This window comes from Myxocyprinus asiaticus, chromosome 9 (assembly GCF_019703515.2).
Source record: "Myxocyprinus asiaticus isolate MX2 ecotype Aquarium Trade chromosome 9, UBuf_Myxa_2, whole genome shotgun sequence".
In the NCBI taxonomy this organism is placed as follows: domain Eukaryota; kingdom Metazoa; phylum Chordata; class Actinopteri; order Cypriniformes; family Catostomidae; genus Myxocyprinus; species Myxocyprinus asiaticus.
This window is the reverse complement of record NC_059352.1, coordinates 37641067-37778569: the sequence shown is the minus strand read 5'-3', so window position 1 is coordinate 37778569 and position 137503 is coordinate 37641067. Positions and strand designations below refer to the sequence as shown.

The window sequence follows — 137503 nt, the reverse complement described above, 5'->3', positions numbered from 1 at the left end:
CCTATCCAGTTCCCTAAGGCTGTCGACGAACCTGTCCTGCTCCCTGTGGCTGTCGACAAGTCTATCCAGTTCCCTGAGGCTGTCGACGAACCTGTCCTGTTCCCTGTGGCCGTTGAAAAGCCTGTCCAGTTCCCTGTGGCCGTCGACAAGTCTGTCCAGTTCCCCGTTGTTGCTGACAAGACCCTCCAGTTTCCTGAGGCTGTCAACAAGTCTGTCCTGTTCCCTGTGGCTGTCGATGAGCCTGTCCTGTTCCATGTGGTTGGCGATGAGCCTGTCCTGTTCCCTGTGGCTGTCGACGAGCCTGTCCTGTTCCCTGTGGCTGTTGACATGCCTGTCCTGTTCCCTGTGGCCGGTCCTGACCTCTCCTCAGTGGCCATTACCCTACCTGCCCTGCCTATTGTGTCTATCCAGTCAGCCCTTTTGAAGCCTCCTTCCTGGCCGCCAGACTCAGACCCTCTCTTAAAACTTCCCTCTTGTCCACCTGACCTTGACCCACTCCTGAAACTTCTTCCCTGGGCGCTTCATCCAGACCTGGCCTTAAAACTTCCATCTTGGCCACCTGACTCTGTCCCTGGTCCGGAGCCTCTGTCCTGGTTTTCCCCTCCCTTTCTGAGTCTGTCCTGCTGGCTCTGCCCTGGCCAGTCCCGCAGGCTCTGCCCTTATCTGTCCTGCCAGCTCTGCCCTCGTCTGTCCCGCTGGCACCGTCATGGACTTTCCTGCCGGCTCTTCCCTGGTTTCCCTCCTTTTCCTCCCTTTCTTTTGTTCTTTCTGTTCAGTGTTAGTACCTGTTGTTTGTGTTGTCTTGTCTTGTGTTGGATGTCTCCCTTGTGAGATGCTGTGTCTGTCTCTCGCTTTGCGTTGCGCTCGCTTTGCACTGCGCATCGGGGTCGCAATCCGTTGTCATTTTGTGCTGGGGTTTGGCCACTCTGTCTTGTCTGTATATTTGTGGCCGAACCCTTGCACAAATGTCCCGTCTCATCTGTCGTTTGGCATGGGCGCATGTTGCCTTGTAGTCTCTGGCGATATGCCCTCGTGTCATTTGTGTGTTTGTGTCTGTGAGAGCGCGTGGCTTTGTTTTGTTTCCGTATTGCAATGTATCTCTCAGTCTTGCGTCATACCCCACCTCCTTATCTGTTCATTATTAGTTCATTTGTTTCATCTGCCCCTTGTTAACCTGTTTGATTTATCTCCCTATATCAGCTCCTTGTATATGCTGTCCTGTGCTGGATTGTTTCGTTCTTTCCGGTCGTCGAATGCTTGTGTATTCTGTCTACCTTCCCTGTCAGTTCAAGTTTTTAGTTTGGTTTTGTTTTTCCTTTTTCTCCATTGTGGGAGTTTTTGGTTATGTTTCTATTCTTTTTTATTTAAATAAAAGCTCATTGTTGCTAATCTGCATTTGGGTCCTTCCCTCAAACACCCTGACATGAGACATTCCTGGAGGAGACTTTGGTGAACAATTCAGTGAAGGGTTCTGCCGGCCTGTTACAGGCCTCAAGTATATTTTTTATTTTTATAGGCAAATAACAGAGAGGAAGATGATCTGTTGTCTTCAGATTTTGAGAGTCAAAATGATGAAACTAGGATTTTACCACCAAATTTTTGAATAAAAAAAAACAAAAAAACTGAGTGGTAATTGCCCTTGCAAAATATGTCACCATAATGCTTAGGAGCTCTGAGGTTGCTAGACGTGACGGCCTTCTGGGCCTTATCATTGGAGTGTGTGAGTGGAGAGTGTGTTGTCTCTTTCTCTCCCTCTCACTTCATCGTCTCCCATCATACCCTCAAGCCACGGAACACTTATATTGGATGGGAATACACTACACACCAGTGTGCCCCATTAATTATCAGCTCACCTGGTTACAGCACACCTGAGAGCAATGAAGAGAGAGGGAGAGAAAGAGACAACACACACACCATCTACTCAAACACACAATTGCTATGGCCTAGAAAGCCATCACACGCTCCCACTTAAAACAATCCCGAATGAGCTCCCGTTTTTTTACACTTTAAAAGTAAAATGCAACAAAAAATGTGATGGGAGACAGGTGTTTGTGAACTGTGCCATCTTGTTCACAGGCACTCAGGCACATACTGGGTTATTTCCTGGTTCCCGCTGCTGGAGAGGAGTGATCGTGGTTATCACTGGCTGAACTTCAGAGTTCGCTGCAGTTTTTATATACAGAGCTGTCAATAAATGTGTCTGTGTATCCACTACTCTCGTCTCCCCACATCTTTTGTTTAATTTAACTTTTAAAGTGTAACACTAGGGCACTGCTAGGTGGTTGCTTGCTAGGGTGCTCTGATTGGTTGCTTACTGCTCCGCATGCCTCTATGATAATCTGATCCCTATATATGTCTTGGGCCCCTCCTTCAATGTAAGTCTGTTTTTTTTCTTCACTTGTTTCATGTCCAGCAGTCAGAAACCTATATCTATGGCCAAACTTAGTAAGAATAGCCTTACAATTATAACTAAGAGTTTTCTAAAGGGGTTTCTTGCAGCTGGGCCCAGTTGCATGGAAAGTAATGGCACACCACTCCTCAACAAGCCAAACATTTTGAGGTATCATTCATGTCCATAGAATAACATGCAACTTCTCATCTACAACCAATTTTCAACTGTAATTCTTAGTCTTGAGCTAATTTCACATCTGATGTGTTTTAATTTAATAAATAAATTATACTAAACTGTTCAAATATAGTTTACTGAAATTGAAGTAAATGACCAAGGCTCTGTACATGGAAATCAGGGAATATACTAAATCCCCAAAGAAGAAAATAGAAAATAGAGAAACAAAGGGAAAATACTGGGCAGCATTTTTGTTCTAGAAGACTTGAAAGTAGATTTACAACAATAATAACAAGTTTTCTGAAAGACAGACAGATTCTTTCTATTCTGAAAGAATGATTCTTAATTGCAGATTGAAAATTAGTTTATTCCATTAGAAAGAACTTTCACAAAACATTCTTTCAGTGCTAATGTAAAGCAGCAGCCTATAATAAAGCAGGTGGTGTAAGTGTGGTTTCAGGAGCAAATGCATTTTAGAAATAGTGACAAAAAGTAAATGAATAGTGCAAACAGCTACTTTAAAAAGCATATGCATGCAGCTCTTCTACCTGGACAAAAAAAAAAAAGAGGAAAGAAGAGAAGATTCTTGATGACCAACTTGCCTGTGCTGTGTATTGATGTGCAGTGCTGTGCTTCTTGCTGGACTGCTTTCCTGAAAGAGAGATGGAGAAGCAATTCTTGTCCTCCTCTTTATTGTATTACACCCCCTGTGGATAGGGCAGTGGGGTGACTGAGATGGGTTGGACACTTTATTAGGAACTATAAATACAGAGACACCACTAAACCACAAAAGTAAATCAACTGCATGCATCCATTCCTTTACCACACATGCTCTTATGCAACATGCAGTAAACATTTTGTATATATCCCCACTGAATCCTCTGTACCATAGACACACAGTTTCCTGACTAAAAGAATGTATAGATTAATTAAATATACACTCACTGAGCACTTTATTAGGAACACGTGTACACCTACTTATTCATGTGATGATATAATCAGCCAATCATGTGGCAGCAGTGCAATGCATGAAATCATGCAGATATGGGTCTGGAGCTTCAGTTAATGTTCACATCAACCATCAGAATGGGGATAAAAGTGGTCTCATTGATTTCGACTATGGCATGATTGTTGGTACCAGGTGGGCTGGTTTGAGTATTTCTGTAACTGCTCATCTCCTGGGATTTTCATGCATAACAGTCTCTAGAGTTTACTGAGAATGGTGCCAGAATGGACATCCTGTGAGCAGCAGTTCTGCAGACAGAAACGCATTTTTGATGAGAGAGGTCAATGGAGAATGGCCAGACTTGATCGAGCTGACAGAAAATCTACAGTAACTCAGATAACTCCTCTGTACAATTGTAGAGGGCAGAATATCATCTCAGAATGCACAACACGTTGAAACTTGAGGCGGATGGGCTACAACAGCAGAAGACCACGTCGGGCACTTTATTAGGACCAGTGTTCCTATTAAAGTGGAAATATAAAGGTGGAGATGGGGAGGTGGAGGGATGCCTTCAGACTCATGAATTGCTTTATATGATACTATAGGTTAGGTTTAGTTTAAAGGTTTAGGTAAGGAGTTCATTTTTGATTATTTAAAGTCAATAGAGCATTTATCTTAAAAACCTCATCGGTTTGGATGAAAATTTTACTTGCTTTTAGCACCACAGAGTGGATATTTCACCTTGGAACTGCCACGATACATGTGGAACCATGTATCATTTTGCAAAAATGTCACCACAGTCACATATATCTCAAATTTCTACACTCATTTATGATAAAGTCAATTTCATGAATGCCAAGAAAAGTAGCTTTGGTAGGTATTGTCTTTTCATCATGTCCTTTGGAGTTCCCTGCCCCACCTTGCTTCCATTCCACTGGCAGTACGAGGCCTGTGTGTAAGATTGTAAAGGTTGCTTAGTGACAGAGTGGAGCAATAGAAGGGAACTCTGCAAAGTCTTCGTCACTGTGGCTGATGGTTTTTGATGAGATGGTGAGTCACTACACATGTTTGCTCCATTGTTTGCCCACTCTCATCTGGAGCCAAAACCAAATCTGTCATCAATTGATATATGATTTCTCATGGTCATATTGCAAATGGAGAAGTCATTTAGCCCTGAAACTATTATTTTTCAGGGAATATGTAGGTCATAGAGATGTTTAACGAATATTACACACAATCTTATTCAAGTTATGCCATATCTGTCCAATAACAGACACTTCTGGAAAAAACAAGTAGCTGATTTGGTGCATTTTTTTTTTTTTTTTATTAAAATAGTGATCCAAAAGAAATTGCTGACAGTAAAAGCCCTAACAAAAGGCAAACACAATCCACATTCAGTAGTGGTTTCGTAGCAGTAAATGAAAGTCATACAAAGTACATAGTGTTTTAAAAGGTATTTGTAATGGCTAAGGATGAGCAGTCAACGAAACTTTAATGACATAAATCAACTTAAATCAACTTAAATACACACAGACTCACACACACAGCGGCCGCATATGTCTCTCTCTCTCGTACTGGCACCTCCGGCTCGTCTTTATCCCCCTCCCAGCTGGCCCGGCCATGCCCTCCTCCTCCTCACAGTCTTATTGCACATTTTAATGTAATTTAAACTTTAACTCAAGACAATGTTAATATTAGCCTTTCAGATACATTTGCCAATCAGCAGAGCTCCAAATATAACCTCAGTGCCATAAAGCAATCAGAGAGATATTCACCCCAGTGTTTGATGCAACAAAGCTACTTACAGATTACCCCAATAGAACAGAAGTAACTCTAACTTCCCATAGTGTTGACAATTCATACCATTAGTATAACAGGAGAATGTGCAGACAGAACTATGGATGCCACTGTAAGTGACCAGCCCTGGATAATTAGCACACGTTCGTAGGGCTGTCAGTGCCAGACATCTCAGTGCTGCTGTGCCAGCCTCTCTGCCCAGTGATAAGGCCCTGGATAAATCTAGCAACTGTCTAGATTACAGTATGAGAGGTATAGATCAAGTTCTCTAAGGGGAGATAATGGCCTGAAGAGAATCTTCCAGCACTGGATGATCTTGTTGGTCAAACAACAGCGTACATATCTATAAAAGATGTGTTAATGTCAGTATTCGATGAAATTTCATAGTTATTTGGCCTAAATTACATTTCAATACAATGTACCTGCATAGATGTAGATTAGTTATCTGTGTGTATATGTGCCCATTGTTTAATCCTGATTCCAAAATAACTCTTTATTCCTTCGATAAATCAAACTGTTCTATGAGTGTATGAGCTTTTTTGAGAAAGTTAATTTTGTCTTTATGGTGGTAGGACAAATGATTTTGCAGCTAAGAGTTTCTGCTTGTTTTTGTGTTCTGTCTAAATGTCCTTCATATGTAGCTACTTCATCCAGACACACAGTATTGAGCATCAACACACTTGTCACTTAATGCTTAAGAATGTCACATGTTTTTTATGAAAAGTTTCAACATCATGGTTACACTAAAATAAAATGTGAGCTGGGCAAAAACATGATGGCTGTTGATTGTTTAAAGGGATATTTCACCCAAAAAATGAAAATTCTCTCATTATTTACTAACCCTCATGCCATCCCATATGTGTACAGCTTTCTTTCTTCTGCTGAACACAAATTAAGATTTTTAGAAGAATATCTTAGCTCTGATGGTTCTTTCAATGCAAGTGAATGGTGGCCAGAAATCGGAAGGTCCAAAAAGCAGATATAGTCTAAGCAGCATAAAAGTAATCCATAAGACTCCAGTGGTTAAATCTATATCTTCAAAAGTGATATGATAAGTGTGGGTGAGAATCAGATCAATATTTAAGTCCTTTTTTTTTTTTTTATACTGTAAATCTCCACTTTCACTTTCACATCTGAAAGTCACATGTGGCACCTGTTTAGTTACATTTTCACACCAGAATTTAAATTTTTGGGTGAAATATCCCTTTAAGGCATCTGCCTTAAATCTCCTGAAACCAACCAGTTTAAAAGTCTAGCCTCCACGTCTACCAACAGAGAAAACCTTGTCCATTTCCCTTCCAAATGATCTAAAGACGAAATGCAAATAGTTTTGCTAACTAATATAAAAAAGCACCTTTTTTATTCAAGTGTCGATTTAAAGGAATAGTTCACCCAAAAATGAAAATGTATCTTGAGAATCAATGAAAACCAGTGAAATGTGACACAACTATTGTCAGGCGCTACAAAAGCGTCTGTCAGACTAAATGCAGAACATGTCCTGTGAGAACATCTCTTAAGTATACGTCGAATAGACTGATTAACTCAAGTGTAAAATGTGCGCTGTAGGCCAGTGATATAGGCTTATGTTCAATTTAATGGAGATAAAACATTATATTGACTTTTTGTATCGTCTAATTAATGCTTTTCTCATTAGCCACAATATTGTACTGTCTTGAATGATTTAAATTATTATGTTATATATATATAATGATTTTGATTGTTATATATTAAATAATTTTTAATTTGGGGACTTTTTCAGCAATTATTGATATATGGGATTAACTGTGATTAATTTGATTAATTAACTGGCATTTAATGTAAATAATTATATTAATATTTATAATCGATTGACAGCTCTACTATTTATGAAAGGACTAACTGTTGTTTTTAACCCACCTCATGTACCTGTATGCGTGCTCTGAATCATAATCAGTGCTCTGTTGTTGGGACATCTCTAAGGCTTTGTTTCTTTGGTAACTGTATTATCTTTTATTTTGGAAGATAATGTTGCTGCTCATCAAAGACGGCATATACAAGTGGCCTCTGACGCATGGAATGGGCCCCCTAAAGCCTTGGTCTAAGAGACCACCAGGGACGTGCTGTCCATATTAGCAAGGTAAGCAATGCTTACCTAACAGAAGGGTGAAAAAAAAATGACACTTTGAAATATTTAAATACAATTGTTAAAATAAACTACTGTTTTCGTTCAAATTCATCATCTTTCATCTCAGTTGAGCAGCACAGAGTTATTCATTTATTCGCTTTGGCGCCACCCTCAGGTATAAGCACTTTATGTTATGAGTTCTCTGATTCAAAGCATTGTTTACCGCCCTTTCATTCAACACTAAGTCACGCCTGCTACTACAAATGGCCAAGGTAAGCACGCTTAAAGGAATAGTTCACCCAAAAATGAAAATCTGCTGATAATTTACTCACCCTCGGGCCATCCAAGATGTATCTGAGTTTCTTTCTTCATCAAAACAGAATTTAAGACTTTTAGGATTTCATTTCAGGCCTCCTCCTCTAAACAATGCAAGAGAATGTACTCCATTTTTTGACGGTCCAAAATGCATATTTAGGGTGCATCAAAATAATCCACACAACTCCAGTCGACAAATAAAGTTCTTCTGAACGCAAACGATTGATTATTTTGAGAAACAAAACAATACTTATATACTTTTTAACTACAAATGTTCACTTCCGTACATCTCTGTGATGTGCGCTCGTGAGAGGGATGACATAAGCTTGTTGGTAAGGTCACGCGTCACGTGGAGGAGGAGTCAGAAAACGCGTCCTTGTTTACATTGTTTTTTTTTTTTATTATTATTATTTGGAAATGATTTTTTTTATTTTATTTTATATTGTTTTGAAATTGTTTTGGACTGTTTTGATTTGTGAACGGCACTTGGTCTGTGCTCTGTGCAAGTTTCTGTTGTAAACAATGACGCGCTTCCTGCCTCCTCCTCCACGTGATGCGTGACCTTACCAACGAGCTTACGTTATCCCTCTCATGAGCACACGTCACAGAGATGTATGGAAGCGAACATTTGTAGTTAAAAAGTATATAAGTATTGTTTTGTTTCTCAAAATAATCAATCGTTTGCGTTTAGAAGAACTTTATTTGTCGACTGGAGTCGTGTGGATTATTTTGATGCACCCTAAAAATGCATTTTGGACCGTCAAAAAATGGAGTACATTCACTTTCATTGTTTAAAGGAGGAGGCCTGAAATGAAATCCTAAAGGTCTTAAATTCTGTTTTGATGAAGAAAGAAACTCATACATCTTGGATATGCCTGAGGGTGAGTAAATTATTAGCAAATTTTCATTTTTGGGTGAACTATTCGTTTAACAAAATGAATAAGCCAATCAGAAGCTCCTTGCTTCAGTCATGCTATCTGGTAGGCTAGATTTTAGTTTTGTGTCAACACCTTCAAGTTCACATAACTAATGTGTTTTTAAGCACTAAAATGGATATCTGCAGTGCAAGCACCGAAGACCTACGTGGATTTGGCTAAATTAATTTCAATTAAAAATCGAGAAACAGAGGCTATCAAAACTTCAAGCGGGCAACCTTTACAACAAAGTGACGGAGATGTTCATTTGCAAGGACAGACGCATGGATTTTGTGTTCAAGTAAAGGTAAGTTAATATATTTATTAAAATCTGTGTTACTGATACTAGGTCATAGATACTAGGTAGGTCATTATTTCTGGTTAGTCTGAGGCTATGAAGTGGTGATCTGGCAATCATGTCATCTTTTGTTATGTCTGTTTTATAGTTCTAATTTTAGGGTGCAGTGTCTGTTAAAAAAGAAAAAAAACAATATATATATATATTAAAGAAGGTAGACTGCCGTGCTTACGTTACATTTGCTTTGTTCATTCAGTTAGGGTTAGGGTTAGGTCTCTCTAGCAAGTCAGTCCACTGTCAGCCATCTTTGGAACTCTCTCGGGAGGCTATTTCCAGTAAAAACCAGTGCAGTTCCTATCTACTTAAATGGGAAAAGACAGAAATCTCCTAAATGGTTGGTCAAAATTACAATCAAAGGACATATTTCAAATCAGCTATAAAATCTGACAATGCTATTATCATAAATTGTGCTTCTTTACCTCAGATTACGCTAAAAAACAAAATTTTCTCGGCTTGTATAGCTTATGGACATGCCCGTTGTTGAGCTGATTGACAGGCGATGTCTGTATCTAAGGCTGCATCCGAAACCATGAAAATGCCGCCTCAGGAGGCTGTATACGGAAGTCAAAAGGGATCAAGGCATGTCAGAATTCAATGTTTGAGTCACGTCCTGTCCACTGAGATACCTTCATCTGATCGATTTTTGAAGGCGGCATAGATGTATCCTTCGCTGCCTTTGAAATCCCACAATCCTGTGCTCCCGAATTCATGGCGGTTGAGCTGAAGAAAAAAAAGGCAGTCGAAGAGGCAGTTGATAGCTAATTTGTGTATAAATGTACGTTTTATTCATTTTTTCCAACTTTTGATTCCATTTCTAGCATGAAAGTAGCATTGTAGTAATTAAATATACACTTGGTTATCGCCAAAACTCTCTTGATTTTGTTCTAGATTATAAAACCATTGTGTTTCGGTTGGATGAATGAAATAGATGCATTAACTTTACTGGACACCAGATGGTGTTAATCAGTTGCTGGTATCCTAGCAACGATGTGACCTTATGCTGCCTCAGTAGCCTGTCCAAAACCAGTTCATGGAGGTACCTTCATATGCAAACACTGTCTGTTGAGTCATTGACTGAGAGGGCAGGGAGGCAACAAGACAGCTACCTTTGGTTTCAAATGCAGCCTAAAAGGTGATTGGCTCTTTCACCTGTAATGTGGGACTTCCTTTCTACATCCATAGACCGTTGGCTGCCATTAGGCTTTTTTATAGAAGTGGCCTATATCTGCTAAATAATCTCTGATTCAGTTTAAGATTGTTGTCTTTGGTGGTCAGATTAGTTAATTGCTGCTGTCCATTCCAGTGGTTCTGAACTGTGGGAGGAGTGATGTGTAAGGCCTATGATGTTGAAACATATAGCCTGCTAGTAACTGGCAGTATTTTTATTTTTCTTGTATGTCAAAACAAGCTCTTCTGGCACTATGGTTCATTGTATGATTTAATGGACATAAACATGCTCGGCTCAATATATGACAATCTTTAATTTGTGTGATATGAATAACATTTGGTCATGAAGTTCGCCACTGTGACATAATTGTTTCCACTGACTGGTGTGTTCTAAGGCAATAATTTACCTCTATTACATTTCTGCGACATTACACTCACCCGTATAATATGTTTTGGACACAGCGTTTAATAATGTGTATTAAAAATCTTTGATGCTTGCCCAGTCTCAAAGTCCACGGCATGTGCCTGGAGACCACCGGTGTCCAGCAACAATATCCAAACCTCTAAATTACTGCATGTCTGTGGCGTGCACAGAACGGGGGAAGCAGGGACATGAGCAAATCTAAAGGTGGCCTTCTGGTCGTTCAGAAAAAAGTAGAAATTTTAATAATTAAATTAAAATAGTTAAACAATATAAAATTTAAATCTCGTAATAATCTCACAATAACAGTAAGAATGTGTTAATATGAGGTTTCTTTGTAAATCGCGGGGTTTATTAAAGAAAATTAAGCGTAGGTGTCTTTAACAGCGCACTGATTGGAGGCGGATCTAATCGCAAGTGATCTGCCCTATGCCCTACTCACTCCAAAGTGCAGAGCCATTGAACTGGGTACTTTGAAGGAACACAGAATAACTGTATGAATGTACCCTTCGTCTTGTGGAAGGGCCCATTCATTTTCTTACTTTTATTTGGAAAGAGCTTTCGAGTGGCATCCCCTCCCGCAACAGTGCCCTTTGAGGGAGCAAAAATGTCATTTTGAATTTGCCCCGGAGCATAGAAATGGCGTCACAGAGCATCAGCTGTTTTTTTTAATTCCATTTGTGTTTCATGAAGTTACAAGCAAAATGCGACAGAAGACATCTATTTACAGCATCTAAACACTAAATGCTTTTTTCTCCAGACCATTACTTGTTATTAATTTAATATGTGAAATAATGTGTCGTTTTCTACTAGAGTTGGTTATATTGCCTGTATGCATTGTAAAGTCTTTAAAGCGACACCCATTTTGTGTTATTGAGGCAAGTAGTTATTAATTATTTAGATGATTTCTTTTTCAACACGGAACGTCAAAAGTATGCCAAAACAATTTTATGTATCATAATATAAGTGACTCAAGAGCAAGCATACAGTAATTTCCTCATTTATTTTCTGCCTGCAATGCAGTCAACATGAATAATAAATAATATGTAATTAAACATGTTTACATACCTTGAACTCATTTTTGATGCTACAATAATTTAATAAATACTTCTGAATCCAGAGATTAAACGGTTTGGCCCCATAATGGCCCAGATCCGGCAGGCCAGAAGAAATAACTTGACCCACTTGCAGTTGCTGGACTCTTGTGAAACACGGCACTGAATGATGCCCCAGAATCGGCCCAAGTACACTAGCCCGAGTCCGAGTGCTAAAACTGAGCTGACACTGCCGGAATTGGGCCACAATCATGGCAACAAAAACTGTACACTTAGTCAATACTGGCCTGAGTCTGGGTACCAAAGGGAAATGTATATGAAATACAAAATCTATTTAATAAGAACAAAAGACATTTTGCCAAAGCAATATTAGCTTGTTTGCTAAATTAAGTATATACTTGCACTTAATCTAAAACAGAATTGAAAACATTTTTGTGTTCAGTATAACTCTTTTGTAATGAATTGGTTACTAAAAACTACTAAAATGTATGTTGTTTAATAAAGACTCCTTCCAGTTTTTATATAAAAACAGAGCTTTGAATAATTTTTCTCTAATGATTTTCCACAAAACTACATTCTATTACCTTGTTAAAATCCTTAAGATGGCATATACTTCCACCTTAAAAAAAATAAAAAATAAAAAAAAAAACGTAGAAAAAAATAACGGTGTCCTTATTACATATGTTACATGTACTTACTGTAATAATAACAGTAAATGATGCATAATTACATGCAACTAACCCTAAACCAAACTGTATACCTAACCCTATAGTAAGTACATGCTGTTAATTAATATTACTCAGTACTTAAATGTATGATTACACTGTAACAATGACACTTTAAAATAAAGTGTAACCAAACTTAATATGCAAATATTTTTCATTTCAAAAGTTGAACTGCAGAATGGAAGCTTTTTTTCAATGTAAAATCCATTCTCAGTGTTTGTGAGGTTTTGGAGGCTTTAAATGTGGAGGCTTTAAGTTTCACGCTTGTGTACTGTAAGTGTTATGCTTTACCGTGATTGGCTCTAAACTATTTGTGACGGTCAAATCCTCCTCGCAGATACATGCCTTAAACTCAGATTTATATGAGCTCAGAGCCTTCTGGCAACACTGAACATATGTCATTACATCAGCTTAAACATCTATATGAAGAAACAATAAGCAAAACAAACTGGAGTGGAGGGGGACTATAAGCTTAAACAAATTATTTTATATTGGCCTTAAGAATTGTGAAAATATGTCAAGTTTACAAGGATTGAGGGTTTGGCCTTTTCACCCTCTTTTTTTCATGGCATCCCCACCTAGTACCCCATGTATTACCCCATGCCTACCCCACAACATCCATATGTGCTCCTTTTCCCCAATTAAAAATGACACCATGAAAATATGAGAAATATAAGAATTTATGTGAACCCTAACATTAACATACAGCTTTATATGAACTAGCAAAAAGTGGCATGAACAAATGCAAAACAAAAAAACTAGAAAACCTCAGGACCCTCCTCAAATAAGTGTACCCTAAAAGAGGGACAGATTGACAGAAAGAGAGAGATAAGAGGGGGCACAGACAATGACACATACGGTTAGTTAGTCAGATAGATCTCAGAAATCTCAGACTGAATACATGAATGGTAACTCTGGTAAATGGTAACAACATTTGGAACATATACTTTAGAAAGAATTTGCTTGCTTTAGGGCCCGCTCTCTTCTTCCCCCATCTCAATCATATGCAAGCTGCAGCCATCTTTTTATGAACTTTTCAATGTCTCTGTCTGATGCACTGGCAGTACTTGCATTTCTTTGCACAGATTCTTAAAAAAAAAAAAGAAAGAAAGAAAGAAAGACAAAAAGAATTGATCAATCAGGTGAATATGGCACAAGTTTGCCTGTTCAAACATGAAGCTGATTATCCTAACTTAGCATAAAGACTGGAAATGATGGGGAAAAACTAGCACTTTACAGGGTTATATAGTCGTCTGAGAAAGTATTCAGACCCCTTCACTTTTTGCAGACTTTATTGTGTTGTAGATTTTATTTTAATTGAATACAACTGACATATTTTATAGTTTCAAAATGACAAAAAAGAAAAAGGTCCATAACAAAAGTTTGGGCACCCTGCATGGTCAGTACTTTGGTAAGTATCACAACCTGTAAATGGGTACAGCTTACAGCTATTTTAGTAATCAAGTATTCTACCAATTATTATATTGATTAACCGAGTAATCTGATAAGAAATACTTTTACTTTATTAAAGAGCTGTGTATATTGTTAGAATTGTATCTTTATTTTATTGATATGCCTTATACGGTTCTTTATTGATACTCTTATTGGTCATTTTTCATTACTAAATTGTTTTTATTATTATTATTTAAAAATGTATTATTTTACGCTGCACTAAGTTAACCATCTCCTGGTTCCAGCTTCATATCTAGCATATAGACATGACAGTGTGATGTGTTTCCTATAACAATGAAAACGAATTAACACTATGATACACAAATAAAACTTACTGAGGACAACATCTTTAATGGCAAGTGGTTCAAAGCCATACTTCCACTTCACTCCGTGCCAGTTAATTTGCTTCGCCAGTTGGTTCGTCATTAGTTTTGATATTATTCTCCAGACAGTTTCTTTTACAGACAGACCCCCTGCCAGTCCAAAATAGATGACCTGAAAGACAATACTGTCAGTTACAAATGGTACAGTGCCTATAAATTATAAAGTATTCATCTTCCTAAGAAGTTTTCATGTCTTACTGCACAGAATCAAAGTAGATTAAATGTGTTTTTTTTTGACAATAATTAACAGAAAAATCCCTTAATATCAAAGTGAAAACAGATGTCTACAAAGTTATCTAAATTAATTACATATATAAAATACTAAATCAGAGCTCCAGACTAACATTTGAGAGCAGTGGCACCGGTGCCACCAAGTTCTACAGATGGTGGCACTAGCACCTGATTTGGTAGCACTGGGGTGGGGTGATGTAAATGTATTTTCATTAACAAAAAGAGTATCAACCTCATTTTTATAGGGTAAAATTTAAATATTCTGACTGACTGACTTAGGACTCTACTCTTATTAAAATTAACCATTGGTCTTCCATAGTAGCTATCATACATTTGTAGATCATGATAACTACAGGTAAAACTACGCATGGCACCTCACTACCATGGTAAAAAAGTATACTATATGGTTTCTGTGGTATATAGAATGGTTTTATGGTATTTAGTCTAAACTCATTTAGTATAAATACAAATGCACACAAACTGCTATAGCTTAATAACAAACATTTCATTACTCCTTTAATACATGTCTACATTAAAAATATAATAGCATTTGATATAATGAACATCCCAAATTTCTGCCACAATACCATGGTTACAGTTTGTGTTACTACAGTAAATCCATGGTAAATGTTGGTGATTTGTGGATTGAAAAGCCTTCTAACTGGATCGTTGTGGCTCAATGTTTCTCCAGTTTACTGCGTCAGTGATGGGAAGATCAGATCATTTTACTGACTTGGATCTTTGAATCTCGTTAAGCAAAATGAACGAATGTTTATTTAAGTCATTTCGTTCATTTGAGCAGAGTTAAATTAGAATGTTATATTTTTAATAGCCGAATACGTCTAGATAGGTGATACCAACCGGCTCTACCTTTGGAGAAAGCGTAACGTGTGTCATGTAAACCAGTCATATAATGGCACCAACATCAGTGGACAGCCTTCAGTTTTAATTTGATCAAAAACATCGATTTTTACATTTTCTTTACACAATATACAAAATGTATTATTAAACTGTAATGCTACACATTGGTTGATATAGGCTGGTGGTAATTTAAAAATTGAGTTTTACCTGTCGCACCATTCTCTACGCCGACTTGTCTCATTAAACAGCATTTTTATCGTAGCAAATTCTACATATAATTCACTACAAAAGTATACTGTTTAGTGTAAAAAATGTTGAAGATTAGCAGACAGGCTGTCGATTCATTAAGTGATGAGCTTTTAAATTGGCTACCATAATTCTCAAGAGTATATCTAGCGCTATATCAGCCAACCCACGATTTTAGCTTCCTTATAAATAAACATTATGTCGGTTTATTAAAATGATGTTATATGTTAGACTATCAAACATATACTCACCGCGGTAGCAAGCTAGAAGTTGTTCTGGCAGTTAATCTACCAGCTCCAAAAGCCCGCCAAGTGTCCTCACTAGATGTCGCAGCTAGTGCGCATGTCTTGAAACTCAGAGCAGGGATGGTGTTTTTTTTTTTTTTTTTTTTTTTTGTTGTTGTTGTTTTTTTTTTTTGTTTTTTTCAAAACCACAGTTCCCTTAACCACTTTAAGCTTGTTTGATTATATGAATTAAATCATTAATTACCCAATTTATTTACATTTAATGGATTAAAGAAACAAACAACCTCCATGATGAAATCACCAAAGTTAAGAAGAAAAAGAGAATGTGGAAAAAAGCTAATACATAAATAAATAAATGAATAATAGGAATTAAAATAATAATGAAATACAATAAATAACATAAAGTTGACAAGGAAAGGGCTTTACAACTGATCTTCCAAAGTATATTTTTTAAAAAGATAAATCATTTTGCAATTTAGTAATTCAGCCTAGTTAATTGTGTGTGTGTGTGTGTGTTTGTGTGTGTGTGTGTGTGTGTGTGATGTAAAAAGATAGTACGTTTAAGTTTAGGGGTCACTGCTACATAATTTTATGACAAAGTCAGACCAATTTGCCACATGTTAAAAGGTGACCCACCTTGAAAAGGCATCTCTACCCTACCCCGTGCCCCAGTCCTTGATCTGTCCACCCCCAGCACTCAACCTAAACTGGTCCGGGTCTGTATGGCCATATCTCACCCAAAATGAGGCCAGCACTTATGGTCCATAGTTGGGCCTAATGTAGCTAAAGGTGCCGTGTCTCAGCCCAAATCGGGCCAAATCCGCACATCCAAAGCCTAGTCATATCTGGTAACCATTACTGGGCCAGAGCTGGCTCACTTTTGGTGAGCCGCTGCCAGAACACAGCCGAGTGAGCCAACACTCAGCCTCAATTGGCCCGATTGCGCTGGCTACCTGGGATTGCTTGCATTGCTTTTGTTTATTTATTAAACATATAGTTAGAATTTTGGCTGTGTACTCACAGAACGACACAGACACACCAATGCAGAATTATAAATGTAAACCAACACAGGTCAGATAAAATGTCCACTCTATGTATTGTGTTGTAAGTTCATCAACAGATTAATACTCGATTGCTACCGCATTTCCGACATCACATGGCACACCTGCAGCGTAGACAGCTTTATTAATTATAATGGGAGCGGTCGCATCGTTTTCAGTGATAGAAATGTAATACTATTATAGAATATTTAAAGAATAGAATTATAGTCTTTTATAGAATACTGCCATTAACTGAAGGAGCAGTCTGATTCAGGCGAAGCCAGTTTGTTTATTGTTTAAACTGGTAGACTTATCAGTTTTAGAAAAATACCATAGTATTACCATTTTTAGATATGTTGGCTACCCATTCAAAACTATGGTGATGAGGTCAGAATGGAAGTAGCAGAAATAAAATTATAAAGTGAGAGTGCAGAGATGAGAGAAGTGAAAAGTGTGATGAGGCAAGAAAAAGATTAGAGCCCTATAAAAAAATAAAAAAAAGACACCGTGCCGTTACCAGGGTAATACCATGGTACTGAATGATTTTATTCATATTTCATGATACTGCCATAGTACTCCAAGATACATAAAAAAATACCATGGTTTTACTGACATATGGGATTATCGCAGACCATGTCTGAAAAAATAAAGTGTAAAATATGGTGCTTTTTGTTAGGAATATAATATAATAGATTATTATTTGTTAAAAAGTAAATAATGGAAAACAATATGTTTATAATACAAGAAAAGTGTGTTTTAGTATCTGCAGCAGAGTCCTTCTTGGCCAACTAGTTTTTCCGATTGACCATAACACTGCCTGGAGTCGATGAAAATTAAGTTAGGAGAAGTTTAGATGCTCATGACATTGATTTTTGCTAAAAATGTATTGTGTCATGAGACCTTTGAAAGAAGCACATAGGCCTATGCATATATTCCCATGTTCACTGCAGCTGTACGCACAGGGTTGGGAGGGTTACTTTTGAAATGTATTCCACTACAGATTACAGAATATATGATGTAAAATGTAATTTGTAACGTATTCCGTTAGATTACTCAAGGTCAGTAACGTATTCTAAATACTTTGGATTACTTCTTCAGCACTGGTAGATTTTTTCACTTGTTTTGACTATAAAAACTCTGCCAGTACAGTAAGACAAAATGCATATGTTAAAAATACATTCTCTGAAAAACCTAAATATCTTATGTAGTGTTGTTTCTAAAAAAAGATAAATCAAACTGATCTTGTTTTAAAGATTTTTAGATATTTTTACAGGAAAACAACACAAAAATTATTATCAAGAATACGATTTTTGCCCTAATTTCAAAGGTCTTACTAGAAAAAAAAGAAATTATGATCCAATGTGAATTTTCTTAATAAAAAAATATGATCGTGCCTGGTAACGTGCATGTAAAATGGCTAGAAATAGCATTTAGCTTAGCGTAAAGCTGACAGTTTACACAAGGTTTATTTCTATTTCTTCTGCTCCAAACTTACTTCAAACTAACTTCTCTGTCTGCTCGTTTGAATGTAACACATCATAAGAAAGTGTTTCATCGCTGTTCAAATGCACTTTGGATCGCATCATTTATATGTATATACAGGTGCATCTCAATAAATTAGAATGTCATGGAAAAGTTCATTTATTTCAGTAATTCAACTCAAATTGTGAAACTCGTGTATTAAATAAATTCAATGCATAGAGACTGAAGAAGTTTAAGTCTTTGGTTCTTTTAATTGTGATGATTTTGGCTCACATTTAACAAAAACCCACCAATTCACTATCTCAACAGATTAGAATACTTCATAAGACCAATAAAAAAAACATTTTTAGTGAATTGTTGGCCTTCTGGAAAGTATGTTCATTTACTGTATATGTACTCAATACTTGGTAGGGGCTCCTTTTGCTTTAATTACTGCCTCAATTCGGCGTGGCATGGAGGTGATCAATTTGTGGCACTGCTGAGGTGGTATGGAAGCCCAGGTTTCTTTGACAGTGGCCTTCAGCTCATCTGCATTTTTTGGTCTCTTGTTTCTCATTTTCCTCTTGACAATACCCCATAGATTCTCTATGGGGTTCAGGTTTGGTGAGTTTGCTGGCCAGTCAAGCACACCAACACCATGGTCATTTAACCAACTTTTGGTGCTTTTGGCAGTGTGGGCAGGTGCCAAATCCTGCTGGAAAATGAAATCAGCATCTTTAAAAAGCTGGTCAGCAGAAGGAAGCATGAAGTGCTCCAAAATTTCTTGGTAAACGGGTGCAGTGACTTTGGTTTTCAAAAAACACAATGGACCAACACCAGCAGATGACACTGCACCCCAAATCATCACAGACTGTGGAAACTTAACACTGGACTTCAAGCAACTTGGGCTATGAGCTTCTCCACCCTTCCTCCAGACTCTAGGACCTTGGTTTCCAAATGAAATACAAAACTTGGTCTCATCTGAAAAGAGGACTTTGGACCACTGGGCAACAGTCCAGTTCTTCTTCTCCTTAGCCCAGGTAAGACGCCTCTGATGTTGTCTGTGGTTCAGGAGTGGCTTAACAAGAGGAATATGACAACTGTAGCCAAATTCCTTGACATGCCTGTGTGTGGTGGCTCTTGATGCCTTGACCCCAGCCTCAGTCCATTCCTTGTGAAGTTCACCCAAATTCTTGAATCAATTTTGCTTGACAATCCTCATAAGGCTGCGGTTCTCTCGGTTGGTTGTGCATCTTTTTCCTTCCACACTTTTTCCTTCCACTCAACTTCCTGTTAACATGCTTGGATACAGCACTCTGTGAACAGCCAGCTTCTTTGGCAATGAATGTTTGTGGCTTACCCTCCTCGTGAAGGGTGTCAATGATTGTCTTCTGGACAACTGTCAGATCAGCAGTCTTCCCCATGATTGTGTAGCCTAGTAAACCAAACTGAGAGACCATTTTGAAGGCTCAGGAAACCTTTGCAGGTGTTTTGAGTTGATTAGCTGGTTGGCATGTCACCATATTCTAATTTGTTGAGATAGTGAATTGGTGGGTTTTTGTTAAATGTGAGCCAAAATCATCACAATTAAAAGAACCAAAGACTTAAACTACTTCAGTCAGTGTGCATTGAATTTATTTAATACACGAGTTTCACAATTTGAGTTGAATTACTGAAATAAATGAACTTTTCCACGACATTCTAATTTATTGAGATGCACCTGTATGTTTTCCATCTGAAAGGACTAAATATTAAATGAAACAAATGACAATAAAATGCAAAGTAATCTCTTCAGTAATCAAAATACTTTTTGAATGTAACTGTATTCTAATTACCAATGATTTAAATTGTAACTGTAGTGGAATACATTTACTTATATTTTATATTTTAAATACATAATCCCGTTACATGTATTCTGTTACTCACCAACCCTGTGTATGCAGTATTGGTTTGAAATTGTCCGTTTATTGACCTTAAAATAGCAAAGAGAAAAACTATTTACCATGAAACTTCATAATTGTGATTTTGAAGATATTTGGTAGTTTCTGTAGAAACAAATAAATTATTATCACCCCATAGACCAATGGCTACTCATTAAAAATAACAGATTAAAAAGGTCAACAGAACTCTTACTGTATGTTTTTCTGTGCAAGATGTTTGCTTGTTAGGTCAGATATGACTTAATACATTAATTAACAAATAACCCTGAAAATATAAAACAGAAGTCCTGCCCTACTCTGTGGTTTACAATTAAATGAAGTTAATCTTCAGCATTATCTGTTGATATGGAAGGTAAAAACTAATTCATAGCATTCATATCAAATTCATGGCAAATTACTTTGTAGCATTCTTTAATTAAGTGAGCCCTTGAACTGTTGCTGAACTGAATATATTAAGCAAGCTGTCTGACCTTTTTCTCAGTTTGAGCCATTGCCCCTCGAAATGTCTGTGCATGGCCTTGGGAGCAGGCTTTAGTGTTACTGATTTCTCATCCTGGAGTCCCTCCAGTGCAGAAGCATAACTAGTAATTGGACAGGCATCTCTGAAGAACAGTCAAAGAGACACAAAGGTATGGTTAGAGGGTTTGGTTGACTGGTATGATTTCTGTTTTCAGACTGGTTTAAAGATGAAGATATTTGGGGGTGACCAGACCACACAACTAACTAATGTTGTGTTGTATCTGTAGTCCACATTGAGGACATTCCCCAGACCATAATCTCATTTAATGTCTAGCTGTTGGAGACTGGTGGTCCATGATTATCTTGAGTTGATTACTTGATTGGTCTTCCCTGGAAACACCCTGGACTATCAGACATCTTCTAGACTGGTTTTTAAAGTCAACATGAAACCAAAATTGACCATACTTTCTTAACACATGTTCCTGATCTTTTTGTTCATGTGGAAGATTTATTGGTGCCTCTGAAATGACTTTCCTTTTCGCCAGACTTCACCATTACTTCTTATTTTTCAACCTTTCTTCAACCACTAGGCTCCATTCTGGTTAAAAAAAATAAAAATAAAAATAAAAATAAAAATAAAAAAAATCCACATCCTTTAACCTTTTCCCAGTTAATAAATTAAATATCCATACTACATTTATTTTTCATTGAATATCCTCTTTCACTTGGAAATACACCAGATTATGAACGTAAAATGGGTTTTAAATGCAGTTTCATGTTGATTTTAAGGTATTTAATGGTATGTCACCTCATGAAAGCCTCAGCGAGTTCTTGAGAAAATTATGTTCTCCTCTCTTGTCTCCTAAAATACGCCCAATCTATTTGACCATTTAATCCCACTGGCATTGCAAGAAAGAATGCTTGTCTCTGACATTTTTTTCCAGTTGCATCATGGAGACTCACTGAACTACAAGTGCTAGAATGTCAGAAAGCTTGAAATTGCATAATCTAATTCAATACTAAACAAAATTACTTGCAACAATTACAATATTAGATTTTCACAAGGGGTTAGTTTTTGTAAACATAGTAGAAAACAAGTTGCGAAGTATGTTAGGGTTTGGTGCCAAAAGATGCAGTCCAGGGCCCAGTTGTTCAGAAGTAATCTGATCGGATTTCGGCTATCGGATTGGATCAAATATTGAAAATGGGTTGTTCAAAAGCAAAAAAGGATTCTGAAATCAGATTAGATCACATAATCCAGTCTTGGTTTTGATCTGGATCAAACCTTCAGTATGTGTTGTTCAAAACTCTTTAGTAAGAATTGGGATACCTTTGATCCAAAAAATCAGGATTATCCTGATCCCAGCAGAAGGATGGATTCAGGGTGGATTTCAGGAACAAAATGTAAAAAAACTTTAAAATTGGTCAAATAATACAACATTTGTATCATTCAGTGTGTATATATATATATATATATATATATATATATATATATATATATATATATATATATATTTTTTTTTTTTTTTTTTTTTTTTTTTTTACTTGATTTGTTTAACCTTCACAGTGATAAAGTAGACATTAGGCTACCTATTAAGCCTTTCAGTACAGTAAAGTAAAAAAAAGATTTTGTCCCTATAAAATAATCCCCCAAACAGCTGTCAATATCAAGCAAAAATAATATATTTAATTTTAACTGTCATTTATCACTGCATATTAATTAAAATGACACAGTCATCAGAGATGAACCAGTCAAAAGTAGTTTCTAACAGTTGCATCCCTTATTGCATGACCAGTCAGTCCCTCATACTGAGAGAATGCCGGAGGTTGGTCTGGGTCTTCAACAGGCTCAGGTGCATCATAAATGTCACCACAGAGAGGAACATTGTTCCTGACAGTGATGTTGTGCAGGGCAATACAGGCAATACTCTTACCCAACTACAGCAAACCAAAGCCAGACTTGAAATCCACCTCCTAAAAACAGGGCTTCAAAAAGCTGGTCTCTCCACAAATGAAGAAGAACTCTGAACGTTCTTTATTTTGTTAACTATTGCCCTTCTGGCTGTGCCTGCCAGCAGGCTTTTCCCCTCCTCTCTAGGGCTGGGGAGGGGGATGAGGTTTCCCAGACATGCCGTCTCCTGGTCCTCGATCACTCCTCCACCCTCTGGCGGATGACAGCTGCTCCTCCCCAGGTGGACCCAGACCAACCTCCGGCATTCTCTCAGTATGAGGGACTGACTGGTCCTGCAATAAGGGATGCAACTGTTAGAAACTACTGCGAGTCCTCCGACCCCTGGCAGATGGAACACCCCTCCACGTTTTGGCGGCCGGTAGGGAACTCCTCCACCCCTGGCAGCGGCTCCACCGCTCCAGGCGGCCGGCACCGAGCCCCTCCTCTCCTCACGGATGGCGGCCGTTACTGCGCATCCAGGCGGTCGGCAGCAACTCCTCTGTCCCCCGGCAGATGTCCGCGGCTGCTCCTTTGGGTGGATGGCAGTGGCAAAGACTCCACAACAGCGCATCCCTCCTCCCTCCTGGGTTTCGGCACCAAAGTAACAAAGGTTAAGGTTGGGAAAGGAGGAGGCAGGAACCGGCTGAACAGTCAAAACAATATTTAATAAGAACTTAACAAAAAGACACACAACATAAACACACACATGACAGCTGCACGTGGCTCTCTCTCTCTCGAACTGCCGTGTTCCGCAGCATTTATCCCCCTCCTCGGCTGATTAGCCCAACTGGGGGCCGGGCATGCGTAGTCACGGCCCGGCTCCGCCCCGCCCTCCTCCTCATCACAATATATATATATTATATAGGGCTCCAAATTTATTTTGATAATTGACTAATCTAACGATAATTAGAAATGATTATACGACTATTCAGGCGATAATTGCAATGATTAATCTTTAGCTCCTAACAGACTATTCATCTTGCGCCTTGACTTAAAAGAATGAATTAAATGTGCTTACTAACAATAAAGAGGACAAAGGTGTAGAAAGACTAACTAAACTGTGCCCAAGATAAAAAATTACCAAAACAGCAATTGCGAGTGGGGTGGCCAATGGTACCCACTAGCTCCGCCCCTGCCTTCTACATGACCTTGTTGAAACCCTTATACAATCACGGCAATCCTCTGATTGGCAGTGGTGTCTAAGCCCCACCCCTGTATGCACGTGGTCAGCCTATATAAGCAGGCGCTCAGTCAACATTTCTTCAGAATTTTCTGACCGAGGGACAAGAGTGAGCCACTCGTATTATGAAACTCTGAAGTAGTAGTGCAGCCAGCTTTCGCAATGTCTCATCCCTTCATCTTGGGGAACCGAGGTTACATGTGTAGCCGGAGACGTTCCCTTCCTATCAGTTCACTCAACATTGCTGTAAGCACTATGGGGAATAATATCCCATCACGCCGCACTACGTGACATTACATTCCCAGTTATAACACTAAATAGAGATATTCATAAGGAGTCACAGGCCACAGGTCGATGACTTATAAATCATATTGTAACAATTATGGAAAGGAGGAAGCTGGGGCCGGCTTGACAAAACACATACACATTTATTGTTGCACTTTTCAGTCGCACACAGTAAGGCCGCATTTCAGCAGTACACAAAAGGTTTGCTTTTCAGCAACACCACACTGACACGCAGATACACACAAACAGCTTCATGCATCTCTCTCTCCCATCTGCCGCTGTTTCTTCTCCTTAAGAACTCCTGCTGCCCCTTGCTGGAATGCGAGACCGGTGTGGCACGCAGGTGAAAGTCATTCTCCACTTATCTTCCTGGCCTCGCTTTGCCCAGATGCCACTCGTCTCTGCCCTGCTCACCACATACCCCCATCACCGAACTCAGGTTGGGGATTTCTCTGGTCTGTGACCTACTCTCCTCCCACCCATTTCTAGGGAGGGAGCATCGATGGGTCACACCGGTCTCCAGATCCGACCGGTGCTTGCCTGGGAGGGGGAACAGGACGAAAGAGAGGAGAAAGGAAAGAGGGGGGGCAGGAATAACAAAAGGGGGAGAGAAAGCAGAGAGGGGAGAGAGGAGAGAGAGGAGCTTGCCGGCCCCAGATACGCTGTCGTGTGGTCCTTGGCCCGCTGTCCTGCTTCCATTCGCGACGCCGGGTGATGGCACTGGACCCCTTAGCTGTTCCTTCCAGTTGCCGGTTGACGCGGGGCTCCAGCGCCACCGGATTGAACATTCCCTCGGCGTCACAACCCCAGTCAGTGCCGAGGACTGGGTGGGGGTATGTGGAGGTGAGGGCATGGCCGAGCGCCCATCTGGGGAGAGAGAAATTGGTAAGGACATCCACCTGAGTTGAATTGTGACTAATTACCATATCTATGTTCACAATGAGAGTCGGGGAAGATAAAAAGATGGCCAGTTCACAGAGAGGGAAGAGAGACAGGCAGACCAGAGTCTTCGTGTCTGTTCCCTGAGGGAGAGTCTTGTGTTGTTTGAAGCTGAAAAGCGGACTGTTTATTTGAGTGATGCTGAAAAGCCGTCTTATGTTTTGAGTGAAGCTGTACAGCAGTTGCTGGTTATTTGTGAATAAAACAGACTCACGTGAACTGTGGTAACTGGTTCCCGCTTCCTCCATTATCTGCCCAACCTGAACCTTTGTTACACATATTAAAGTGTATATGAATAGTCCCACGTGGCAGATATCAGATGGAAATTAATGTAGTCTTGGATCTATATGAACCATATAGATATACAACAGTATGGTTTACCCTCTCACAACATGGTTGGAAAAGTAGATTTTATTTCTTATGGGAGTGCTTATGACTTCTAAATGGGCAGTTCAACAGCATATAATTAGGTGGCTGTGTTAATTATAGTCGGTAGCCCACATGAATAAGGGCTTGTGCTCACCCACTTGAATGTAAGAAGCGCTTTAACATAGAGGACTTGTGAGGAGATAGACACATCCAAGTTATAATATCTCACGAACGTGTTTTGTGTGGACCATTATGCTGCCAAACATATGTCCTGTAAGGACACACCATTTGTCCATGCCCATGAAGAGGTCATGCCTCTGGTTGAATGCGCTTTGACACCAATAGGGCAATTCGTGCCCTGTGATTCGTAAGCGAGGGCGATCACATCAACGATCCAGTGAGAGAGCCTTTGTTTGGAGACACACATTCCTTTTGTGTGTCCTCCATAACAAATAAAGAGCTGATCCGACAGCCTAAACTGATGGGTGTGCTCAACATACTGTATGTATGCATTGCCCTCACTGGGCATAACATATGCATAGACTACTCTTCATCTGAATTAAATGGTGGGGGATAGAAGGCTTGCAAACTAACCACCTGAGCCCTGAAAGGTGTTTATAAAACCTTAGGCACGTAGCCTTTTCTAGGTTTAATGGTGGCTTTTGACAGATCTGGACCAAACTCCAGGCATGAGCTGTCAGTTGACAGCACCTGCATGTCACCCACCCATTTAAATGAAGCAAAAGCCAACAGGAGTGCGGTCTTTAAGGAAAGCACCCGCAGCTCAACAAATTCCAATGGCTCAAACAGGGAGTTTGTGAGTGATTCAGCACAAGATTTAAGTCTCAAGTTGACACCATAGCAGGACAAGGGGGTTTCAAATGCCTCGCTCCCCTAAGGAACTTTATGACTAGATTATGTTTGCCTATCGACGAGCCAGCCTCCAGGGCAAGGTATGGTGAGATAGTTGCTACATAAACCTTGAGCATTGACAGGGTAAGACCAGCATCCAGCCGCTCTTGAAGGAATCTTAGCTATGGGGCAATTCACCAGGTCTTTACCATGTGAAGAACACTGTAGCATGGAGGAGGGCGGGGCGGGCTGGAATGATGCATGCCCAGACCCCAATCAGCCTGATGAGGCGAGCGAGAGATAAAGGCGACCGGAGAGGGCAGCTGGAGAGAGAGAGAACTATGGGCAGCTGCTCTGCATGTGTTTATGTTTGTGTGTTTTTAAGTTTATTATTAAACTATTATTTATGTTGTCAAGCCGGTTCTCGACTCCTCCTTTGCCTTTAACCACTTTACAAGCACCAATTTGCAAACACGTGCCATTTAAGTGCATAGAGGCATCTTGTGGCCGGTGCTCTAGCCTGTAAAATGGTGTTCATCATTGACTGAGCCAATTCTGGCTCATCCGATGTGCTCTGTTCATTGGCATACTTGCTTTTCGCTGGCCATTTGTGAGACAGCATGTCCACACCCAGCGGGGCTTGGGACATGGAGTACCAAAGGGGTGCTGAAAGTTGGGTGTCCATCGTACACCACGCCCCAACCTGTGTTGGATGCATCTGTGGTCACCACTTTTCTTCTGAAAATTTGACCTAGAAAATAATAGCTGTAAACCCTGCTGTGTGTCACAGTCTGGGACCGTCTCTATCACATTTTTTGCAAAGTGACTGTGAATCTCTGCGTGCAACACTGGCGCATCCTGTGGTCGGACCACAAATTGCAAAACGCAGGTGAAGCGAGGTGGCCGGCATACAAACTGAATCGTATAACCATGCTCCATTTTTTAACACCCAGTTTGACAGGCCCGTGAGGGCTAGCCACGCATTCACGCAGCGGGACAGTGGACTTACTGATTCGCTCGCTATACCATAGGAAAGCGATTGAGATCAATGTGTGGGGTGTATAATACGTGAAGAGGAAATGGCCCTTTTTTCTGAGAATGTGTGAGTGTCCCTTGTTTGTACAATGGGCGCTTTTTTCTCTTTTGTGAGAACGATTTTTATTTGAGTCATACACACAGAAGTAACATTTTGAACAATGTCCCGTTCCCAATGAACAGTATTGGGGAAGAGGGGAGAAACCCTGTGTGCCTCGAATTGAGCCTTCTTCGGCTCTGGGTAAATAACGGCGAGCTCTGGCCTCCTCTTCATGGGGTTGGGCATGTCAGGAACATTTCTGCTGCCCAGCCGGGTTTTCCCGTCAACGCGTTGTTCGCGCTGAGATGGCGGGTACTTACGCTTGGGCCACGGTTTGCGTGGCTTCAGTAGTAGCTTTTGGCTGCGCTGGGGCAGCAAGAGATGGATTCTTTGCCAGGTGCTGACCAGAATTAGATCGGGAGTGTGCCAGGAATGGGGAAGTACTACTTCTCTATGGCAGAAAGTGTTTCATCACTTGAGACTGCTTTTGCACCGCGATGAAGCACTCTGAAAAACCTTCCACGGCATTGCCAAAGAGACCATCGGGCGACACCGGGGTGTTGAGGATGGCGGCTTTCTCTATCTCTCTGTCATGCATCTCTGTGAGAGTTAGCCAGATATGCCGGTCCAGAACCACCAGGTTGCTCATCACTTTGCCGATGGCCTGAGCGGTAGCTTTTGTGGCTCACAGCACTAAATCTGTAGGGGTGCGGAGCTTTTTGAATAGCTCTGGATCGGGGCCTTGCTCATCCATTTATTTAAGGAGCTTAGTTTGAAAAACCTGGAGCACCGACATGCTGTGGATTGCTGAACCAGCTTGGCCCGCTGCTGTATAAGCACTTCCAGCCAATGCGGATGTCACAGCTTGGAGGGGTGGGTGGGATTTCTATCCCATGGCAGTATTATGGTTGAGGTGAACTGCGACTGCCTATTCCACCGGGGTAAGCTTTAAGCACCCTTTTTCCTCGGCGTGGTCCACTTTAGTGAGGATGGCAGCTCCTCTGACCTGAATGCGCGAAGAGTAAGGTGCACGTCAGGTCTTTTTGAGCTCTGCGTGGACCTCAGGGAAGAATGGTGCACTCCACCGGACTGCAGTCCGTTAACGATGGCCGTTTTGCAAAAACCATTCATGCAGGCAACATTTTCTGGCTCTTCTGAAGGGGACCACTATAGACCAAGCTCTTCAACTGCTCTTACGAGGACGCGAAGAAGCTCCATGTCCATGGCATGTGCACGTTCTTTACCCTCGCTAGGGTAACGAGTGGCAACATCCTCCATGGACCACTCGCCTGAAGCTGCATATATATATATATATATATATATATATATATATATATATATATATATAAAGGATACTGTAACTCCAGCCAGTTTTCACTGAAGCGGCATGTTGATCAATGATGAGCATCTGAAGCGAAGAACCTGTTCACTGAGACAGTCTTCGACGGCGATGTGGAGAACTCTTCAGTGGAACACACAGGGGAGCGGAAAGCCTCTCGGTGCAGACGCTGAGCACAGGCGACAAATTGTCCTGCTCACGTCTTGCTGAGAAGTTCCGTCCGCTGTAACTGTATATCAATGGTGAAGCAGAAGGGGTTCCAAGACGAAGACGAAGTTCGCAGCCTTGAAGGAAGAAAATTCTGAAGAAATGGTGACTGAGCGCCCGCTTACATAGGCCGACTGCACGCCTACAGGGGCGGGGCTTAGACACCATTGCCAATCAGAGGATTGGTGTGATTGTATAAGGGTTTCAACAAGGTTGTGTAGAAGGACAACCCCCATAGTGCTTACAGCAATGTCGAGTGAACTGAATCGAAAGGGAACTTGCATGCTGTGTGCAGTATACACACTATATAAGGTAGACCTAGATTAGTTGTCACACTTTTCAGTAAATATTTCTCAGGGTAGATTTATTTTATAACATTCCCCTGAAGCATGTTGTAACACTACGTGGTTGTCACAGACAGTGAGGTGGTGAAAGTGGGGTTGGGTTTTGGTTATGACATTTTAAATGTGACAAACTGCCTTGATAAAAAAAAAAATTCATAATAAATTGCCTTTAAAATATGGTTGACCCTTGCCAAGGAATAGTTCACCCAAAAAGGAAAATTCTCTCATTAATTAGTATACTTACTCACCCTCATGCCATCCCTGATGTGTATAACTTTCTTCTGCAGAACAAAAACTGATATTTTTAGAAGAATATCTCAGCTCTTTAGGTTCACACAATGCAAGTGAATTGGGACCAAAACTTTGAAGCTCCAAAAATCACATAAAGGCAGCATAAAAAGAATCTTGATCATGACAAGAGACTGCAAAGTCTGTTATCACGCAGCTCCAATTGGATTGAAGTAGAAGACATGTATTAAAACACTGGAGTCTTATGGATTAACTTTTTGCCGCCTTATTTGGTTTTTGGAGCTTCAAAGTTTTGGTCACCATTCACTTGCATTGAATGGACCTACAGAGCTGAGATATTCGATGCTGGTGTTCTGGAGAAGAAAGAATGTCATACACATCTGGGATGGCATGAGGGTGAGTAAATGATGAGAGAATTTTCATTTTGGGTGAATTATTCCTTTAATATATACCGGTGTGGTTTGATTATGTTCACTTGTTTACCAAGAGCTATAACAAAAAAATATGATAATATGGAAATTTACTTTGGAAGGTAGAATTCACAAAAAATGTATCCTTATTTAAGAGGGTTTTGAACTTGGTGTTTGAAACCAACATAGTAAATCTTCTGCCATAGAAAACACATCTGTGGACTTTTGACTCTCAAATGTTATCATTGATATAGCCCCTGTGACAACATACCCCATGTGACAACTAGCCCCAATGTCCCCTAATGAATAAAATGTGGAATGACAGTTCTATTCCAAATATAGCCTAATTCTGTTGTCTAAAGCATGGAAACATATCCAGTAAGCTATCTCATCTACCTACCTTGCATCAAGTGGGCCACTGTCAAAACATGTTAGTTGACTATTACGCTCTCTCTTATATGGGAGAGCTCTCTGCTTATAGTTATGTATCGTCAAGAGACTTGACAGCACCATCCATAGCCGCTTGTCTTAAGTTGTACTGGAGCCTATCCCAGCTGTCTCGGGACAAAGGCAGTAAAACACCCTGGGCAGGTGGCCAGTCCATCACAGGGCAACACATTCTCACTCAATTACAGGCAATTTAGTCTCCAGTTATCTTAACCTGGGGACTGTGGGGGAAACCAGAGCACCTGGAGGAAACCCACACAAACACAGGGAGAACATGCAAACTCCACACAGAAAGGCCCATTTGAGCCAGGACTCGAACCCACAACCTTCTTCCTGCTACCCACTGAGCCACCGTGTCGTAGATAGAAATTTGTCTCCCTCTGGTGGATAAATTCTGAACAGTTTATTTGTGTGAATTCGCTGCTTGATCTCGTCATATTTCTGCGCCACGATTGCTGTCGTGTCTAGAAGGGACCCCTCTCTCGTCAATCTCGCGAGATTCTTAAACGGCGTTAATTTGAAGTCGCACAGCAACGAGAAAAGATTATTAATCGTAAAAGATTATTTTAAAAGATTATTTTAGGCAAATAATATATTGCGCTTGGAAATTCCCAATGGATAATGCACAAACACGACATAGATTAACTATAACTGTATCCAGTTGTATCTGCTGATTTGGATTGAAATGTCCTATAAATATTTACCAATAAATTGTTCGATTTAAAAAATCTAAATAAATAAATAAATAAATAAAAAATTATATATATATATATATATATATATATATATATATATATATATATATATATATATATATATATATGAAAGCCATTTATTGAATCTTAACTAAAGAAGTGAATCTGGTGTGAACTGGTGTGAATCTTAACTAAAGAAGTTTACAGATGCTTAAAGTAAATTTATTAAAAGTAGTAATTGAAAGAAAGAAAGAAAAACTTAAGAAAATGCAATCATTTATTTATTTTTGTTTTGTAAGCTCTGTATTTAATTCGGGGAATAATGCTTTCATATTGTTGAAGTGTTACACTTTTCTCCAAGTATTTTATGCTTATTTATTTATCAAAACTTTTTATATAAAATTAAAAGAATAAAAAACATTGAAAGTGCTTGAATGATAACTGGGCACTGTTGCTATGGTGCAGACGCAAAGCAGGTTTCTTTCCAAGGAGCATACTCAGGAGAGAGGAGCAGACTATCTCACCTGGCTGTCGTAATAGCAGTCACATTATACACATTATAAATTTGTGACACTGCAAGAACTTCGTCGGAGGCTAAAGATCACTGCAAAGACTATTAATCGTCGGTTAGCATGTCACACTAAACGTTGTAAGATTGCCAATTTTCCACTAGGACGACAGAAATCCTTTAGGATTCAGGAAATTTGTCTCGGCAAAATGTATAATCTCGCGAGATTCGTACACGGCGTAATTTGAAGTCGCACAGCAACGAGGCGCGCTCGTAAAAGATTATTTTAAATGGTCTGTTTTGACGAACAGTCAGTTTTCATGATCAATTCATGTTCTAAAATAAATATTTAACATAATAACTTTAACTCTACGTCTGCTACTTTCGGTCATGAGATATTGTTGGTCACTGGAGAATTACATCAATCAGCTCAGCTATTAAGCGTCTGACTGGGTGGTCTAGTGATAACTAATTTGGCCTTTGTTTAAGAGGTCAGATCGTTTTTTGTTTTGTTTTTTGACACAAACTCCTTTTAGTTCATAAATTACTATTCATGTCTTCTGTAAAATATTACTGTATCCTAGAAACATAGGATGCTATATTAAATTTCAAGACAACAGAATTTCTTATTAATAACAAATGCGCACGCGCGAGATCTTGACGAGAGAGGGATCCCTTCTAGACACGACCCACAGCGGGCGCATGTTGAACCTGCACCGGTGAGGCCGTTTAACTAAAAGCATAAGACAAACTGTTTAATATGTCGGTATTTCACGACGATGTTGAAATAGAATATTTTGAATATGACGAAGAAACAGAAACGTATTATTTTCCCTGTCCTTGGGGGGACAGATTCGCCATAACGAAGGCAAGTTTTGTTTATATTTGAAGAACAGAATCAAACAGTCATAACTTCTCAAATCACTTTAATACAGATACATCTTCGAGAATCATGCTACAAACTACATTTGTGTTGTGCCCATTAAAGAACTCACCTAATAGCCTGAAATATACAATATGGCAAGAACTGAGAAATGTATTAAAATAGATAAATTAGTTTATTATTGCAGTTATTTATATTTTACAGACTAGATCAGTGGTTGCCAAACCTTTTCTAACTCTGTAACCCTTTTCAGATTTACCCACTCTCTCTACCCGAGGAAGGCCTTTTGTCTTATTAGGTACAGATACAATAAATTATATAGAAAGAAATAACAGCACTCAGTCATAAGTATGAGATACAAAATCCTAATTATGAGATGCAAAGTCATTATTTTGAGATACTTAATCATAAATATAAGATGCTAAGTCATAATTATGAGTTACTTAATTATAATTCTGAGTTACTAAATCATATTTATGAAATACTAAATAATTTTTAGATGACTTTTTATCGAAAAAAATTGACTTTTTAATCTTATTATGACTTTGTATCTAATAATTTTGATTTTTTTTCTCATAATTATGACTTTATATCATAAATATGACTTAGCATCCATAATTTTGATGTTTTATCACATAATTATGACTTTTTATCTAAAATTGTCTTAATATCTCAAAATATTGACCTTTTATTTCAACACAGTGACTTTTTATCTCATAATTTTGACTTTTTAATTTTATAATTATGAATATCTATCTCATAATTATGACTTCTAATCTTATAATTATGACTTTATATCTCAAAATTATGATTTTCTTTTTCTATGTGGCAGAAATGGTCTTCCATTCTGACCTGACAAGGACATATCTGAAAAAAATAAAAATAAAATAATAATAAATGGCTGCAATTTATGAACCCTGGTCACTTTTGAAAGAAGACACTTAGGAGATTGTTGTCTAAACGTTATAATTATTTAAAGTCATAAAGAAAATAGTTATAAAAACTCAAATTTATTGTAAATTATTTTCAAATATTATTTTCATTATAAATATATGACACTGTCATTGCTTCAAGCTAAAAACACAATGGAGTCAAAGCCACAGGTCTTACTGTGTTCTAGTTCAAATATAAGGGTGACAGTTCTCCTACTAATCATTTTCTAAGACAATGTCGAGAACATTTTCTAATGATACTGTAGCTTTGGTCAGGCAGTGGGGCCTTCTGAACATAAGGTAACATTCTCACCGGCCACCTCCATTTCTGCTCACAGGTTTTTCTGCCATATACCATCCACCATTGTTGGGTAGATTACTTCTGAAATGAAATCCTTTTAAAATCAATTTTTAAAAAAATGAATCATATAATAATTATTTATTTTTTTATCCAGCTTTAAAATGTATGATTGAATGTCTCTAGATGTTGTAGAGATGTATGATTTGTCTCCTTTTAGGTGTGGCCTATGCTTTTTCTGTCATCCTGAAGCATGAGCCAAATTTGCATAGTGCAAAAGAACAAAGTTGCCTGTGACCAACACCTCTGAAGAGGTTTTTTTTTGCAACATGCATTTTAACAGAAGAGTGTCTAGAATTATGGACAGGTGGATGAGGACTTGTTTGATACACTGACACTTGTACTTTAAATACAAAATCAAAACTATTAAAACTAACTACTACAAATGCAAAAGTGCATTCAAGTATTATTTTTGATGCAGTGTGCATTCTGTGCAAATACAAACATCTCAGCATTTATCTGTGGATTAATTCAGAAACTCAGTTTAAAACAGAAGCCAAATGCCCTGTGTGTATTTGTGGGTTGTGTTGTGGGCTTTCAATGCAGCGTATCAATTTCGGAACATGCATTAACAGTTAGATGATTTTTATTTTTTTTATGATGCATTGATTTTAATTTTATAATCCATACAACATGTAAAACCTCCAGGTGCTTCTAAAGATTATTTTCCCCCTGTGTCTCTTTGAATTTCAAGTTATTTTTTCATGTGGTCAGGGGCACAAAAACCATATAGGCCTATGCAATATATGTAACGCATAGGAACTATACAGAGGGTCTTTTCTTATTTGTGCTCACATAATGAAAATTGTTTGTTGATTGAGTCCAGGTTGTAATGACGTTGTGATGATAATTGAATGTTAGTGTTTTCTACACAAGCATAATTCTAAACTTTTAGTTCACTTTTTAATTCACTGTTCTTGAACATGCAAATTGTACATTATGCACAGAGTCAGAGCCAGGATAATTTACCCGAGGGGGTATTTGAAATTTCGAAGGAGGCACAGATTTAACACTTTACCATAAGATTTAGCATTGCTGAAAATTACGTTTCAGCTATTTTTCTATGTAAACAAGCGGCATGCCAGTACAGCTCCTTTCTACTTGAATGGGGAAAGACCGAAATCTCCAAAACAGTTGGTCAAGATTACGATCAAAGAACATATTTAAAATGTGACTACACTGGTATCATAAATTGTGCTTCTCTACCTCAGATTATGCAAAAAAACAAAAACAAATTCCCATCTTGTATAGCTAATGCACATTCTCGAGTTGATTGACAGGCAGTGTCTTTATCTAAAAGATGATTGGCTCTTTTACCAAAAGGCAGGACTTCCTTTCTACATCTGTTGACCGTTGGGCATTCCAATTTCTCCAATTTATTTTAATAGTGACCCGTCTCTGCTAAAGAGTCTCTGGGCTTACAAACCACACAAACGTCTCCATTACATACGTAACCTCGGTTCCCTGAGACAAAGGAAACGAGACTATGCATTTTATTAACGCATAGGGGGAGTGCCTTCTTACATGACCTAGTTGAAACCTCTCTACAATAATGCCAATATTCTAGCTATGGTGTTTGAGCCCCGCCTGTTTTGGCACGAAACTGTCCTCTATAAAAACAGCTGCACAAACACCATTTCCTCAGAATTTCTGACTGAGAACAAGGAGCACATCGCTCGTGCCTCAAGAACTCTGAGTCTTGTAGTGTGACTAGCATTTGCAATGTCTGTGTGGAGCAGGACGTGGTCGTGTGTCTGTCACTGGGGAGAGAGGAAGCGTTAAGGACCATCACTTGGTGATTAATGATGCATAACACCTGTTTCTCGTTACAGTGACAATGGAGATGGGCTTAAAAAGGCCACTGAGAATGCCAGTGAGAGGGGGAGAGTTACGTGTAGCTGAAAGCCAAGTCTGTGTCTGAGAACCTGTTTAGTGTTACATGAAGCTGAAAAGCCTGCTCTTTGTTACATGAAGCTGAAAAGCCTATACTATGTCTGTGAAGCTGAACGCTGAATAAAACTGATTTACCTGGACTGCCAACCCGCTTCCTGCTTCCTTCCTGGTGAAACCTTTACACTGGTGCCGAAACCTGGGAATTTGAAGGATGAAGACTGGTCGTTATGGACATCTCTCCGCTGGGCGAAGTCATCCGCGCCCTGGCTAGCATCCAGGAGACCCATCACCAAGCCCTGCTCGCCCAGGAGCGTCGTTTCCAGGAGCTCCTCTGGGCCCAGTCCGAGGATTGGCAGGCTCTATGGAGCTAGTTAGCACCAGGCGGATCCTCCGCCGCGACCCTGGAGGCAGCGATGAAGCCGCAGGAGGGTTTTATCATCTTGATCATTTAATTAACTTTATGATTAAATCATGTTTGCCTGTAGTGGTGCCGGCTTCATGTGCATGATATGCAGATATAGTCGCCACACTGAGTGCTGACGGAGTGAGTCCTGTGTCTAATCGCTCTTGAAGAAATTTGAGAATTTCATGTATAGGGCAGTTTACTGGGTCTTTGCCATGTGAGAGACACTAGTCAGTGAACACAATCCTTTTTAGCACATAGAGGCATCTCTTGGACGGTGCTCTGGCCTGTAAAATAGTGTTCATGACTGAATGTGTCAGTTCTGGCACGTTTAGCGTCCACAGCTTGGGCTGGGGATGCCAGATTGTGCCTTGTGCCTGAGAGAGGAGATGCCTCCTCAGCGGTATTTCCCATGGCAAGCTGAACAGCATCTCTATCAAACCATGGCTGGTTGGGCCATTTCGGCGCAACTAATAGAATCGTTTCCTTGTCCTCTCGGACTTTGCACATGACAGAGTGTATCAGGCATAACGGTGGAAACACATATTTGCGTTTAGCTGGCCGTACGTGGGCCAGCGTGTCATGGCAACATATATACGCCACTACTGTTGTGTTGTCCGAATGAATCAGAATGTGGTGATTCACAATATCGGCATGAAAAGCTCTCAAAGCTAGAAAGACAGCCAGTAGCTTCAGGCGGTTGACATGTCACGGCTGTTTCGCACCTGTTTCCATGTGTCAAAAGTCAGATCTGGGGATGAACAGCATCTCTATCAAACCATGGCTGGTTGGGCCATTTCACACCGCGCCCCACCTGCGTTGTATGCATTTGCGGTCAGCACTTTCTTTCTGAAAACTTGACCCAGCATAACACTTTGTTGGTAAAGGGCTGGCGCTGTCCATGGTGCTAGAGCAGCCAAACAGTTGACATTAGTTAGACAGTGTCTGTGTTCGCTCAGTAATGCCTGTGATTGGCTGGTAATAACCAGTTGCTGAGGTAATTCAAAACACATTTTTGTTCATTCTCAATGGGGCGAGCGCCACATCAATACATTTCGTGAACATGTGGGGAGCCAGAGACAGACAGAAATGAAGGACTTTAAATTGATACGCAGTTCCCTCGAACGCCACCTGTAACACGGTGCAATTGGTACATGAAGTACGCATCCTTCAGATCTATTGGCGCAAATCAGTCCTGAAGACGAATGTGCGATATGATCTGTTTCTGAGTTATCATTATGTATATCATATCTCAGAAGAATGGGCCGAAGCACACCATCCTTCTCCAGAACAAGGAATTAAAGGCTGTAAATCACGTTGTGTGTGTCGCAGTCTGTGCACGCAACACCGGCATATGGTGTGGTCAGACCACAGATTGTGCTCGATTGTTGTAAACACCAGCTTTGACACGTCCGTGAGAACTTGCCACCAGGGCCGTAGCGAGGAATTCTGGGCCCCCTGACTGTATATTGCTCTGGACCCCTTTTATATGAAAAAATACTTTTTAAAATTTGTTGTGGGCCCCCCTGGACCTGTGGGCCCTTAGAATTGTTACCATCTTTCAACCCATTAGCAACGGCCCTGCTTGCCACGCATTCGTGCAGCAGAACAGCAGACTTATTCATTCATATGAAACAACTTCTATCGCATTCTTTGCGAGAAGATTGTGTATTTCGGTTCGTAAAACTGGCGCATCTTTGGATGGAACCATGGAAGACAGAACACCGTTGAAACGTGGCGGCCGACATGCAAATTGGATCGTTTAACCATGTCCGATCGTTTTTTAGCACCCAGTCAGAATGCCAGTAAGAGCTCGCCACGCATCCACGTAATGGGACAAAGGGCAATTTGGTATGTTCATAACATGATATAATGCTGTGCTCGCCATTGGGAAGCGGTTGCGCATAATATGAGGCTTTGAAGTGGGAAAGCCCTTTATTGAAAAGTGTAAGCGTTTCGTGCATGTGCAACGAGTGCTGTAATCTTTTCTCAATCTTTGTAATTCATTACAAGATATTAATGTGCAAACTTTATTGCATGCGATTAATGTGAGACACAGAAAATAACATGTTGAACAACATTTTGAACGACAGTATTCCTTTCCTGACAAACAGCAGTGGGGAAGAGGGATGAGTGCTTTGAAGAGGAAAAGGGCTCTTTATTGAGAATGTGTGAGCATCGTGCATTTGCAACAAGTGCTGTATTCTTTTTTGCACTTATTGCATTTTTTTTTTGTTGCATTTATTTGAGTGCAAGACACAGAAACAACATTTTGAACAATATTGTGAACAACAATATTCCTTTACCGACAAACAGCAGTGGGGAGATGGGGAACAGTGTGTTGGGTCTCCAGTCGAGCCTTTTTCGGAGCAGATCCGGAGGGAACTGTGGGCTCTGCTTTCCGTTTCAAAGGGTTGTGCCCATAAGGAGCGCTTTTGCTGCGCGGGGATAGTAAACGCAGCTCTCATGATGATCTGATGGCGGGATGTGCCCCTCGCACAAGGAACACTTACGGAACGACATCTTTAAAAAGATGCGAACACGTAAGTGACACTTTTAGATATATCAATATATAAATAAATATATATTTATATTTATTTTACACAATATACAATACACAATTGCTTTGTAAGGATACACAAACCCTGCAAAAGCGCTGCAGGGAATCAGGATGCTGAGACCCGTTCACCAACGAAGCGTCAAGCGGTGAGGCGATGTGATGTTCGCCGGAGCACTGCAGGGGAGCAGAAAGTCTTCCCGTGAAGATTCCGCCGGCTGACTCGTGTATATCGACGGCGTAGCAGTTGAGGGCTTCTAGACAAGAGATGATCGCTGTCTTGAAGGAAGAAATTCTGAGGAAATGGTGTTTGTGCACCTGTTTTTATAGAGGACAGTTTCCCATAGTCAGTATTTGAATATTGCCAATATTGTAAAGAGGTTTCAACTAGGTCGTGTAAGAAGGCACTCCCCATATGCGTTAATAAATGCAATGTCATGTGTACTGAGTCGTAAGGGAACCTAAACACCTAAAGCAGAGTGCATGATATATGTTCACTTCCTGGTAACTGTTGTGAAGCAGAGGCTGCAGCCAGAAGATACTTCTTTATACCTTGCCTGTACATGTGTCTGAAACTGTGTCATGTCAGCACTTTAATATATGCTAAAAATATTCAAAATTAACAAAAAGCGAAATTAAAAATGTCTAATCAAATGATCCTCTGGCGATCACACTCCAAAAACTTGCCTATATTTCAGATTTACGCATTTCAATTTCATTACAAAATTCCATGAAATTGAATTGAGTAATCTTAAATAAAATAAAATTAATAAAACCTTAATATATTTAAATTGTATTAATTACATTTTTATAAAACTTTTCAATTTGATGGAATTTTGTTAAGTATTTTGTTTGTTTGAGTGAATGAAATCATTTATCATCCAAAATAATGTTTGACAACTTCACTTATATTAATTAACCACTGTACTCACAATTAGAAACTGAATGCACCGAGTGCTGGTGTTAAAACTCTTGTCTTGAGGACCACATCTCTCCACTTATGCTTGCACTTTTTAGTTACATCATTCATTCATCCATATCCTAGGAAAAATCAATTTCTTAAATCCGTTTCCTTCTTTTAGCCTTTGAGCCTCTGAGCTCTGACTGAATTACATGGCAGAAAACATTTTTCTAATTAAGAAAAGAGCAGTCAACTGGCCAGACAGCAAAATTGCTGTCCCCACCTTCCACCTGAAATGTTCAATTACTCACTACAAATTGTTTAAGGATTAATTTGCTTTATTCGTTTAATTTATTTTACAATTTATTTGAATATTTAGGCTTGCAAAAAAAGTAAAACACATTTAAAAGATAATAATTCAATTATAACAATAGGTTAAAATACAACATTTTAACACAGGTTGCACAGTGAGAGGGCACCCCCCCGCCCCCGCACAACCCTCCAACACCAATACTTTACAGTATGTTGCCTAACAAGTATTCAATCCTATTCAGCCTGCACCAGTTATCCTCTTTATTGCTTAGAATGTTTTATTAGAAGTACACTATGTTCCTCGAGTATCTATCCGAGTACCCTTAAAAGCTTGCATTATTTGTTTGATTTGAATGTATTATGTTTGTCATGTTTTATATCTTGCGAACTTAAGCTAAGCTCGATTGTCCTTTGCTCCTTACACGATTCCTTCAGTACACAGAAGCATATTCCAAACTACTAAATTGTCAAGGCAGTACAGTTCGAATCTTGCATATTGTCGCTCGCGTTTGAATCGTGAACAGAGCTCGCCTGTTCGGGCAGTCCTGCCCTGGCAGCGGTGACGTCATCGAGCGCTGGGTTGAGCAGGAGCTAGAGAGTGCTGCGGCGGATTTCCGAGGGCCTGCGAACGAAGAACCGGGAGGACATCGAAACGAAGCACGCTAAACGGGATTGCCATCGCTCTCTTTTGCACGCATCCACACCGAAGCTGATCGGGATAAAGCCTGTCTCTGTCTGCATCCACTCTTTTCACCCGAACTGTCCAGAGTCAACCTGTGAAGGTAAAGCAAGACGAGCACATAAAGTTGTTGCGTGAGTGTTTGTGGCAGTTTCACAGGAGGTGTATTCGGTGTTTCGCGCTTCACTGTTACTTCACTGTTACTTCACTGTCGTGCCGAAAAGCGAAAGTCTTATTGAAATAGCTTATAAGCCTCCAGCAGACTCTTAAACTCACATACGGTGACTGTATCTTCTCTTATTGCCGCTGCTAAATACTGAATGAAGCTTTTGTGTACCCACGCCAGTACAATAGCAGCGAGGTCAATAAGAATCGAATCTTCGAATGTTTTCTCGGAGGATCAGCGAATCAGAACGCACGGCTGTTGTTATTGTACCAACCAGTTGACATTTTGCGAGTATACTTTGTGTTTTCAAGGCACAGACACTGTACAGCAGCACATAAGTGTTTATCTCGGAATGTTTATTTGTAGATTTACACCCATTTTTTGTTATCTTTTTCGTTTTTAAGATTTTGTTTAAATTGCAAAGAAACAGTTTCTTCAAAGAAAGAGAAGGGCAGTAGCGATATTTCTGGGGGCACTAAGCCTACTATAGGGCAATAACTACACTGAGTCCTATGATTATAAACAATGAAAACAATATTTCTTAGGAAGTGTAATTATTATTATTTTTTATTTTTTACATTTTCTACCCCTGTTTAGTTTCTGTTAGTCTGTCCCTACCCTCATGTGGTTTTTCTGTGTAAGGGAGCATCCCTGGGCTCTGTCTACAGCTTTCTTATTCTAGGCAGTGTGCATACCAGAGATAAGAGAATTGGACTGTCGCTCTGAATCCTGTAATTCTCTCATTTGCTAAAAGGAGGACAAACGTAGTGAACTGGTCCTGTTTCCCTCTGTATTTTCAGTTGTGGTCATACACCGATCAGCCACAAAATTGCCGCTCACTGGATGTTTTTTGTTTTTGGCACCTTTCGCAGTAAATTCTAGAGACTGTTGTGCATGAAAATCCCAGGAGATCAGCAGTTACAGAAAAACTCAAACCAGCCCTTCTGGCACCAACAATCATGCCATGGTCCAAATCACTGAGATCAAATTTTTTTCCCCATTCTGATGGTTGATGTGAATATTAACTGAAGCTCCTGACCCGTATATGCACTGCACTGCTGCCACAAGATTGACTGATTAGATAATCGCATGGATGATTGTTGGTGCCAGATGGGCTTGAGTATTTCTGTAACTGCTGGTCTCCTGGGATTTTCACGCACAATAGTCTCTAGAATTTACTCAGAACGGTGCCAAAAACATAAAACATCCAGTGAGGGGCAGTTCTGTGGACGGAAAAGCGTTGTTGATTAGAGAGGTCAACAGAGAATGGCCAGACTGGTTTGAACTGACAAAGTTTACAGTAACTCAGATAACCGCTCTGTACAATTGTGGTGAGAAGAATAGCATCTCTGAATGTTATTCTGAGATGCGGATTGGCGCTGTTTTGGTGGCACGAGGGGGACCTACACAATATTAGGCAGGTGGTTTTAATGTGGTTGATCGGTGTATATGCATTAAGTAGTAAATATCATAGGATTTGAGTTTTTTGGTTAGAATTCCCCCATCTCATGGTATTAGAGTCAAATCAGTTTAGCATACTGTCAACCTTGTTAGACAAAATTAGGTTGGAAGTTTTTAAAAAACTGCATGGTTTAGCCTAATGTGCTTCTTATATGTGTGCTGTAAAATCTGTATTTTCATTGTGTTACTTTACATACTGAAGTACTGTGTTTGTTTGGCTAGAATGGAGACTCACATCACTGTGAACATAATTATGCTCTCACTCTCTCTTGATGAGTTTATTGCACTTTCTTGTCTCTGCTTGGGTCAGCTGTGCCAAAAATAACATCCTCTCCCGAGATTTGAACTCCAGATTCTCTCCCATGATCGTGAAATAGCATTTCAATGTTTTTTTTTATTGATCTTAGGTGACACCAATGAATCAGTCCACAGCAGATGCTCCTAACCCAGAGTTTTTTATTTTTTTTACCCAGAATACAATTACACATGATATCTGCACACATTGCTATATTGTGAATCTTATTGACTTATTCCTTGAGCATTATTTCCACATTATTTCCAGAGTTTTCTCTGCTGTGTTGAGCTATTCTCTGCCCTACTCTGTTATTAGAAAATTGGATGCCATATTCTGTATAGAACTGCTGTAAACTCTAGGTTATATCCTAATTAAGAAAAGCCTGTGTCTTTATAGTCTGATGTTGTCCCCCATGCAGTGCAGGAAAAGAACAGTTAGCCGCTCCCTGTGGATGATGCATATTTTATTAACAGTCTGGGAAAATGTAGCATCTCAATATTTCATCGTTGCACAGCTTGTCATCAGCGCCTGGAAAAAGTATGAATCTCTCCAAAAATAGGAGCTGTTAAAAGTTAGGCTACAGTAAGGAGGACAAATTACATAAGTTGTGGCTCCTTGTCTCTTTGACAAGACATTATTATAACTTTGGAGCTCCAGAATAAGCTCCTGCTGAGCAGTGATCTTAGAAAAGTCCTTGAGAAGGGCAAATTATAAAACTTTTTGTATGATCAAAATAATTGGAATCGTAAGTAAACAAGAAATTGTTGTTGATACACTTTTATCTGAGCTTGAACTGTGATCTCAGATCATGCTCATGTAAAATACATGATGGTATGGCAGATTACACAGTGGCCTACCTGTTCTGGTTTTGTGATAAAGGCATGTTTAGGAACATAAGAATTGTTATAGTGTACTTTGTTTTCATACCCTCCTTCATTCCAGTGTGTCTGACACTGCAAAGTATGTTACGACCAACCTAGTCTCACAGAATCACATTACTATAACTACATTTTTCCAATATGAGTTTTATGTGGCTCATTGTACATATTGTGGCAGTTCCCTAGAGCAATAAACACTAGAAATGCTACAACAACAATGGCTATTATTCACTTTCACACAAATCATTGTCAGTTTAGAGACTCATACTTTTTGCTCTGTTCCTCACACAATGCATCTAAACACTTTTACTAGCCTATAGTGCATGACATGAACAGTGATACATTTTAAAATCTGCGTTGCATAACAGACTACATTTGCAAGATAATTCCAGAGCTTGGTAGCTCAACTGATACGGCGCGGTCATATTTACCTTTGCACTGCGAAGTTCTGCGGGTGAATAAGTCATGGGCGGATGTGTGAAACCAGCAAAAAACTCATTGCCAAGCAGCCTATTTTAATGCTGCACTTTATATTCTGGGAAAGTGAAGGTAAAGAGGAACTCGCTGCTAAAATGATATTCTTGTCCATTGTGAATATTCAGTGTAGCTGTGTATGAAGCGCCCCCCACACAGAGGTCACTGCCAAACCAAGCAACATCCAATTGGTCAATGTGGCGAATTCGCCTGTCAGAGTTCACCAAATTTTAATTCTGATTGGAAATTCTTTGCCACCGGAAGTCCATCCCCATTCCCATTGAGATTACTGTATTTCACCCTGGGAATTTCGCTGTGCAAAGGTAAATGCGACCGCGCCTTTAGAACAATGTACTTGCAATGCGAAGGTCTGGGGTATGAGTTCGGTAAAGCACTCAAGTCGGAACATGAGTCAAAACTGTCATAGAAGCATCATAAAATGACATGGTTGCTTCAGGAATTGTGTTTTTCACCTTGCATTTGCTTTTATCATTTCGGTTTAGGATTAGGTTTAATTTTGAAAAATGTTGCCACAGTCATGTAATTTTAATGAGATCAAGCTGGTTATGACAACATGATCGCAAGGGAAGTCGGCAAGTTCCAGTACCTTAGGATTAGGGCTGCAACTAACGATTATTTTGATAATCGACTTATCTAACGATTATTAGAACGATTATTTGACTATTCGGGCAATTATTGCAACGATTAATCATTAGCTCTAAACTGACTATTCAGTTTGTGCCCCGAGATAAAAGGTTGTATTAAACGTTTTTGCTAGCAATAAAGAGGACAAAATCATCTTTTAAAAATACCTCTAAATGACATTCACTGAATTAAAGGGAAAAAATAATTTTTATTATGTTTAATTCAGTAAAAGTTTCACTACAAAAAAATCCTATTGTTATCAAGTGCATTTAAAATTGTCTAAAAATCCTTAAAATAAGATACATTTACTTGAGAAGTAACATAAGATATTTAGAATTGCTTTAAAAGAATGTATCTTAAATATAAGTGTATTTTGTATATAAGTGTATTTTTTCACTTGGTTATACTTCTGCGAGTGCAGTAAAGACAAAATACACTTATATTTAAGATCTATTCTCTAAAAGCAAGTCTAAACATCTTATATGCTGCTTCTCAGGTGAATGCATCTTTTTTTAAAGGATTTTTTGATATTTTAAAATATTTGTATTTTTAATATTATATTCAACATTCTCAGATTTAAAAAAAAAAAAAAAAAATTCTGCAGTATAGCTGCTAAAGTAAATGTACGTTGTTTTAAAGGAGTTTTAGATATTTATATTAGAAAACAAGCCAAAACAAAAACAAATAAAAAATGTATTTTTTTTTGCAGTGGGGCGAAGACTACCCTCTTTCACCTTTTTGTTCACTTCAATCCATCTTTAACTCACAAAAAAACAAACTCTCTCTTATTAATAAAGCTGCGTTTTGACAATTTTCTGCACGATAAAAAATGCACAGTGGGGCCTAGGTAGCTCTGTGGTAAAATACGCTGGCTACCACCCCTGGAGTTCACTAGTTTGAATCCCAGGGCGTGCTGAGTGACTCCAGCCAGGTCTCCTAAGCAACCAAATTGGCCCGGTTGCTAGGGAGGGTAGAGTCATATGGGGTAACCTCCTCGTGGTCGCTATAATGTGGTTTGTTCTCGGTGGGGTGCATGGTGAATTGAGTGTGGTTGCCGCGGTGGATGGCGTGAAGCCTCCACACGCGCTATGTCTCCGTGGCAACGCGCTCAACAAGCCACGTGATAAGATGCACGGGTTGACTGTCTCAGACGCGGAGGCAACTGGGATTCATCCTCCGCCACCCGGACTGAGGCGAATCACCATGCGACCACGAGGACTTAGAGCGCATTGGGAATTGGGCATTCCAAATTGGGAGAAAAAGGGGAAAAATCCCCCCCAAAAAAAAGAAATGCACAGTGACATATATTATGATTCAATAAATTGCCATCGCGTTATAATCTAGCTGCATTAAGCGCGCGCACTCGAGGGATGAGCGTCCCCGCAACAGAGTGTACCTCGGCCGGGTGCAGTTTCAATCTCTTCCCCCTTAGATTGGGACACTTCACGCAACTCATAGAAGAGGCACTGACCGCACAGAGAAATGCCAGTTTCCTTATTATTTTAACTTTAATAAAGCTATAACGCATTAAATTGAACTGCATTAAAGATGTAATGCCGGGGTGTTTCCATTAAAGACGCTCGACACGCAAGTTTTGCTTAAGCTGAGCGTCAGCTCCGGCTCTGCTTATTCCACAACAAGAGTGCTTCTGTATTTACTTACTTTGTGCATTATAATTCCCTCATACTTTGCGATCGACATCACCTGAAGCTGTTTGGAAAGTTTAGGGTGCGTCTGGACTGTGAGATGTGTTTTCTTCCTCTCCTCAGTCAGTCACGAGCTGCAGTGCTGCTCTCGTGTGCAATCATTAGAGTTTCATATGATCTTAGGTTACGTTAAGATCAAACGACTATTCGACAACGAAAATTTTTGTCGACAATTTTTTATTGTCGATGTTGTCGATAACGTCGACTAACTACTTAGGATCAGCCACATTGTGCTGACTCGCTGACAAGCGCATCTCCCATCAGACATTTTTGCACCGGCTCAAGTGAGTTTACCTTCTCTAGTGACGAGACCGGAAGTTCAGTGCGTGAGCAGTGTGGGAGACCCCACTCCACGTACCACATTAAAAACCAGGAAGTAATTGCGTTCGCATAATGACTGACTAGCATAATATAAAATATGCTTTTCTCCTCGTTGTATTACATTTTGTACAGCTGAAAAAAACTCACTTTACAATTCTCTTTTTTGCAATCGCCCCTCAGTGGACATTTCACCCAGAACATGGAGCTTACTCTTGCCAATATGCCCAACAACACTTACCTCTTTGGCCACTGGGGGCAGTGTTACGAATTTTGGTAAGCATAGATCAGTTTTAGCTGAAGTTAAGTCAACCTGCTGTTTCTGATTTCACTGTGAGATCAGTCTGGTCACGACATGGGCAACTTAATGAAAGAGCATGTTTAAAGGCAAAGTGTATTTTTTTTATTCTAAAATACTTTCTCCTATACCAGTTTGTTGTGCAGAGACAAATAGAAGTAGAAAGCTCATGGTGCAGAAATAACATGCATCATTTGATAGACATCAGTGGTGCAAGGGTACCTAAAGCTTCAACTTAAAAATACGTTTTGTAGTGCTGAATGTCCAAACCACCAAGTGATTTTTCTTTGAGGTGAGGAATTGCTAATCTTCTCTACCAGGATTTATTTGAGATTTTTTAAAGCTTGGATAGTGCCAGAGTTGTTGTTTTTAGCCATTTGTGGCTTGCTAAAACAATGATATCTGTGGCAGTGATTAACCCTCGTGGTCCTGCATGATGGAAAATGCCTATGGTCATATGAGAGATTATCCCAATTGCATGCTTTAACCCATGCACAGATCACAGACCCAGTAAAACAATGTTCTTCTTGGTTTATGGGCAAGTTTGGATGTAGTAATTTCCCATGTTTGGAGCCTGTGTCGAGCCTCTTTGACATGGACTTTCCTCAAGCTGAGCAGGCTTGGTTAAAGCATCTTTCAGTAGGCCTCGATTAAGCTCTAATCTGTGTCTGGTCAAATAATTCTATGTAATCAAAACTTTACAATCCAAATTTTTGCTTTTGATTAGTGCCCGACCGATATATTGGCCTTTATATTAGCCTTTCACCGATATATTGTATCGCCGTATATACTTACCGATATGCGCAGATATGAAAACTTTTTTCAGAACATATAATGCAGAAAACAATGCTTTAGAATTGGTGTCATAATGTAGTTTGTCCAGCAGAGCGTGCCCCCACTCCATTGTTTACAGAGCTGAGCTGACCGTGGCTCTGCAGACAGGGCGGTGTTAAACGGTGCGGAGTTAAGCGCTGTCTTCTTGGTAAGTTGCTAACTAATTTGTGAAGTACATACTGGAAAGTTAATAAACAATGACCCCATCATTTTCCCTTTTCAATATAACTAATATAATGTTAACCCTGTCCCTGACAACCATGTCACTCATGTTTATCACATCTGTTTGCTGTGTTAGCCAGCTATAGTTTGTCAGTGCAGTAAGTAATGTAGCAGATTGAAAGGTAAACATCAGAGCATCTTTTTGCAGCTCAGCAGACAACGGTGCGGTGGTGGATTGTGTCTGAGTGTTGATTTCACGCTACGTTGTTACCTAGTTGGTGCGACGCAATGCTGGAAAGTAAACAAAGTCCATCTTTTACTCTCCGTGACAACGAGCTTATAGCTAACTAGCTAACCACGTAGTTACTTTCATACCTTGTCAGCTGAGTGGAAGCTAATGTGTAAACATGTATTCACCAAACTGTTTTGTTCAGGATTCACAGTTTGGTACCCCCTTCAACCGAACAATTCCAGTCGTTGCATTTATAAAATGTAATATTTGAAAGTCTGGTTTTCTGCCATTGAAAGTTTCGCCTGAACTTGTATAGCAGAATACGGTGTAACACCGCTGCCGCTGTTTGTCTCTTGACTGGGCAGGTGTAAATGCTTCTTGTTTTACAACCTGCCCCTAATTGACTGGCAGTATTAAAATAGTCAGCATTTGACTGATACTAAACAGTACTGATGTTTATTTAGCTATTTATTTTATTTTTATTTATTCTTTATTTTAATGGTCAGCATTTGACTGATACTAAACAGTACTGATGTTTATTTAGCTATTTATTTTATTTGTATTTATTCTTTATTTTAATGATCAGCATTTGACTGATACTAAACAGTATCATTACTCAGGATGAGTAATTTTATATCATGATAACTATATATATATATCACGATATAGTAAAAGAATATCACGATATAGTCTTGAAAATCAATACAAATTGGTTTATATAATAAATAACCCTATTGTAATGCCTATTTTGGAACTCCAGTCAGTGAATTAAATGCTTTAAAAATTAAAACCACTTCCTCTTTATTTGTTTATCAAAAATCTATCTTACCAAAATTGTAAATATAACTGTATGCCACATTTCAGTTTAAAATGTTGTTGACCAATATTATTATTATTTTTATAAACTTTGCTCAAGAAACTTCAGATCTTCTCAAAGAAAAAAAAAAAAAAAAAAAAAAGAATAAAGAAAGAATTAATGTGGAGTTCATCTTTTGGCTTTCATAATATTCTTTTGCGTGCTTCGTTTTGAGGTTGTAAAACAGATTGCTTCTATTATGAGTGATTATCGTCTTGCGAACCACAGCTGTCGCACCTGTTTTACTAACAAGCTCCTCTTCGTTTTCTTGACCTGAGTCATCCCGATCTGTGGAGATTTCTTTCACCATTTGGGGTTTTCCTGGGTCAAAAATGATTGAGTAGCTCAATTAATCCTACTCTGAACTATCCCGTCTCTGGAACACAAATATTGGAAAGCCTGCTGGATTCGCGCACACTTCGGAGCTTCAGAGACAGCATGCACAACAGTCAACATTTGCGTGCCAGATGATAAGAATATTTAGTGCATTTAAAGCACCAAACGCACAATGAAGGTCATTAAATTTGCTTGGGCAGCTGCAGAAGAATGTTCCATGCCAGAAAAATCCTGTCCATGTTTCTTCAATTCTCTCAGTCTCACGAGAAGCCCTGCCCACTGACAGATAAGCCCATGCTGCGCACATGGATATTTACATATCACGATATACACGATATAGCAATATCTCTATTGATTGACACTTTATATCATCGCCACGATATATTGTCAATATATCACAATATCACACAGCCCTACAGTTTTGGTTTTGAATTTTTTCACATTAAAAATAGAAAACAAACCCCCATTTCCAAGAGAAAATTTGTCACGTTATGGTGTCCACATTACCTAAACAGCTGTTTTTGAACTATACAGAAATTTAAACAAATTAAACTGTCTACATGTTGTGTTGTTTGGTGTATCAGTTTACTGAAGCAATGGTCTATCCAGAATGGTGAGTGAAATCTGAAATTTTACCACCCAGTGGCTAATCACAGTCATCTTTAGTCGCATAGCACAAGATTTGGTCACATAGGCAAGTGATTTACTGGCATTGTTGCCACATAGAATATGTCCATACTTGGATAAGCAGGGCCCTCTTTTGGATATGGGGAGGGTGGAATAAAGACACAAGAGGAGAGAGACAGAACAAGAAGTCTTGATAGAACGTAAAATAGCCTGTCAAACAAAATTACAGCTTGTCTCCTTGGCTGGATGTCTCTCTGACTTTTTCTGCTCCCTCTTGGGTGTGAAGTGTTGGCTGGCTGCTGACTCTTTAAATGACATAAGTCAGATGACCTTAGCTGCTTCCTGTGAAATCTGGCATGGCCATTCTGTTCTGCTGCAAAAGCATCTCATCCTCGTCTCTCTTGATGATGTTTGGCAGTTTATGTATAGGTCTGATGCTAGAGGGTCTCATTCGTCAAAATGATGCTATCATGCTAATGATGGAGCCCCAATAATTCTTTACTTTTCCAGAAAAATGGAAACAGCAGAGATTCAACAGAACACAAGTATTTGGAAGTGTTCATCGTGTCTGAAATTTTAATGTCATGCTTTTTGCTCTGTCAGATTCAGTGTTGGCAAGTAACTTAAAGTAGCAATGCTACTAAATTGAATTTGTTTTTAGTAGTGCGGCAGAAACTTATATGTAGCATTGTGAAACTTCAAAAATACAATTCACCCAATTCAAGTCCCTGACTGGTGTCAATTATATTTATTTATTATGAAATATTAATGTTAACTGAAGCTGATCATTACTATGTTCTCAACTCAGTTATATAAATAGGGTGTATAATAGTTTTTAAAATTCTATTTAGTCAGCATGATCAGACGGGAAGTCGGCATGTTGTTTCCAAGAGATCCAAAGAGGAAAAGGACCATCCAAGCTGTTATCAGCATCAAGTTCAAAAGTCAGTGCCCATGGCATGGGTAACTCGCACATCTGTGAGGGCATCATTAATGCAGACAGATATGTTCACATTTTGGAGCAGCATATACTGCCATCTAGCACCATCTTTTCCAGGGACATTACAGAATTTTCAGCAGGACAACTTCAAACCATATACTGGCCGAATAAGCAGAGAGTGTGGGTGCTAGATTGGCCTGCCTGCAGTCCTGACCATCTCCGATTGAGAATGTGTGGTGCATTATGAAGCACACAATATGGCAACGAAGACCCCATACAATTGCGCAGCTGAAGACCTGCATAATGGATGAATGGGGGAAAATTCCACTTTTTAAACTTAAACTTGTGTCTTCAGTGTCTAAATGCTTAATAAGTGTTATTAGAAGAAATAGTGATGTTTCACAGTGGTAAACACTCAACTGTCCCAACTTTTTTGGAGTGTGTTGCAATCATCTTATTTGAAATTACTGTACATAAAAACAAACAAACATTGAAATTCACAAGGTAAAACATAATATAATGTTTAGTTGTAGTGCTTTCAATATAGCAAATGGTGAATATAATTGACAAATCACTCTTTTTTTTTTTTTTTTTTTTGCATTTTTCATACTGTCTCAAATTTTTTGGGTTTGGGATTGTAATAGAATGTGTAGTTTCTGTGTCAAACACAGAAATGATTTAGCTGGAGGGTTAATTTTCAACAAATACATTGAGGAATGAAGTATATGAACAATGAATATGTGGAAATGATGCGAGGCAGGAGTGTTGGTGGTTGAGTGGTGTTCTGATCACTGTGACTAAGAGGAGTTTCAGCATTTCAGCGGAAGCTTCTATACTTCTGCTGAATTTTGACCAGCTTCATCGTTTTGATTCTTCTGTTCCCCCCTCAGGCATGCTGTTGCTCTATTTTTACCCACTTGTACATGTGTAGACCAGACTAGAGTGGAGAAGAATCCTTACCCAGTCTTTAATCACCCTGGTGTTCTTCTTTTCAAACTTATTTCAGGCAGATGTCTTCATTAGTTCACATTAAGTATTCAGATCTAAATTATGAATCTTTTTGTGCTATTTTGTTCTTGGATCACCCTCATACTTGCATGACTTATGCTGTATGATTTCCTAAATTTTTATACACTGTATATGCTAGTACTTTAAAGTCTTTTCTCTGTAACTTTCAAGTGATCATAGGCCCTTTTATATTTGTTTATTTTTTTACCCCATTGGCTGGTATCCCATCGCTGTTTGGAACATGATGTAAAGACTTGTCTTTGTATGTGTCAGTGCTAGTAAAATATCAATTTCAGTTGCAGAATGAACATGCTTAAACCTGTGCTGAACTGTTCCCTCTCATCTCGGAATTATGGCATGACATTTTCTTGTCAATTGTTCTTTTATTATCTTACTAAATAATGAAACCGCATCTCTTTTCTGGTCACACAGGAAGCAGAGGAGGAGTAGGAGGAAGCCTGCAAATCACATTTTGTCATCAGTGTGTGTGTGGCACATCAGACACATGCTCAACTAAAATCATATGCATGGGAAATATAAGGGTAGACAATATGGAGTCTAATACATTTTTAATGGTATTTGAAGGTGTATGCAGGCCTGCATTCAATCATACAGTCTCTGGCTCTGTCTGGTGTGTTATGTGATCTGTTTATGTCAGAGTGGTGAAAATATCATATGCTATGGCTAGAGCTCTCTGTCACTCTTCCCCCTGTGTGCTGTGTGCGAGAACGGTCAAAATGCCTGTCTTGGTGAGATATTAATTACTGTGCTGACTTGGCCTATCCAAAAAGTAATATACAGATGTACCTGAGGAATTTACCAGCTTTAAGACATGACCCAGGACATTGCTTAAAGGACTGGCGTCCTGTTGCTCTGACCCTCATCATCAGCAAATGCTTTGAGAGACTAAACAGAGATTACATCTGCTCTGTGCTGCCTGCCTCACTGGACCCATTGCAGTTTGCTTACCGCAACAACTGATCCACTGATGATGCCATTGCATCTACAATACACACTGCTCTCTCCCACCTGGAAAAAAGGAACACTTATGTGAGAATGCTGTTTATAGACTACAGCTCAACATTCAACACCATAGTGCCCTCCAAGCTTTATGTGAAGCTCTGGGCTTAAACAGCTCGCTGTGCAGCTGGATCCTGGACTTCCTGTCAAGCAGGCACCAGGTGGTTAGAATGGGCAGCAACATCACATCACTGACCATCAACACTGGAGCCCCGCAGGGCTGTGTTCTTAGCCCACTCTTGTATTCCTTGTACACACATGACTATGTGGCAACACACAGCTCCAATGCCGTTATTAAGTTCGCTGATGATACGATGGTGGTAGGTCTGATCACTGACAATGATGAAACAGCCTACAGAGAGGAGGTGCACACTCTGACACGCAGCCCTTGGCTCCAGCCACCCGAGCCAAGGGCTGCTTTCACTGCTACCATCAGGCAGGCGGTATCGCAGCATCAGGACCCGCACCAGCCGACTCCATGACAGCTTCTTCCCCCAAGCAATCAGACTTTTGAACTCTTGATCTCTCACGATCAATATACATCAGCACTGCACTTTATTAATCTTATTATCTCACACTGGACTGTCATAAAATATATTCTCTCTTAACAACACACTGGCAACTGACTATCAACCGACAGCCTGAATGTCAGTACAGTACAATACATCCTACTGTATATTTTATATATACTTTATACTATTTTTATTGTATGTGTATTCTATATTGTGTGTATTGTATACTGTACATTGTATGTTATTATTGTGTTGAGTATATTAGATTTGTGTTGTGTAAATCTGATGTTTATTGTACATCACTGTCATGACTGCTGTGTTGCTCAGTACTGCACCCGAGACTTTCACCCACTGTTGCACTTGTGCATATGGTTGTGTGACAATAAAAGTGATTTGATTTGATAGTGGTTTTTGCAATAATTCTTTTATTAAGATGGCATGCCATGAACCTCCAAAACTTGGGCATATCCAGATATAATTTTTTTCCCTCATAAGCACCTATTTTTTTTAACAGCCTGCTAACTTATAAACTAACAAAAAAATTAAATAATAATAATAATATATAAAAACAGTGAAAAAAATTATATAATATTGTCAAATTTACTCAATGTGATTTAACTACAGAAAGCCGAAAGGGACTAAAGGAGTGGTTTTTTTAAATCATGTTTTAAAATGCATAATGATAAAAGAAAAACAACACCTCATAGATGTCATATTTAAACTTTTATTATAAATGGCTATAATAAAAGAGATTATTATCTGGAGCCTGGTGTGCATTTGAGTATCAGAGTGATCCTCATGAGAATTCATCACTACTTAATTTGTAAAAATAACATACGGCTTATACATAAACCAATCACATATGCTTCCCGGACATGTGTTTGGAACCTTGAAGTGTCGCTTTCGTCTGTATTACACATCAGGCATTTTAACATGAATATCATGGTTCTGTGTAGGGTAAGGTGTTACACTTTATGGTTAGGTTTAGGGGTGGGGTTTGGGCTAGAGATTAAAGTTACGAAAACACAGTTTTGGATTAACATGGAAAGACCACCACATCGGGAACTATGGACACGAGGGAAGCGTCTCTCATTGATGGATGTGTAACTTGTACTATTTCATATGAATGAACTTCTCCAGTTCTCGTGAGATCAGGTTGTGTGGTTTGAAAAGTATTTATTCCTGCTGACAAGACCTGAAGTTATAGTACAGTAAGACTGTATTTTGTATGTCAGAAATGCTTACTGGGCTTACAATGGATGGATTATAATAGTGAAATTTAAGAAATTGTTAACACATTGAAAGGAAAGGTTTCCATTCACTCACTGCATTAACCGTTTACATTTAATACATCGTAAACAATTTTTCCCATTAAAGTTATAGTATAGGAACATCCAGTGCCGTGCGGTCAGATGCTTTAAACCCTTCAGAGAAGGGGTGACAAATATCAGGAAGGCAAAAAGATCAACGATTCAAAACTTATTCTAACTTTGTCATCCTTTTCAATAAAAACCTTATGCACTTAATAAATTAATAAAATGTAAAACCGCAATATACAACTGCAAATAACAGTTTATTACCTCAAATTAATTGGTATTGTCTATCCTGACAGAGAGTGGTCTGCGATAGCCAATCAGAACAGTTCATTATGAACAATGTAAGTACTGCTTGCACCTTTACAATATATTTGGAAGGGTCCAGTAATTCTTTCTATTAGTGAAGTGACAGAAAATCTGTCCAATCGCATTTCTAATTTGCACTGTGGGGGTCAGCCTTCATTGTTTCGTACCTTCACAGCTGAGCAAAGAAGTCCCAATAAATCCCCATAAACCGGCATATGCTAGTTAATTAAAGCATGGCAGAGGCTAAAGTAGACATAGAGGATGTTTAATAAAAAAAGCCTTTTTCAAGACTTGATTTCGATGAGAAACTCAAAATAGTTTCAGCCAACACCATCTCTGAACTTGAGTCAGAAAGGTAAAAGCTGTGTACGTAGTTTCAATAACTGTAAATGTCATGCCTGGCTTACAGGTAGTCTGCTTCAACAGAGGCTGTACTGTAGGGATTGCTTGATATTTTGGACAGATGTGTGTAGTACGTGGAATCGCAGAGGATTTTGCAATTTAAGTTGTTTAATGAAAGCTGCCTAATTGCACCAGGAATCGCCCTCTCACCTGCATTGTTTTGTAAAACTGAAGATTTTCGGTAGTACGATGATTGATCATTCCCTGGATCAGCAAAGATGAATGAACGTTGAAGCTCATAATGAGCTATTGTTCAGGAGGCACAACGAAAGTGACAGCTCTAGCAACAGAGGTAAATACAGAGAACTACTCCTAACTTCTCGGAGAACACGATAGTGACCTAAGCCAACACCTAGCCTAATCAACTGTTTTTGTTGGTACCTCCAACTGCATTCAGACTGATCTGATCACTGCTGTTGCTGATATGATCACTGATGCAATGAAAGAGGAGGTTAAAGAAGGACCATATGCCGCTATTATGCTTGATGAAACATCAGACATTAGTAACACAGCACAGTTATCTTATGTCCCACAGCAGAGTTAAAGAGCGATTCTTTAACTTTGATAATGTGACAGAGGACAGAAGTGCTGCTGCAATTGCAGACATGATTCTAACTTTCCTAGACAAATTGGACTGTAAAGCTAAGTTAGTGGTGCAATGTTTTGATGGAGCTGCAGTCATGTCTTTGGGCCTCAAAGGTGTAGAAGAACAAGTAAAAAAGGCTGGTTATGTTTCAGGGTGTGTCAAAAATTAGTGCACGCAAGATTGTTTTTCCCACTTGTCTGACATGGCAGCCTTTTTCATACAGTCTTCAAAGTGAACACATCTCATTGACAAGTTCTGCAAATGTAAGGGGGTGGGTACCCATTGATAGGTTACACGGTTAATGTACTGCACGCCACTGGTAATGTATTTTGTAAAGCAGAAATGTTTACTTGACTTACAATGAGTATAATATAATAAAACACAGAAGCTTGTAGTTTGTTTTGCCATGCTAAGCCAAAGGATCTATGCACATTTAATCTGAGTTTTTTACTGACAGACTGTTAACACTTTACTCTGTTCTCTATACAAATAAAAATGACTTGACTTAACACTGACATGTCGTAATTGTATTAAAATTGTGTTCACCTAACCTTGGATGTAGCATTGATTTAGGGCCCAAGCACTGGAGGCCCTATTGTTTTACTAATTATTATTATGGCCCAAGCACTGTAAGTGCGGAGGCCTTATTGTTCTTCTAAGGATTATTATTATTATCATTATTATTATTGTTTTCAAGTTGTGCCCCCTTGATGTGGGCATGTAATGGGGTCTCTGTAGCTCCCTTATTTTCACCTACACTGTAAAAGAAAAAGAAAAAAGTGTCAAAAAACTGTAATTTTCTGGCAGCAGGGGTGCCGGAAAATATCTGTTGAAAAATGGAAAAGTACTGTCGGATTAAAAACACAGATAAACTGTAAAAAAAACAAAAAAAAAAAAAAACAGTAATTAGCTTTACCATAATTAACATCTATTACTGTAATTCTACAAGAAATCTCCCTATAATTCCATGAAATCTTTTTCTTTTTTTTTTGTGTGTGGATTTTCTCCACTTTTCTCCCCAATTTGGAATACCCAATTCCCAAAGCACTCTAAGTCCTCGTGGTGGCGAAGTGACTCGCCTCAATCCAGGTGGTGGAGGATGAATCTCAGTCTGAGACGGTCAATCTGCGCATCTTATCACGTGGCTTGTTGAGCGTGTTACTGCGGAGACATAGCGCGTGTGGAAGCTTCTGGCTATTCTCCGCGGCATCCATGCACAACTCACCACGTGCCCCACCGAGAGCGAGAACCACATTATAGCAACCACGAGGAGGTTACCCCATGTGACTGTACCCTTCCTAGCAACCGGGCCAATTTGGTTGCTTAGGAGACCTGGCTGGAGTCACTGAAATCTTTATCTTTCTCTAAATGTAGGTTAACTGTACTTTTGCATTGTGTCATTCTTTATTTAAAAATATTAACTGCAAAAAAGCTAATTATCTTATTGAAGCAGGATAAGATTTGTTTGCATAATACTTTAACATTTAATTTATTATTATTAAATTAATATCCAAATTAACAAATTCAACTAGAAATGGCTTGTGGAACACACTTGGTTATACTTGTAAACTGTCTGTGTATGAAAGAGAGTAACTTGTGTGTATATGTGTGTATATCCATATGAAAAACAAAGATGCTTGCGTGTGTGTGTGTGTGTGTGTGTGTGTGTGTGTGTGTGTGTGTGTGTTTGCATGTGCGATGCCTTCTACTCTCTCCATTCAAAGTTTGCAATGTTTGTGATCAATGAAAGAAACTTGGGATTGATGGACTGTTGTTTTTTAGATTCTTTCTTCTCCACTTTGGTCCACCTGTCTGGATTTATCCTAAAAAGGTACCTGTTAAGACAGAAGTACACTTGAATGTAGTGCTACAAACAATCATTTTCATAATCACAAATTCTGTGAATGATCCAGCCATTAATTGACTTTACGCTTGGAATGCAGCTTGAAGTCAAAGGGCAATACTGATCTTAAATTGACTTTTCATCAACTGTTATGAACATATCTGTACATTACAAGCATTGGTTTGAGAAATATGTACTGGATGAGGTTTTGTCATTTATAGAGTCATCACTAGGCATCACTATCACACTAGGCAGCAATGCAGTAGGTCTTTAAACAGGAGTAAGCTGTCACTTTAAGAGCAATGGAGTGTGGGTAGCTACGAGTGCCATCTTAAGAGGTTTGTGTGTAACTAGGGCTGATGAGGTGTGTGTCGGCAGCAGATTGAGCAGTGTAAAAGCACAGTAGTTAACATAAATATAAAAGTATGTTTGTTCACTGCAATAAACTGAATCAGAATCATTCAAATCCAAATAACACCCAACCCTACGAAGCTACAGTAAACCACTGAAAAATTTAGCTAAGCTGGTAGCGTTGCTTCTCCCCAACACTGCAAATCTTGCATAGTATTTGTTGTTCCTCGTCGGACTCCTTGAAACCAAAGTGTTTCCAAATAACTGAATTGGTTAATCGAAAGCGTACCGCTGCAAAGGAAAGTGGTTCACTGGATTTATGATGGATTCAAGACAAAATGAGAGAATAGTGGAATGTGGTACAATAATTATTTTATCTCGATTATCTTGTTTTCATAATTGTCAAAAGCACTTATCATATGTCAGAAATGTGTCTAAATCTCCACTCTTTGGTTTAAGATAGAATGACTTAGAATACTTGTGTAAATGCTGATTCAGTATTCACACTATTGTGATCCAAATCTTTATATAGTTTTCTTCTTCTTCTGACTTCTTCCGTAGGTTTTTAAGCATATATTTCTGCATACTTTCGGCCACAGAAACCATTCAAATATCAAAATGTTCAGCTCTTTAAGGACATTTATGCTTGTATTCAACTTTTTTCTACTTTTTCTACTTTTTAAAATTATTCAGCTTTTTTCAGCAATGTGTGACAAATGATTTCAGCTGTAAGCATTCACACTGCATTTTCAGCAGGAAATGCATTTTCTAGTTACACTTCAAGTCTTTCCTCTGCAAGAATTCCAGAGTTTTTCCGAGTTCTGCTGAATAACTGATGTTGCGGCAGTAGTATGTTGCAAACATCAGTACAAGGGCATTGCCAAAATTTGGAACACTGTCATTCATGATGGTCTGGCCCACTGCAATTATGAAGTGTCCAGCTGTCAGGGGAGAACTCCCTGCGGTACACAACAGAGGAAAATATTTAAAGTTAAAAGAATAATCTAACATCATGACTGTCAAAAGACCACAATGAGGAACTACTGTAAAAATATTTGGCCATTATTTTTGGCTTACATGTTAGCACAATACCAAGAAAACTTTCATATCTTAGGTTTTTACTTATGGAACTTATTGTTCCACTCAGTATGTTAAAAATATACTTAAAGGGATAGTCCACCCAAAAATGAAAATTCTGTCATCATTTATTCATCCTCATGTCATTTTAAAACCTGTATGACTTAAGTTCATCTTCGGAACACAAATGAAGATATTTGAAGAAAGTTTTCAGCAGTTTGTGTCCATATACTGTAATGAAGGTGAATGGCAACCAACACTTTGACGCTCCAAAAAAGATATAAAGGCATCATCAGTGTAATCCATGTGACGTGGCAGATACACACAGCCACAAACAAATACAAGCTAACACACAAAGTACTTAACTTTAGCAATGCAGCTTTCCAAACAACATTTAGGTATCGTTAAAATCATTGCTAAAACTTAGCTGATACCTATCTAATGTAATGTGAGCTAACATTACTTGCTTTGTTTTTGGTCATCAATCAGAATGTACACCCCTAGCTAGGACTTTGATGTTTGTAATGTTTTAGTCTTGAGTATGTTTTGAATCCATCGATAAATAGTTTTTAATTTTACCTTTCAAATGTGCTGCTTCCTCTTTTCTGGAATGCTGCTGAATAGTGCAGCTGCATGCCATCTTCTTCCCATGTGCTTCCTGCGTGGTACCTGTGTGCATTCAGCAGGAGTATCAACTCTGATTGGCTGCAAATTGATTGCCCTGAAAATCATTTGCTGAACAGTGAACATAGAAGTGTTTGAAATTTCATTGGCAGTTTCCGTCCATCATGTATTCCAGTCATGTATGTCCTGGCTCCTTGGTAACACCACACCATAAACATTCATTTAAAAGTAAAAAAGTATAGACAGTTGCTAATTATATACATTGCAATTGTCATTTTTGGACTCATTTTATTTTCTTAATTTACAAATTTAAAATGTACCTGCTAGTTGATTTAAAAAAACAAACAAGCACTGAAGGCCTACCAAAAAGACTAGCAAAATATGGTATAAGAATACTTTATTGTTAATTTATTCTATAAATTGAGAACAGAGAATTCTGATAACAAATGTTGGTGCACATTAATATGAGTTAGATTATGATCAGGAATATCCCATCTGTAATTGGTGCCCTATCATATTTTACAGTAAATTAGATAAGCTTAAATCCAGGTTATGCCTGGTGGGATACACATAAACCAGGATACTGTAGCATGTAAAGATCATTCTGTCTACTGATGGGTTTTGGAACCATGTGGGTTCCAAATAGGCCTCATTTTCTTGTCAAACCAACATTCTGGCCTTTGAAAGCATTGCATAAAACAGAATATGTCAATACTGCATGTAAGTAGGTATTAATAACCAGGTTATTTAAAATCCATGTAGTTTAATATCATTTATAATCATGCATAGTACAGCCTTACTGACTGCTCTATTTTTGAGAAACCTATTCTGCACCTACCTGGGTTTAAAAAGAGTCCAATACCCTATGAGACTGTTTAGTCTCATAACACATGCTCAGTTTACTTTTTTGAAAACACAAAGCTCACGATAAAGTCAGATGGCAGGTAGTGCACAGATATACAGAAACGAAGTATGATCGACAAAGATGCATTACTGAGGTAATGAACAGTACAGAAAAGAAAACCTTGTTAGTCCATGAAGCAGTTGTAGTCATGCCATATGGATTAACAAGTGAATATACTTAACCTTCAACTGCCTGCTGCCTGTAATGCCTTGTGACACATCACTGTAGATTGTTGTTTATTTAAGCTAATAGCAATTCATATTTAAGCTAATTGGCTTTGATTGTAAAGGTCTTTCACTGTAGTTACTGGCTTTGTCATCATGCGTTTGGTGAAGGCCTATTCTTTCAACATGGATTTGAATAGTTGGATCAAATTCGACGTCTAAAAGGACAACATTTGGTTGTTTGTTAGTAGAGTTTTTTTTTACTGTAATTGCAATGCTAATACCAAATTAGCATAGTCGTAGCACTAACTGCTAACAGGTTTTGTTATTCAGGATAGGCTGGCTGTTAGTGCTTGCTAGCATGTTTGATGGCTAGTTAGGGCATTCCTTTCACCAGTCCTGTCTGAGATCAGAAAGCAGGTCTGTTTCAGAGTTTAACCCTCTGGGGTCGACGGACGCGCCGGCATGTCCTGCTGGATTTTGTTCCTCATAACAGCAGAAACAACTTAAAATACTCCGTCATTTTTGGGCATACAGATAAGTTTAAGACATCATTAGAGACTATAAAGGGTCTACTTTTATTTGTGTACACTCACAATAACAACAAAACTTACAACAATACAAATGCTTGACTTACTCCTCGTTTCTAAGTCACGCTGGAATAAAGGGTCTACTTAAATGTACTAAAACTGCAAAATGCTGCGTTTTTAAATACTATTATTACATGCGGATTAATGCCGACAGCACTGCATGAGTTAGAGGCGCCATCTAGCGGCTGTGTGTGGAGCTCTCCTGAGCCCACAGTATTAAGTTTTTACGCGTGCGAATTATTGCTGAAATTAATTATTGCTGATGCAAAGTAGTGAAGGAATGCCATTTGTTAATCATATTTAACATCAGCATAAGACAGCTTTGCACAAAGTATCAACCTTTTTGATTAAACATTGTTAGTTGACTATTAAACTGCAAAAAAAAAAAAAAAAATGGCAATCAGAAATGAGTAATTACAATGGTTCGTATTTTGTGTGGCCAAATGTGAAATATTTATTTCAGAAAAATAGTTGATAATAGGATTTAGCCTCCTTCCTGATGTTGACTTATGACTTATAATTGATTTAACATTTTATTGTTAACATTAGAGACTATTTGTTGTGTTGTATTTGTAATTTTACTGTCAGATAAATGAATTACAATTCTACATGTAATTTATTTCTATTATTCTTTGTTTCCAGCATACCATAAACTCATGGCTAGGATAGATGTGAACAGCCCTGAAGTAAAGACAATTGATGAAGGGGTAAAAAATTGTTTTAAATGGAGTTGGTTACAGGAGAGTGTCCAGATTGAAGGGTGCACCCTTTCACTGAATTGTTTCAGTAAAATCAGTGAACCAGGCAAGGCAATTTGCGACATATGTAACCAACCTATTAATTATAGAGCAAATGGTAAGACTGCACTGCGGAAACATATGGAGCATCCAAAACACATAAAAAAATTGAGAATCCATCAGCAAAACATGCGCATTGAGATAGCACCCACAGATAATGCTATTGTTGCGGCTCCTCACAGCGAACGTCCAAGGTCAATTCCTCCTCTGTGTGACCTAATATAATATATAGTGTGTGTGTGTGGTGCGGGGGGGTCACTGGGATTGCGGCCTTCCTTCCTTTTTTGTCCTTGGCTGATCACATGCCTGAGTTCATTCACTTTTTTGTGCGTTTGGAAGATGGCACGCTACACAGGTGAGGAAGCTCCTGTATAGTGACGAAGAGTTCACATTTTCCTCAGAAGAAGTGCGGGAATCCAACGAGGAACGTTTGCATTTTGAAGAGCGGCTTGATCCAGCCGAGGATACAATTTCGGATAAGTCATTTAGTTTTACTTACATATTAGTTGACATACTATTTTATATAAACATGGATATATTTTACTAGTTGGACTATTTCCAGACTTGCCAGCCAGGATTCAGAGTATTGAAATTTGAAATATGTCCTAATAGGCAAGTTTTAGTTACATTTAAATATTGTTTCGGCTAAAGCAGGTATTTAAATTGTATTCTTTATGATATCAATATGATATGTAATATGATATAAAAATAATATGCATGTTTAGATTATATTTTAACTAGTGTTTATGCTGCCTCATTATCATCAACGAAGCTTGTGCTTGCAAATATCTGTTCGGGTGTAAATGTGTAAAATGTGAGGTAAATATGTCCGTATTAAAAAATCAGCATATTAGAATGATTTCTGAAGGATCATGTGACACTGAAGACAGCAGTAATAATGCTGAAAATTCAGCTTTGATCACAGGAATAAATTGCATTTTACAATATATTCAAATAGAAAAGTTATTTTAAATTGTAAAAATATTTCACAATATCACTGTTTTTGCTGTATTTTAGATCAAATAAATGCAGCCTTGGTGAGCAGAAGAGACTTCTTTTAAAAACATTAAACAAATCTTACAGATCTAAAACTTTTAAACGGTAGTGTAGGTCTAAAGTTTTTAAGTAAAGTCTTTATGTAAAGAAAATGTATAGTCAGATGACTTCTTTTAACTTAAACTACAAACAATACATTCAATCATTAAGTCTCCTCACATTCATTCTCTCTCAGGGGAGGGGTCTTCGTCTCCTCAGGTGTGAATTACATCAATATTCAGGATCATCCACACCTCCTCGCATATGGCCTTTCTAACACTAAAAGTGTCTTACAAAAGTTAAATGACTATATTGTTTTGTATGAATGAGTGATCAGGATGGTTTTCACATACTTTTTGTAGCAAAAACTCTAGGCTACAACTATCCAGTTCTCAAAAGTCTTGTGAACAAATGTTTAGTATGTGTTATATGGCCTTATTTCAGTGACTTAAAATTTTTGTTTTTTCAAAAACCACACATAAACGTTATTTTCTCAAAAATACAAACATGTACATACATGTTGTTCACATATTATTGTAGCCCAGTTTGTGCTGAATACAGTGTTATCAGACTTTAGCCATTAATATGTTTTTAAGCAACTGAAAAAAGCATAAATGTCAAGGCATGTCAAAACTTCTCCAGGGCCCAAAACACCCTCAGACCCCAGAGGGTTAATGTTATGGGCTAAATTGTACAGGCTAGTGTGATAAGGCCTAGGGGAAAATACTAATGTTATATAACTTCCAGATCCCTTTCTTTTTCACTTATGGTGAAACTTAATATGGTTTTTGCATCCTGTAAGCCAATGACTCTGTTTTATTAAATATTGAATTAAATTAACATATGGTTGTCACACATTTTAGCTATTAATCAATTTCCAAAAACTACTTTCGTAACAAACATGGTGCAGATGATGTTTCACAGCGCTATGAGAATGCTCTCTTTTTTTTTAGCTGCACAAGCCACTTTGCGGTAGCTTCACATAGGGCCGTAGCAAGGCAATCTGGGCCCCCTGACTGTATATTGCTCTGGGCCCCTTTCTTATTAAAAAAATACAGTTTAGAATTTGTTGTGGGGCCCTCTGTACCATTGGGCCCCTAGAATCATTACCACCTTTTACCCCACTAGCTACGGCCCTGGCTTCACATCTAGTCTCTGATGATGTCCCCCCTTTTAACACATCTCTGATCAACTGTGAAAAGTTAAGTGGTGTCAGAAATTAACACAGCTGTTACAGTATTTCATGTGTTGAAAGAGGTCAGCAGGTTAATGTCACTTGGGTTGTGAACGCGCCTGTATGACACTGGTATACAGTGCATATGTTAAACAACAGCTAGCGTTTTAAATTCAGCTTCAAAACTGATCAAAATCCAGTTATTAACTTTTAAATTTAACTATATGGTTTTACACAGGTTTTTATAACATGAAATGCACTTATTTAACATTCAACTCTTTAAAATAATACAAATGTAGTGATAAAGTGAAAATTTAGTTTTTAACTGTCTCATAGGATAGTCAATACCTGTGTTTTTTCAGTTTATGTATGTAAAGTAGTGGTTATGCAAAATGACAAAATATTTATTTCTTTAGTCATATATTTTCTTGCAATGATAATATTTTTTTATGTATTATTAACAGTATTTTTTATGTATTTGACAGTAATATAGCACCATAACAAAAGCAATTTTTGTAAAATTACAGAAAATGATGCTACTTTTGTCAATAAAGAATACTTTATTTTTACGGTTTGTTTTGTTAAATTTGTCATTTAAAAGCTGTTAAAAAACAGATTTAATGTATTCCATTTATACAGATTTTTTTTGTTAAATCACGTGACACATTTCGATAAACAGTTTATTCTTGTAATTTAACAATTTTTCTGTCATTTTGAAATACAGGGAAAAAATTGGAAATTTATTGGTAGATTTTTTTACCAAACTTGGTACATATATTTTTCTCATCAAGCCAAACAACTTTCATATTTACAGTCCTAAGCTCACCCAACAGGAAGTCGGCCATTTTGGATTTTCTGAAAATCGCAGGCTCTGAACTTTTAAATGCTCCTCTTAAGGGATTCAAGTGACTGGCACCAAATTTGTGCAACATCATGCCAAGAAATTGTAGATGCTAAATTGCGAATGGATTTTTGATATTTAGAATGGTGTCACCATGGCGAAGCAATACATTTATGGTGAAAAATGGGAAACAGGAAGTGCCTTATATCTTCTGTGTGCAATAGGGGTGTAACGGTACATGTATTCGTCCCGAACTGTCACTGTACTGATGTCACGGTTCGGTGCATGCAGTCAGACGAAGAATACTGACACAGGCAATCCACACTCCAATCCAGAAGGGGGCGTGGTAATGCAATGTTGTTTGCTAACCGACACAACAGGAAAAAGAGCAGAAGAAGAGACCATCTATGCACCAACCCTAAATGGTTGAGAACCCAGAATGGCTTCTCCTAATGCACAAGATTTATTTTTCATTATTCTATTTATTTTGTACTTTTATAACACAAGAGATGCTTTTCAGTTTTGTAGCTGATTGTGACCAAATACCTTTTGTTTTTTATCAACCCTACAAAAAAATATGGCCTATGCAAGAGTGCATTCTGTTTACTGCCTAGTGCTTAATACACTAAAGGAGGCTGTACGGTACCAACTACCTCAGGGGGGACTAAATGCCGCTAGGTGGAACAAACTGTAATTTGCACTACTGTCTGTTCAAAATAAATGAAAAGAAACCTAGCATTTGGGATTTGTTGCTTTTTCCTCTTGTACCGAACTTGTATCGAACTGTGACCCTAAAACCGAGGTACGTACCGAACCGTGACTTCTGTGTACCGTTACACCCCTAGTGTGCATTGTGCGATTTTGATGAAAATTCAGCTGTATGTTTGGTAATGGGGGCTGATCACATGGATGTGGCTATTATGGGTCATGGTCATAGCGGCACCAAATGGCACTTTTAACAGACTTTGAAATAGCCCTCTTGTGTTTATATGAATTGCTTCAAAATTCTTTAGAATAATGTCAAGACATTACTGATGTAAAGTTGTAAAGGAATATTTGATATATACTGTTGCCATGGTAATGCATTCATTGTTATTATTCCTTTCTTTCTGTGTTTGGGTGTTTTTGAGGCACTTGGCATGGGCGGAGTTTATTAGCTCCGCAAAACACAAAGTCCGCCATTTTGGATTTTTTGAATATTGCGGTCTCTTTTAAATACTCCTCTTAGGGGATTTATGAGACTGTCACCATATTTAGACAATATTATGCCAAGACATTGAAGATGCTAAATTGTGAACAGATTTTTAATATATCGAACATTGTTGCCATGGCGAGGCATTAAATTAATGGTGAAAAATGGTAAACAGGAAGTGTCTCATATCTTCTGTGTGCAATGTGTAATTTAGATCAAAATTGAGATTTATGTTTAGTCTTGGGGGCTAATCACATGAATTGACTATTTTGGGTCATGGTCATAGTGCCACCACCTGGCAGCATGAAGGGTGGCTCTTACAACAGACTTTAAAATAGTCCTCTTATATTTACCCAAATTGCTTCAAAATTGTTTAGAATCATGTCAAATGCCAAATGCATGTGTCTACCTTGAACTGTTTTCTGAAAGCCACTGGGTGGAAATAGACCCATGATGCTTGGGCCCATGATCGCTGCTTGCAGATATATTTAATTTTTATATTTGACTGGTAATATTGTTTAAACCAACATAAGCATAAATGGTATATGTGAGGTATATTTGATATACACAATGAGCCAAAACATTACGACCACTGACAGGTGAAACTAATAACGTTGATCATCTCTTAACAAGGCCACATGTCAAGGTCTCGGTAGATTAGATGGTAAGCGAATAATCAGTTCTCATAGTCAACATGTTGAATGCAGTACAAATGGCCAGGAGTAAAGACCTGAGCGACTTTGACAAGGGCCAATTTGTTATGGCCAGATGACTGGGTCAGAGCATTTCTTAAATGGCAAGGCTTGTGGGGTGCTCCTGGTCAGCATTGGTGAGTACCTACTAACAGTGGTCCGAGGAGGGATAAATCACAAACCGGCAACAGGGTGTTGGCTGCCCAAGGCTTATCAATGTGTGAGTGAAACGAAGGCTATCCCATCTGGTCCGAACCGACAGAAGGTCTACTCTGACATAAGTCACAGAAAATGTTAATGATGGTTACGGGAGTAATGTGTCACAACAAATAGTGCATCGCGTTCTGCTGCGTATGGGGCTACGTAGCCGCTGACCAGTCAGAGTGCCCATGATGACCCCTTTCCACCGTCGAAATCGCCTACAATGGGCACACGAGCATCAGAACTGGACCTTGGAGCAGTGGAAGAAGGTCACCTGGTCTGATGAGTCACGTTTTCTTTTATATCACGTGGACGGCCATGTACTTGTGCTGTTTACCTTGAGAAGTAATGGCACCAGGTTGCATTGTGGGAAGATGAACATCCGGTGGAGGGAATGTGATGCTTTGGGCAATGTTCTGCTAGGAAACCCTGGTGCCACCTACCTTAACATAATTGCAAACCAGGTATACCCCTTCATGGCAATGATTTTCCCTGATGGCAGTGGCCTCTTTCAGCAAGATAATGCACCCTGCCACACTTCACACATTGTTCGGGAACGGTTTGAGGAACATGATGAAGAGTTCAAGGTGTTGCCCTGGCCTCCAAATTACCCAGATCTCAATCTGATTGAGGATCTGTGGGATGTGCTGGACCAACAAGTCCGATCCATTGCGGCTCCACCTAGCAACTTACAGGTCTTGAAGGATCTGTTGCTAATATCTTGGTGCCAGATACCATAGGACACCTTCAGGGGTCTTGTAGAGTCCATGCCTCGACGGGTCGGTGCTGTTTTGCCGGCACATGGCGGACCAACAGCATATTAGTCAGGTGGTCGTATTGTTTTGGCACATCAGTGTAAAATGAGCTTGGTGTCAATTTAGTTATCACTGTAAATTTAACACATTCATTGAGGTTGCATTAGGTCTAAATGAGTCTTGTCTCAGACTGAGCCTCTTCTGGTCTTGGTCTTGACTGTGAATCGATCCTCTGGACTTGGCCTGGACTCGTACTCGAATGAGCTGGTCTCGACTATAACCCTGTTACTTTATTTTATGTTCTCTAATTGGCCAACACTTTGCTGATGATAGATTACTTGTTTTGCTTGTCTCTGTAAGCTTGCTGCCAGTCCATTGTCACATTAGGCTGGTTGGAAAAGATGTATTAATCAATATATTTTTGGATTAATTGAATGCTCTGTTTCCTCAAAGATAATGGTATTTCAGCAAAAAAGTGTAAAGCGTAAAGTGTAAGTTTAAAATGTGAAAATCCTCCATTGATTTACATTGAAGCTCTATTATGTCAGTGTTATATTTGCATACTGAATTCAAAATGGTATTTTTTCTTACACCTATTTGCATGCTGAATTGTGATTGGCCTTTTTCATTTTTTGCTTCCATTTAACCATATAGTCACCTTTACACCTGTTGCACACCACATGCCTAAGCAGAAGCAGAGCGTATTTTTTTTCACCACCCATGTTAACAGGTTAGAGGATTCTCATAGAATACGGCAGAGCACGACAGAGTGTAGCAGAATTATTGCAGCAGCAGCACTGCAAGAGTCTATTTTTGCTGCTCTGAATTGCTGAATTAATGTGACAGTGCACTTTTGATGGACATCATGAATATGAGTTAGAGCAAGCATAATTCATACAAAAACACACTAGACTAAAAATATAGAGCACGTGGGGGGAAAAAAGACAAAAACAAACTGAAATTATTTTAATTATATAGCTTAAGCAGAGGTATGGTTTTATCATTTAAAACTTCAGTAAACTACAGGTCATAGGCTTAAACAAAATAAATTTTGATTTGATATTTTTTATACAGTACTATTATATAGAGAGCAGGTCTACAGGCTTAACAGCAATACACGGCAGCCCGTGTGATCGGTAAAATTAGAACTTACCTCAGTCTTGTATTGACGATGGATGACACGACTGATTGTGGAGAAACTTAGTGCTTTATGACCCTCAACTTACTTTTAATAAGGATTAATTAACAAGAAAATATGTGGAATGCAGTTATCTCGACTGTTGTGCAGATGGTAAGTTAACTAAGTTTTTTGGAAGTGCATACATTTTGAGAGGAAAGTACTCAACACTTAAACATTTTGGCTGGTGTTTGAACAAAGACATATCACTGTTTAATGGCTGTACATAATTACTTATTTCTGACTTCATTATTTACAGTGATTGAGCCAAATCCATCAAAATATCCTCTGTTGTGCAAAACGTGTATTTTCAAACACAGCGGACAGAAATAAGAAAATGACAATGGCTGTGACAGTGACTCTGATGCAGCATTTCATTTATCCAGAATGGACTGATCGCACTTTGATTTTTGGCAACAGGAGGTTCAAAGTTCTTCTGCTGAAATTGGTTGGTGCTTAATGAAGTTCAAACCACTGCCCCCAGTGGCCGAAGCTGGAAGCGTTATTGAACTAATGGGCAAGTGTAAACTCCAGTTTCCGAGTGAAATGTCCACAGAGTGGTGGCTAAAGTGAATTGTATTTTTAGTTGTAAATGATGTTGAACAGTCAATAGGAATGCATATTTTATTAACTCCATGCAACTCAAGATGCTTCGTTCTCGGCTCGCCTACAAAAATGACTAATGAAATCAGAAAGCAGAGGCACAACAGTCTGTTTTTACAGAACCTAATTTCTTTACTCACGGAAAGCTGCATATGGACATACTGTATGCATTCTATGGAAAGCCTGGAGGGGATAAAGATACAATCACACACTTTCACAAGGTAAGTTTTCTCCATTAATTGCTTCCTAAATCACTCTTTTACAATTGTTTATGCTCACGCAGTACACCTGTTGTAATTTTGGTGAGCTCAACATGACAGGGAATCAGAGAGAAAAAGAGAGTTGCTGTGATTTGGTATGTGTGTTACTCCTTCACCATTCTTAATCGGCAAGTATGTCATACCTCCGACTGAAGAGAGCGAGATCTCAGCAAAACAGTATGCATGTGTGACACCCTCAGCCAAAGTGAGTAGTTTTGAGTCTGCTAGTGTTGTGCCAGTTTTAGCTCTAAGAGATTTTTAGGCAGACATGCAGTGCTTTCACATTCTGATCTGTATGGACAACACTGCAGTTGTGGAAGGGGGAATAGGGTCACTCCAACTGTTGGCTCTGGTGCACAAAAATACTCCTCTGGAGTGAGTCACATCTCTTCTTAATACGTGCAACACACATCCCTGGCCACCTAAACTGCAACGCAAACTTGCTCTAGTGTCAGTAACCCAAGCGGGTGAATAGAGACTTTATCCTCAAACAGTTCATCACCAAGTGCTGTGCAAGGAAGACAGGGAGACTGTGCTTCTAGTTGTGCCAAAGTGGCCCAACAGCTTTTTGTTCCCAGAGCTGGTAGAGCTGTTGGGTACTCCTCCCTGGGAAATTCCTCTGAGGAGGGATCTGCTCTCACAAGCTTGTGGCACAATCTAGCATGCCGAGGCTGAGCTGTGTCTGACCCCTGAACGGGGCTCATCTGACACACCAGGGTTGTCGCAGGCAGTGTTTGACACCATACTTCAGGTCAGAGCCCCCACGACGAGGAGACTGTATGCCTTTAAATGGCGACTTTTTGCTGACTGGTATTCCTCCCATGGCAAGGACCTGGCACATTGCCCTGTGCAGACAATTTTCTGCTTTTTACAAGAGCGTTTCTGATGCTGGACTTACTCCATCCACCGGCCATGACCCCTTGGGTGGTTTGTCAGTGGGAAAACTAAGTAAATTTTTGTGTAGTGCGAGAGGACTGAGGCCCTCTCATCCCGCTTTTTTGTCCCGTCTGGGACTTAGCGCTGGTATAAAATTTGCTTAATGGTTTCCTGTTTTAGCCACTAGAGCCAGTACACAAACGCATACTCTCCTTGAAGACTCTACTGCTACTAGTCTTGGCTTCAGTCAAACATTGCAGAGACCTTCAGGCCTTGTCATCTATGATTCTTGCTTAGAGTTTGTACTGGGCTTTTCAAAAGCCATTCTCAAGTTCAAAGAGAGTAATGATTCCCAAAGTGCTCGCAACCCCCTTCTGGGCTCAAGTTTTGACCTTGCAAGCTTTCTCTCTTCCTTTGTGTCAGACGAGGCTAAGAGACTGCAAATGCTCTGCCCAGTCAGGCATTACATAGGTACATTGACCATATAAGCCAATTCATATTGAACAGCTCTTTGCGAATCGTAAGTGAGCATAATGGCAAGGCATTCAGTGCCCCATGGGTATTAAAGCTCATTCCACCAGGAGCATATCCTTAAAGGACATCTGTCTGGCTGCAGGCTGGGCTTCCCCTAACATCTTTGCCAGGATTTATAACTTGAACATTTCCTCCCTCTCTTCCCAGGTTCTGGCTGCAAAGGAGGGTTGATGTACAGAATATCAATGTTTCACTATCCTGCTGGCTAGTATCATTGTATTATGTTGCTGTCTATGACTGTTTTATCTCTTTCCTAACCACTCTGTGAAGTAGAGTTTATACAATGTTTCACTACCCACTATGGCTTGTGTCATTTTTATATTCTAATCATATATGGTTATTTTCTTTCTTCTTCCTTAACATTTTTCAATACAAAGATAAGGTCATTTTAGTGCTTCGTAATACTCTAATGGCTAGTAGGCATTGCTTTGTGCATGTAAATCAGTAGCACAGCGTTATGGTATAGGATTCCCATAGAGTCAGCTACTGACACAGCTCCATGGTTCAATGGTTCCCTGAAAAGGGAACAAGACGCTGTGTAGCTTTGCCGCACTACTGATTTCTCGATGTTAAGGGACCGACAGATGTGCTCTACTTCCTTCAGTCAAAAAAAAAAAAAAAAATCCTGATGAAATGGCCTGTGCTCTGGTTTATATGCCTGCGATGTCAATATGGCCATTGAGATTTTCCTGATTCTAAAAAAGGTTCAGTGATCTTCACTTCTGCGAGGAGCTCCTCTAGCATCAGTTACTGATGCAGTGTCTCATTGCCTCCTTTCAGGGAACCAAGGTTATATTCTTAACAGAGACATTTTTCAGTACAGTCAAATATATTTTAAACGTTTTAATTTGTGGTGGGAATGGATGCATCAAAGCAATTAGCAGACATTACAATTACCTGAATTTACTCTGGAAGCTGTTGCTGTTGGCAGTCAGTTCTAGGGTTGCACGGTATACCAGTGCTACGGTAGTATCGCAGTACTAAAGCTTCAAAATACTGGTGGTGCCACAGTATTTTTTAAACCCTCAATACGGTAGTACCATATGTTTTGTTGTATTTGCTGTAGTAAATTTTCTTTTCTCTAAAACCTTCACTTGAATCAGACCTGTGTCGGCAGTAACATAAAAAAAATATAGTGGCGTTCCCTTCACTCAGTGCCCTTTAAGAGCGCAAAATGCTTTTTAGAATTTGCCCCTTATATGGTATTGTTTATTTTTCAATGTGTGGTTTTCCCATGTTTCAAACACAGAATCCCTGTGTGTTAATTTGGCGGTTGCATCTTCTAATGGATAATATGGATTTAAATAAAACTTTGGACAGTGAAAATCTTTTTAAAACACAATTCACGTAAGGAGATTTAGAATTATTTTGAGTTTTGCCTGATGAGACTGGGAAAACCCATCTGCCATGAATCAGAGATTTCAAGTCAAAGGGGGGAATGCCAGAAACCTTATTAAACACCTTCAGACACATCCCGTTGCTTCTGCAGAATAAACACGGGTTAATGCCACTTCATTGAACCTAAATGCTTTATCTTAACATTTACAGATTTACTGTTTCTCTGAAAAATCTAACGTTGCACTTGTTTAATTTTTTCCAATTACAAATGCATGGTGGCGGTAACTTTGCACTTATGATTAGATCGATTTGGTCACATCCCTGAGCCGTGTGTTCAAACCTGTGTGTGTGCAATCTGCATTCGTGCTGCTGTTTACCAGGCTGTTGTATTAATTAAATAGTTGCTCAAAAAATTATTTTCAACGTTACAATATTTTATATTACCAACATTCAAATAATCACAGAAATAATGGAACAAAAGTTTAAAGCTGTTGCCGTTTTAACTGGCTGTTTTGATGCGGCAAATTTATTTTATTTATTTATTTATTTGTTTGTTTTTTACATCAAACTAAGAATGTATTAGGTAACAAGTCTTCTCTCTGTTAATCCATCAGTTATTGTCATCATTTCTGGAGCAACAAGTGGAATGGCTAGTTTCTAAGAATCACCTTTTGCTATGACAAACTGCATTAAGAATTAACATCGTGTTGTATCATGATGCTACTTGGTATTGTGATACTTTAGCTGGTATAGTATCGTAAGATGTGATTATTGTGACAAGCCTAGTCAGTTCCAATGTGAATGAACTGACAGAAACATATAACAGGCCTAAAAAGTTTTTTATTTTTTATTCTGAAAACCACTTTTGTGAATGTATTTTTAATTTTTTTACATCAGGTCAGTGTTTTGACTCTTTGAATTACCTGCTTAGACTATGGTTTCAGATACTTTGGCCTAATTGTTAAGGGTCTTGGCTGGCAGAAGAAAGATTGGAGGTTTGATCTAAGGAACTTATGAATTTATAAGGTTCCCATTCATTATTGTGCCCTTATTTAACCCCAGGTTGCTTCATGGGAGAATACCTGCAGTTATTGGTTTTAAATCAGTGCAACAGCAATTCTGAAAATAACCAACCAGGTAACCAGGTGTTCAAACTCCATTTGGTGGGACTTTTCCACTGTAATGATCAACATGTGACTTATGAGTCATAGAAAGAGAGAGGGAAAGGTAAACACGTTGGTTGGTCTAAGGTGTTGAACATAAAGGGAGCGTCTAGGTTTACAAGTAAGGCTAAGACACTGCTGAGGCACTTCACTTTAAAAACTATGGAACAATTTACTGGAATATTAAGCAAGGAAGACCAGGAACTGATGCCAAGAGAAGTCAGCATCTCCACTGCCCTTTCACTTTTATTGGGTGTCACATATTTTCTATTGAAAAAGAAATTTGGAGCAGGACATCTACAGGGCTCATCCCTTTTCAAAAATAGGCAATAGCCTTTAGTTTAAGTCACAGCCATGAACCATGGTATACTATTTGCTATTGCTAGTCAAAGGCAGGTGGTATTGGAGGAGACAAATTTTTATTCACCCCTGAGTGCAGGGTGAATCATCAATATTTTTGATCATACTTTCCAGAAAGAGTACATTTTAAATGCATAGATCTGCTAAAGTTTAATTTGGCCAACTTTTAGGTACTCTAGCATAGAGCTGACAAACTAAATACCACAAGGCAAATTTCATTAGGTCTTTAAAAGGTAGCTTGTTATTAGTTCATGGATTACAAAGCTGAACAGTGTGTCCTTCAGCTTTGAAGTGTGTTCCCTAGTTCCATTGCCAATACGATACCAGTGGCCTTCCACATGGTTATCGAGTAATGTCACAATTTCTCTTCAGTAGTAAAAGATGCAAAGCAAGAACAAAGAAAATAAATGTTATGCAACTAAGAGCATAATGCAATCTGTACAGTGGGTACAGGGTTTATACATGTTTGTTTCGTATTATCCGTTTATAGTATGCAACAAACCTGTCAACTCTTCATAGACGTCAAAACAAACAGTATTGCTCATAGAGCTTGTTCATGTAGCTTCCAATGTGCCAAGACATATTTTCCTCATAAATCACTGTGTGCATGTTGTTGGTATTAATACATTTCGACTCCTGTTGAACCTACAATAAAAGGGGAAATGTATATGTACGTACATTTTATAACCTCTTTTGAGGTGCTGAGGGATTATCAGGGACATGATTTTAAATATTCCTCATTGGCCTTTCATTGCCAAGGAAATTATCTTTTTCCCCTTATCACTCCACAGTGTTTACGTTAATTTCAGTGGAAACTGCAGTTCGCGATATTTGATACTAGTCTACTTTGCATACATGGCAAGAATGCAATGTACCCTGCAGATCTTTTCTGCATTGGTGATATGTTCTGAAATTAGCAAAATATATTAAAAAAGAGGCATTCCCTGATATACTGTAACTAGTTCTGGGTTTTTTTCTGGGTTAAAAATGGTTTTAGACTTTGGCGGTGACTGACATATACAGTCATCCACATGCTCGAAGTTAGTTTATTACATAATTGCATTTAATTAATATATAACATAATTACTCAATTGCATTTCATGTTTACATTGGATATGAGTTATTTTTCAACATCTAAGTATATGGAACCTTTTAAATTCAACACAGATTATTTTTCTTTTTTTTATACTTCAAGGTACAATGTGAAAACACCTTATTTTTATAATTAATTATTTAGAAAGACTAGCTACATTTACCTAACCACAGATATGAGGAGCCATCCATGGTCATACCTTATGTCATTGCACTGTAAAAATAAGGGCAAGTACATAAAGGGGTTTAAAGTCTGGACCTCCAAGACTCATTGACAAATTATGGATAAAGTTATCCTTCTGTCTAATATATGTTGTATTCGAATGATGTTTGATTTTAGGAAATATACTGGCCTTGTTTGCCTTCAGATATTCCAAAAGATTACTTAAATTATTAAGAGGCTGGTGAAAGGAAAACAGTATCTGTTATGGAGCAGGAAACAAAATTTATCTAGCATAGTCCCAATTAAGTAAAGAGTTCAACTCATGGGAACAGTCAGAATATGGAATACAGTGGCAAGTAAAAGTATGTGAACCCTTTGGAATTACCTGCATTGATGTATAAATTTGTCTTAAAATCTGGTTCGATCTTCATCTGTTACAATAATGAACAAACACATTCTGTTTTTAACTAATATCACACAAATTATTGTATTGTTCTTGTACATATTGAATACATCGTTCAAACGTTCACAGTGTAGGTTGGAAAAAGTATGTGAAACCCTAGGCTAATGACGTCAACAAAAGCTAACTGGAGTCAGGAGGTCTCAGAAGACTTACGGTAAAGAATTGTTGCTTTGCATAAAGCTGGAAAGGGTTACAAAGTTATTTCAAAGAGATATTCATCCGTCCACAGATAGACAAATTGTCTGTATATGGAGATGATTTAGTACTGTGGCTACTCTCACTAGAAGTGGCTGTCAAGCCAAGATGACTCACCGCAGAATACTCAACGAGGTAAAAAAGAACCCTAGATTGACATCCAGAGACTTGAATGAATCATTGGAACTGGTTAACATCTCTGTTCATGAGTCTACTATACGGAAAACATTAAACAGGCATAGTGTCCTGTGGTGATGGGGGCGTGGTCGTGTGTCTGTCTGCGGGAGAGAGAGAGTGGTAAGTCTCATCACCTGGGTTGTCATTATCTCTAACACCAGTTTCTTGTTTTAGTGATGGCGGGGGGAGACATAAAAAGATGCACAAGGCATCAGAGTGACAGAGAGAGACCAGAGAGAGAGACTGTACCTGTTTGTACCTGCTCGATAGAAGCCTTTACTTGTTTATGTGTGTGACTACTTGGCCACTGAGTGCCTTTTTGTTAAGTTTTATGAATGACGCTGAAGAGTAATAAACATACTCACGTTGACAGTTCGCTGCCTCCTGACTCCTTCATTACCCAGACAACAAACCTACATGTCCTTATTAGCAAATAAATAAAACTTTAGCAAATGTTTGCAGAGACAGGTGTTTGTAGCATGGTAAATGATCCTCTCTGTTTATCGTACACCTGCAGAACAAATTCTAGCATTGCATAGCATCATGTATCCTCAGTTGGGTTGCTAGGAGACTTCTTTGTTTACAATCAAAGAGTAGCATTATCATTTTGTTTCTTTATACATCATTTTTCAAGCTTTGAGCAATGGAACGCCTTTATGGTTAGCAGTTGGAGATAGGAATATCCCACATCCCACTATGACTAGAGCACAGCATTAGAGGCAGAAAACATACAGAAAATTGACTCTTGTCAGATGTGTGTGACCCGAATGCCAACTACAGAGTGGTCTTACATCTGAGTTTTGAATTTTTACTTTCTTTTGGTGCAGTTGATGAGATTGTGACATTTAGTAATATGTTCCTTCTCCCTCTTTAGTTTTCTGGATGGTACTTTGGTGTTAATCAAATCTGTCAGCTTCCCATTACAGCTTTTAGTTTCCTGTTAACGCAAGAGTGTCATGAGGCTGTGGTATCTGCACCTGTGTTCTAGATCAGGATGGGAAAAGAAAGCATTTGGCTCATGGAGCTCATGGATCCAAGACACTGCATCTGAACTTTGTGGGATCTGTGGTTTGAACCAGCAGATCAGGATGAAATCAAGTATAAAACTGGGGAAACAGATTTTACGTCTCTTGTGCATTAAAACCATGGGATTTTATAGAGAGGAACAGTGGCAGAGGGATAAGATGCAAGGAGAAAGAGATGAAAAAGCCAAAGACCAGTTTTTTGGGCTCTGTAAAAGCAGGCATGAAGACTTACAATGTCACAGAGTTCAGCACTGATAGTGTCTCTGGTTAGTTTAATGCTTTTTCAGACACCCTGTACATGAAGTTTTGTTTTATGTTTATATATATGGCTTTTTGGATGAATTAAACTCATGATTTTAAATGACTTCTGTGTAATATCTGAGCAAATAAATAATTATCAATATATATATATATATATATATATATATATATATATATATATATATAATATATATATGCTTTACTAAAACAAATATTTCTTCAAAGCGTTTGAATGAAACTTTGAATTTGAAAGAATCTGAAGTATACTGCTAAACTAGTAAACTATTTTGGAAGGTTTGTATATACCTTTTTGTTGTGTAGCATCAATTGTTTTTTTTTGTAAATGTGCATGCACATACACACAGAGCACCAATGGAGCAGTTTTCTGGATGCAGTGGCTTTGATGCACATTTAAATATAGTGTGAAAGTCAGTGAGCTGGTAAACCTGAAGCTTACGAGGGAGAAATGTCTGTTACCTTGTTACTCTACCAGTGGGTATCCTTGGCATCATCATGTAAGCTAGTGTCTCATTAAACCAAATTGTGCAAATGAATGGACTGAGAAGTTATGTTTGTGGTTTGAACTGTAGCTCACACTCAGAATCCTCTGTGGGTGAGGGTGTTGTAATATTAGGCTTGATAATTGCTAACTTGTATCTTATAAGCTCTTATTAGAAGAAGCTGTATTCAAAAGAAGCAGTTACATCTCTTATTTCCCATAAAGTGTGAAGTTAACAGATGATCTGACTCTTTTACCCCAAAATATGCGGTTTCGTTCTTGAAGGTCAATTACAAGCCTCATCTTTCCCCTACTCGTGATAATGTCTTGGAGCAAACTTGAGTGCTTCAGCTTGTGTTTTGTCAAAGAAATGAATCTTGCCAGCAGTAATTTCTTGTCTTGTTTGTTGTATTAGTGTGGACAGGCTGTGCTTTGTAGTTGAAGTGATAGTGTTGACAGCAGAAATAGGAGGTCAGGGAAAAGCTTTTTGCTATCATTCTTTTCCACTCAACATGATTTGGAGTCACATTTTCCCCTCTGTTGACAAGAAAACTCCAGCACTGAGCCAAACACTCTGGCGCCACATTTAAAAAGAAAATTTGGGAAGGAGAAACTACTACTTTCTGTGAACTCTATCTTTTTTAGCATAATTTTGATTGCCATAGGCTCTATGTATATACAGTATGTATATATAAAATATGCAGCTTCTCCTGTACTTAAAATTAGAGCCCGACCAATATGGGATTTTTGAGACTGATACTGATTTTAGAGAGGGACAATTCACAGATTACCGATATGGTGGCCGATATATTTAATTTTTAATTTAATTTAATTGTTTATTTTTATATTAACAATTTTTATTGATTCCATTCAACAAATTACTTAAACACTGCAGAAAATGCGGAATCAAATTATACAATTAAACCCTTCCCCCCCGAACACCCCCACCCGACACAAACACTCACCCCAGTGGTCATAAATAAAAAATAAAATAAAAAACATGCACACACAATAAATAAATAAATAAAAGCATAAAAAACAAAAAACAAACAAAAAAAAACAATCAAATTGCACACACATATTTCAACCTAAAGATCCCTCTCCACTACCCCTCCTCGAAAGCCTTCCAAAAACGCCAAATATCTGCCCCATTTCCTATCAAATAACCCCAGATTTCCCAGCCTTCTATAGATCCCTTCCTTAAAGGCCGCAACCCTCCCCATCTCCGAGCACCACTCATGAAATGAGGGCGCTCCAACCGACCTCCAACCCCTTAAAATAACCTGTCTGGCGATCATGACGCTCGTTAGGACCCAACTCTTTGTGTGCCGATTCTCAACGTCGATGACCACCCCATTGCCCAAAATACAGAGTCTGGGGCAAAGTGAAAGCCGAGTGCCCAATACATCACATATAAAACTCTGAACTTTCAACCAAAACTCCTGGATCTCAACACACCCCCAAAAAACATGAGTTATGTCTCCAACCTCTGATTGACATTGCCAGCAGGTGGGTGTGTCTTTAAGACCAAGCCTATACAATCTGGGGGGGGTCCAATAAAATCGATGTAAAATCTTAAATTGTATAAGGCGAACCCTTGCATCTCCAGATGCAGACTTGACATTTTTTAGGATCCTAGCCCAAACCCCGTCCTCCAATGTCAAGTTTAGATCTTTCTCCCATAATTTTTTGAGAGAATTCAAATTTCCGTCCCCCAGACTCTGAATTAGCAGGGAGTAATACACTGATGCCTCATGACCCTTCCCAAAAGCAGCAATCACCACTCCCAGAGTATCTGACGCACTGGGAGGGTGCGTGACACTCCCAAAAACAGTGCAGAGTAGGTGGCGCAGCTGTAAATACCTATAAAACTGAGATCTGGGAATGCCAAAATGTTGAACCAAATTTTCAAAAGGTCTCAATACTCCCCTCTCATATAGGTCACCAAGTGTATTAACCCCCCTCACAATCCAATCCGACCAACAGAAAAGGGGACTTATCAATACATAGTTTAGGGTTCAGCCATATGCTCGAGGCTACGTTTAAATAAATATCAGAATTAAACACTCTGGACACTTTTGTCCATATCGAGTGCAACTGCAAAATAACGGGGTGCGACTTAACCTCTCCGGCTAGTTTAATCGAAAGGCTTTGCAGTGGCGAGATAGGGGCAAGAACTTCCTTTTCAATACATAACCAGGGAGGGGCTCTCTCAGGTGGAAGTGACCAATGAGCCAAATGTCTAAGACCGAATGCATAATAATAAAACAAAATCTTGGGTAGGCCTAACCCAACTTTGTCAATCAGCCTATGTAACTTATTGAAATTTAACCTGGGACGCTTACCATTCCAAATGAAGGACTTTGCTATGCTATCAAATTGCTTGAAATAAGAGAGGGGGACATCTACAGGGAGAGACTGCAGTAAGTAATTTAATTTTGGAATACAATTAATTTTAATAACATTAACTTTCCCAATCATAGATAAATGTAATGAAGCCCACCTGTCCACATCGCTCGAAAACCGTTTTATTAAGGGGTCAAAATTAACTCTAACTAAATCACACAAATTTGCTGGAAATAAAATACCCAAATACTTAATGCCCTGTTTGGGCCACTGGAAAGCACCCGGCTGGGAAGCCGTTACTGGACAGTACGCTGTCAGAGCCAATGCTTCGGATTTAGACCAGTTGACTCAATATCCTGAAAATAGAAAAGGAATTAATAATTCTGTGGAGGCAAGGCATAGATCTACTGGGGTCAGAGACAAATAATAAAATTTCATCTGCGTAAAGCAGAAGCTTATGTGCCACACCTCCCGCCACCACCCCTGGAAAATCATCCTCCTTTCTTATCGTGGCTGCTAATGGTTCCAGGGCAAGACAGAACAATAATGGGGAAAGAGGGCAACCCTGCCGGGTGCCCCTATCCAGAGTAATATAATCTGAAATAATCCATTTGTTTGTACCGCCGCTAATGGGTGTCTATAAAGTAACTTAATCCATCCAATAAACGTACTCCCGAACCCGTATATTTCCAAAACCGTAAAAAGATAATCCCATTCTACCATATCAAATGCCTTTTCAGTGTCAAGTGAGATGGCAGCAACCGGAGATTGATCATTCGCTACTGACCACATGATATTGATGAGACGCCTAATGTTATCAGAAGAGCTACGGCCTCGAGTAAACCCCACCTGAACTATATGTATAAGAGATGTCATAACTTAATCGATAAGCCAGAATTTTTGACAATATTTTTACATCTAACTGGATCAGGGAAATTGGATGGTAACTTTTACACTCGCTTGGATCTTTGTCCTTTTTAAGAATCAGACTGATCCGGGCTTGTGTCATGTTTGGCGGAAGCTTTCCATTCTTTAATGATTCAATATAAACTTCTAACAAAAGTGGAGCCAGTTCTGTAGCATAAGATTTGAATAACTCAGCAGCAAAGCCGTCAGGCCCCGGAGACTTGCCAGTAGTTAGGGCCTTAATAACCTCGCCAAGCTCCTCCAAGGTTATCTCAGAATCAAGGAGAAATTTTTTGCTCAGTCATCAGTTTAGGGAGATCTAATGGTTCCACAAAGTTTCTAATATCTTCATCAGTAGACGTAGACGTGGAACTATAAAGATCAAGATAGAATTCTTTAAAAGCATTATTAATATCAATGGCCGAGGTAAATATTTCACCACCAGCAGATGTCACTGAGGGAATGGTAGAAAAAGACTCTCTCTGATTTATATATCTAGCCAAAAGTTTTCCTGCTTTGTCCCCAGACTCAGAGTATGACTGTCTTGCCCTGAATAACCAAAACTCCACTTTCCGCGACAAAATAGTATGTTGGGCCTCGTATTCAGATAGAAGACAAAGGCAGGCCTAACACAGTCGTAAAAGCTAACTCAGGCCCCCACATAAGTCATAAATCTTACTGATAAAAACCGCGCCAAAATCAAACAAAGGGAGTCCAAAACAGACTACAAATCCTATGAAGCCTTGCTCACTAAAGGATCGAACTCTCAACTCCTGTTGGATGAGGCACATGACAGAACGCACCTCAAACATGACATCATCAGGAGTAGAAATACCTCTGAAATGCTTCCGTGATTTGCTTCCAGCATCTTTGCTCACCGTGTGTAGACGCAGCTCATCGCTGCTCTCAGGTGCAGCCTCGTGGCACATGGAATTAACGTCCGACTTGAAACTGTGGCCATACAATCTCCATCTCGCTGGACGAGTTGAGATTACTCTGTTTCACCGAACACTCTAACGGATCCGAAGGAGACCGCCGAGCAATTCGCATCGCATCCGTTTGGGGCCGTCACTTAATTCTCTCTCTCTCACTTGTACTAACCACACACACACACACACACACACACACACACACACGACCCCTCACAAACATTCTGACACACATTTTTGGCAAGTAGATAGCTTCGTGATAAAGCTCAGCTTTGTCCCTAAGCTACCATTGACTGGTTTCTCTCCGCCCACATTCGCAGGCATATTCCCTGGCCGGAGGTCTCGCGTGACATACTCTCCACGAGAGTCACGTCCGCCATTTTGTGCGCGTCCCTCCTTACACACACACACACACACCTTATGCGTTATAGGATTATTTTAGTTTCCATATCTAAACATATCACTGTTTAGTTTGTAGTTGGAAGTTGGAAGTTTATTGACTGCATTGTATTAATTATTAATTGATATTACTGCATAAATAAACTTTGTTATATTACAAAGAGAAGTGTTTTGGTTTGTTTTGCATACACCTGTGTCATGCTGAGGGGATGTCAGTGCTCGGATTCAAGCCTGTTTTGTTTTCCCCCGAAAATCGATATTCTTCAGGTGTCGATATTCCTAAGAAAACAATCTAATATTGAGACTGTTATACTATCTGGTTATTAGTCCCTGATTGCAGGGTGGTGCCCCGTCAATGTTAATCCTTATTAATATTCTATTGATTTTTGATAATTGATAATTATCTTTGATGATCGTTGAATTTGAATGATCAATAAACTAGTGTTAATTTTAATTAATGTTTCATCGATGTTAACAATTAATGATTATCTTTGATAATTGTTGATTTAAAGGATTAGAAAAGCTAACATTGATTCTCATCAATGTTCTATTGATTTTAATAATTAATAATTATCTTTGATAATTATTAATTATTGCTAATAACCAAACCCGCTCCTAAACATATCGCACTACATTTACTGGAGCCCCATATGAGGTTTTTATGAGTTAGATTCAATTAATTAATTTAAATATTAATTAATAACTAAAGAAATAATTATCAATTATTTCTGATAGTAACACTGATCTAAACAACCAGTAAAGCCCTACAAGTATTATATCTGTATTTCAATCGAGTCAATTCTCTGAGGCCATCAGACGACATACGGCGCTTCAGCTCTGCTTCGGCATTTTTAATATTTCCTTCCAACTCCACGAGTTCTCGTGCTTTGGATTTTTTGATGAATGAGGCGTACTGTTTGATCCGACCCCTAAGAACCGCCTTAAGTGCCTCCCAAGCCACGCCCACAGTGGATACTTAGGAGCAATTGGTCTCCATATAAACATTGATTTCAGTCTTTAACATTTGTTGGAATTCAGGATTTTGCAAAAGGGACACATTAAGGCGCCAACTATATGATTTCTTTTTCTCTATATGTGGCAACACCTCTAAACTCACCAGGGCGTGATCTGAGACTAAGATGTTTCCAATTGAGCAATCAACAACAGATGAAATGAGGGATTTGGATATCAAAAAAAAAATCTATTCTGGAATAAATCTTATGGACTGATGAAAAAAATGTATAGTCCCTACCAGATGGGTTCAAAAGTCTCCAAATATCTATAATACCCAGATTTTTACACATCCTGTGAAGCGTCAGTGTTGCTCTAGGGGGCTTACACACTTTTGCTTCACTGTGATCAAGGACTGAGTCCATCAAAAGATTAAAGTCTCCTCCCAATATTATATCATGAGCGGTGCCAGCTGCTTGCAACATCCCTTCAAGATCTATAAAAAAGCCCTGATCATCAGCGTTAGGTGCATAAATATTAGCCAAAATCAACCTTTGCCCCTGAATTTCAGCTAAAACAATAATTACTCTTCCTAATTTATCTTTAATCTGTTTTAATTTGAATTGTAGATATTTATTTACCAATATAATGACTCCCTTGCTCTTACTTGTGCCAACACTAAAAAAAAACATGTCCACCCCACATCTTCCCAAATTTTTCCGCTTCCTGCGGAGAAAGGTGTGTTTTTTGAAGAAACACTATATCATATTTCTTACGTTTAAGAAAAGTAACAACCTTCCTTCTTTTTATGGGGTGCCCCAACCCATTTACATTCCACGTGGAGAGAGATAGTACACTCATATTAACAACTGACATATTGATATGATAAAAATAAATAAACTGTGTGTCAAAAACAAAATTATACAGACCACATTCCCCATTAGTGAAACAATCAAACCCCAAACTTCCCCCCGAAAAAAAAGAAAAAAAGAAAGAAAAATGTGCACATTAACCCCGCGCACGAAAGCGCCAACCGGCGACAATCCCATTAAACTCAATAGGTCCATGAACGCCCACGAGCCCCCATGACAACTTTGCCATCAGATTGCTCAATTTTGCCCCACAAATTTGTGATGCAAAATTACATAACAGAAAATACTTTATAAAATAACCCCAGCCAAAAGGAAGAATGAACACAGAACAATTCACAGAACTGTTTTAAAGGTGTGATCCTCCACAAAATAAATTTCAGCTGATATAAAACCGTTCAACGGATAGACAAATGAATGTTCATTGAGCCAGCTGTTATGAGTTCACTGGATGACGAAATCATTCCAGTGTCCCGTAAACGGCACAAGTTCCAGCCGCTAGGCGGAGCCAACACAAAAAGAAACAAAACCAACATCCCGTTTTCCCGGATGGTCAAGTCAATTCACTCGGAGGCCGCAAAAAACTATATATAACATGACTTACTCAATCCGTCAACTTTATAAAAGACATCCTTTGTGTGAGCATGTAGATATTTTGCGGTCATCCGTAGTGTCCACTCTCAAACTGGCCAGGAACTTCCATGCAAAAGTAATCTTCCGTCAATGCAAAAGCTTCTTTAAGGAAAGTGTTATTCACAAAACAAGCTCCAGCCACTAGGCGGAGCCAACGCAAAAAGAAACCAAAATGTCACCCAGCTTCCTCAAGTGTAAGTACAGTGAGTCGACCCACTCACATGAGAAACATCCAATGGTTTACTCATCCATTGATTCAATAAAAGACATTGCTTGATTGGAACATGTAAATACTTTGCGACCGTCCTTTGTTTCTATTCTCAGTTTGGCTGGAAACATCAGAGCAAACGAGATCTTTTGCTGGTGTAAGAGTTTCTTACATTCCTTGAACCGTTCGCGTTTCTCTCTTGTCGAACTCGCAAAGTCTGGGAACAAGAAAATATTATGGTTCTTCCAAAAAAGCTTTCCTTTGCTCTTCGCCTGGCGCAACACGAGATCTTTATCGGATGACCTCAGAAATTTGGCCAGAATCGATCGGGGCCTATTTCCCTCAGCAGATCTCCGAGCAGGGACTCTGTGAGTATGCTCGACTTCCAGCTTGTGGCCTGTTATGTCGAGCAGACTTGGGAAGAACTCGTCTAGGAATTTCATCATATCTCTGCCCACCTCATGCTCAGGAATTCCAACAATTCTGACGTTATTCCTGCGGCTTCTATTCTCAAGATCTTCAAGCTTTTCAAGGAGATGTTCCAATCAACTTTGGTCGCGGGCAGATTAGCGTTTAATTCCCTCTCTGAAGACTCCAAATAATCAATTCGTTTCTCAGCATCCGACACTCTTGTAACTAACTCAGAAAATTTTATTTCCATCGCCGTAATTGATCGACGTATTACAGCGAGATCCTCCAACTCAGCAAGATCCTTCGTCATCATCACCGATATGTTGGACAACTGATGGCTGGATTCCTTCTCCCGCCGCACCATCCAAATCGAGTCCCCGGTCTGTATGTCTGTCGGGGCTTTCATCCTGTCTTTTAATGTCTCCAGAGCCCGATGATTTTGACTTCTTTGCCATGTTTTACCTCAAAGAGCAAATGTGTAACTGGGTGTATCGAGTTTCACTAGATTATAACAAAATTTAGCAAAGTGCTCAGAGCTCGTCATTCACACGTCTGCTTCTTGCATGGCGTCACGTGACCTATATTTAATTTTTGAGCTGGAATGAAAACAGACCTTTTCTATGTGGATTTTGCACCGATTTTGCACCGATATGACTATGCAAAGGTACTCAGAAGGCTGCTTTCTTAAATATTTTTATTGAAGAATATTTGACATTATTATTATACATTGTCAACAAATTCTAGAAATGAACAATGAAAAAATAAAGAATAAATAAAAATACAATAAATAGCTTAATAAACATCAGTACTGTATGTTTAGTATCAGTCAAATGCTGACCATTAAAATAAAGAATAAATAAGAATAAAACAAATAGTTAAATAAACATCAGTACTGTTTAGTATCAGTCAAATGCTGACCATTAAAATAAAGAATATATAAAAATACAAATAAATAGCTAAATAAACATCAGTTTTACTGTTTAGTATCAGTCAAATGCTGACTATATTAGTACTGCCGAGTCAAGATAAACAGCAGCAGCGGTGTTACACCGTATTCTGCTATGCAAGTTCAGGGGAAACTATCAACGGTGGAAAACCAGACTTTTAAATATTACATTTTATAAATGACGTGACCAGAATTGTTCGGTTGAAGGGGTTACCAAACTGAATCCTGAACAAAACAGTTTGGTGAATACATGTTTACTCATTAGCTTCCACTCAGCTGACAACAATGAAAGTAGCTACGTGATTAGCTAGTTAGCTATAAGCTCGTTGTCACGGAGAGTAAAAGACGGATGTAGTTTATTTTACTTTCCAGCATTGTATCTCACCAACTAGGTAATAACATAGCATGAAATCAACACACAACAGACAAAATCCACCACCGCACCGTTGTCTGCTGAGCTGCAAAAAGATGCTCTGATGTTTACCTTTCAATCTGCTACATTACTGACTGCACTGACAAACTATAGCTGGCTAACAGCAAACAGACATGAGTGACATGATTGTCGGGGACAAGGTTAATGTTATATTAGTTATATTGAAAAGGGAAAATGATGGGGTCATTGTTTAAGTTTCCAGTATGTATTTCGCAGACTAGTTAACAACTTACCGTGATGACACTGCTGAACTCCGCCCTGTCTGCAGAGCCACCATTCAGCTCTGTAAACAGTGGAGTCGGAGCGTGCTCTGCTGGACAAACTACGCTATGAAACCAATTCTAAAGCATTGTTTTCTGCATTATATGTTCTGAAAAAAGTGTTCATATCGGCGCATATCGGTAAAATATACGGCGATACCGATATATCGGTAAAAGGCTAATGTAGGCCGACCGATATATCGGTCGGGCACTACTTAAAATACTATGTAAAACATAGGTTACAATGTGATCTGGACACAAAGTAAACTCAAGGGTTACCCCTTGAGCATTTCGCCGTCCGACTAGGGTGTGGTGATATGGCTCCAAAAATTATATTTAGATATTTTTTCAGCCTGTTGATGATATTCTGTTATGTCTCTTAAGTATTTATTTGCTCAGATATTACTTAGAAGTAATTTAAAATCATAAAGTTTAATTCATCTAAAAAGCCATTGTTGCCAAGTAGATTAAACATATTTAATGAAATGAAAATCTAGTTATAGATAATTTCCACTAAAAAAAGCTATATTTAACCTCATCTATTTTTACAAAAAAAAAAAAAAAATTAAAAATGTGTGAATAAACAGAGTGAAATTTTTTTCACAAACTTATATTTTTAATATGATTCAATATTATTTATTATTATTTATTTTAATATTTATTTTATTGCCAAGTTTATTACTATAATATGATACTGAATTATTGTTGTTGTTATTATTATTTTGAAAATTTGTTTATACAATAGTGATATATTTCTCTCATATGTACTTCACCTTTACCTGGTGCTTTACTTTTGCAGAACACTAAAAGTGCACTGCTGTGTCAGTGTGTATTTGACAGTTTACCATGTTCCTCATTATAAAATTTGTTGAAATGCTGTCACCTCTATTTCTGTGATATTGTGTCATGTTTTTAGATATATTTAATAACTTAAGTGGCTTCAAATGTTTGGAATTTCACAAATGGGTAAACCTGCAGCACTTTCCCTTCACACTGCACATGAACCGCTCAGAGAACGCTAAAAAAAAGGATATCATGATCTCATGCACACAGAACAAGGCGTCACCAGTCAACCCTTGAAAGTTTTGCCCACCCCATGTCCTCCAAACGACAGGGGTCCCATGCAGTTGCATGGTGGTTAACACCGCTACTGAATATGCAGTATTACTAAGCGCCCTAAAACTGCTGGTACCATTTGTAAGCACTTATTTATGCATTTTTTATATTGTGTGAGGCAAAAATTTTGTGCATTTGTTTGTGTCAGGAGAAGCAAACACCAATCCAAGTTTGATATAATGGCGGATACCAACAAAGGTTGACAACCCCTGGCTTTTGTCAAAGCTGTCATTCACTTTCTCTTCCTGTTTCTCTCTCCTTCTCTCCTCTTTTTTTCTCTCTGACTTTCCAAGTTATTAAGGCCACATCTCTGACTTCCTGTGTGTCACACAGCTGGCCCATGTGTGGCCTCACTTTTTTTTGATCCCTCTTGATCCCTTCTTCCTCTCAGGGTCAAGGCTTTCCCAGCAACTGGGTTACAAGAGTGCACAGTCGCATGGTTCAGCTTTACCAAAGAGCTCTGAAAGAAACGAGAGTATCCAGAGACGAGGCAACACACTCGTTAACTCAAATACACACATGAATACAGGGTCAAACATACATAAACACAGATAATATCTTACACTTACTGCAGTGAGAATTACACACTGATACCAAGAATGAACAGTAGTTTTTGATTTCATCAATTTCAGTGACCATTTCATCAGATTACATCTTTATTCACTTTTTCACATGAGTGTCTTTTATGTTATGAGTGAGTCATTGAGTCACTGAGCACAGCAATATGCTGATAACTATCAAAAATCAGCAGGACTCTTGCTCCCAGGACTCTCTGAACTAGCACAAAGCAGGAAATGCACTGCACCTATCGAGGAACCTCCTAACATATTCTCTCTCTCTCTCTTCTGTTCTGTTGCCAGTATCTGAAATAAACATTTTTAATAAGAAGCAATATTTGCCCCCTAGAATTGATTTTTTATGGGCATTTTGTACTTTTATGACAGCATTATTATTTCTGTCTGACATTTGTGTTTTCTTCACATTAACTATTTTCAAAGGTAATTTTGCATCAAATCCACTTCATATTACAAACACATTCAATAACACTTGCCTCCGAGTGAATACAGATATTTGACAGCTCTGGGCCAGAGTTTCTGCAAAGGAACCAAACCCAGACCTAGATAGGCTTAGAATAAAATATTATTAAAATATTAGAAAACAATTAAAAACAGAACAATTTACTTACAGATCACAATTAAAGGTCTAGGGCTGGGCCTGTTGTGATTATTAAATAATTGTAAATAATCACGATTATTTGATCTAATTGTGATTTATTTTGCACTTCAAATTCCAATCACATTTTACTATCCAAATAAGGCAATTTTAAGTGAATATAGAAATCATGGTATGAAATTACCACACCCCAAATGCAAGTACTTTTTGTGCAGTGGCGGGTAATTTTGGTTATTTGTCTGCCACTGTGGCGGGTGACCTGTAAGATGTCTCGAAGTGACATATGACAAAAAAATGCCTCTAGACACAGTTTCACACTTGAAACACATCTGATTTAATTTTGAAGAACAGATGAAAGAAAAGCCATCAATGTGCTGATTCACCTGATTCACTGCTTGTTCAGAGGTTCAGTGGCACGCACAGTGTGAGCGCTTCCCGCATAAAAATCACTTCTTCTCTTTCAAATTCAAAATTCAAATTCTTCTCCTAGTCATTTGGAAACAGTTTGCAAGAATAGTGTTGTATATGTGAGTGCTGCAAATGATCTCCGACCATCTCAGGAGCTCAGTTTGTGTTTTACATGAATTATGAATGCAACTCTCAGGTTCACTGTATTTTAGGTTCACTGTATAGATAGCACTCAAAGCAGCTCCTGAAAATTAACCCCTTCTGTAGTTCTGTGATACACATGCCATCTGCAGAGGTCTGTGGCAAGCTCTCGTGAAAAAATGCAAAAGGATTTTGGCCAGTCGCAATTTTAGTTAATGATCGTATAATGGCAAATCTTCTTGGTCATTGAGAGTTCTTACAAGTGTTAAGTGCAAAGTATACTTTGGTTGTCCGTTTAGATGTTAAGAACATGCACAGTATGCGTTACGCAAATTTCGACATCGGTGCAATCTTTGTCTGCACGCATCGTTAGTGTATGCACCTGCCGTTGACTGTATAAAAGACTGTCACAAAGAAGTCATAGTGCGCATGCGTCAAACACGTTCATATTTGCTCGCCGTCAAAAGAGTATACTTTGAAAGGCAACGTGGTCGACCCAGTGTGATCTGATCTGGAACGCTGAAAAATCAAGTATTCCTGGGCCTTTAATGACATGCATTGACACAGAGAAGGAGATGAAAGAAATATTTTCCAAATAAACATGGAATCTCAAAGGTTTTCCTTCTCGCAAAATAACAGCTTGTGGGTTTAATTGGAAGTGAAACATATGAAAGTGAATAATGAATGAAAATTCATTCATCATTTACTCACTCTCATGCCATCCCAGATGTTTATGACTTTCTTTCTTCAGCAGAACACAAACAAAGATTTTTAGAAGAATATTTCAGCTCTGTAGGCCCATATAATGCAAGTGGATGGTGATTAGCACTTTAAAGCTCCAAAAAGTACAGACAATCATAGTAAAAGCAATCCATATGACTCCAGTAGTTAAATGAATGTCTTCTAAAGCAATATGATCACCTTGGGTGAGAAACAGATCAATATTTAAGTTCTTTTTACTATAATTGTTTACTTGCGGTTGCTATCCGATGCCTGTCCACAACGGGACTCGGTTCCCTCTACCTCTCGAGTGACGTAAGCATGCTGGCATGTTCAAATGAAAGCTAAACCAGTTAAACTTGTGAACAGCATTCTCTTGTAAACAAATTGAGATCCGGTTGTATCACTTCAGCTCTTGCATGAACATGCTAACGTCACGCGAGAGGCAGAGGGAACAGAGTCCTGTTGTGGACAAGCATCAGAGAATATTGAATATATTGATCTGTTCCTCACCCAAAGTGATCGTATTGCTTTAGACATTAATAACTGGAGTCATATGGATTGCTTTTACTATGATTGTCTGTGCTTTTTGGAACTTTAAAGTGCTAATCACTAGGGCTGGGAATTGCCACAGACCTCCCGATTCGATATTACAATGATATTTCCTAGCCGATTCGATATGTATTGCGATATTGCGGTTCTGTAAGTACTGCGATTTGATGTTTTGATATAAAAACTTCTAAAAAGAAAAAAAAAAAAAAAAAAAAACGTTAACTCCTTTTTCTCAGAAAGAAATGTCTATTGAAGAACAGTTATGTCTGAAATGACAATTGTTTCACTCTGTAATATATAATTTGTAGGTAAAAGGTTGGGACGTGCAAAACTACCAATCGACCAGTCAGTGCGTTGTCTGAGCTAGGTGAGTTAGTGCAAATGCTGCATTATTTGTATTCAACAAATAAATATATATTTTTTAACTTATAAAAATAATTTTGTTAATTTAGAATGTAACATGTATTTACCATAGGCTACTACTATTATCATAATGATAATTTTGCAACATACAAATGGAGGCTAAAGAGCAAACTTGTTCAAGAACCATTTCTGGGGCTGTACTGAATTATGACACACATGACAATTCACCTGTAGTCCAAGTGTCATTGCATGTTATTTGCATATGCATCCTGAGTCTGAGATGCTATGCAGCATTCTCATAGACAACACTATTCTTACAAACTGCTCCCAGACGACTGCCAGAGAAAAAAAATTGAGAACTCACCACTTGCGGGTGTTCTGCGAGACACGGTCGCACTGTGCCCGTTGGCGCCAAAGCGCAAATGAACTTCTGAACAAAAAAGCAAATCAAACACGTTCATTTCCGGCATTTCTTTTGTCTGTTCTTCAAAATATAATCTCATGTATTTCCTCAAGCACACGTCTTTGTGTCTACCGGCGTTTCTTGTCGACAGTGGCGGGTAAATGTGTAAAATTACCCGCCACTGCGCATCAATACCCTGGCTGTTAGATTATAAATATTGCGGGGGCGCAACATTTAGTTTACACCCTACATTTTAGGTATTTTGGTCACTTTTGGTGGCATTTTTGCCCCATGCCCAAGGTTAATTTCTGACCTTGTTCTCTATCTCTCTTCATGCATAGATAAAGAAATTGAGAACATTAAATCTCACAATAATACCATTAAAGACAGTGTCTTTAAGAGCTGGATTAGTGTGTCTGAGTATTATTAGGATTGTGTGTGGACTGTACTTGTGTAATAGTAAAACAGATCTCAAGCAGATGTACAGGGATCTGAGAGCATTGTCATCTGAAAAGCATCTTTTTGTGCCTGTATCTGACAGATGGTAGATTATGTCTCTCTTCTAAGAGAGATTTGGATGCTATTCAGCACACACTCCTCAGCCCACATGGCATTTTTTATAATAAAGAGATAAGGACAGCAAAACATTCTCCTTAACCTCATCCAATGCTTCTTATTTCTCCTTTTTCCTTCAATTTTTTTTTTCTGTGGTTCTAACTCTTTTAGTGTGTTTTCACATTATGTATTTCACAGGGGTCACTGTAAAGTGCTTCATTGTGCATGCACAGCAGTTATGTTCTAAAAAGGCGTTAACATTGGAGCAGGTGTTTAGAGGAGAATGAGTTGCCAAAGGTTAATTGTCCGAGAGCTTCTGTGCTTCCTGATGCATGAGGCTGGGAAAGACTCTTGTTTGGGGAAGCTCAAGTGCTCTCTTGAGTTGTCGAGCTGATTGTATCTTCCAGCTGTCATTATGAGCAAAACCAGAGCTCCCATAGCACTTCTTTGGTTCTACTCCTGGATACATTAGTTGTGATACTATAGGAGGAGGGATTACTTTGGATATATTTGTCACACTGTTAGTTATTTAAAGGTATAGTTTATTGGAAATTCTGTCATAATTTACTCACCCTCATGTTGCTCCAAACCTGTATGACTTTCTTTCTTATGCTGAACACAAAAGATGTTCAGATAGATCTCCGTCTTTTCAATACAATGGCAGGTGATATTGCCTCACTATAAATTTTAGAGGTTGTTTTCAAGTTCTCTCATGAACGCCACTGTGAACGAGCTTTTCTTATTGCGCTCATGAACGGGCAACAGACATCACAATTTTCACTGAAAAATAACTTACATTCCGGGTTGCTTCTCACCAAAACTTCTGCATGATCTCATGAAAATTACGTGACTGTGGCAACATTTTTGCAAAATGAAATTACATGTTCTTTGTGCATATTGTGGAAGTTCCAAGGTAAAATGTCCACTGTGTATGGCACTAAAAGCAAGTTAAATGTTCTCCCAAACAGATGAGGTTTGTAATGCTATGCATTTTAAATCAACGAAACCTCCCTCCCTACCCTAAATCTAAACAGAACGAGAAGTAAGTATTTAGGGAATGATTATCTGCCATTTTTACTCATGATTTTAAAGTGAATAAAACTCATTGTTGTAGCGCCTCTCACCAGGATGCATACAATGAGCCATGTACAATCATTTAGCAAAAATGTAGTTATAGTAATGTGATTCTTTGAGACCAGGTTGCAAAAATAATTTGCCTTCAGAAGCATTAAAATGACACAAGTCACATGGACTACTTTTATAATAAAGCTGGAACTCTGTATTGAGAGGGGCAAAGAGGAGGAATGGGATCAGAATTCATTGCAGGCTGAATTTGAACCCACATCTCCCACATGAGCACCATAACAGGATTATATTTAGAGAATGTGACTGTTTGAGTTTATCACTATAGTTGAATAATGCTGCATTGCAAGCACCTAGTGACCTCTGTTTTGCCACACCCCATATGTTAGGAAGGATTTTATTATACACGTTTATTATACTTAAGTTTGACAGGCGAGTGTCAGCCTGAAGAATATATGTTTTCCTCGCTGCACTCAAAGTAGGTTACTCTTTCAACACCACACAAGGAATGGAATGCTCTCGGAGGAAGCATGTTTATTGAAGAGATTTTATCCCTTGTTGTTTCAAATGCTGCTCGTTGTTTCAAATGCTGCTCATTGTAATCGCAGTGCCCGGTGTTGACAGATGTGACAGCTTTATCTGCAATGGAAAGAGTGGAACGTGGAGATCTGGCAGCAGACTTGGACAGTGACTACTGTGTTTGTTTGCTCTTAAACCTGTAAAGTAGCAGTTTATACCCCAGGCTCGCTGCCTTTTCTAAGCTGTCATTTTGTATCTGCCCCTAAGTGTAGTTAACAAAACCTGTGATTTGTGGCGATACGGCCAATCCACCACTTCAACACACTGGCATGTTATCCTTTTGTTCAAACATTATGGATGAGGTAGCATGCTTTCACCTATATGGGGGCAGGAGGGTGTTAAGCGCTGAAGTGGACAGTGTTTGTGTATGGTATCATGAAGTATCCGCTGTTCCCTGCAGACTAGCGTGGCAGCTGTCAGAGTGATTGGACAGCAACATGCTGAGTGTGCCTGTGCCCAGAGCAGGAAGCAGCCCTGTCACAGCACCATCATGCATCAATAAAGCCTCTTTCACTGACACACTCCCTTTCTCTCTCTCTCCGACACACACACACACACGCATTCTCAGGGAATGCCACATTTAAACGCTTGTCTGTTTTTTTCACTTTTTCTTTTGCAATCGTGTTGTTGCCTGTGCAGTTATCAAATTCTGCTGCTTGTTGTGGGTTGCTCTTTATGTTCACTTGGATTAATTTAATTCATTCTTTATAGTAAGGGAGACCAGGGAGTGTTGTAGCACATTTTGTTTGTCTGTAACACAGTGATGTTTTGTACTATACTGTATGTCAAACTTTGGTGTACGATTCCTATATTTATCTGCTACAAACTAAAGTAGTAGGTAAACCGGTACTGGTAAAGTTGTAAAATGTATAACTTATCCCTTAATTGAGAGGTTTAGTGTCAGGTACACAAGCAATGATGTTATTACAACTTATCCCACTAGCAGGGTGGGTTGTAACACTAATAGTAAACATCATTTTTAATTTTTTGCAATTATTTATTGTGGTAATGAAATTTACGTGTTCAAAATAATTTGGAGTTTGTTACGAAAACATGTCAAGAAAATGTCCTGGTCATATTTAACCCCAAATCAATAAAATAAATAAAATAAAAATAATTAATTTAATTCATTAATTTTCAAAGAAAATGTAGCCTATATTTAGGACCATTTATATATATATAATTGTTTTTTTTTTTTTTTTTTTTGCATTGTGGCAGTAATTTCAGGAAACTTAAGCACATATTTATCTCTCTAATGCTCATTAGCATAACACATCCGTATGTTTTACTTGTACCATTCCAATTATTTTCAATGATTATTCTCCTGACTATGATGTATAAATAAAAAAAATCACATTGCGATATGAAAATGTCATAATGACCATCCTTTTTGTATTTATTTTATTTTTATTTATTATTTATTTAGAATTTGCGCATAATATGTGCATAATTGTCATGAAAATAATTTCACAATGTAAAAATTCTCATTCTTAATGGCCCTAAATGTAGACTTTATTTTTCTATAAAACATAATTTCTTATGTTTCTTTTGATTTTGGAGGAAAATAGTCACTCAATTTTACCATCACCTTCAGCACCCCACCAACCTTCCCTTCATTTAATTTTTAAATTTTCATTTGAAAATGGTAAATATAAAGAAAACATTTTAATTCAAAACAGCAATTTGGAAACATATATAAAAAAAAAAAAAAAAAAAACTCTCACAATTGTGGCAAATGTAAGCCTAGACTGTCCCATTTTGCACAGTCTTTGTTGGTCCAGTAGATGTACTTTGAAAAGTAATGTTAGCTATAATATTTGTATTTCTGTTGATGAAAAGCTTGTGTGGATGTTAAATATCAAATTAAACAACAAAACTAGCTGATTCAGATGATAATTGTCTTATCGTTTACTCACCCTCATGCCGTCCTGTTGAAAGTTTTGGACCCCATTGACTTGTACAGACAAGTCTGTATAGACAAAAACACCTCATACATTCTTCAAAATATCTTTGTTTGTGTTCCACAGAAGACAGAAATTCATATGGGTTTGGGATGGCATTGGGGTGAGTAAATTTTTTTTCAGATTGTGTAAATGTAGCCCTTTGTGTTTGAGAGAGAGCCATTGAGAGCTGCTTGTGCAGAAACGAGTGAACCTCTAGGTTCAGCAGGGCTCTTGATCCTTCCTGTCACTCAGCCCTGTGGCCACAGCTCAGTATTTGGGGATTGCCAGGCAACATCTGTCTAAAGAAGAGCTGCAAGCTGCACACTAGCTAGTATGCAGGAGTAAGGCAATCTACACAGATATACAGGAATCAGGCTCTCTTTAGTCAAATAGCATTTTTATTACTCTATCATTTGGAATTGGCAGGGATTCTGATCTTTTTTATTTTTATTTCAGAGAGACTCCATGAAAGATGTCAGAGGAGGCGATTGTTGTTGCCAAGTGGGACTATATGGCACAGCAAGACCAGGAACTTGACATTAGGAAAAATGAGCGATTGTGGCTCCTGGATGACACGAAAACGTGGTGGCGAGTACGAAATGCTTCCAACAGAATGGGCTATGTTCCCTCCAACTATGTCGAACGCAAGAACAGTCTGAAGAAAGGCTCTCTGGTGAAAAATCTCAAAGATACTCTTGGTAAGAGACTTATCTCTTTTGACTCTTTTCTGTTTTGGTAAAGCAAGAATTACCTCATGTGCAGTCAATACCAGTACCAGTTCATGATTCTCAATACAAATTTCTATACCACAGCAAAAACTTATCAGCTTTTGAACACTTTAATATTGATACCCATATTATCAAAAATTAAATTAAAACAATGGCATGTAGTAAGTAAACAAAGTAAGTAAATGGTAATTGATCAGTAAAGTGATGCTCATTTTTTTATTTGTCCAGCTCTATTAAGTTATTCAAAAATACATAAAAAATGCAATTTTAACAAACAATTACTGGAATACACATCTACTATGATTAACTTGTTTTCAAATTCTGAGTTTAAATTCATCTTGGGATATTAGATCTGCTGAATTTGTGTCTGTTAAGTCTCGTTTAAAAACTCATTTGTATAAACGTAACATGTTTTACGGATTGTGTTTTGATTTTATATTTTGTGAAGCACTTTGTGCTATATTGCTAAAAGACGCTAGATAAATAGTTATTATTATTATTATCTTGATATTAATACTGGAGCTTAAAGTAAAAAATGTCTAAGTGGCGTAACCGTCCAGAGACAGGAAAATACAAAAATAAACAAGTCTGTCTCATTAAGTGCTGAAAATCGTAAAAAAAAAAGTTTTTTAAAAAAAAGATATTTTGGCATAAGTAAGAAAACCCTAAAAAAACAAAAAAAAAAACATGAACATTCATGACTCAAAAATTCATGATATTTGTGAATAAATATTTTTGCCTTGGAAAAATATGTTTGAAAACTGTTTTGAAATTAATGATTAAGTTGTGTACACTCATTTCATGTAAAGTATTTTAATACCTTTTACTTGATGGTTGCAACACTAGACATTTTTGAACAGTCATTAAATCAGTTATTTTGTAGAAAATGCTATAAATGTTTTCTGAAAGTTTATGAAACCAATATGGACACAAATACAAAATGTCTATGAACTTGACACAATGTAAATAAATAAATAAAATTAAAAAAACATTTTTAATTTGTATCACCTCGGACCACCTTATTTGTCAGTGATCTTAATACAAAACAAAAAAATATTAAGTGGTTTTAATTTTTTTTTTCAATTAGTATTAGCAACATAAAAGACAGTTGAAGGTGTATTAGGCTGCATTTACACCGCAAGACCTAGTGCACAAATCTGGAATTTTGACAATAAAAAAAACAAATAAGGGGGAATTCTGTCCCATTCATAGTCATTTAAGACAAACCAACTGTGTTTACCTTAATTAATTAATGTTAAACAGACATTATTTGGTCAAAGTCGTTACTCAGTACTGCTGATCTGGAAGAAAAACTGGTATTGTTACTTTTAAAAAAAAATGTTTTAGTATTGACTTTTAAATGAAATACCTGTATGTTTATCCCTTGTCAAGGATGCAGTATGCGTGCAAAAACATTTGATTTTGTAATATTGGTGTATTCAGAATTAACCTTTTCAATGTGAGAAATGTGCTTTCAAAACTTTCAGAGATTCAAAAAAGAAAACTCTTCAACATAAAGGGTGTTGTAAGCAGGAAGCTGTAATTTAAAAGCTTTTGTTGTAAAAACAAATTAGTTTCCCAACCCGCTAATCACACAGGACCGAGAGGTGAACAGATCGATCAGCCATGGCTTGAGACATAATATATTTGTGAGTTCAGAGGAGTCAGCTTTAACTATCCAGACAGTAAAGTGAGGACTAATGTGTCCTTGAATTCTTAGTGTTGATTGTACAGATATGAATTAACAATGTTGGCCTTTTATGCTGTTATTTGCAAAATCATGTGTCGATATCAGAGCGGTGACAGTTAATTTGCTGAGGACCGTTATTCGGCCCCCTCAAACCTCAATTGTAATTTTTTTTTTAGGGGTTCAAGCACGTAGCACTGAAACCCTATTGTAATTGTTAAGATTTTTATTAGGGGTTCAAGCGCTTAGCGCTGAAACCCTATTGTAATTGTTAAGATTTTTATTATTATCATTATTATTATTATTCCACCATAAAACTGATCGGGCAGAGCAAACCGTAAGTCCTAGAGACTTGAAACTTGGTCAGATGGGAGTAGTATTGCTCGCTACTCAGAAACACGGACTCGGCCAAATCGGTCAACAGCGATCAAAAACGTGAAACTGCTCATAACTCCTAGACTGTTTGTTGTAGACTCAAGTGCTTTATACCTTTGGAATCCTTGGCTCAAACCAAACAAAACGTATATCTCTGATTTAATTTCTGCCTATAAACATCTGGCATCTTGGATTTTTCATAAAACCTACTTTTGCGAACAAGTCCTAGGTTTCTCGTCCAATCGGGACCAAACCAGTGCCAAATGATTCTATGGAGTCTCAATATCAAAAGTTATCAAAAATAGTTTGCTACGGTATGCGAAAACATCGGAAGTAGGAGTGGACAATTTTACATAAATGGCTATAAATCTTGAAGGAAATGAGATATCTTCACCAAACTTGGCATGCTTATCTAAGAGGTCAATCTTTGGCCGTCCAGAAAAGTTGGCGCGGTTTTGCGTCATGGTGGCGCTATAATACCAAAAAACATGAAATTGGCTGTAACTATGAAACCGTTAATCCTATTGACTTCAAAATTTGGATACATTGTCTTTGTCTCAGCTGCCATCATTGTCTATATGGACAGTCATGTATGTTGGAAAACATGGCCGCCATCGGCCAATAAAATTTCAGCAGCTATTACACAAGGTTAACAGTGACCGATTGGAATGAAACTTGGTGGACCTATTTGACGCTTGGTCTGAGAAGGTTGTGCAAAGTTTTTAAAAAATCTGCCACTAGGTGGTGCCATCACGATTTTTGTAGGTGTTAATGGTTGTATATAATGCAATGTTGTGAAAAAAACACAAGTAATATATATATCACCTGATAGCTCTTCTCATTCTAAACAACTTTGCCTCAAGAAGCATTGGTGTCTGTCAAACCACTCTGTAAATATTTCAGATAATGTTAAAAACCTACTTTTGCGAACTAGTCCTAGATTTTTCGCCCGATCGGAAGCAAACGAGTGCAGAAATATACTCTGGAGTTATCAATAATTATTAAAAAAAAGTTGACATTTCGACTCACGGTCACTAAGGGATGCCAAAACATTTGAAAAGGGCAGGACATTTTTACTAAAATGGCTATAACACCCTAGCAAAATGAAATATTTTCACCAAACTCGGTACACATGTGTATGAGCTCAATCTGAGGTCACAGTAAAAAAAAAAAACACAGAGTTTGGCTACTTGGTGGCGCTAAAAAAAACTTGAAAACAGCTCTAACTACTCAACCGTTAGTCTGATTGAGTTGAAAATCGGCCTGCAGTGTCTTTGTCAAAGGTGTCATGACTATCTATGAAGACATTGGCATATCTCAAAACACATGGCCGCCATCGGCCAATGAATTTTGAGCACCTATTAGAAAAGGTTAATAGAGGCCGATCGGCACAAAACTCGGTGGGCCTGTTTGACTCCTGGCCCTAGAGGTCTGTGAGAAATTTGAAAGAAATCGGCCAATAGATGGCACTAACGAGTTTTACGCCTCTGTAATCACGTGGTGTTTCACACATACACACAATGACTGTGTCCCAATTCAGAGGCTGCATCCTTCGAAGGACTCGGACTTCAAAGGCCACACCTTTGAAGGCCGCGAAGGTCGGACTGAGCATTGTTAATTAGGACAGTCTAGCCTACGGAGGACTGTTCTTGTCGCCTAACAATTGTGACAGCTGCTGAGTGACTGTAAAGTTTGTACTGGACTTTTTTGAAAGTTATATTAAACTGTTTGAAAACAAAACAGGGTTCACAAACTGTCTAAATATTTTCACCATGGTCCATTTCTGTATATAATAAAGAGTATAAACTATATATAATCGCATCTTAGTAAGATATGTCAACATTTGAACCACTAAAGTTTTTTTAAAGTTTTTTTTACATTTGTATTATTAGATATTTGAGTAAGTTGAAACCTGATACTTATGTTTAAAAGAGTAATTCGGCAATTTCTCTCCAAAAAAATCCTGTTGTCACTGGCGTACAATGAATTCTGGGGTAGGCAAGGCCGCGAAGGATCCATCTGTTGTATCCTTCATTTCACGGGAAACGAAGAATGCATTTGGAGGCCACATTTGAAGGAGCCTTCAAATTGGGACAGCCTTTGTCGCGCAGCAGTGACGAAATTGGCCTTCGAATGCGACCTTTGAAGGATGCAGCCTCTGAATTGGGATGCAGCTATAATTCATATCATTTGTTAGATCTCCTCATACTGAAAAACTTTTCCTCAAGAACCACTGCTGTCAATCAAATCCTTCATTAAATATTCATGATTATGTAAAAAATGTACTTTTGTGAACTAGTCCTAGGTTTTTCCCTCAACCTCAATAAAACCAATGCAGTACAATTCTCTGGACTCTCTAGGTCAATAATTATAAAAAAAAAAAAAAAAAATTGAACTTTACTCTTTGGGTAGCTATAACAGTGTCATTTAGAAAATGGGCGTGGTCAAGTGTACAAATAAGTCCATAATTAAACAAAAACTCAGAACTTGATGAAATTAGGTGAGCACATGCAACATATTATTCTAAACAAGCATGCAGACTTTTATGGAGATTGGACCATAGGTGGCGCTATGAGCTTTAAAAACCATGTATTTCCTTAGTAAATTGCCTGTATTGGCTGTAAATGGTCTATTCCATCTATGATCTAGGTGGTTACATGCTTGCTAAATAAAACATAATACCTTTTTACGCATGTGCTTAAAGGCCTAAAACCACTTGAGCCCCGTTAATTGCTGCTCGCAGCTATATTTATTATTATTGTTATTATTATTATTATTCCGCCATAAAACTGATTGGGCAGAGCAAACCGTAAGGCCTAGAGACTTGAAACTTGGTCAGGTGGTAGTAGTGTTGCTCGCTACTCAGAAACATGGACTTGGCCAAATCGGTCAACAGGGGGCGCTACAGCGATCAAAAACATGAAACTGCTCATAACTTTGTTGGGCCTCATGTATTCAGATAGAAGACAAAGGCAGGCCTAACACAGTCGTAAAAACCTAACTCAAGCCCCCACATTCCAAGTCGTAAATTATACTGATAAAAATCGCGCCAAAATCAAACAAAGGGAGTCCAAAAAAGACTACAAATCCCATGAAGCCTTGCTCACTAAAGGATCAAACTCTCAACTCTTATTGGATGAGGCACACAACAGAACGTCCCTCAAACATGACATCATCAGGAGTTGAAATACCTCTGAAATGCTTCCAGGATTTGCTTCCAGCAACTTTGTTTGCAGTGTGTGGACGCAGCTCATCGCTGCTCTCAGGTGCAACCTCGTGGCACAAGGAAGTAACGTCCGACTTGAAACTGTGGCCATACAATCTCCATCTCGCTGGACGAGTTGAGATTACTCTGTGTTCAACCGAACACTCTAACGGATCCGAAGGAGACCGCCGAGCAATTCGCATCTTCATCCGTTTGCCTACAGAAGTGAAGAGATTAAAGATTTCTCTTCCATCTTCAATCAAGTTGACATTTCTGAGTTCTCCGCCAGCCCACCGAGAATCAACAGCCGTACCGCCCACCGACAGAGCGAGGAAACGGCCTCCCGTCATCACCCAAGCCTCAAGGAACCGGGTCAGAGTTAAAGGACGGAGGAAAACACATTCTACCTGTGTCCTCATGCGATTCAAGTAAGAGGTTTACGTCTGGGCAGAGATAGAATATTATAGTGTGTTATTCTTGTGTTTCAAGGTTTTTGCTTGTACAGTTTACGGACTGCCATGTCCGCTCATTATTAATAATCAGGGTATTAATTATCACAAATTTGTTTTGCTGTATTGTGGTCCAACCAAATTGGACTGTTGTGCAATTTCGCCATCGCGGGTGAGACAGGTAAACTGAGTTCATCCATTAAAGAGTCAAATAACACGGGACTGTTTATGAGCCGTCCACCGCGTCTCTGAGCGATGAACTAACAGCTGCTTTCTCTCCCACCATCGTGAAATCGGCTTTAGGGCCATCACTTCTCTCTCTCTCGTACTAACCACACACACACATACACGCACGTGACCCCTCACAAACATTCTGGCACACATTTTTGGCTCTTAGATAGCTTAATGCTAAAGCCCAGCTTTGTCCCTAAGCTATCATACAAGCGAATACACGCAGTAACTGGTAGACTCCATTGACTGGTTTCTCTCCGCCCACATTCGCGGTCGTATTCCCTGGCCGGAAGTCTCGGGTGACATACTCTCCACGAGAGTCACGTCCACCATTTTGTGCACGTCCCTCCTTACACACACACACACACACACACACACACACACACTGTCACACACACACCTTGTGTGTTATAGGATTATTTTGATTTCCATATCTAATCATATCACTGTTTAATTTGTAGTTGTAAGTCGGAAGTTTATTGACTGCATTGTATTAATTATTAATTGATATTACTGCATAAATAAACTTTGTTTATATTACAAAGAGAAGTGTTTTGGTTTGTTTTGCATACACCTGTGCTATGCTGATGGGATGTCAGTGCTCGGATTCAAACTTTCATTCATTGTTTTTTTTCCCCAAAAATCGATATTCTTCGGATGTCGATTTTCCTAAGAAAACAATCTAATATTGAGACTGTTTTACTATCTGGTTATTAGTCCCTGATTCCAGGGTGGTGCCCCGTCAATGCTAATCCTTATTAATATTCTATTGATTTTTGATAATTGATAATTATGTTTGATGATTGTTGAATTTGAATGATCAATAAGCTAGTGTTAATTTTAATTAATGTTTCATCGATGTTAACAATTAACGATTATCTTTGACAATTGTTGATTTAAAGGATTAAAAAAAAGCTAACATTGATTCTCATCAATGTTCTATTGATTTTAATAATTAATAATTATCATTGATAATTATTAATTATTGCTAATAACCAAACTTGCTCCTAAACGTAGCACACTACATTTACTGGAGCCCCATATGAGGTTTTAATGCGTTAGATTCAATTAATTAATTTAAATATTAATTAATAACTAAAGAAATAATTATCAATTATTTCTGATAGTAACACTGATCTAAACAACCAGTAAAGCCCTACAACTTCTAGACTGTTTGTCGTAGACTCTAGATTTTTCATAAAACCTACTTTTGCGAACTAGTCCTAGGTTTTTTGTCCGATCTGGACCAAACCAGTGCCACACGATTCTATGGAGTCTCAATATCAAAAGTTATCAAAAAAGTTTGAACTTTCGACTCGAGCTAGCTATGGTATGCGAAAACATCGGAAGTAGGAGTGGCCAAGTTTATGTAAATGGCTATAACTTTTGAAGGAAATGAGATATCTTCACCAAACTTGGCATGCTTATCTAAGAGGTCAATCTTTGGTCGCCCAGAAAAGTTGGCTTGGTTTTGCCACATGGTGAAATTGGCTGTTACTATGAAACCGTTAATCCTATTGACTTCAAAATTTGCATACATTGTCTCAGCTGCCATCATTGTCTATATGGATATTCATGTATGTTGAAAAACATGGCCGCCATTGGCCAATAAAATTTCAGCAGCTATTACACAAGGTTAACAATGACCGATCAGAACGAAACTTGGTGGACCTATTTGACTCTTGGTCTGAGAGGGTTGTGCAAAGTTGTAAAAAAAATCGGCCACTAGGTGGTGCTATCACGATTTTTGTAGGTGTTAATGGTTGTATATAATGCAGTGTTGTGAAAAAACACAAGTAATATATATCACCTGATAGCTCTTCTCATTCTAAACAACTTTGCCTCAAGAAGCATTGGTGTCTGTCAAACCGTTCGGTAAATATTCCAGATAATGTTAAAAACCTACTTTTGCGAACTAGTCCTAGGTTTTTCGCCCGATCGGAAGCAAATCAGTGCAGAAATATACTCTGGAGTTTGATTATCAATTTTTATTAAAATGGCTATAACGCCCGAACAAAATGAGATATTTTCACCAAACTCGGTACACGTGTATGAGCTCAATCTGAGGTTACACTAAAAACCAACGCAAAGTTTGGCCACTTGTTGGCACTATAGCAGGAAAAAAACATGCAAACTGCTCTAACTACGCAGCCATTAGTCTGATTGAGTTGAAAATCTGCATGCAGTGCCTTTGTGCATGGTGCCATGACTGTCTTTGAGGACACTGGCGTATCTCAAAAACCATGGCTGCCATCGGCCAATGAATTTTGAGCACTTATTAGACAAGGTTAACGGAGGCCAATCGGTACAAAACTCAGTGGGCCTGTTCAACTCCTGGCCGTAGAGGTCTGTGCGAAATTTGAAAGAAATCGGACACCCTTTACCCTTTGGTAGCTATAACTGTGTCATTTAGAAAATGGGCATGGTCAAGTGTACAAATAAGCCCACAATTCCTAAACAAAAACTCAGAACTTAACGAAATTAGCTGAGAACATGCGACATATGATTCTAAACAAGCATGCAGACTTTTATGGAGATTGGACCATAGGTGGCGCTATGAGCTTTAAAAAGCTTTAAAAACCATGTATTTCCTTAGTAAATTGCCTGTATTGGCTTTAAATGGTCTATTCCATCTATGATCTAGGTGGTTACATGCTTGCTAAATAAAACATAATACCTTTTTACGCATGTGCTTAAAGCCCTTAAACCGATTGAACCCCGTTAATTTCTACTCGCAGCTATATTTTTGTTTTGTTTTTGTAGATGTATGGTTATCAATGTTATTGTGGTGGAGAATGTAATTGTGTGATGCTTATGGTTTAACCACATGGGACAAACAAGCTAAATGCAGTTGATATGCAGATGGCAGGAAATGAGGCATGCTAATTGCAGTGCCATATTTTCCTTAACATCCTGTTTAATCTTCCTATCAAGCACATGGTGGTGTAAGGAAACATATTTCATGGGTAAACTGAATTGAAATGGTGATACTGTTGATTTGATTGGTGTTGGAGGCTCACTTCTTACGTGTATGCAGGTACAGTAGAATGCTAAGAGGCAGGCGGATTTGGAGCCACCAAGACATGTACACACATACACACACAGACAGAAATAAAGACACAGGCAGAGCAATTAGGAGCATCCTCCACTCTATTTTGTTTCCCAGCTGACAGCTGTTTAGGAAAGAACACACACACACTGTACCCTGTCAGGCTAAACGGGTCCCAGCTCTTAGCCCCTTTGGCCTGGACCCCTCTATAACATCCTTCCCTTATGAAGCGTTTTAGAAGCTACACTTAATTACTGACACATGAATCTCTGCATGGGCTCAGCCCATGTCCAGAAAAGACAGGAAATAGGAGGATGGCTGGTGAGAACCTCTGTGCCTTAACCACGTGAGACACTGCAGGCTCTATCATTGTCTCTAGTGCATTTAAGACCAATAGCTGTTTTGATGTTTCATTGTCGGCTTTTGGGTCATTTGGATCATTGGCAGACCGAGAACATGTGCTGTTTAAAATGTTTAGAAGAAGGAGCTGAACATCGAAATGGCCCGTCGTTTTCAGGCATCGTGTCCCATATTCAAGCCACATTGTTCAGAACCCCATGCCCACTCTGTCACCTCTTATGCCTTGCACTGAAAGAGAGTCAACAGGCATATCATGACCATAGTGGCAGCCTTATTACGTGGCCTAGGTTGTTGTATTTTAAAAGCACATCCTTTTCCCTGGTTTATTGGCCTATCAGTCCTCATTAGACAGAGCTGTAGGTCTGGGTCATGCTCTTTGTTCTTCCAGCGTGCTTTGATAAATACTCTCATCAGCTGTCCATGCAGTGAGGTGAGACTCAGGTGTGTTTATGGGCTTCGTAGATAAGTACAAAGATGAGGTACATAGATTAGTACACACAGACACACACACACACACACAGAGAGAGAGACACACACACAGATGTGCTGGTGGGGTGTATTGGTGCTTTTTGCCTGCTGGCCTCATCATCCATCTCATCTCGTCTCATGTCTAAGGTCATTCAGTCAGGTCTCTGCTCCTGATTGGCTGTTGTCAGGGTTACCTTCCCTCTGCTCATACATTGTGACAAGGTTACACTTCCTTCATCTCTATCCCCCCCCCCCCCCTTTCCTTAGGGTTTTTTCTAGCTCATTTTTTGCTGAAAATAATTTATTTCTCTTCATGAGAATAGTTTGTGAGCTCTCAGTGACCATACACTCAAATTAATGAAAAACAAAAAAAATCTTGTTGCATTCTAATCTTTGTCTTGGTTAATACTTTTCCAGTGCAATTGAAACTTTGTAATTCATGCTACTGTCTCCTTAAGATGAATTGTTTATGTTGTATCCTTCCTCATTTTGTAAGTCGTTTGGATAAAAGCATCTGCTAAATGAATTTTTTTTAATGTAAATGGAAGTATTAAAAGTGAGGTATGTAATTTCTGTGCCACTAGTGTCACCAAAAGAAATTGCAAAAATATTGACCTTAACACTTCCCTGGTCTCACATTGTTTGGTCACGCAAATAGTCCCACCCCAAACTCACGCCATTGGTTGAGCAAATGTTTCTGTTTCAGGTTTGTTCAGGATGCTCAAACATAGAGCCTCAGTGTTTAAACAATTTAGGGGATTCAGCTTACGAACGGCTTATTTATAGTTTACTTGGCACATTATACCGTGATAGGAGAAAGTGTTTTAACATGAAAATATTATCTACATACCACCTTTAAAGAAACAGATCACACAAAAATTAATATCTTTGATCATTTCTTTCCCTCATATCATTGCAAACCTGTATGATAACTTTGTTCTGTCACACATAAGGAGGAATGTTTGCATAGCTCTTTCCAATGCAACAGAAGTGAATAGGGATGGATGATGTCAGTGTTGAAAAATGCTATAAAGTAGTTCAAATGACTCGTATATTCCAAGTCTTCCTAAGTCAAACAATAACTTTAGCCTATGTGAAGAACAGACTGAAATTTGTCATCAATGACAAATGGTCATGGGTTTGCATGGCTCCACAATAAGGATTTTTTTCTGCTGGTTCTGGATTTTTACTAACCCATTTTCATGGTCACAAATGATATATAAAGATATTTTTAGTATTATTTTTAAGGGGTCTCTTTTCGTGACTTGCACTTGGCGCAGCACTACACGCAATGACCATGCGCTGCATCTTTTTACAATTTCGTGAGAGCACTAATTCCATGCACAATTTTCATGCCAGCGCAAAATGCAAGTGGCCGTGGATGGGAGTGCTTGCGCTATCTGTCAGTGTGTGAGTGCAAACTGTGGTAGTATTTTATGTTAATGAAATGGCACAAAGTGCAATTTGCTATTTTCTTGATAAATATAGTTCATTCAGATAGTATTCAGACTCCTTCATTTTTTTCACATTTTGTTATGTTGCAGCCTTATGCTAAAATGCTTTTTTTTTTCACATAAATCTATACTCCATACCCCATAATGACAAAGCAAAAACCAGATTTTTTTTTTTTTTTTTTTTTTATGTGCGTGCAAATTTATTAAAAAGAAAAACACTGAAATATCACATTGACATACGTATTCAGACCCTTTGCTCTGACACTTGAAATTTAGCTGCATCCCATTTCTCTGGATCATCTTTTTGATGTTTCTACACTTTGATTGGAGTCCACCTGTGGCAAATTCAATTGATTGGACATGATTTGGAAAGGCACACACCTGTCTATATAAGGTCTCACAGCTGAAAATGCATATCAGAGCACAAACCAAGCCATTAAGTCAAAGGAACTACCTGCAAAGCTCAGAGACAGGATTGTGTCGAGGCACAGATCTGGGGAAGGCTACAAAACTATTTCGGCTGCATTGAAGGTTCCCAAGAGCACAGTGGCCTCCATAATTCTTAAATGGAAGATGTTTGGAACAACCAGGACTGAAAGAAAGCTGAATGCAGCAAAATACAGATATCCTTAATGAAAACCTGGTCCAGAGCGCTCAGGATCTCAGACTGGGCCGAAGGTTCACATTCCAACAGGACAATGACCCTAAGCACACAGCCAGGACCATGCAAGAGTGAATGATCTGCAGAGAAGAATGGCAGAAAATCCCCAAATCCAGGTGTGCAAAGCATGTCGCATCATACATAAAAAGACTTGAGGCTGTAATCTCTGCCAAAGGTGCTTCAACTACTGAGTTAAGGGTCTGAATACATATGTCAGTGTGATATTTTAGTTTTTTTCTTTGTAATACATTTGCAGAGTTATCAAAAATCTGTTTTTTACTTTGTCATTATAGGGTATGGAGTGTAAATTGATGTGAAAAAAAATAATAATAATTTAATGCATTTTAGCATAAGGCTGCAACTAGGGGTGTACAGCAAACCATTATCTGTATCTGTTACTATGACAAAATTATCTGTATCAGGATACAACCGGATGTGGGCGTGGTTTAAACTGGAAGTGCATCAAAACTAATTAAAAAATGTAACTCTTACATTTAGGCTATAGATTCTGTATATAAAGTATGCCTCGGATATGCCTATTTAAATATTATTATTATTATTATTATTATTATTACTATAATAATAATTACAATAATAATATTAATTATTATTGTTATAATATTTTTATTATTATTATTTAATTATATTATTGATATATTCTTTATTTTTTCTCACCAGATGAAGCTGAATATGTAGGCTACATGAACTGTGGAATATGGCTGTGAAAAACTTCATGGCCATACCCACTGACTTTACATGTATGACGTATCGTATTGCGCTGCGTTTAAGTCCTAGCATCTTAAAATAGGGCCCTATATGTGCCTGAAAAAAATATGTAATTTTTCAGTTAAGGTTAAATTTATTTCATGCCAGCTATAAATTCATCTAAACAAACTTTTGCTGGAAAATAATGGCATACGGTGCGAAACATCACATTTATAATTTTCAACCCATTGTAATAACTGCTGCTTTCAAGACTATCGTAAGTAATTTCAGCAATTTTGGTAAATCCTCATCTACATGCTTGTCAGCCATCTACATACAGTATATTGTTTTATTTAGGGATGCACCGATTTATAGGCTGCCGATATTTATCTGCCAATTATTGACCAAATTAAAGCCATCGCATATCGGTTATAAGCATGAAAAGCCGATATGACAAAATTATGGTTGATTTATAATTAATTAGTAACACGCTTTGTAAAAACTTGTGAATTTAAATGCACAATCCAGAAATAATAATAGCCACAATATATACAACGGTTGGCACTCCTTAATGTAATATTGAATTTGTGTTCTTTCTCGTTCTTATGTTAATGCTGAAAAACCACCATTAAACGGACGTGACAGTTGTGAAAACTGCACTTACCTATAGGCTACATGATGAGGGAAACCATTAAAAATGCTTTGAAACCAGCAGACTTTGACTTCTGAAACATATTTGATATCTATTAATGCTGCACGATTGATTGAATTTTGATTGAAATCACAATATGGCATTGAGTGATTACTAAACCTTAAAAGGCTGCGTTTCTGCATTCAGTGCTTTGTCATCTAGTGGTCTGGAAGGCATAATCCATTACCAGAATACAAAATTTAAAAGGGGGTTTTGTTCCTTTGGTTTAAACTGTTTATTTTTCCATGATGTGGTTGACATTTTCGTGGAATTGCCCAACATATGCCTAGTATACATTTGTAATGTTCTGTAATATACAGTACTTTTCAGTACATATAAAATGTGAGTTTTGTTGTTTTTAACTGCAAAAAGAGGCCCCGTGGGGACCCGGGTAGAAAAGGTCCCTAGCACCCCCTTGCTGTTCATAAAAGGCGATGAATGGGGCAACTTGTTGGCCATAAATTGTGACCCGTGTCTGTGGAGAAAGAGGTCCTGGCATTTGAGGAACTTCCCCAGGTCCAACACAGTGCTTTGGCTCTGTCTTCATATAGACAGGCGGTTGGAAGGACCCGATCCATTCAAGCGGCTGGTCATGATGTGCCCTGGGTAGTTATTGGCAATTAAATCAGCCATAATGTCTCTCTTCCCTGAAGGCGGTGGCTTAGGGTCAGTCGAGCTATGTGAACTTTCAGTTCTTCTTGCAAGAGTATACCATCCTTGTATCCTTGGTGCATATCTGCAAGGGATCCACAGCTTTGTTCATTCCCTGGTTGGACTCCGAGGTGGGTGGGGAGCAAGGATGATGAAACAAAACTAAACAAATATGGCGAATAAACAAACCCCAAAGTCTAATATTAGAACAGAATTTGGATGTTGATTTAGACACTGGATGTGCTCTTGTTTTATCCTTTTAGAATCTCTATCAGCTGATATGGCACTTACAAAATTATCCCCTTTTGCAATTCAAAAAGGAATCTCTGGTATTGCAGGAATGGTCAAAGACATGAAAAAGTTGAGGTTGGGTCAATTTCTGGTGGAATGCTCAAAGAAATATCACGCTGACAATTTGATGCGTGTAAGTATTTTGGCTGGTGTTCCCATAAAAGCCTCTTTCCACCCATACCTAAACAACAGTAAAGGAATAATCAGAACTAGAGAACTACAGGATATGAATGAGGCTGAAAGAGGATTACAATAAAAAAGGAGACCAAATAATAAAGACAGGCATGTATATCATGACATTCAACAAACCCCAACCACCAGAATGAATCCGATTAGGATATTTGAGGGTCCCTGTAGACATCATCTTTGCTTCAACTGTCAGAGGTTTGGTCATAGCTCTGCTTGATGGAAGAACAAACCTATTTGTTGCAATTGTAGAGAAGAAGGACATGAAGAAACCTGTTTAAAAACCATCAAAATGTAGATATTGCACAGGTGACCATCCGGCATCATCAAAAGTCTGTTCTATGTGGATCAAAGAAAAAGAAATTCAAAAAGTAAAGTGCCGAAAAAAAGTGAACTATGTAGAAGCATGCAAAGAAATTTGAGAAATCTTTTGCCTCTGTAGTATTAGCTGTCAAGCACAAAGTTGAGTGCCAGACAGATATACCTGGTTAACAAAAGACAAACCACAACTAATCAGTGAGAAAGACTCGACTCCATCAAAAAAGAAGACGCAAAGCACCCAAACCTCAACAAGTCAAACACAAATCAAAACTAGTGAAGACCAAAGTTCGATAGCGGAGTTCTCTCTGACTTAAAAAGGAAAGAAGACACACACAGTGCAAGAGTACAGCAACGGAAGGTTAGTCAGCAGAACAGATCACAGAAAGCTGACCCTATAAAAAATATAGACATGGCGGAGACCATAGACCCCTGCAGTAGGAGAACCTCTCCTAAAAATAGGAGCAGATACGTAGCTGTATCATTCAGTGCAACTGTCGAGGTGTTAAGGCAAATTTTAAAGAACTCCAATGACTAGTCATGTTACTCAACCCTCTTGCTTTTCGCCTTCAAGAAACACACTTAACACCAAACAGCCCTATATCTCTGAAAAAGTTTGTAAGTTTCAATGCATATGGACCAAATTTACAGTGTCCTTCTGGTGGTGTAACCATCTTAGTTCAACATGGTATAATTCACAGTCAGATCACATTAGATACTAATCTACAGGCAATAGCACTACAGTTAACGCTTCATAAGCCATTACTCTTTGCTCTATTTATATACCTCCAGATGTTACTGTGACACTCCAAGATCTCAACAAGCTTGTTGACTAACTATCAACCCCCTACATTCTTATGGGAGATTTTAATGGTCACAGCCCATTATGGGGAGGAAACTGCACTAATGCAAAGGGTAAAAAACTTGATTTCATTATTAACAATGAACTGTCTCTCCTCAATGATGGCTCAAACATTTAATTGCACCAAGTACATGGAACATATTCCGTAATTGACTTAACAATTTGTGAACCTGAGCTCTTGATTTCTCATGGCAGACTTGGGATGACCTATGTGGAAGTGACCACTTCCACCTAATCATTACCTCTACAAGATCAGATATCCAACATAAAACCCCAAGATGGCAACTTAAAAATGTCAATTGATACCTTTTTCAGACCCAGTGTTAGACAAATTTAATATAGTGCTTCTAGACTGCCAAGACATAGTTAGAAGTTTCACTGATATTCTTATCGAAATAGCAAATGAAACATCCCTAAAACATCATCAAATCCAAGCCGCAGGACTAACCCATGGTTTGGTGATAATTGTAAAAAAAAAAAAAAGGCCATTAAAGTTTAGAAGAAAGCAGAGAGGTCCTTCAACAAACACCCAACATAACATAATTTAGTAAGACTAAAAATATGTCTAGCACAAGCACGTAGAATTATTAATGATACAAAAAGACCAGTAGAAGCTGGAGAAAATTTGTATCTAGTCTTTCAGCAAACACACCACCCAATAAAATCTGGGACCTAATCCAAAAGATGAAAAACAAAGGAGAATATATGATACATTAAACATCAGGGTACCCTCTTAACTACAAATTAAGAAATAGCCAATATATTAGCAAAGTCATTCGAAAAGAAATCCTCATTAGAAAACTGTTGACCTGAATTCAATAAAATATGAATACAGCTGGAGCAGAATACCCTGAATTTCCACTCTAATAATACAGAACCATATGATCAACCCTTTACCATGGAGGAACTCTCAGGTGCTCTCAAACGCTCTCATAATACTGCAGTTGGACCAGACAGAATCCATTACGAGTTTCTGAAGAATTTGCCCCACACAGTGTTATTACTTCTTTTGGAAATTTTTAATATCGTTTTGAGAACAGGAAATATTCCACCATCTTGGCAAGAAGCAATAATTATTCCCATCCCCAAACCGGGCAAGGACCACTCTGATGCAAACAACTACCGCCCAATAGCTTTGACCAGCTGTCTCTGCAAAACCATGGAGAGAATGGTCAACGACCGTCTGGTGTGGACACTGGAGTCGGGGCATAAGATCAGTGATTATCATTGTGGCTTTAGATGGGGCAAAAGCACCTTAGATCATCTTATCAGATTGGTATAATTTGTTCGGGACAGCTTTATTAAGAAAGAACACACAGTAGCTGTTTTCTTCGATCTGAAGAAGGCTTATGATACCACCTGGAGATATGGTATTCTCAAAGATCTACATGAAATTGGGCTCAGAGGCAACCTACCCATTTTTATCTCCAACTTCCTGACTAATAGACATTTTCATGTCCTAATAGGAACTACCCTATCAATCCCACACGTACAAGATCTTGATCATGATCAACATCTTGACCCAGAGCTGCATATGGAGGAAGAACCCATCAAGGTAGTTAAAGAACTTAAATTCCTAGGTCTTGTGTGTGACAATAAACTTATTTTTATCCCACACATGAAAGCCTTGAGGAAAAGATGTTTTAAAACAGTGGATATTTTAAAAGTTCTGGCAAAATCAAAATGGTGTGCGGATTCCACTGTTCTCTTACACCTTTATAGAGTACTAGTTAGATCCCGACTGGATTACAGGAGCATCGTGTATGGCCTGGCAAGGAAATCGTATACACGGATACTAGATACGATGTATCATCAGGGAATGCATCTGGCGTTCGGAGCTTTCAGGACCACCCCTGCTCAAAGTCTCTAAACAGAAGCCCGGGAACATCAGACAACGATTTTATTCAGAGACGTACATAATGGAAATATTTAGAAAGGTATCGCCTGAATGTATTTTAGAATTTTTATCTTGTATTAATCTCAAATCTCTTATATAGCTTTGTAAATTGTATATATTTATTGTTTACCCTGTGCTTGCCATGTGAATAGCCTTGTTGCTGACATGGCGTTAAAAGTTATTAAACAAACAAACAGCAAAAAGAGAAGTTCAAAAATGTTTTAGAAGTAAAAAATAACCTTTTTTTCATATCAATCATCATGCTATCATATTTAGTTATTTTTTTATTTTGTATCTTTTTATGTTCTGTTTATCTTTCATTATGGCTCTCTTAAAAATTTTGGCCTGTCATGTGTTCAACCAATCCAATTAATGTTCATTGGAAATTATTTATTGTTAGAACAGTTAAAAAGCTTTTGTATCTCTTTTTACATTTTTAAAGCATAATTCTATAGTACAACAGTGATCTGATGACAAAATAAGGTAAGTGGCAAGATGTTCATATCTGTATCATCCTGAGATTTTGTTAATATCAGTATCGGACAAAAATTTTCATATCGGTGCACCCCTAGTTTTATTTAAATCAGAATTTCACAACAATGTTGAAAACATCACAAAATTCCAAATATTTAAGTTTGGCAAGACGTAAAAGTGCATGTACATGATTACCAAATCTAACAGTGAAAACGCAGTACTGGCTTGATCAGGAAAATGACCATTCCATCAACTGGCCCCTGATTATCCCACACTGGCCCAGGCTTTCAGGCCATTTATTCTGTTGAGCCCTGGTTTGTCGTCAATTAAAATAGGTCATGAGACATGCAAGAACCAGTGATGTTTGATGTAAGTGATGTCAAACCTGGCGTGGCATGTCTTTGTGTGCCATATTTTGATGTTCACTGTCATTTTATGGAAAAGAGGTGAAGGACATTCTGCAAAATAACTGTCTTGACTTTTGTGTTGTGCAAAATGTAGCTGTCTGAGAACTGATGTGCCCTATTTTGCAAAGGAAACTGGATATTGTCATAAATGGCAGAGCTGCACAGTGGCTCTGCTGAACTTTGTTTTAGATGTTTTTTTTTTTTTTTTGTTTGTTTTTTAATTTGGCATGCCCAATTCCCAATGCACTCTAGGTCCTTGTGGTGGCATAGTGACTCACCTCAATCTGGGTGGCGGAGGACGATTCTCAGTTGCCTCCGTGTCTGATCCATGCATCTTATCACGTGGCTTGTTGAGCGCATTACCGCGGAGACCTAGCTCGTGTGGAGGCTTCACGCTATTCTCTGCAGCATCCACACACAACTCACCACGCGCCCCACCAACAGCGAACCACATTATAGCGACCATGAGGAGGTTAAACCAACGAGACCCTACCCACCCTAGCAACCGGGCCAATTGGTTGCTTAGGAAGCCTGACTGGAGTCAATCAGCACGCCCTGGATTCGAAATCGCGACTCGCTGTGCTCCTTTCTTGACCATTAGCTTTGTTTTTTTCTTCACCCAGATTGTTTGGAACACATTCGCTTTCATTCAAGTGCTCTGCATACAAGCTAAACACCATATAAAAAGGACTTATTTTAGTATGTTTGAATATTGTTTTATGCACATTCCTTCTGAAATACAGTGCACATTGTCATGAATACATTAACATTACAGTTAAAAGCTCTAGAAGTACTGCGAAATCCTTCACTGCGAAGGTACTTTTTATCATCAAGATGGCACCGCGGATGGCCACCTCGGTGTGTAGCTCTTCAGTTGTTTTTGTTTGTTTGTCCTGTGTTTAGTAATATTTTTCCAGTCAGTTTTACCAGGGACGAACTGCTGAACATTCGGCAGCATATACCAGACAACCTTTTCCAGGCTTTTGAATATTCGGACGTTTTGCTAGACATTGTAGTTGGAGGCGCAGCTGTGTTGTTTAAACACGCTATGAGATGCAGGCAAGTGAGATGAGCAGGCGTGCTGATCAGGCTCCGTCGGCACGGATTTCGAACAGCGCTGCCGAGCATTTATTTAGCAAATCTCCACTCTCTTCCTAACAAAACGGACAAACTACATCTCCTCACCCGTACAAACAAGGACTTTTCAAACTTTGCTGCCTTGTGCTTCACAGAAACCTGGCTGAGTGAAGCCATTCCGGAGAGCGTTACATCTGCAGGGCTTTTAGCTGTTCAGAGCGGATCGCATCGCGGAGTTGCGTGTCTTCGATCCTGTGCTGACCAGCTGGCCCCCATCTTCACACAGTCCCATGCTGCTTCAAATGCTCAATCATTATTCCTGTCCCAAAAAAAACAAAAATCACAGGACTTAATGACTACAGACCTGTCGCCCTGACGTCTGTGGTCATGAAAATTGAGAGACTGGTGTTGGCCCACCTGAAGAACATCACTGGACCCTTTCTAGATCCCCTTCAATTTGCTTATCGAGCAAACAGGTCTGTGGATGATGCAGTCAACATGGGATTGCATCATATCCTGCAACATCTGGAAAGACCAGGGACATATGCAAGGATCCTTTTTGTGGACTTCAGTTTGGCTTTCAACACCATCATCCCAGCTATTCTCCAGAATAAATTACACCAACTCTCTGTTCCCATGTCTATTTGTCAGTGGATTACCAGCTTTCTGACGGACAGGCAGCAGCTTGTGAGACAGGGGAAACTCACTCCCAGCACCTGTACAATCAGCACTGGTGCCCCCCAGGGATGTGTGCTCTCCCCACTACTCTTCTCCCTCTACACCAATGACTTCATCGCCAAGGACCCCTCTGTCAAGCTCTTGAAGTTTGCAGATGACACCACTGTCATCAGCCTCATCCAAGATGACGATGAGTCTGCATACAGAAGGGAAGTTGAACAGCTGGCTGTCTGGTGCAGTCAAAACAACCTTGAGCTGAACATGCTCATAACGGTGGAGATGATTGTGGACTTCAGGAGGAACACCCCAACACTGACCCCCTTCACCATTCTAAACAGCATTGTGGCAGCAGTGGAGTAATTCAGGTTCCTGGGCACTACCTTCTCACAGGACCTGAAGTGGGAGGCACACATTGACTCAGGCCCAGCAGAGGTTGTACTTCGCCAGCTGAGGAAGTTCAACCTGCCACAGGCGCTGCTGATACAGTTCTACTCAGCAGTCATTGAGTCTGTCCTCTGCACTTCAATAACTGTCTGGTTTGGTTCAGCTACAAAATCAGACATCAGAAGACTACAAAGGACAATTCGGACTGCTGAGAGGATTATTGGTTGCCCCCTGCACCCCCTTCAAGAAATATACACTTCCAGAGTGAGGAAAAAGGATAGAAAAATTACTCTGGACCCCACTCACCCTGCCCATTACCTTTTTGAACTGTTGCCTTCTGGCCGACGCTTCAGAGCTCTCAGCACCAGAACCGTCAGGCACAGGAACAGTTTTTTCCCTCAGGCTATCCATCTCATGAACAGTTAAACTGCCCCATTGTGCAATACACAGTTTAGTCTTTTTTATATTTATCCAACACATCCAACCTCTTCTGCCATTTCATTCCTCTGAAAAAAAAACAAAAAAAAAAACAAAACATTTGCACTCTACAGAACAGATTTGTATTTTGCACTGTACATAACAGATAACCGATTTGTATTAGATTTGCACTACATATGTGTGTATGTATGTATGTATGTGTGTCTGTACGTATGTGTATAATATTTTTTTATTTTTTATTATTATCTATGTCTTGCTGCTGTTTTTGTATTGTTTTTGTATTGTTGTACACTGGAAGCTCCTGTCACCAAGACAAATTCCTTGTATGTGTAAGCATACTTGGCAATAAAGCTGGTTCTGATTCTGATTCTTCTGATTCTGAAAACAGCCTGAAGTGAAGGTTAATTTGTCCATCCGTTTTCTGTTCTGTTGAAAGAACAGTTTGTCCTGTGTTTGTCTCCACTCCTGCTGGGACATGCGTGATTGACTGCTTGCCTTTCTCTACATGCACCCTTTAACCTTAGGTACATGACACACTCCCTCAAGGTTCGCCTTTAGATTCATAGCCAGTCATGTTCATTAAGTCCATCAATCTTTGGAATCAAAACCATTGTGCCTCATGTGATTACAAGGTTTTTCAAAAACAGATACCAAGAGGAATTAAGAGTAAATCAGCTGATTGGAAAACACTGACGGATTTCGTGAACAAGACATGTCCTTTAACTTTCAGTTTGAATGGATGGTAGCCAATGAAATGACAGGAGGACCTGTGAGTTAAAGGCATGCTCACGTTTTGCATGTAAACAGCAACACAATGTCTCAATCTCCCAACCAACCCTAAACTGATTGACAGACTAATGTTTGTTAGTGGGAGTGTTAGAAGACACGTGGCACTTGTTGTTGCTGAAAAAACTGTATTCCAATTTTTTTTTCCATGCCTTAAGTGTCTATTTAATACTGTTGATTTGGTTTCACACAATTACAATCTGGTGAACCGCAGATGCCTTTTACACTGGCTTTGTGTGACTCAAAAGTACAGCTGTTAGAAAGTGTCCTGCTGTCTTGAGAAACTGTTTCCATGGAAAACTTTGACCTTAAAGCCTGAGAGCTTCTGTCTTTAGTGGATTCCCACTATTTTTTTGTTGTCTGAAAATTTTCTCATGCCACAGTATGCTAATAGAGAACATCGCTGCTTTAATATAACATCATCACAGAAGCTGAGGGATAAAATGTTTGAGGTTTCACTCGAGAGTTGACGTCCCCTGGGAAGTGAAGTCTGCTTCCCTCTCACTTTGTCTCTTTCTTCTCTTTTTGTTTATGTTATCAGTGCTAAAATAGAAAAGCTCTCTCTTAACATTTTTGGAGAAATGTGAACTAGGAAGGGTCAACCAGTGGGTAAACAAAAGTATAATGGAGATTTGATCTTGATCTGGTAGAATATATAATTTCCTTGTACATTCCTAGGTTTTTGAACAAAAACAGTCCAGAATCAGTTTTCATTAAAAATAGATTTTAAACATCTAATTTAAGTTTTTAGTTGTTTAACCTTTTGTTATATTCTAATCTGGGTTTAGCCATGAAAATAGTCATAGTGTGTCATTTCTGTGTCACTATGAAACGGAATTGCAAAAGGGTTGTTCCAGGTCAAATCAGCACATTTCAGAAACTTTTTCTGAAAATAGATACACTTAAATGATGATCAAATTCAAAATGCCATGGATGATGGAATATTTACTGATTGATCAGTTAGAGTGGGGTAAAAATGATTTTTTGTTGTTGTTGTTGTCTATGATTTAGATCTGAACCATAGGTCAAAAAATACCGTAGAAAGGTGGCAGTGCCATTATTTTATTTTTAGACATGGATACTGTAGGTCAGTCTATTACTAAAATCGGTTGACTTTAACACACTTTGTTGCATTGTATGCCAATGGTGTGTGCCCAAATATTGAAAAGCAAAAACAAAAAAAAACAACACTTTTGTGTTATTTTTACAAAGTTGGAGTGCCTATAACTCCAGAAGTATTAAAGATATGCTGTTATCCTTTTAGATTCTTGTTTAAAACAAAATATACTTTCGGTATGTTCATACAACCTCTTCAGCTCTGCAGATCTGCTGGTATGTATAAACGGGGGCGCTAATGTTAAAGTCTCCATATACATAAGTCAGGCATATGTGGTATCGTTTGAAAGATTAGAATCTGATCTTTTCACGAATAACAATAAATTCTGAATTTGTTACATAAAATAACAAAATAACTGCTGAAAACATCGACGTCGCAAATCAGCGCCACCTAGAGGGAATGTGGTAGAAATATTAATATGAATATAAAAGTCTTTCAAATAGCATTTAAATAGATAAATAATATATTAAATAAAATCTCTCATTCTCAGGAATGTGACTGTTTATTTTGTTGCCCTAATACCACAGTTCAAAAGATTTTCAAAAGAAACACAGTGTAATATGATTTCTGTAAGACATCTAATACAAATGTCTCTCTTATGCTCTGATCACTGCTGCTGTAAGCCCCAAATAGCTAAAAACTTTATATCTGCTCTTACCTTGGGCAGTTTTCTACAAAATGAGCCATTGTTTACTTGTCTGTGAGCTTGTGTGCATAATCCAATCTTAGAAGTCCAGAACAAAATATGCAGTCTATCAGGATAAGCATACTAAACAAATCATCGGAAATATAAGTTATCGACTATTGATGATAAAATACATAATATACATCATCGCAAAGGGGAGGATCTCAGCTTTCTAATAACGCTTAGATTCAGCTTGTAGTCCACTCAGAGGCTGAGATATTCGATGAAACAGTGGGGGTGGTGCATGAACTGAAAATTTGTCTGAATGTCTATGGATGAGCACATTTGTGAGGGCTAAAATGCGTTAGAATGCCACCAACATTTCAGATCAGCATTTTGTAATGGAATTCTAGTACTTGCTGCCTTATAAATAAGCCTTTTTGGAGGGAGAGAGAGTGAACAGAACCAGAAGTTCATGCTTACAAGCAACATAAAAATAAAAAATAAAAAATCTATTCATCATAAGATTGTAAAAAAAAAAAAAAAAGAGATTGTTTGGGTTTTTTTCAGAAAATAATTGAAAAATAATTTTTGGCAATTAGTCCACAGTATGTGTAAATGGTGAGCTTTTTGTGGAAAATTGCAGGTGGCAGCCCAAAAATGTCCCAGAGATGAAGAGGTTAAGACCCTAGTGTGGTTAAATCCTAGAGATATTAAGCTTTCAGTGTAGCTTAATGTGTAAATTGTTGAATTGTCAAACTTTGGAAAAACAATACAAAAAAGTTTTTATTTTATTTATGTATATATTTCCAATTTTTGGACTCATGACATTTGCATATAATGCCTTTTTCATAAATATTGATACATACAATTTAATATTTCATCATAATTTGTTTTTCTTTCACCAGAAAAAAAGAAAAACAAAATTTGACAGAGGACCCTTTTGATTGAGTTGACACGGAATGACACAAAAGCAATTTTCAAACCAGTTTCCTTAACACTCCCCATCTTCCATTGGTCAGCAAAACATAGTCCCGCCCCAAACATACATGATTGGGCTGGTCAACATTCTCAAACAAAAACAGTACTGTTTTGGTAGCGAGTTCTCCTAGTGTTTACACTTTTTGGGGAAATCGACCTTCGAATGGCTTTCTTGTAAATGTTTCTGCATATTAAGATGAGACAGGAGAGAGCATTTTCAAACAATGAAACAATTACACACTGCAGCTTTAAAATTAATTTTTAAAACAAAGCATCCAAGCACAGGTGACTAGATTTAGCACTGTTTGGGTAAGTCATTAGAAATGTAAAACAGACAAATTTTCTCCTCATTTGACAAGTTAAATGAAAATGTTTGAATTTACACCCTCATCCTTGAGTTTCCTGTTTTGCCACACAACACACACAAATGCTGTATATCACATTTGATTACTGAGTGAGGCAAGCAGTGGTGAGATGAGCTTGTGTGTGCAACCGGGCGCAAAAAGGTGCACATTAAAGCCATGGATCATCTGCCAGCGGAAGGAAACCGCTTACACGTTACTTTCGTGTGTGTTGTGTCTGTGTCTGTCTGTGGGCGTGTGTGTGTGAGCGGGTTTGGCTGGTTTACGGGGAATGTTTTCTTTCGTTAAATTGGTAATTACAAGGGCATTATGCTATAAATGTGGTTTATGAGGACATTTCTAGTGTCCCCACAATTTAAATAGCTTAAAAAAACATACTAAACTATGTTTTTTTGAAAATGTAAAAATGCAGAAAGTTTTTTGTGAGGATTTGGTTTAGGTGTAGGGTTAAGCAATAGAATCTATAGTTCATACAGTATAAAAATCATTATTTCTATGGAGAGTCCTCATAAGGATAGCTGTCCTCACCAACACGTGTGTGTGTTTTATGTGCTTGCGTGTGTGTGTGTGTGTGTGTGTGTGTGTGTGTGTGTGTGTTTGTGTTTGTGTGTCAGTGTGTATGTACACTATACCTGTTTAAGTCAAAAAGGTATTCTTTGGATGCTTTATTTTGGAATGCTGTACAGGCCTCCAGTCTGTTTTGCAGCTATGATGCTGAGTCTATTTCAGATGATGAGTCTGTATGCTTAACAGCACTGCGAATGCTTTGATTATAGTGTTTATTTGTCATTTTTACTGAAAGTATAATCACATTATAATTTCCATCCTCAAATGATGTATTATGTTTAATAGTATTCTGTGATGAAAATGAAATTTTAAACATTTTTGGAATAAAATGACAAGTGCTAATTTCATACGTAGCAATTTATCTATCTTAAAAAAAATAAATTCAAAAAAATCAGATCATTTTCACACAATAAATATTGAAATGGTTTATTTTCACCATTTTATCATATTTTTAAAAAAATGTAATGATTTTTGTTTTTGTAACACTTTAAAATAAGGTTCTGTTTTATTAGTAAATGCATTATTTATCATACTAACAATAAACAGTATATTTCTGAAGCATTTATTAATGTTGGTTAATATTCATTTATTTATAAAAATACAATTGTTCATTGTTAGTTCATAATGTAGTAACAAACTTTAATCTATACAACTTTTAATGAAAGTAATTTCAATTTTATTAGTATATATTAAAACTAATGTTAACTAAGCTTAAGTGCTGAAAAAGTATTGTTCAATGTTTGTTAATGTTAAGTAATGTTAAAGAATACAATCTTATTGTAAAGTGTTGCTTAAATTTGTACAATGGATTTATATATTTTGAGATTGAATGTTTGGCTCTGGGATGAGGGTAAAACAAAATCTATACATAAAAGGCATTTGAAATATAGTAAAATAAATAAAGGCATGTTAATTTTTTTATAACAAAATAGAGAAAGATTGAAGAAATATACTTGGTCTAGTGGGCTGCAGTAATAGTATCTTATGTCTCTCTCCTTTCAGCAGGAAATTATTAGTATTTATGAATTTACAGCACTTATCCATATCTCTGCTTTTTGTCTTCTATTTCAAATTAGCTAAGCTCAGAGGCTTGAGTTTTGGTTCCTATGTGATCACTGGAATGTTTGCCTAATAACTGTGTTTGATGTCTAATGTCTTTCTTTTTAAAGGACTTGGAAAAACTAAACGCAAGACGAGTGCACAGGAAGCCTCTCCCACACCCAGCACAGATGAGTACTCCTCTAATGGAGGCGGGGCTGAACGAATCTATGACCTGAACTCCCCAGCAGTTGTGAAGTTTTCCTACAAAGCAGAACGGGAAGATGAACTCAGCCTGGTGAAGGGCACCCAGCTGATGGTGATGGAGAAGTGCAGCGATGGCTGGTGGAGAGGCAGCTATAACGGTCATGTTGGCTGGTTTCCCTCCAATTACATCCAGGAGGAGGTGGTCGAGGACACCTTGCCTGACTTCCCGGTCCTCTCCTTGCGGCTGGGCCTCAGTAATGGACAGGGTCCCAGAGTCCTTCACACTGTTCAGACACTCTATCCCTTTAGTTCTGTCACAGATGAGGAGCTGAACTTCGAGAAGGGTGAGACAATGGAGGTGCTGGAGAAGCCAGAGAATGACCCAGAATGGTGGAGGTGTAAGAATTGCCGTGGGCAGGTGGGTCTGGTCCCAAAGAACTATGTGGTTGTACTCCACGATGGTCCGTCATCGACTGCCTTAGGCTTCCACTCCCAGCAGAACAGCCACACAGGGCCCTCCCACACAGGGAAGTTTGCTGGAAAGGACTGGTACTATGGCAGTGTGACACGGCACCAGGCTGAGTGCGCTCTGAATGAAAGGGGGGTGGAGGGAGACTTCCTTGTGCGAGACAGCGAGTCCTCTGTGAGTCGGGTGTTTGTCTGGATCTTATCAAAAAGCAGTGAACAGATAACTGCTTACAATAGCTGTAAATGGTCATTTGAGTGCTGTACAATTATTTGTGTCCATAGTGTCATTTTGCATAAAGGGGTATAAAAACAGACCACAGTGTATTGAGAGTCTTGAGCAGTGGTGGGTGATCTCTAGTAATAGACCAATATATCAGCCAGGCTGATTAATCAGCCAATATTTGGCCATTTATTTTGCCATCTGCCGATAACTGTGTTCGCTTGGCTGATTAACAGAAGTGTTAGCCTTATGTAAGTTCCAAAATCTACCAATAGATTTGTCAGTGGATAGTCAACACTTTCTGTCTTTTCAGGGTTATGCAAATTTGAGTAGATATTGTAAAAAAATGTGTTCAGTTCACTTTAGAAATTTTGTGTACATCTGATTTGCTTTTATAAAATTGTATTATGTTATCTGCATTTATACTGGACATTGGCCATCCTGCTCTCTAGATATCAGTATCTGCATTGGCAATTGAAAAACCCATATCTGTCGACCACTCATCATCACCCAAAAATGCATTCCAGGTCTGTCTTTGTTGGGTCACGGACAACGGGGAAAAACAATGCTAAATGCAGATAATAAAATGTAACGAATCACAAAGTTAGGATAGCAAAATAAATAGGCTTATTAACTTTTAAACAGGAGAAGAAATGCAATCCATATCCTTTGTTGTTTTTTGCCAAAGGCTGTGCATCCAGATTTTAGTAGGGCTGGGTAAAAGTATTGATTTTCCGATGCATCTCATTCTTCATTTGAGCGCCATCAATATTGATTCTTAAATTCCAAGATCGATCTTAAACTCTATGTGCAACCCACTACAATGCGATTAAATCACTTGCATATGCGACCAGTGTGACTAAAATATATGTAATTTAGCAACTGGCTGGTACATTTTCAGATTTCCCCACCAGTGATTGAGTCATATAGTGGGGAAGAAGTTCAGCAATGAAATCCTGTGTGTTGAAAGTAAAAGTTGTTTAGACTCATCCCATGTAATGTGTGTCCAAAGACGAGATCCACACAATCAATTTATTTATTCTGTTCTTTACAGTGAGTTGTTGATCAAAAACAACAAAAAGGAAACATTTAATTCTAATCACACAAAGCACAGATTAATATACCCTCAACTGAAACACTGAACACTGAGATGTTCACTGAACTGCCGCTATTCAACGTGGTAGTTTTACGTGACTACCTCAAACATAAACAAACATGGTGCGTTACAGTGTTTGTGTAGCCTACAGTTTTAACTTCTGTGGGGTTTTTTTAGGACATATTTAAACATACAGAGAAATGCAATCCAACATTATTAATTACTCAACAAGATTGCCAGAGATGATACTATGCACAAGACAACAGGTTATATATTATATTATTATGTATCAACTTTTTAAAGTGGCTTATATTGCCACTTTATAAGTACTATAAACTGTAACAGTGCAATCGTTATTAACATTGATGGTTATATTTGGATTTTTGCCATTACATATTATGTTTACTTCTTGATTGAGAATACCGCCAGTTTACATAACAGATAGTGGCTATCTTCCTAAGTGAGCAATCCCCTGATTGAACAAAACAATGCACAAAATAAGATGAGAAGAGTGTTAGGAAAGCTAACAAAGTTGGCCGATATAATTAATTACCGAGATCAGCTGCAGAGGACACCGGGGATATCTGTGTAGTGAGACTGACTGAATTCAATGCCCCAGTTAGTTAGCTGGATGGTTGGAGTCCAAGACATCATTGCTCCCTCCACTGACTCTTTTGCTAGGGTCTCTTATGCTCCCTGTACTCTCTTTAAAGTTTTCAATTTGTTTATGATTTGGTCAGTCGTCCAAAGACGGTGTGGATAACTTCTTGCCATTTCTTCATGTATACTTTTTTCCTTTGCAATCTCTCTAGTTCATCTCAGATCTCAGATCATCTCAGATGTAGAAGACCATATTGCAAGTAGAGTGCTTTTTTCCTCTGCGTTTCCTGAACATTTTTGTGGGGTTTTTATTGTTGTTATAGAGTGAAAAGGTAGTCCTTGCTGCAGATAGTTGCTACTGTTATTGTTTGGAAGCTACCTGGTGACGAAACATAATCATGCCCTCCGCCCCCCGATGTAATCAGATTTTCCGCCCTGGAATGGCCTTTTCTGCAGTGGAAACGCGTGAAAAAGTTAGAGTTTGCACTGGCCGAGGAACCCGCCCCTGAACCATGTCGGTGGAAAAGGTCTATGTGTAATTAACAGCATTAGCTGAAAGAGAATTTATTTCATATCTAAGCAAAAGGGAAACTTGTGAACTGGAATCGAATCAGGAAATATGCATCAATACCCAGCCCTCTATTTTATACTAAAATATGCAGGGTAAAAGAAAACCCTAACCAGAGCCTATGCAATTTATGATAATATTAATACATTTCAATTTTTGATTTTAAGGACGTCTTTGTTTACTTTGGTACAATAAACCATTTTGGTACATTTAGGTCACCACTCGATGTCAAATGTCAAATCTGGATCCTAAAACAAATCCAGTTGAGAAGCACTGGTCTTGAGCAATGCAGAACACGAAAGTGATTGTTGATTCAGGGTTTATATCGCCCTCTTTAGGCTGCAGTGCACTAAAAGAAAATGTTCTCTTTTATTCTTTTTCTCTGTTTCTTTCTTTCTCTCTTTTTCTAGCCGAGTGACTTCTCTGTGTCTCTGAAAGCAGTTGGGAAGAACAAGCACTTCAAAGTGCAGTTGTCAAATGAAGTTTACTGTATCGGTCAGCGCCATTTCAATGCTATGGAAGAACTGTTAGAGCACTACAAGAAAGCTCCTATCTTCACTAGCGAACATGGAGAAAAGCTTTACCTTGTCAAACCCCTCCAGTGACCTTCACACAAATGAGCCTTAGGACCAGACCTGACTGGACCAGACCAGATCTGACCTCACATTGAGCCAAATGATATTTACAACTACTTAACGGTCATTTCTTACCAGCAACCAGAGTTGTTTTTTTTTTTAGAAGAGACTTACCGAGTACCAACCCAAACAGTGGGGGTTATTTCAGGATTTAACATTTCTGTGCTGATTAAGAGTGATGGTGCGATGTGTCATTTTTCACAAAGTATATTTTCTGTCCCTGCATCTCCATACTACTTTAGGTATTCTTCAGTAAAAAGGTTTGTGAAAATTAATATGGCCTTTTCCAAACAATAATTTAGGCACTTGCCCATTGCCTTGGCAAACAGCTAATTTTCTGTTCACACTTAACCATAAAGATGCAAGGAAGCCACCATAAATATTGACTTGCAGTCTTCATCTGCAAAAACGAGTTCAGTAGCACAAACCTCAAATCATCACGAAGCAAGTGCTGGTCCTTAACAAGACTACAGACATGGAGGAATTACTGTATGTACATAGGAGTTGCCAAAGCAAAAGTTGGTGACCGACAGAATGGTACTAGTGGCCCCCTGGTGGATGAACTGATAAATGCCAACAGGAGTGTCTTGAGATGAATGTTTTGTATATGCTTAACCAAATGTGCCATCCTCACATTCAAGCACTGCTCATCTGATATATAAGAGAACTATAATTACCTCGTTCAGATTCACTGTCTGTCAACATCAAAATTATGGCATAAACCTCCATATTATAGCAAACACTTTTCGATTTTCAGTTTCAAAAGGGCACCTTTCTAAGATAATGGTTTTGTCAATTTACAAATAAGTCTATTCATTTAGTTTCTGAGCTTTTATCAAAGTACGGTATCTCTGAATGTTACTGAGCATTGTTATTTAAAACCATGTTTATTTAACAGAGAAAAGTGCAACAGTGAAGGAAATTTTAGTGAGCTCCACATCAATGATAACTGTGCAGAAAAGTTCAAATGCTTTTAATTAAACATTTTGCAACAGTAATGGCAAAGTAGTGTCATTTTATTGATTCTGGGTATCACATTTCTTGTAGTTAACAATTACAACAATAAGAACTACAATCCTAAATCTTTGGCTTTACTGCACACTACACTAACTGCCTAGTTAAAAAAAATAGCATGTGGAACAGTATGCAATATGGAATAATACAGTACAAGTTTCAAACAGTATGCTACATGGTCGCCATCATCTCACGCATGTTTAGTCAATTTATAATTTTGGAAAGAAAAATTTATAAATTAATAATTATTCAAAAATAAATAATTTTTTTGATTTTTTTAAATACGATTTTTGACAGTCCAATAACTTTGGACTGTCCAATCAAATAGAGTCATGGAGGAGAGTTTTACATTTTATATTAGGGTAGCCTTTTTAGGCTATGCACTAAAACATTTTACACACAAGATGCCACTCCAGTTTTTATTTGTAATGTGCTTTTCACAACACACATTGTTTCAAAGCAGATTTACAGAAAGTCATGCATTTACAGAAAATGAAACTGTAATATCTATAAAGTCTTCGAGTCATCATTGTGTAGTTTGATTAAATATGATTGTAAATTGTGTATAAAAAGAAATAATTAAATAATAATTGTATTTAGAACCACAGTGATCAAGCCGAAGGCAACTGTGGCAAGTAACACAAAACTCCATAAGATGTTGGTTAATGGAGATAAATAACCTATGCTATTCTCCGGACACCACTCAGACATCCAGCCATTCTGTGACACTAATCTACTATAAACCTCATCACCACGATGAGCAGGGAGGTGACCAGAGCATATTACAGTGTCTCACATCGTTTTTGTAAGTTCATACACCTCTTTAATATTATCTCTAGTGATCTCCGGCTGGCGAAGCCGGACATCGTTAGAGTTGACATGAGTAACAATCTTAGAAAATCTACGTTTAGCATTAGCCAGCACTTGTAAATTTGATCTGATGTCAGACTCCCGAGCCCCCGAAATGCATTTAACAATAGTGGCTGGAGTCTTTATTTCCACGTTCCTTACAACAGAATCTCCTATAACAAGGGTGCTTCCAACATGATTCTCAGTGGGTGCATCACTGAAATTCGAGATGAAGACAAGCGGAAAAACAGAAAACGTTGTGCACGGTAATATACATGCAGCTGAAACAGTAGAAAAGTGGGGGAAAAAATTAAGCATGCGATAAAATGGCAAAGTATAAAATGATGAGTGTAAAGGAATAAGCAATGCTAAGCAGGCTATCAAGCTTCAAACAAACAGACTTTACCTTACCTACACACACACACACACAAAAAGGATTTTTGTTAATTAAAATGAACTAAACCAACACAATTCTAGAAGCTTTTGTCACAACTTGATTTCATTGTGTTATATCTATTTAAATTTGTAAAATGGATGTTTACTTAATCCATTTGTGAAGGGACTACATGAATAATGTTTGTGGTGTTAATTGATGAAACTGGGCAGGGGATTTCCTTTTTCCAGCATGTTTTGCATATGACTGGGTAGTGAGAATAAATGTTGAAATTGTGTTATTGTATGCATTTTTTAGCAAGATGAACACGGAAGTGTTCCACGATTCACCTGTTTTCAGTGGACCCTTTTCACAGCCCTGTTATGACACTTTTCCGCCTTCTTTATCAAAGTAAATGTAGCAAACTTTTTTATATTTCCAATTTTAAAATGTATAAAATTTATTTTTGTACATTTATAACATTGTACTTTGTACTATATTACCCTGGAAAAAGTTTGAAAAAATCAGTTACCATAGCTGCAGTGAGGCTTCTACAACAGCTGCTGAGGGAGTGATAGAAAAGTCTGTTTCTCTCTTTTACTGCTGTTATCCAGTGCTCTATATTATTATCTTCTTTTGCAAAGCTGTGAAAGCATAATAGTTTATTTTTTCTTTTGCTGCTGGAGAAAACGGGTGAGCAAAAATTGTATTTGCTGTGGTCCCCCATTCATCGCCATTCAAGTTTAGCCAACTATGACGACTTCTGCTTTCGTGACCACGGACGTGTTACAAGGGTCCATTTCCGGTCTCCAGTGTTTTCACCTGCATCAGCATATGTTCTTAGCAGGTAAAGTATTACATTTGTAGAAATTGTCAAAGAAACATGTGGCTCTATAGTGCCAATACTTCACAGTGTCGAGATGACAATAACAGCACAAGTTCAGCGTGAAATTCATTTTTACCCCAAATAACACTTAAATGGTTGTTCTCCATCTGGAGCGCTCGTTTCGGTTAGTTTTACATTGCGTATCTAGACCAGAAACAGAAAAGAGGCAAATAGAATCATCATGTTGCCATCCAGTGGTTGCTCAGGAAAACTATGGATAGGAGGAGATGTTTTAATGTTCTGTTATACTGGCATTTAAAAAGACTGTCTCTTATGCTAGAATTTTGGGGGTTACCACTGTTGTGAAGAATGGAGCTTGTGCTTAGGTTGAAGATGGACTTTCATTTTCAAGCAATACTTGATATGAATGCTGCTTAACTTTATAAGCCGTTATTAAATTGACAGTGCAACAGTTTCGCTATCCTTACACCTGCTCACCCAGCATATACTAATGATTAATAAAACAAATTGTTGAAACAACATTAGAAAAAATTCATAAATCTGGTCTGACGAACCTAACAAAGTTGAGTTAAAACTGCTATAGTGCATGGATTTGCACTAATCTAACTAAATTATGTTGGCTCAATGAAACTGACTTATTCTGAATGAAAGACATTAAATTACATGTAAAAACTTTCTATATATTGATCGATTGATCGATCATATGGGGGTGGTCACAACTGATCCAACCACGTTTCTGAGCCTGACACCCCACAGTGATGACTGTTTATGTAAATCATTGACCTGCTGTGGAGCTTCATCAACACTCTCAGAAATGTTTAGGGTCTGAGATGCCTGCAAGAAATGAGGCCATCATCGGGAGCACCTGGGAATATGTGGCTTGATGGTCTTCTGACAGTGGGCAGAGGTCTGCGGTTGTGCTGCTGCTGTGTACTCCACTATCTGGCATTGAGGAACAACAAAGATGTCCTGCAAAGGCACCTCAGTGGCAGAGATAGGTACACACAAAGCTGACAAAACCATTCCCCAGAGGGTGGTTGGTCACCCTGCATCTGCTTACCTGCACAGCACTGATGGGACCGAATGGGCTGGAGGTGGTGAGCAGCAGGATCGGTCACATCTGGGTGCAGGCCCCCCATGCACAAACATCCTGGATGGTCGCTGATCCTCTGTTCAGAAGCATGTTTGTATGATGTAGCCATTGTTTCAGTCTACACAAACAGAGATTCTCCTCTACAATTGCTGTGCAAAATGCTGTATACTGCAATAAACTGAAGTGTACAAGTCATGCACTCTCAAACTAAAGGTTTCTGCTTCTATTTATAGGCCGAAAAATTCTGAATGAACATTCCATACTATGACATCACAGTAAGAGTTCCATTACTTTATGTAACTGCTACAGAATTCACCATTAAAAAATAACTTTAAAGTCAGATAAATTAAATACGAAAATTTATTAAACTCTTAAAAACAAACACACACACATACACACATGTTGGTGCAGCCATTATTATGAGGATTCTCCATAGACATAATGATTTTTATACTGTACAAACTAGATTATATCCCCTAACCCTACCCCTAAACCTAACCCTCACAAAAAAACTTTCTGCATTTTTACATTTTCAATAAAACATCGTTTAGTATGTTTATGTTTTTTTTTTTTTTTTTTTTTTAACTATTTAAATTATGGGGACACTAGAAATGTCCTCATAAACCACATTTATAGCATAACACCCTTGTAATTACCAGTTTGTACCCTAAAAAAAGTCCTCGTAAACCACTTAAACCTGCCCACACACACACATATATACAGTATATATTGTATATGTAAACATAGACTATAATAACTAAAAATAAATCAGACCTAATTAGTAAACAAAAGCCTTAAAAAAAATTATGTTTGTTAAAAGAACTGGTTTTTTATTTTTATTTTTTTTATTTTATGAAACCCTACAATCTTACCTATAATGGGAAAGTAACAGGCAACATTTAATCTACAATGCCCTTATGCCAGTAGGTGAGAGCCCTCAATTCACTGCCTAATAATGGTGCTTAAATAGGCTACTACAAGAACCTATTTTGTTAAATGAAGGTGTCTTATAAGGTTATGATTCTAAGATTCTTGAAGTCTTACATGAACCTCGGGCGTGTAACCATGTTATTAGCATTAACACAGCCAGACAAAGGGAGCAGCCTCCAGCTCAATATTTGATTTAAGTGGATCAGTCACACACACACACACACACACACATATATATATATATATATATATATATATATATATATATATATATATATATATATATATATATATAAAATCATAATAAATTTATTTGATTTTGTTCATAACTATCTGTTTCATAAGTAACATTTATGGTTTATTTAAACTAAAAATTGGTCAGGTGTTTCAACAAAAAATACTTCTGCATAGGATGCACCTGTGAATCCTCACTCCTAGCTCCTCTGGAAGCTTTCCTAAGACTTTTCTTGGTCCTTGCCTCCTCATAGTTTAATTAGAGAACTGATATATATACAGTACTGTGCAAAAGTTTTAGGCACTTGTGAAAAATGTTGTATAGTGAAAATATTTTCAAAAGTAATGCCATAAATAGTTTTGATTGATCAATTAATGTTGTACAAAGTGCAGTAAACATAAAAAAAGCCAAATTAATATTTTGTGTGACCTTCCTTGTCATCAAAACAGCACCAATTCTCCTGGGTACACCTGGACACAGTTTTTTAAGGTTCTTGGCAGATAGGATGTTTCAAGCATCTTGGATAATTCGCCACAGACCTTCTATGTTTTTAGGCTGTCTCAATTGCTTCTATCTCTTCATGTAATCCCAGACTGACTCGATGTTCAGTGGGGGGCTCTGTGGGGGCCCATACCATCTGCTGCAGGGCTCCCTGTTCCTCTATTCTATTTGCAAAAGAAATGTTTGGGAATCTAAAATATATATTTTCTATTAACACACTAAAGCAGAAGATAAAAATAACTATGTAAAGAAAAATGTTTTTGTGAAAAATCTTATGTGCCTAAGACTTTTGCACAGTACTGTATTTCATGATGGCTATTTTCAGTCGATTTCTGGGCAGTGTTCGAATTAAAAGCTAACGAAACTCTTGAAGGAGCATTTGCAACCATGTTTCTTATATTGCGGGTACAGTTTTACACAGTGTTACGCTGGTTTCACATATCCTCTGTGAGCGGGGCGAGCTGCACGTTTTCGTTTCACCGCCTATATTAACAGATTACACCCTTCACATTGCAAGCGTGAGTCACAAGGTGAAGCGTCCCAGACGCAGCAGTGAGCACATAGTTTCGGTGCCAAGCCTATTTTTGCTGTGTGGCTCACGCTGAACTCAGTAGAAAACTAAAATAACCAGGAGATTTTAGAAAAGACGCAAAAACAAATAAACAAAATTTAAACCGAACCAACTATACACTACAATTTATAGGTCTAAATCTTGACCAGTCTTTATAGAAATTTTAGTCTTTCGCCATTCAAGTAGATAGCAGCTGTACATTTATGTCATTTGTTTACAAAGAAAATAGCTGTACAGCCTGCCCGAGAGCATTTCAAAGATGACCGCAGAGTGGACTGACTTGCCTTGAAAGGGACTTTGATATATTAAACAATCATAACCAAGTACGCTGATAAACATGTGCACGTGACTGCCAACCATTGCCATAGTAACCTAGAACAGAGACCAGTGTGAAAGCCCAAACGCAACACGTTGTTCACGCCCCGTACACGGAATATGTGTGAATCCGGCATTACATCTGTCCCCCACTAACCTTGCATGTTTGCCTGATTGTTTCAGTGACTTTTGAACTTGCACAAGAAGGGAAATATTCACTGTAAAAGTACTCGTTTTACCCTATTTCTGGTTCAATAAACAATCAGAAAATTGAGGGTTAACAGGGGTACATTGCATTCAGGCACAGATTAAAGGATTAGTTCACCCAAAAATAATGATTCTCTCATGATTTACTCACCTTAAGCCATCCCAGTTGTGTATGTCTTTCCTTCTTCAGCAGAAACGATTTTTTAATAGCAAATTTTAATGCTTTTAATGCTTCTGGGGGAATACTGTCTGGGCCTGGGACTTTTCCATTTTTTAACAGAGAAATTGCCTTCTTTATTTCTTTTTCGGTTGGTCTGTCTATGTTTATTGGTAATGGTGTTGGGTTTGGAGGTAGATCTGGTGGATCTGCTGTTGCTGGATGATTCAAGAGCTCTTCAAAATGCTCTTTCCATCGAGCGAGTTGTTTGGCTTGGTCAGACAGATCTTTTCCCCCCTTGTCCTTCACAGGTTGGACAGTCATCCATCTTCCACCTACTAGTTTCCTTGTAATATACAGTAATACAATTATCTTAGATTTTTTCTGTCCTGCAGCCTGCTCTGCTTGTTCTAACAAGACTTTCACAAAATTTTTTTTTCTCTTTTTTGCTCTTTTTGACTTCTTTACTGGTCTCTGCATACAGTCGCTGAGCTTCTACCTTTGAAGCTCTGGGTTTGCTTTTGTTTACAAGTGCTTTCCTGTCTTTTCCATCCTTTATCTTGCTTTGTGTCTCTGGTGAAATCCACTCCTTATGCTGCTTTGTTCTCCTTCCTAGGATTTTTTCATGCATTTCTTTCCATGTTGTCTTAGTGTCTTCCCACATTTGCTCTACAGTTACATCTTCAGGCATGGGATGTCCGAGAACTGCATATCTGTTTGACAGTTCTACCTGAAACTTTGTTCGCATTGCCTGGTTCCTCAAGAGCTCTCTGCTGTATCTCGGCCCTGACTTGCATGCTTGTATGTTATATCTTTTAAGTTTCAGCTGGAACTTTCCTGTAACAAGATAGTGGTCCGATCCCACATCTGCTCCTCTTCTAGAATGTACACCATGCATGGAACGTCTGAAGGTGCTGTTAATACAGATATGGTCAATCTGGTTTTCCATCTGATGATCTAGATAAATCCATGTCGCATTGTGGATCCTTTTGTGTGGAAAGATGCTTCCACTAATCCGTTAAAGGTGCAGATGTCACTGAACAGTTTGCCGTTCTCATTGGCAACTCCCAGACCTTCTTTGCCAATGAATGCTCTTTCCCTGTGTTATCCTTTCCTATCTTTGCATTAAAATCTCCCATCAAAATAATAATGCATTTCCTTGTTTTCTTGTTTAATATGTTCTGCAATGACTAAAGCACAACATGAAGACAGCTTGCGACCTGGGCGTACAGCACAAAGTGAGCGCAATGCGCTCGCAGACACAGATTATTGATGTGAGTGCATCCCGCCAAGGTGACATAAGCACAATGCACTCACGCCAATACAAGACAAGACATGTAACATGAGTGTCCGGATCCCAACACCAAAATGGAAACCAAATCAGACAGGGAAGTCAGGATCCAGACACCATGCTCTGGACATGAGACATGAGACCAATGAGACCGAAGAGCGCACGGCAGGGAAACCACAACCGAAGCCATGCGCTCACACAAAGACAGAAGATAAAACACAAGACAGACATAGAACAATGATCCACAACCCTGTCACACAAAAGCCAGACTGACCGAGTGACAGGATCGTGACATGTGTTACACTGAACAATCAGCATGCTGCGTATCTTGATGTAGAACCTGGCTGTGATGATTCGGAATGACACTGCTGTCCATTCAATAAGGGATTAAGCCACCTCCTTGGACAGCATCATACCCACTCCTTCTGTGTGTGGCACACCTTCATCCTTGTGTCCTGAGTAAATGAGGGTCTCTCCTGTAGCAAGTCGAATATCCCCTGACTGTGTTCATCTTGTCTTGCAGAGATCCAGCACTGACAGCTTGTACTTTCATCTCTACAGCTATCTGAGGTCTTTCCAGTCTTATACATTGTTCGAACATTCCAAGTTCCTATCTGGGATGAGGTCCTGGGCAAGAGAAGGGTCATCCATGCTGCAGCTTCCTTTCGGCTTTCACTGCCACTCTTCATACTCAATCTGTCTGGATATCCTACTTTTCCCAAGACATGTGTAGTTGGAGTTTTCCTTGTAGATATTTCTGTAACAGTATTTTTTTTTCATGGGTAGGGTTGTTAGCCCTGCGCCAACCTCTTTACCTCGAGGAAAGTTTGGACCACACTCCGTCTGGTCTCTACCCTTTGAACTTTCTGGCATGGGTGGCCCTGCCAGGAGCATTAAAACTCCAGCCAGTATAGCTCTCCGGGTCCTTGAGATGTGCAAGCCCCCCAACCACAACAAGGTGGTGATCCACTGGGAAGCATTTTATTTATTATTTTGTTATTAGTAATTTAGTAATTTATTATTACACGGTGGCCTGGAATACTGTATTCTGATTGGTCAATCTAGTGGTCTGCACTCTGCAATCTTTACAAGTAAGCTAATAAAATAATTTAATCTCAAATCAATGTTTCATGTGCATTTATTTATTTATTTGGCAATTTGTTTTGTAATAAGATGCATACTAAGCAGTCAGATTTTCATTAATTAAAAAACAAACAACCGGACCGACACAAACCGGAGGTGGAATTTCAGCTGTTCACCGATTTATTTCTTCTCAGATAATTATACAATTTCAATGCAAATCAATGTTTCATGTCCATTTTATTTGTTTATTTGGCAAGTAGTCTTGTAATAGGCTGAATAACGAGGAGTAATTTTCACAAAATAAATGCTAACAGAACTCCAACGTACACCGGAGGTGGATTTTAGCAGTTCAGCAATTTCTTTCTTCTCAAATTACATTATTTCAACACAAATCAATATTTGATTTCCATGAATTTATTTATTTGGTTAGTAGCCATGTAATAAGCAGGATAATGT

General features: G+C 38.5%; 1 protein-coding gene across 3 annotated transcripts; it reads left to right on the top strand.

Annotated features, from left to right (window-relative positions):
* Positions 1-36806: 36806 nt before the first annotated feature.
* LOC127446624 (cytoplasmic protein NCK2-like) lies at positions 36807-127856 on the top strand. Of its 3 annotated transcripts, none has more exons than XM_051707701.1 (4): positions 36807-38548; positions 97042-97283; positions 123919-124637; positions 127357-127856. In XM_051707701.1, exons 2-4 carry the CDS (start codon positions 97058-97060, stop codon positions 127549-127551), a joined length of 1140 nt encoding a protein of 379 aa, XP_051563661.1. In that variant the 5' UTR covers positions 36807-38548; positions 97042-97057; the 3' UTR covers positions 127552-127856. The 3 variants fall into 3 exon arrangements, with proteins under 3 accessions (XP_051563661.1, XP_051563658.1, XP_051563659.1); XM_051707698.1 differs by lacking the exon at positions 36807-38548 and adding an exon at positions 39853-40557; XM_051707699.1 differs by lacking the exon at positions 36807-38548 and adding an exon at positions 96460-96926.
* Positions 127857-137503: the final 9647 nt, after the last annotated feature.

What these genes read in the sequence shown, in the direction of transcription:
- LOC127446624 (XM_051707701.1), top strand. Translation starts at nt 97,058, where the DNA reads ATGTCAGAGGAGGCGATTGTTGTTGCCAAGTGGGACTATATGGCACAG. An exon ending in AAATCTCAAAGATACTCTTG is followed by an intron (nt 97,284 to 123,918) that starts GTAAGAGACTTA and finishes TTCTTTTTAAAG; the next exon opens with GACTTGGAAAAACTAAACGC. An exon ending in TGCGAGACAGCGAGTCCTCT is followed by an intron (nt 124,638 to 127,356) that starts GTGAGTCGGGTG and finishes CTCTTTTTCTAG; the next exon opens with CCGAGTGACTTCTCTGTGTC.